Source organism: Dipodomys spectabilis, unplaced genomic scaffold, assembly GCF_019054845.1.
Source record: "Dipodomys spectabilis isolate Male_0828 unplaced genomic scaffold, ASM1905484v1 ptg000019l, whole genome shotgun sequence".
NCBI lineage: Eukaryota > Metazoa > Chordata > Mammalia > Rodentia > Heteromyidae > Dipodomys > Dipodomys spectabilis.
Window position 1 is genome coordinate 25,052,627 of NW_024870696.1, and position 127,214 is coordinate 25,179,840.

Sequence of the window (127,214 nt, forward strand, 5' to 3'; positions counted from 1 at the left end):
TCTGAAAACCTTTCTAGATTCATCAGAATGTTGTTTTCTTCTAATCTATTAATGGAAAATTTTAAGCCTGGAGTAGATGCCAATTATAAACACATTTATGTCACATTTATGTAACTGGGTTATAAAATATACTTTCAAGGGTCTGAAATATATTTGACAGAAGAGTGAGATCAAGAAATGTTTTTCTCTCACTCTCTGGTGTATCCATCAATACAGTGTGTTCCAGTTTCATGCTTCTTGTCACAGATTGCGGAAGCTCCTCCTTCTTGAGGACTGAATAATATCCTGCTCTGTGTGTGTGTGTGTGCGCGCGCTTTACGCATTCATCTGTCCACAAACATAGGTTGCTCCTACATCTTGACTAATGGCGCAATGACTAGGTATTGGCAATATGATACTGAGGTGAGGTTGCTTTTATTTCCTTTGGATATAAATCCAGGAGAGGGATGCTATATTTCCTTTTGTTGGAATCTCTATACTATTTCTCAGGATGGCATTCTTTCTCTCTCTGTCTCTCTCTCCCCCTCCCTCCCTCCCTTCCTTTTACGTTTCTTTCTCTTTCCTTTCTTCCAATCTCTCTGTATGTCTCTGCCTCCCTCCCTTCCTCCCTCCCTTTCCTTCCCTCTCTTCCTCCCTCTTTCCTTTCCTCACTTCCTTCCTTCTTCCCTTCCTTCCTCTGTTTTCCCTTTGGTGATACTATGGTATGATTCGGAGCCTTTCACTTTCTCAGCATGGCTTACTTACATTCTACCACTTGAGCAATGCCAGATTTTTGCTGGTTAATTGGAGATGGAGTCTCCCAGACATTGTTCTAGGCTGGCATCAAATCATAATCTTCCTGTTCTCAGCCTCTTGATTAATTAGGATTATAGGCATGCATTATTGGTGCCTGGTACCTCTGGTACCTAATTGGGGGATATCTTTTCTTTGTACCCTCACCAGTACTTGCTAGCTGAGTTGTTTACAATAGTATCCCAACAGATATGAAGAGTTGTTTCACTGAAGTGTTTGTACTCTGGTAGTGACTTAGGAGAAATAACTGATATTGACCATCTTTTCCTATATTTTTGACCATTCATGTGTCTTGTTTAGGAAAAAACTAAGATCATTTGTCCATTTTAAAACTGGGTTATTTGTGTGTTAGGGTAGGGAGGTCTCTTGATTTTGCTTTTCCAACTATAGTACACTTGCACAGTAACTCCTATCACATATACGGTCTAATTCACAGCTTCAGACCATGGCCAACCACGTCCAATCCAAGAGATATGTATCTACCTGCTTGTTCAGACCAGATATACACTGTGACTTCCATTAATAATAAAGTATCATACTGATTCTTAAAAATGCTACCATCTATTTGAAAAAAATCATCTTGAAAATATGCTGTAGATGTAAGTGAAATTTTTAAGCCTTCCTTCCAAAGCATGAATAAGGACTACATTGGCAAGACCATATTATTTGAAGGATTATGTCTGAAGGGACCTACAATTCAGGGTTCATGATCATGGGAGAAATGTTATCTTTAATGCAAGACACCTGCAATAAATATTAATTCATACTGTTTCTAGAGGTCCAATCATTTTTAAATGGATATTCTCATATGTGACAATTTGTAATAGACCATTATAAATTTAAAAACACACTATCACCAAAAATGTCACTCTCATTGAGTCCCTTTCTGGTTATGATATACCATATTAAAGTCAAAAGGTCACTGGAGTTTTCATATTAATAAAAATTATTCAGTTTTGGCTTATTTTTCTAAGAAGAAGGTCATCATATATAAGGTTATATAAAGACTTTTAAAACAGCATACCTAGCAGGGTGCTGGTCACTCACCTGTAATTGTGATTACTCAGGAGCTGAAATCTGAGGATTTGAGGTTCAAAGCCAGCCCAGGCAGGAAGTCCATGAGACTCTTATCTGCAATAAACTATTCAAAAAAATGCCAGAAGTGGTGTGATAAACTGTATAGAACTCTAGGCATTCAAACACATTGAAACCAAAGGAGGATAGTCTTAGGATAGGAAAACAAAGGTACAATGTCTATGTGCCTCTGGTCAAATAAAGCAGTATTTATAGAGCTGAACTCCAGGGTTTTTGTTTGTTCTGTTTCTGTCTTGTTTATCTGTCTTGGGAGGGTAAGGGGTCACTGAAAGGGAGGGACAAAGGGTGCACAAATGCAGTCTTAGTGCTGAGCAGACACTATGTTGAAAATGAAGTGTGCAACTTGTGGGTGGGGACAGGAGGGAAAACCTGGGAGGTGACATTGTCCAAAAAGAAACGTATTCATAACCTGACTTATGAAACTGTACATCGCTGTACATCGCTTTCATAATAATAATGCAATGTTTTTAAAGCCAGGAGTAGAGCTGTGGCTCAAATGGTAGAGCACTGGACATGAGCAAAGAAGTTCAGGGACATAGCACTTACGCACTGCATTCAAGCCCCAGGACTGGCACACACACAATAAAAGAACCTAACAAAGAGTTGGCCATTTGGGGTAATTGTTACAGGAGTAAGATCATTTCTTGTTGAGCATTGTAACCAGTGCTTTATGACCAATTTAAACTACGCATGCTTGATAATGCCCAGGCACCTGCTTGCATATTTCCACTTCCTTGTGGATTCTGAAAGAGACAGGCTTTGTACAAACCATAGCCGTCTTCTTCATGGTGTTGGCGTTGACTGTACTGAATAAGCTCTCCCCTCCCTCCTAAAGTTGCACCTGTCTCCTCTATACATTTCCCTTTTATTTTCTCGGTAATGTTTCACTTTGCCTGATTCAAGTTTACTAGAACATTGGAATATTCAAGAGAAGATATTTTGAGATTTTTATGTTAGATATTCAATGAAAATAATTTCCTGACAATTAAAATCCAACCAGGAGCTCATTATAGCTGTTATAAAGGAAATAATGGGAGAAAAGCAAGTAATCACCATGCTATTGCAAACCCAAGGAAAGAATGAACAGCCACCTCTAAAGCATTTGACTGAAATTTTCTTAGCTTTTGAAAAAACTCATTGACTACATTTTGTATATAGTAAATGAATAAATAAATACACTGAACAGTGACCATCCCTGTTGCTATATGCAAGAGATTTTGCTGGGTGTCTCACAAACAGTAGAAAATTAGAAATCCTCACTTTATATGCTAAAAGTAGGCATTATTAAAAGTTAAGAATGACAAGGGGTCAGTCACACATCCTGTACTCCTTATTACTCTGGAGGAAAGACCTGGAAAATCTCATTTGGGAGCCAGTTCAGACAGAAAATGCCCTTGACTCCAACTCCCAACTTAGTAGAAAACCAACAAGTAAACAAAGATGGCTGCCGTACTTCCTAATTGTAGCATTTTCCCTACCAGCACCTTGGTACTGAAACCATCCTGCCTCTGTTCCAAGAGGAAAATTCCAGTTTTCTTCCTTATTGAAATAATCCTAAATATATCTTCCTTGCCTATGTCAACTGTCTAGAACAACTTTTTTGATGAGAGTTCTCTTAAAAACTGCTAACTCAAGTGTACATGGGAAATAATAAATACTGCCTAGATGGTATTTTGCTAAATATTATTTTTTTTGCTAATTCCATCTCTTTGAAGCCACAGAAATTATCTCTCATAATTCCAAGCACTCCTATGGATTTAGGTATTATGTTAGGATTCAGCATATTAGAAAATAAGCCTTTATGTTTAGGTTGGCTTTTTTGTGTTTTTTTTTTGTAATTTGCATTTTGTGGGTAAATAGAAGTAAGAACACAACAACATATTTCACCTCTAGCATCTACTGAGCTGGCTTGAGCCTGTGCATATGAATTCCAGTAAGAGTGATTGGGGCTACACAGCTTATCAAGGACAGAGTCTCTTGCCTAAAGCACACAAGCACCAACAGAATCTCAAGCAGAGAATTCAGACCTCGTATCTCCAAAGCCAAATTTCAAATTTCCTTCTTATGAACTGATAAAATCCTGAAGCAAGAATATCTAAAAGTCATCACACCAGGAGACATATTCAGTGAGGATCAAATGAAAAATCTTACAGTCCATTTTTGACTAAATGTTCTCTGAAATTAAACCAACCCTTCTGAGTACCCTCTAGGAACAAAAGAACAAAATATGTCATTGTCATTTCCAGTCTTATGAATATAGAAATTGTCTCTTCCCTTTATATTCTTGACTTGGATCACCTGCAAGACCATTGAAGTCATTTTTATACCCATTTTAATTAACTATATTTCTCCAAGCTCTGTGGCATGATTGTTGAAGAAGAATGATGAGAAGATAAATGTTGAATATTTAAAAAGCTTTATTTTAGGTGAATTTTTCTATCATGCAACAAAAATAAGTGAAATACTCTGATCTCTTGAAATACTTGACATTTTTTCAAGCCAAGATGCATTATAACTTATTTTCTATTCAAATCATCCTATGGCAGGCCCTATTTCAAGTTTTACTAGTTGGTGATACTTTTTTAAAATAATATAAAATAGGCATGTAACTCAGTCGTGGGGTGCTTATCACATGTGAACAAGGTCCTGGGGTTCTAGCCTCAACCTTACAGTAAGAAGTAAGCAAGGATGATAACCACAAGGCCAAAGAGTGCACTGTGCCGTGCTTACAGTGCCATTATGATTATACGGAATTTAAATCCTTTTAATGATCATTGCGCTACTATGTGTACATCCTGAATGTCAAAATAGAACCTTTATTGCCTCTGCCACTGATCATTTATGTAAGTGTGGAGATGATATGCTGGTAAGTTTGAAGCTGATTTTAAGAAACATAGCTAGTAGATAACACTATTTGAAGATTCTCTTTAAATTATGAGTTTCTTGAACACTGAAAAATGATTTTGGTATTTAACAATGAAAATTTAAAAGATGAACACCTACTCAAAGTTTTTCAAAGCAAAGTGGAACAAACCAAGATATCGGTTTAGTATATGTAATTAACATAATTTAAATTAAGTCCAACTTGAGGAAGATCACAAAGACTATACATACCTAACAATATCATAATGTTGTGTTGGATACTTAACTATAGCATCAACAAATCTCTATAAAACCTATTAGTGAATTATTTTCATGTAGTTAAAAAATACTCTATTATCAGTTCACAATCACAGATACCTAAGTTGCCCAGATATCTAAATACTATTCTTATAATCCACACAACTCAACGTTAGCTCTTTATAGCCATTTAATATTAAATTTTATTTTATTAAATTTTACTTCTCTCTCTCTCTGAGCACGAAGTTAGAATATAATGGCCATTATAGCTATCTAATATTTTGTAAGGGAGCCAAAAACACAGATTGGGAGAAAGACAGCCTCTTCAACAAATGGTGCAGGCAGAAAACTGAAGCTAGATCCTTACATATCACCTTGCACCAGAATCAATTCAAAATTGATCAAAGACATCAATGTAAGGCCAGATACCATGAAAATATTACAGGATGATGTAGGTTAAACACTCCTTGGTAAAGGTCAAAACCTCCTAAGTAATAACAGAATAACAACAAATCAAAGAAAGACTGGACAAATGGGACTGCATCAAACCTAAAAGTTTCTGCATGGCAAAAGACAGAGAAAACAAGATAATCAGAAAGTCCACAGAATAGCAGGGATTTTTACCTAGCTATGCAACAGACAAGGGCCTCATATCCAAACTATACTTGGAGTTCAAAAAATTAACACCCCCCCAAAAATACTAATCCCCAAAGAAACAACAGCCCAATTTAATAAATGGGCTAGTGACTTAGAGACTTCTCCAAGAAAGATGAATGGCTAATAGACACAAGCAGAAATGTTGGCCTTGTCTGGTAATAAAGGAAATGTAAGCCCAAGCCACACTGGGGTTCAACTTCACCACCGTTAATTTGTTTGCATGAATGTAAACTTCTTCAACCACTCTGCAAAGCACTATGGAGATTCCTCAAAAAACTAAACATGGGGCTATCACATGACCTAGCAATCCCAGTCCTGGCCATTTATCTAATAGAATACAAACAAGTCCACACTAAAGCTACCAGCACTATCATGTTCACTGAAGCATTATTAACTTTAGCCAAGATATGGAATAAGCTCAGATGCTCCTTGGTGGACAGATAGATCAAGAAAATGTGGCATAGATACACAATGCCATTCTACTAACCCATCACAAAGAATGGTACTGTTAATATTCGGAAGGAAATGGAAAGACGTTATCATAAATGGAAGTTATCATAAATGAAGTTAGCTAGACCCAAAGACACATAGGGTACATAGGTTTTCTCATTCGTCGTAGTTAGAATGTGCCTATAAATCTAAATTATACTGAGATATGATCAATTCAAACACAACAGGATCAAAGGAGAATATTCTTAGGATGGGAACACAAAGGTGCAATACCTATGTGCACATGATCATATACTGAAACAAGGATACAGGATGACCCAATGTAACAGTGAGATGTACAAGAAACTATGTAGAAAACAAACTTCACAGCTTGGGGGCAGGGAGTTGGGGAGGCGGGGAGGGAAGGGATGGTCGGAGAAAAACAAAGGAGGAGGTAACAATGCTTGACAGGAAATGGACTCATGACCTTGCTCGTGTAACTAACCCTTCTGCACAGTATCTTTACAATAAAAACATTTTTTAAGCACTGAAATGAACTCCAGGAAAATGTAAACAAGGTGTTTTTCTTTGATTTTTTTGTTTTCTTTTGTTTAGTCATTTATGTGTCCTTGTGAGGGAAGGGGTACACAGAAGTGGAGGGACACAGGGTGGACACATGCAGCAGTGGTACTCACTGGACACAATGTTGAAAATGAACTGTCAACTTGTGGGTGGGCACAGGAGGGAAAACTAAGATAAAATGAGGGAGGGGAGTGACACTGTCCAAAAACAAATGTCCTCTTTACCTGATTTATGTAAGCGTAACCCCTGTGTATAACTCCTTTATAATAGCAATAGAAATGCAAATGCATAAAAGGGAAAAAACAGAATATGAGCATCATACTCCCCAGATGAAATGAACTGAGTTCAGCTCTACTTTAGTAACTGTGCATAAATAATGCAAGCTTTAGCAACCAGTAATTTAGAAATGTAGATTCTTAAGTCATTCTTGTCTGTTACATAAAACTGACGCAGATTTCCTTACGTACTGATTTCATGCTATTGCAAATCATGTATACTAACATTTTATGTTGTTTGTTTGTTATTTAAAACATAATTGTGTAATATACAGATGTAATCTGTACAGAGAGCTATTTAATGATTCTCAGTTTTGGTGACATACTAGAATCATTTGGGTAATTTTAACTGTATTGACGACTGAACCCAAAAGGCAGTTTCTTATGTGAGAAAACAAAGAAATAAGGCTCATGAGTTCTGAAATATTCCTCAATACACTGGTAATTTGCTGTCTCTAAAACAAGATAGACAGATGAAGGGACAGGGAAATCAAAATTCACAAATATTAAAAGAGCAACACATAGGCATTAGAACCAGGAAAAAAACTAGATAACACAAACACACAAATAAAAGGAAAACAATTGCAATCTCCCATTACCTCATTTTAGAATGATAGAGATCAAATGGTTATCTGCTGCTTTTCAACATCTCAAAGGAGAAAGCATACACAAAGTTTTCATGAGTAAGGAAAGAGACTATTTCTAAAATTTTATTTTGTTTTCCCTGGGTTTTTCTTAGTCTTAGATCAGAGCTCCGTGTTTTATTGCACTTAGATGATTGTGCAATGATTAGCAGTTGCTAGACATGAGTTCATCAACCTCTCTCCTTCCCCTTGGAAGACTGAAAACAGGAGCCAACATTTTGAGTCTTTGTTCCCATTGTCTGTGGGAAGCAGAACATGTTTCTGCTTTTCTTTCCATTTCTCATGACGTTGTTTTACTATACTAACGTAATAATTTCTAGCTGGTGAGACAGCTTCATACTATTTTCATGTGTGAATCTCAGTTACCTGTGATTTTGTAGGGGTGCGAGTAAATGCAGGGAATCTTTCCACACCTCATCCCCTCTGTCACAACATTTCTACTATAAGATGCTAAGAATACTTAGAACATATGTTTTCAGATTTACTTATCTTTTAAAACCTTGCATGCGTGGGGGGGGGGGGGAGTGTGTATGTGCACGCGCGCGAGTATGTGTGTGCCTACCAGTACTGGTGCTTGATCTTGCTCTTGCTTTGCTTTTTTTCTCAGACCCGATGGTCTTACCACTTGAGCCAGATCTCCAGCACAGCATTCTTGCTGGTTGACTGGAAATAAGAGTCTCTCAAATTTTTCTTTCTGGGCTGGATTTGAACTGACTTCCTCAGATCTCAACCATATTGTCTTTTTAACAATCATTCCACACTTGTATAGCAATTCTAAACCAAGACCTAACCACTAGGCCACTAGGATAGTCCTAGCAGAGGATCGCAATAGCTCAAAAGCTATGTACATATGATCATAGAAGATGGTGCTAAGTGAAATGAACTCCAAGATATGGAAACAAGAGGTTTTTCATTATTGTTATTTTTAATGTACTATGTGAAATGCTCTCTTTTCTCTTTGGTTGTTCTGTACTTGATTTTGGTACCTGGGGTATTGTACATATATTTATCTGAATTGGGGAAGGGAAGGGGAACAACAAAATGGTGAGACAAAGGACAAGGGGGAACCACAGTGGTGTGGGAGATCGAGGGAGGAGGAAAAATGGGAGAAAACCAAGGAGGGGGCAATGTTTGACAAGAAATGTACTTGCTACCTTAGGTATGTAACAGTAACCCCTCTGTACATGACCTTGACAATAAAATTAAAAAGGAAATTCTAAAACATAAGGTCTTTTAGATACTGGGGCAGAAAAGAAGACTTGTCAGTTTCCTGTGTTTAGTAGAAATTCTGCACTCTCCATTACTGTCTACTCTTCAGACCCAAGATTGGACAGGAATTCTCCTCAAAGCATGATCTAATTAGAATTTAGAAGCATACTAATTCTTTTCCACTAGCTTCAAGAATTTGTTTCCCACACCCTATTATGAACAAACTTTTTATACAGAGATTAGAAAACTAAGAGCCTCTGTTCTCTTAAAGGCTTTCCTATTACCTTTGATTTTCAATTTTGACAGGAGGAAAAGAAAAACATATACACACATTCAACATATACACACATTCTGTTTACCCAAGCTCACCTACATCACCAAGACTTAATTTATTTTGCAAAAGCTCCTAAAATATCTTGAGGTAGCACTATTATCAGGGGAAGGAAAGAAATGAAGGGAAATAAGAAAAAAACCAAAAATGAACAATAAGCGGAAGAAACATTTCCTGCTTCCTATACGTGAAATGAGAGTGAAAAATCAAAATGGTGGTCTTTGTAATAGGCGTTTACCCTTTCTGAGCTGTAGTATTGGTAGGCACTCTAGCAACCCCTCATCCTTATGAACAACGCTGATAAGGGGTGGGCTGTGGCCCAAAACATTGCCAGGGGGTGCTGTTTCTTATTAAAAACGAAAACAAAAAAAAAAAAAACATGGACATAGGCTTGCCTGAAACACAGAGCCAGTAGGAGAGTTTCAAGACTCTTTGGCCAGACATGCCCTCCAATTGTCTTTCCTACCCATGCTGAGTTCTCAGCTTTTCAGAGAAGAAGGTAGCTGCAGAGAGCTGATTATGTCTCCTTGTTTGTGTAACTTCACATCTAAAAGGAGAAGGTGATGGGAGGAAAGCCTGTTGCTCTGTTCAGTTTTTGCTTCCTGATTTTATTTAAAACATTTAGCCCTTTCAAGGTTTACTGTTTTTAATTTCCCAGTTGCTCTATCCATCTATCCAACCTCAATACTTTCTGACATATCAGGTGTCATCTACCTATTTTTCATAGGATTTGTTCAAATCAAATAATCATCAAATACTTGTGCCTACATGGATGATAAGAAATTTAGAATAAGCTTTCCTCAGTTTGTGGACTGGGAGATTTATGAAGACTAACCTTTGTAACTGAAAATAAATGTTACATTTTTTGAAATGTTAGCAATAAAATTCTTATGCATGGAACCACAAATGTAAAAATTATTCTCTTTCCTGTATTTATCTTCAAAGATTGCAATACATTAAATAAACACAACAGAAAGCACAACATGCCTGTAGTGCTTGGTCCTCACAAAGCTAAAATCTGAGGACGACGTCAGTCTAGGACAGGAAAGGCTGAGAATTATCTTTATCTCCAATTAAATACCAAAGAGCCTGAGGTAGAGTTGTGGCTCAAGTGCCAGCGTGCTAGTCTTGAGTGAAAAAGCCAAGGGACAGCACCAGTTCAAGCCCCAGTACTGACAGGAGAAAAAGAAGAAAGAAAAACAAATGTGAAAATAGAAAACAGTAAAGTGCTTTATGGCTAATTGTTCATCCTATGAATTCAGTCAGCTGAGACAGTGGCTTTATCCTCACTGCAGTGATTTCATTCAACATAACAGAAATAAAACCTGCATTCAGAAAAAACTATCACATGCAAAGCACTGTACAGGAAAGGAAACACGAGGCTTCAAATTTGCAAGTTTAGAAAATCAATTTGATGTAAATGTTGAGTAGAAGCATATGAAAAGGTTTAGAATTTTCATAAATGGAAGAAAGCCGACATAACTGTTTAGGTTTAAAAATACTATTAGTCTAATTCCATCTGCGAAGCATACTTTTATTTTTAACTTGATTCTGACCCTGAGGATACAGATTGGTATCACTACATCCACATTTGCACAGAAACTCTGCTAGAATTTAGGATAAGAAGAGTCTTGAATGTATTTAAGTCAGTGAATAAATATAAACCAAACTAGAAGTTTCAATTTTAAGGGAATATTTATATAGCATAATTGTCCTAGAAATCTCTCTTATCAGCTAAATTCATCCCTGGAAGGAAAAAAATCTACTTTTCACTAAAAGTAGATAAAGTGTTCAAAAATAAGAAAAAGAAAACCAAGTGAAACTCATATTTTAATCCAAATTGGAAACATACAAGTGTAACCAAACTTTTGTATATTAAGTGTATGCCATTTATACTATCATACTGTGTCTAGTTTAAAAATTCAGAAGTAGGGTTTGAATGATCTACCACTTGGTAGAGTGCCTGCTAAGGCACTCCAGCAAGGAACATTTTACTTTTTAATCCAAAATTTTAATTGCTTATTTCTTTACAAACATTTTCATTTAGTTACGTTTGCAAATTAACAAAATTTTGTATTTTTTGGAATATGGAGACATTGTGAAATGGTAAAGTGGAACTAATTCATGTGTTAGCTCATAGGATCACCATACTTTTGTCCCACCAATTTTTGTCTTAATGTTGTGTGTATACGCATGCACATCAGCCTTGGAGCTTGAACTTATGGTCTAAGCACTGTCTCTGAGTTTTTATATGTGGAGCTAGTGCTCTACTGTTTAAACTATAGCTCCTCCTCTGGCTTTTTGGTGGTTAACTGGTGATAAGAGTCTCAAAGACTTTTTTAAAAGGCTATTTAGAAGTTAGGTCAATATATTTTTAATTTTTAAATAAAATATTTATGGTAAAGGTAATGTGTAGAGGGGTTGCGTTACACAAGTACATTTCCTTTATAACAGTGTCACCCCTTCCTTCATTCTTTCCCAGTTTTTCCCCTCCGGCTTCCCTAACCCCTCCCCCTTCCCTGAGTTGTATTTTATTTTATTCTAAGTATAAGAATCAAAAGTGTGCAAGAGCACATGAAAGAATTGTCAGGAGTTGGCTTAATAGGCTGAAGCAATCTCTATAGCAGGTTGGATAGTCTGGGATGATATAAAGTTAGAGTAAGGCAAAGTCCACGGTGATACTCACTAGACGCTATGATGAAAATGAACTGTACAACTAGCGGGGGAGGGGAATCTGGAGGGGAAAACCTGGGAGAAAACGAGGGAAGAGGTGACATTGCTCAAAAAGAAATGCGTACATTACCCGACCTACGTAACTGTAGCCCCTCAGTACATCACCTTTACAATAAAAATAAAACAGTAAAATAAAAGTAGACTAGAAAGGGTTTGTGTTAGAACTTCCAGCCCAGAGGGAAGCATTTTAGTTAAAAGATGATCCTGAACCATCTCAATGTCTGCGTCGTGATTGAATGCTGAAAGGAAAACCTCTCTGTGGCTCCTAGACAAAAGGGCGTGCTCTGTCAAGGAGAGATCAGGTGAGCAGCAGGTGACAGATGCGACTGTCAGCAGGGGCAGGAAGCTGCCTCAGAGGAAGTGCGGGGCCTGACTTTATGAAGGAAGCTCTGCCAAAGTTGAGTTTTATAAACTCAACAAGAAATCCCGCTGAGAAATGAAAACAAGATGATCAGAAAACTTCCTCCCAAGTTGAACCAAGAAACTTTCAAGTGTTCATTCACCATGACTTGTGAAAGACAAAACTCCTGACAGGTGCCAGTGGCTGAAACCTGCTATCCTAGCTACTCAGAGGGCTGAGGATGAAGCTTCAAAGTCAGCCTGGGCAGGAAAGTCCGTGGATCTCTCATCTCCAATTAGCCATGGAAACGTTGGAAATGAAGCTGTGACTCAAGTGGTAAGAAATAAGCCTTGGGTGGAAACCTCAGGGACAGCATCTAGGCCTCATGTTCAAGCCCCAGGATTGGCCCAAACAGAACAGAACAAAACAAAAATAAACGCCAGAGCATCCTGTACTGCATTTTAAATAATAATATAGTCCTTCTGTTACAACTGTGAAGTTTAATTAGGAGGGAGAATACATACAAGCACTCAGATTTCATCTTAAAGAGTGACTCAGATTAGTAAAAATAATGCCCAATGGCATTCTGGTCTGTTATTGGCAGTATTCGTTGCATAAATTCCTGTGATTCTCTGTCTAAAGCCATGTCACTGAGACATATATTCAAATAGGCTATACTATACGCTTTGACTACAGCAAAGTTATAGTTTATGGTTTATCAAGTTTTTGTTTTCATATTATTCTTTTAACTATAAACATGAATATTCTTACTTTTTTGAAAGATCTTGATTTAATCTCTTATTTGAATAGATGTTGAAGTATAACCACCTAGAGGTAGATTTTATTTAGCCAGATAAATTATGATCTAACTGAATTTACTTGGATGCTATTATTACATGTTATCAGAAGCAATTAAAATGAAAACACTCTTGTCTGAAGAGTTTAATAAAGCATGCCTGTTGCAGTTACTCCAATTTCTATCATGCTAATTTTATGATTTGTTAACTCACAGAATGCATTAAGTCAGAAGCGAGATTTATATATGTACTAGAATTCGCAAAGAAATTCATTAACTTCAATTTATTGTTTTAACTACAAAGTCATGTAAATAAAATATCATTAAATATGAATAAAATATCATTAGCGTCAAACTATGCAAACACAAAAGAATCCAGCAGATTAGCAAGGAACAGGAATAATCTGGCCAAAAAAATCACAAATTTACAATGGTTTGTGCTTGTTCATGGTTTATTGTTAGCAATTAACCTGACTTTCAGTGAGTAATTGGGACCTGATTAGCAGTTGTTAGCAGGATAAACTCTTTAGAGAGGCAAAATCTTAGAAACCTGGACGGTAGTAGGATAGATCACGGTAGCAATGATGTAAGATATAAAATGTGTAAAGACATGTAATTTGGGGAACAAGTATATGGCAAAAACCTAGTAAAGACATAGATCAAATGAAGCAGGAAAATGAAAGCACTGTGTTTTCATTGTTACAATCACAACCTAAAACAATAGAGGTGAGGGGAGGGTAAGCAAGAACTCGGTAATATTTGTGATATATGCAGGTATATCAGGTAGAAGACTGGAGATTCTGTTCAGAAACTCTGAAGGCTGCAGACTGCTGAGCCCTGAAGTCACATATCTGTATTACCTCATTCATCCTCCATTCCAGTGTCAATGCCTAGAGGAGAACTGAGACTCCTACTCTTGCTGCCTTCGCAACTGGTTGGGAATTGGTTGTGCAATTGCAGCCACCTGTGGTGGACAGACTCCTTGCCCTTTGATTGATCAGATAGACCTAAACCTAGAGTTCTAGTAGACTGAAGACATTGTACTAATGCCTTCATTTTAAAGCAAGCCACAGACCTGCAAGTAACTTGATCAAGAACAATGAGGCAATGAGGAAACTGGTACAGAGCTAGGTTTTCTAGTTTCAAACTGCTACCTGCTGCATACAAATATTCTGTCTTTCGACAGCAGGGCTACAATATATTTTTTGCAATTTTAGATAGATGAATATGTATAAGAGATTTATGAATTTTTCAATATTTTAAGTTGTTGTACAAGTAGTAGCCATTCAACAAAGCCGTTTATGACAGTGCCTCTTGACCAATGCCACCCTGCCCTCATTTTTCTTACTTTTTATGTTATGTATTGAATTATTTTGCCATTTAACAAAGCTGTTTTGTATATAATATATAATATATATTTATATAACGATCCGTGTCACCCTTCAACATCTTCCCCTCCTTTGATCCACCCCTTCTTTTACTTTTCTCTTTATATAAAGCATTTTTCCTGCATTCTGCTCCCTTCCTATTCATTCCTCTACCCCTCTCCCCTTGTCCCCCACTTTGCAAGTACCCAATTCCTAGCATGTATTTTGTTGAGTTTTGATTTAGTCTTTCCAAAGAATTAAACTATTTGTGTTCTCCAGAGATTCTATTCTACTTCAGTTAATTTCTTTATACCCATTTGCATGTTGCCTATGTGTTTACTTGTAGATTAGAGGCACACTCTGTCTCCTGCAAATGAGGGAAACATGCAACCTGTATTTCTCTCGATTCAGCTTACTTCACATAGTATAATTTTTCCAGGTTTTTTTTTCATTTCCTTATAAATACACAATGGAATTCTACACATCCATCAGAAAGAATGGCATTGCTCCATTTGTTAGGAAATGGAAAGACTTGGAAAAAATTATATTAAGTGAAGCAAGCCAGACCCAAAGAAGCATAGGTCCCATGGTTTCCGTTATTTGAAATAACTAGTATATGTCTGAGACAAGCAGAAAAGGTCAGATAAGTTGATGTTAGGGAAATGAACCCCAAGATAAGGACTCAAATGCTTTTTCTTTCTTGTAATTGTTTCTAACATATTTATAAGATGATTTCTTTGTTGCTTTGTATGTCCCTTCCCCATGGTATAACCCGTTTTCACTATTTGATGTTGTTATAATTTGTGGCGGGGAAGGGAAAAATCAATTGTTTCAATAGGGATACAAGTGGACCCATTGCAACAATGAGATGTGTAAGATATTATGTCGAAGAATGAACTTTACAACTTTGGCTGGGGGGGGGGGGTGGAGGTGTGGAAATGGGATGGAATGGGAAGGGGAAACAAAGGAGGAGGCAACAATGCTTGATAAGAAATGTACTCATTACCTTGCCCATGTAATTGTAACCCCTCTGTGTGGTATTTTCACAATAAAAAAAATTAAAAAAACAAATGGTACTATCATTCTTTCTGATAGATAAGTAGAATTCTATTGTGTGTATACCACTCTTTAAAAAATTGTTATTGTAAAGGTGATGTATAGAGGGCATACAGTTACATAAGTCAGGTATTGAGTACATTTCTTACTGAAAAGTGTCACCTCTTCCCTCGTTTTCTCCCAGTTTTCCTCTGCTGGCACCCTTTCCCCACTCACAGGTTGTATAGTTCATTTTTAACACAGTGTCTAGTGAGTAGCAGAGCTGCAGTTATGCACCCATTGTCCTACAGCTTCACATGAACAGTCCCCAAAACAGATAAACCTATGTACAAGACAAAAGATACAGAAAACAAAAACAGCGACAAAGGAGAAAAAGTAAAAACAAAAGGCAAGATAAGAAAAAAAAACCCTCCTGTTTCCATTTCAATAAGCATCATTTTGTATTATCATATGTCACAGCTACTGAGCCTCCATGATACTAAGAATGCCTTCCACGGTGTGAATGTCTAGAGTCCGATATACCATGTTCTCGTTATCCATTCCTCCCTTGAGGGGCATCTGAGTTGAGTCCATATGTTGGCTATTATAAACAATGCTGCAATGATCATGGTTGTTTGGTGGCTTTAATATACCTTGTTTGTGCTCTGTTGGATAATTGCCCAGGAGTGAGATTGCTGGGTCATAGGGGAGCTCTGTTTAGATTTCGAGGAAGCTCCATACTGCTTTCCCTAGTAGTTGAATAAGTGACAGTCCCACAAACAGTGTAATAGAGTTCCTTTTTTAGCTGCATCCCCATCAGCTACTGTTATTGTTAATATTCTGGGTATTGGCCGTTTTAACCAAGGTGGTGATGTAAACTCTCTATTTTCTTTGGATTTGTATTTCCTTTATGACCAGAGATGTTGAACATTTCTGCATTTGGCCATTTTTACTTCTGACAAACTTCTCTTTAACTCATTAGCCCACTTATTAATTGGGTTGTTTCATGTAAGGATTATTTATTTATATTTTTTCTAGTCCTAGGGCTTCACCTTTGGGCCTGGGTTCTATCCTTGAGCTACTTTTGCTCAAATCTAGTCCTCTACCACTTGAACCACATATGGTGCCACTTCCAGCTTTTTCTGAGTTATTTATTGGAGATAAGGGTTTCATGGACTTCCCTACCCAAGCTGGCTTCAAATTATGATCTTCAGATTTTAGCCTCCTGAGTAGTTAGGGTTACTGTTTTGAGCCACTAGTGCCTGGCTTTGGGATTATTCTTTGAGGGTTTAATTTTTTGAGCTCTAAGTATATCTTGGATATTAACCCCTTGTCCGATCAATAGCTGGTGAAAATCATCTCTCATCCTGTGAGCTTTCTATTTGTCTTCTTGGCTATATCCTTTATTGTATATAAACTTTTAAGTTTGATGTTTATCAATTCTTTTTGTGCTTCTGATTTTTTCTTAGAAAATTCTGAACTAAACCTAGGAACCCTAGTGTTCCTCTTCTTGTAATGTTTCATGGTTTTTGCTCTTACATTGAGGTCTTTGATCCATTTTGAATTGATGCTGGTACGAGGTGTTGTATTAGGATCTAATTTCAGTTTTCTGCACATGAATATCCAGTTTTGCTAGCACCATTTGTTGAAAAGACTGTCTTTCTTCTGGCCTATATTTATGGCTCCCTTATTGAATATTAGATGGCATAGCTCTGTAGGTTTACTTCTGTGTCTTCTTTTCTCTCTAGGTCCTCTGGTCTATTTTTTTTTATGCCAGTACCAAGCTGTTTTCATTGCTATGGCTCTGTTAATACAGTTTGATGGTTAGTATTGTTATTCCTCCAACACTTTTCTGCCTTCTAAGGGTTGCCCTTGTTATTTGCAGTCTTTTTCTATTCCATATGAATTTTTGGATTTTTTTCTCTATCATTAAATAACGTTGTTAGGCTTTCGATGGGTTGTACATTCAATTTGTAAATTGCTTTGGGTAGTATTGCCATTTTTACAATGTTAAGTCTTCCAATCCAGGAGTCTGGAAAGTCTTTCCATTTTCTTAATTCTTCTTCAATTATCTTTTTCAAATATTAAATGTTTCACTATAGAGGTTTGGGGTAGAAAAGTTCATCAGTTTCTTATCACCAATTAATCACCACAAAGCTGGAGGTGGGGCTGTGGCTCAAGTGGTAGAGTGATAGCTTGAGCAACAAATAGTTCAGAGACAGCAGCCAGGCCCTGAATTTAAGTCCAAGGACTGGTACAATCACAGACTACACCAAAGAAATGTGTCTCCTATGGACTAAGCCATCCATAAGGGTTAAATGTCATATGCCTCACCACTATGAGGCCCAACCAATCAATGCGTACCTAGTTTGTCCCAAATCTCCTTTGACACAAGAACTTACAATTACCTCCCCAGACTGAAAATATCGTGTATATTGTCAAAGAACCAAAGAATGGAAATACTTCCATTAGAAAGAATTCTAATTCTTCCTCTCTCCTCCTTTCTAGGTTCCAAGATTAAATCTATTCTATCTGAGCCATTCTAATCAAAGTAAAACACATGGAATTCACCAGTGATGAATGATGGTAGCAGATCCAGGGTCCATGGCATGACGTTGTTCAGAAATAGACCCCAGTATGAAATCAGAGAAAATAAAGACATGAAACATGAAGCTGTTAGCTTAATTCCTGGGTAAAAGAGGTTTTCATTATTCAGCAGCTCATTCATTTAGACAGTAGCTAAATTGCTTAAAATCTTTTTCATATTTTGCAAAGATCAAACACATTATGAATGTCAAAACAACATGAAGTAACCCTTTCCAAGTGTCAAAATAAGTGCTCAGGAAAAAAAATCTGCATACCTCAGTGATATGAAGAACACAACAAAATTATAATGATTGAAAGGTAAAACAATCACAGGGATTCATGTGATCATAAGATGTCAGCCTGGTACTTACGAAGAGAGTATTTTGTCAAAATTGTGAAGTTTTAGGCTTTGCATGTATAAACCATGTTATTTTATATTTTAGTATTAGAGTGACTTTATGTATGTGAAGATCTAGAAAGGTGTTTATACCTTAGACTACCTATTTTTGTTCATTCATGAAGCTGCATCTTCTTCTTTTGTGTGTCAGTACTGGGGCTTGATCTTAGAGCTGAGAAACTATCCCTTACCTATTTCACTCCAGACTGGTACCTTACCACTTGAGATACAATTTCATTTCCAGCTTTTTTGATGGTTAATTGGAGATAAAGAGTCTCACAGACTTCCTTGACCAGGCTGGCTTCAAACTACAATCCTTGGATCTCAGCCTCTGAATAACTAGGATTACAGGTGTGAGCAACTGGCACTTAGCTCTGAAAATACAATTTTGGTAAGAAATATTTCTTCATTACTTTCCTTTGTCATTCACATAATTCCATATCACGTTTGGATTTATCTGCATTTTAATTTTTAATTCAGAAATAAACCATAAGTTGTACATATTAATAGTGCATTATGTATTGGATACAATTATACATTGCGTAATGTTAAAATTGCTTTACACATTTATTTCCTCATTTATCTTTGATTTGCGGCCAAACTTTCAAAAGTGCTTTCCTGTAGCTCTTCAAAATATGTGTACATAATGAGCTATAGTCATTATACCATGCAAATAGTACCAGAGCTAAGTGTAAGGGAGGGTTACTTACAAAACTTCTTTACGTTATACTTTTGCTTCTTCACGAAAGACTAGCATGATAAATTGAAGTGCTTCAAAGGAAATGGCACCAAACCTAATCACTGCTCCCAGGGAGATGTAGATAACTGCTGTTTTATGTTCAAAGCTGCTGTGCACTATCTAATGCCAGTGCCACATCTGTCATATCACACAATTATGCAATATAAATGATTTTAAAACTCTAAAATGTTTACTCTCAAAACTTAATTACAGTGTCACAGCTACTCATTGGCTTGAGAAGTGCCATGTGATTTTGTGATAATGTCTAGTAATTGTCAGCCTTCATGCCCTTTCCCTAATTAGATGATAGCACTTTCAGAGCTGAATTGTTCATAGACCATTTCCTTACTGAGAAATCATCAGTATTTTATCAACATAAATTACACTGCAGTCTTTTGCTACAATTCAGTGTACACCTTATATTTACGTAACTGTTAGACAATGAGAAGAAAGCAAATCTGCATGATAAATAGGAGTAACTGCATCACACTATCACTTATATTCCATGGAAAATTCAGGCAAGAGAGTGATGAATGATTTGTTTACACAATTTCCAGTGCAATTGTATGCATAAATACTCAGATTTTAAATAATGGCATGTCCCCAAAGTGCTACAATTAGAATTTTAGATAAAAGGTATTGTGTAATTCCAGGAACTGCGTAGCCAGCTGACCATGCTACAAGCAAGTACTGATATGTGTAAAGAAAACCATAAAATTCTGTGTCTTATTCTTTGGTTCATTAAATAATAAGCTGTATAGTCCAAATTTAAGAATGTTTTAGGTTAATTAAGTTGCTTCTGCTAACAGATTAGTCTCATAAAAGTATTAAACTTATGAATGAGAGGTATACAAATAATGTCAGATTCAAAGAGTGGGTTAGTCTTTGCTTACATATCTTTGTATTTGTTTTAAGCTATTTTTATACTTAATGAGGACTTAAATTTGTTTTATTTCCTTTCCAACCTTCTTTCTCTCTCTCATCAAAAGAAGTTTAATCTCTTAAGCTAAAAGAAACTTCATTGAAGGGTATTATTCATTGAAGAATACCCTACGTATGTGGCTATGCAGCATTTTTGCACTATGAATAAATGGTATCATCAGTGCTTTGCCTCTTGAACTTTTGTAAGCACACCACCTTCACTCAAGTGTGAGTACCGTTCTGTTGTACACATTACATGTAGACAGAAGTGTAGCAGCTGCTCTCAGATGACTAGGACCATTCTTACCTGAGATCTCTGGGACGGGAAAAGTGTGACCATGCCTTATCATGCTTCTGTGTGTGATGTGCAGAGCATGCACTGCAAATTATTCAAATTCTGAAAGCAATGTTAGCTGATTACAAAACAGCACTGCCATTTATGATATGAGTACATGCTTCCGGAAAATAGGGTGCTCTGCTAATTGCTTTCATGTTTTACAAATTTATGCCAATTCAAATACTAAATTCTACTGAATGCTGTATAATTTTCTGTTGGGCAAAATTTACATTGGCACATATATTCATACATTAATAAAAAAAAAGAAATAACCAGAAGTAAAATAATCTAAGTGAAAGAGCAATCTTGTTGTAATCTAACATTTAATGTTGATTATAAATTGCAATATAATAAAAATTACATTTTTATTGATTTCACTCAATTTTCTAGGAAAATATTATAAATAAGTTAATTTTAAAACAAGTGTAGTTTAGCCATAGATCATCCATCCAACAGTGAAATGGTCTTTCATGGCAAATCTTTGTCTATGCTTTGCAAACGTATCTGGCTAATTCCTTACTCACCCAGCTTTAATAATATAACACAGTCAACTGGTTTTACTACAAGCAAACAATCTGTTATGTGAAAGATTTGTGATTCCATGGAAGTTCTACCTTGAGATCCACCTTAGTTCTCAAACATCAAAAGGTGTAAGTTTCAAACTCTGAGGTAATTATTATGTCACTGGCAGGAAAAGGAAGACAATCTAAAATTTAACAAAACCTTCATGTCCTCCATGACTGTTTACAAACTCAACTGGTGCAGTACTTGGAGGTCATATGAAACACAGTAATTTTTAATCCTGGAAAAATGATAAAAGGAATACACATGGTGAGTGTTTACAGTAAAAAGTGGAGTGTTGTAATCCCCTCACTTGGAAAGCTGAATCGGTAGGATCCCAAGTTCAAGGTCAACCTGGTCTACACAGTATGGAACCTCGCCGCAAAAAAATCCAAAGGACTGAGGTAGCTCAAGGATAACACATTTGCTAGCAGGCACAAGGCTCTTGGCTTTGTTTTCCCATACAAAAATAATTAAGAACACATTAGTTTTGCATTCAACATGTTAATCATTTATTTACCTTTGTCACATCTTCATAAGTTTTAAATACAGTGATACATTTTATAACTTATAGATTATGTCCTCTCTTGGTTATAGATTCTGTGTTTCACAACTTTCTGGAAAGTTGGATAATTCTGGTTTCATTACCTCTATATGCAAAACATAAAGAAAAATTTCCATGTCGAGTCAATGTTTAACATGACATTCTGTTCTTCATTTTCTCATTCCTTGAAAAATAAAGCCCATTTTCTTTTTATATATTCTTTCAAAAATACATTATCATCTTTTCATAGAAAGCTGCTTAAAAACAGTATTTCAAATTACTACAATATGGCCTGAAATTTTTGCAAGACTGAAGACTACCTCAGAAATTAAATAAAAACAACCTAAACATCGTGGCATTCTTCAAGTTACCCAGTGAATGAACTTCCACTTAACACAACTCCCTCTCTTCTGACCACTTAAAGAACCAAAATGTTCTCCACCACTCTTTCTTCTTATGACTCAAAGGAGAAAAAGTAACCTGAAAAAATTTAACTCTAGGGCAAAACATCATTTCTATCCAAATCAGTGCTGTCGGGAACTCAGACTGGCTTATGAGTAGTCAGATTTCTGAAAAGAAGGACTTTTAAATGACAGTAAAAGAAAAAGAAACAAGAAAACAAACAAACAAACAAACCTTCCCTCTTTCTGCCTGGAGTAGCAAAGAACTATGACAGCTTTCAATTCCAAAGAAAAACGTTTAGGGCTGCTGCTGATTACTTCTTATTGCCAGAAACATCGACATTTTCTCCTGTAATTCTCCCATAAATCTGGATGCTTTCAGGAAGGCAGAGAGCTTGCTGATGTAGATGGCAAGAAAATCACAGCTTCAATTGGCTGGTGTATAATGCACATCATTCAGCAAGGAGGCTGGGAAGGAGGGCGGCTGAGCATAATGAGTTCAGCAGATAATTCTAGAAGGATCAGCCTGGAACTGAATTGTTATCCCAGTGTGTAAGATACCCTTACAACATGGATGATGCTATCAGTTTAGAAAGCTCTGATATGCATCCACCGTGAACGTGTCCAAACTCGTCATTGAATATATGGACATGGGATAAAATGAACCACTTCTTTCATTTAATTCTGGGGAAACGTTTGGTTTGGGCATTGGCTACGACCACTTGGTGACACGAGGCTTTTCCCACCGATGAAAATGCAGTATTACCTCTATCTGAATGTGTAATTCGTAACGATATAGTAGAGAAAATAAACTTTTTGGTATTGTCTCAGCATTGAGTAATGTAAAACTAGTGACAAACATCTTCTGGAAAAGCATAATAAAATAGTCCTTCGGTATTAAAAAAATCTCTTATCAAAAAGTATAATTTCAAAGTTAGGGAGCGTGGCGTGTGGAAGTGCATAGCTGGGTGGGGCGGGCGCGGGTCCCAGGTCCATCCTCCACCAACGAGGCCCAACCGAGGCCCAAGCCTGCTCTCACCATAAATAAAAGCATCTGCATCTCCAGGGAAGGTGGGCAGAGGTCAGCCTCCGAACCCGGCCTGCGGGGCCTCCTCGGGCCGCCGGAACCCGGCCAGCGGGGGCTCCCCCGGGTCCGCGGCCTTGCAGGCCGCGCGCGGTGGGCCGCGAGCTCACCAAGCCCTTGCTCGCCCCCGACTAACCCACTGCCGAGCTGGGCTCCGCTCGCCCCGGCTGGTCGGTAACTTGGGGCCTCCCCGTCTGGGATCCGCGGCAGCCCCGGGCGGCGGGTCACACGGTGGTGGTCGTGGACTTTCTCAGGATGGTCTTGTGCGGCGGGGGCGCGGGGGGAGGCAGGGCCGCGGGGCGCGGCGGGGGGAAGCGGCCGCCGTTCTCCAGCGGGAAGGGCGGGGGCTGGGCGGCGGGAGGGCGGGGGAGGCTCGGGCCCGGCGGCGGCGTCCTGCCGGGCGGCGTCGGGGCGCGGGGCGCGCGGGGGGCGCACGGCGGCGGCGTCCTGCCCGGCGCCGGCAGCGGCGTCGGGGCGCACGGCGCGCGGCCCTCCCGCTCCCTCCGCGTCCGCCGCGCGTCGCAGCCCGGGCAGCAGCCGTGGTACTGCACGTCCTCGCTGAACCGCACGCGCTCCCGCGGCGCGGCCTGCGGGCACCGGTCCGCGCCGGGCGCCGGGTCGGCGGCCCCGCCGGGCAGGCCGCACGCGTCTCCGTTCGGGGCGCCGCGGGGGCGGGCCGGGCGGGCGGCGGGGTCGCCCCCTGCGGGCGGCGCGCCCCGCACGGGCGTGAGCCGGGGCGGCGGCGGCGGCGGGTTGGGCTTCCGGAGCACGGTGAGCACCGCGCAGGCCGGGGCCGGGGCCCTGGCGCGCTCCTTGGTCTTCTCCAGGCTGGAGGCCGTGGTGCCGCTCGAGCTGCTGTTGAGCGTGTCGGTCCGGGAGCTGTCCGTCATCTCCTCCTCCAGCTGCAGGTCAGAGGTCAACGTGTCAATCTGGTCCACGACCTAGGGCAGAGAGCAGACAGGGGTGAGGCGGGACCGACGGGGCGGGGCCCTGAGGACGTCCCTCCGCGGGCCCGGGGTGCGATCCGGCGGCTCGGGTGCAACCTCGGTCTCGGCTGCAGACGGGACGCGCAGCCGGGCAGAGGCTGGTGCGAAAGCCGCGCCCAGACGACGCCCTGGCCGGCTCCGGGCAGCGCGGCCGGTGCCGCCAGCCCAGGGCCTGCGTGCGCCCTGCGCTCCCCTGACCGCACACGGCCGGGCCTGACCAGCTGTGCAGCCCACCGGCCTGCCCTCCTGGTTCTTCCCCGCATGGAAAACCAGCCTCCAAAAGCGGGGAAAGACAGGAAGACGAATACTGGTCAGGGTTTCAATCCGCGCGGCGGCCTGTTCTCACCGCCTCTGGGACGATCTCTGCGTGTCGGCCAGGGGTAAGATCCGAATTCCCTGCAGGAGTAGTTTGTTTCCTACTTGGTGTCGGAGACTCATTCATGAGGAATTGCTCGATTATTCTGGAGGAAACATTCCAGAAGCTACCCACACATGACCACAGTGTTCGTACGTTCCCTACGTCTAGTGGGCTGTGTGGCCACTTTAGTGGGAGGCTCGATGACTCAGTGGACGGAAATGGAGCAGTCTGGATCCTGGGAACATGAACGCGGGCCGTGGAGAGGACTGTTCTCGGCGATCGTATTGTGTACTCATCATATCGGAAGCAAATGAAAGAAGACTCAGAGCCCGAGGGTGTAGAGATGGTTTCCAGGTGAGGGGTGTGTAGTTCTCTACAGTGCTGCGTTCTAAGTACGCATCAAATGTCAAGAAGATAAGACACAAAAACTAAACACTGCTGTGACTGAACAGGGAATCTGTTAGACAGCACTGACCGCCACTAGATCATCAGACACGTGATCCAACTGCCAGGTTCTGCGAGAGGAAGCACAGTCACGTGACAGGAAGAGACCAGTACCCAGTGGGAAGGAGGGTAGAGTCCTGAAAGGTTAGCTGAGCCCCTGGTAGAAGAGCCCCTGCTCCAAGCTTCCCCCAGAAAGAACGGGAGTCACCCCAGCTGAGCCACAGCTCCACTTCCAGACCTTTGCTTCAGAAACTTCCACAAAGCCTATTTCTGATTACAGTCAGGTTTTGTTTTCTTCCCATCATCACTATCCTATGACACCATGATTATTAGTTCATTAATGTTTTGTCTCCTTGGTTAGACTATAATCTCCCAGAGCTCAGTGAATCTGTCTTATAGCTGGAATAGGAAAGGCATACTAAATGAATAAATATAAATGACTGAAAGGGAAAGTGTGGGAATAAAGTACCTTTCACATGCATGTGCTACTCACTGATTTCAGTTCTCTGCATTCCTATGAAATTCTGAAATAATGAAATTGCCCTTAAGCCATTTATTACTAATTTCTCTATTTTTCAAACATACAAACACACATCCATTTAAGATGTGTAAAATATTCCCACAGATAGCTTTCTGTGAGGGGAAATACTTAAATGATACCCTTTCATCTACTTGAATTTAAAGAAATATTTAAATTGGCCAATGCCAGGAGCTCATGCCTAAACCAAGGTATTCAGGAGGCAGAGATCTGAAGATTGCAACTTGAAGCTAGCCTGGACAGGAAGTCGGGTAGACTCCAGAAGTGGTGCTGTGGATCAAGACATAGAGCGAAAAAGCTAAGGAACAGAACCCAAGCTCTTTTTCAAAGCTCATGTACTAGTACAAAAACTCAATTTATATTAACTTGACACTTCGGCTTTTTTTTTACATCTTTCTACAACTTAGATATAGAGATAATGTTTGGTATGTAATTTCTGCTAATGATACTTAAATGATACTATTCTGTGCTTGACTTCTTTAGAAACTACTTAAAATATTAAATTATTGGTAAAAAAAAATCACAAACTATCTCCATATTTAAAACGTGTGATTGCACCGTGACAATAATAGCATTTATCAGAATATCAGAGGGTCATCACTAGAAATGTTTCTATCGATGAGAGCACGGGTGGGCTTGAAGGTAGGAGTCTTCAATGTAGTTGTAATTAAGACTCTAATTGTTTGATAGTAAAATTGGATCTTTTTTCCTTAGCACTATTTCCCTACTTAATTTAGAATAGGAAGAGAGAAAGTGTCTTTCATAGCTGAACTTTAAAAGATTTTTTTAAAAAAATAGAAGAGAATTTCATACACAGTAAAATGGAAAGTACAAGAAGGAAAAGAGTGTCAAAAGTAGAGTTCTATCTAATATGGAGGGGGTGTGATGATATGGTTCTCGAAAAGTATGAACACTGGAGACAAAAGGGGAAGCTAGGAGGAGGAGCTGTAAAGACAGAAATACAAAGCAATGCAAGTGAAGAGCTGCAAACATACCAGGGGTTCATCAATATCCACGGGATAAATTTGAACTTATCCCATAGGACACAGGCAGCCGTAAAAGACTTAAGGACAGCCAGTGAAGATGTTCGGATTTTGCAGAGTCACGAAGAAGTAAAAAGACATTGCCATAAAGCAAGTCATTAAAAAACATTATGGAAATTATGGAAAATGATGCTAATGGGAGTCTCTATTACATTATCTTGGCATCTGTAAAAAAATTTGAAAATCTCTAATGCCCATCTTTAGAATATCTTCCTGAACTTGGAACTACTTACTCTCACTCAATTACAAAGGGAGTGTACTTAGCGTTAATGCATCTGCAGACATTATCCTTGGATTCACCCAGGTATGCAAGCATTATGATATTCTTCCTGAACTCATGTTCCAGCATTCATAATGGAGCAAGCGGTATCATATTTTAAAATAGCCTTTCATGTCTAATTTAGGGAACCAGAATAAACAAGATGAAAGGAGAAGAGAGAATTTCAAATTTGGAATTGCTGTAGAATAGGCCTTCCAGGATGCTGTCTTCACTGTCATGGCTTTAGAGACATTTTATAAAGACAAATTATGCATATGTTGAAAATCAAGGAATGTTTTCATCACATTTTGTCTTTTAAATCGGATGAATTTTGAAAAGTAATCTTTCATGCCCCTGACTCTGTTGCTAAGTCCACAAAAGGCTTTGTCATTATTTTTTCTTTGTGAGGACAGAGTGTTTACAACAAAAATCTCCTGTTTTTTAGTTTTACCAAAAGGGCACTCAAAGGGATTGTAAATATTGTTGTATGATACTAGAAGCAGCAAACTGTACAATATTTTCTAACGCTTAAAATGTGAGGGCAATGAACATAGGAAAAAATGTAAAACATTTAATTTATGAAACTACACTACCTCTTTCCCCACATTAAGTTTAACATTTCAATAAAAATATTTCATGTTTCATATAATATAATCCCAGATAAAACGTTGTAATTTTATACTTAAAACTTCATTGGCACATGTCAGACTCATTTATAAAAATTATTGAAGCCCTCTAGTGGCCAATATTGTGTATATTTTTATGCCAATTCTACATGAAATTTACTTTCAGAAATTTTATTAGCATATTGATTATGTGGTTAATTAAAATCAAGCTATATGTTTGTTTTCTCAAAACAGAATCGCTTTCACTCAGTCTAAGTGAAAAGAAAAGGAAAAATTGTGTCATTTAAGATTCTATTAAGAAAGGATTTTTTGTTTGGTTTTTTTTTTTGCCAGTGAGATGGTTTAAACTCAAGGCCTTGGCTCGATCCCTGAGCTTTTTGTGCTCAGGGCTAGAGTTCTACCAGTTTAAGACACCACTCTATGAACAAGAAAGGATTGTTTTTAATTATACAATTTAACACAAAATTGGGAGTCTCAACAAAGTAGGTTGGGATTTTAAAAATTAAAAGCTAGAGATTGCATATGGATTTTAGGAAACATGATTTCTTCATGTGGTAACAAGCATTCAAGTCTGTGACTAACCATTTCCAGCAAATTCTGACATCTGTCCATTCAGACAGCATTTTCTTCAGAAGCCTGATGGTAAGCATTTACACAATAACTGTGCTAGTGTTTGCCATAAAATGAAAAGTCATTTTCAAATGCAGCACCAGGACTCAGCAGCTCGTGACGGGAAGATGCAGGAAGGAACACAGAGAGGGCGGAGCGTGGAGAACACAAGAATGAGTCACTCAGCTGAACTCTCACTGTCCTTTTAGAGAAACACCAAGAAGCTAGAAAGGCAGATTTTGGTAATTTAAACATTTTCAAACAATTGAACATTTGTGGGTGGGGACGGGAGGGAAAAACTGGTAGAGAGTGAAGGAAGGGGTGTTCAAAAGGAAACGTGCTCATTATCTGACTCAGGGACCTATAACCCCTCCGTACATCACCTTTACTGTAAAAAGAAAACATACATACATAAAAAAGCAGTAGATGGGAACAGCCAAACCTGCCTAATTGGTTGCAGGTCACCGTGCTGACCCCTGGCTTTGTGGTCTCAGTCACCACATAAAGTCACCACAGTGGTGTTCTCTCTTGGCAGATCTGAAAAGAACAATGAAGCGCATGTGTCCACCTCTCACGCTTTCCTAAGCAATCAAGTAACGTTGGGTCTGCTGCTTGCCAGGGTGTCGCTTCCTAGTCCTCTGCCCCCTCCAGCTTGGGCAGGTGGGACTGGCGTCTTCTGTCCTCCCGGCTGTCACATGAAGGTATGAGGACAAATGAAGCCTTGCTCAAAAAATATATCACCAAATACAAGTTAAATGAGTTATAAATAGTGCATATAGTTATGAGAATTTTAATGACTCCACTGTCTTACAGTCATCAATTAAGTCTATAAATTCAGTATTTATCATTTGTAAATCAAAGCTGCCTTTTCATTCATCTTAACTTACGTCGTGATGGGTATCAATATATATTACTGAAGGACTTTCTGTTCAAAAGTGCTTTAAACAATGGCTTAGCAAATAACAGCAGCATGCTCTGAGATAACTGAGCAATGTGTCTTTTAATATAGCAATTTAAAATATTGTTGGAGACCATATATTTTCAGAATGTATAGATTTTGACATTGAATATTCATAGACTTTTCATTATAGCTTTTTATATGGATCACAAGATTTTCCACTAAAGTAATGTAACTGATATTTTTTAATCTTTTGAGGGAGAAGAGTAGGAACTATTGTTGAATTACACATAGGTTCTTGGTTATGACTGTAGAGAGCAGAATAAAAATTGCCCATTATTTTTTTTTTGGACTTGAACAAGGGAAAATAATTGAACAATATCTGGATTTTATCTGAAAGATAATTTATTTTTAAATGAGCACTTTACTTTCAATGATTAGAACAAAGAGCATAGATGTGGCATCTTAATGTTGATATTTTATTAATGGGGTTTGTTAAGTATTTGTGTTTTCATCGGTGTTCTGTGTGCACATATATTATTGGAGTATGTTATTTTTATCTGTTAACCAAATTGTCAAGCTTTCACTAGACAATGTGATTAGAAATAGGGGATGAGAAAATGTAGAAATAACCCTCCACAATTTCAGAGTGTGGATTGAATTGCTGTACTATTTGGGCTCTGGGCCGGGGTTTCTCCTGTCTACCCGATTTCCCTGATGCTTCCCTTGCACTTGGACAAGTGTCCTGTGAAGAACTGGATGGCAGAGCATGTCTTTGAAGACCCGTGACACTGTTCCACTGCTGCAGAGATGCCTACGTTCTATGAACGTGAGCGGTCTGGAATTTACACACTGGGAGTTTACACCGTTAGGTGCTTCTCCATACAGCATGAAGAATGCCTTCAACCATGAATTCGTGTATTAGTACAAAAAACCCTGCAAAAACCCTGGATTTGACCTAAAGTGAATGCACATCTTCATCTTTTGTTTTCACCTGTGAGTCCAGTAAGAAGAGCACAGTCACTGACTATGCTACAAAAGATAACCATGAAGCAATGATGGGTTTGGGGGTTGCAGGCTCAAGAGGCTAGGAAGAGACTGTCCTTCTGGGATGTTAAATTCCTGCCTGCGTGATGGAATTGATAGCATCCAGTTCTCGTGAGAACTCAGAAGTTGGACATGGTGGGTGGGGGGAGAAGTTGCTTCCCATCCTAAGGCTTCCTTCCAAGTGGAATTGCCAGTGCACTGTTTGCCAGCTTCACCTCCACTGATCCTAGGGAAGCTGGCAAATAGGAGAGTTTGGAAAGAACCACAAAGAAGGGTCCTCCTTTGTCCCCCTCCCCCGAGGAAGCTGGCTGCAGGGACTGCAGGTGTATGGTGTGCACCTGTCCCCACTCTGGGAGACTAAGTGGCGAACACTTGTATTCAGTATTTGGATGAAGACAAGCTTCCAGACAGAGATATTTGGTTAACTGTTCAACCACCAGCAATCTCCTGGAAAGATGTCGCTAACTGTGATAGTACCCAAGTCCACAGTTCAGTCACACTCACCCAGGCTGGTTCTACGGTGCCAACACAATCACATTAGTGAGCACACAGTTGGGAACATTTGTGAGTGATCAGCCTTCACCAGCCCTGCAAACCTGCTGGAAAACACCATGTATATGAGGTTATTTTTAATTATTACTTTAGCTTACTTTCTTTGTATTTTGTTCTTAGAGACCAGAATCAGGAAGAGAGCTACTAATTACTATTCTCCCTCAAATAACAAAAATATATGTAAACCATTATATTTCTGTGATCAAACTAGTTATTAAATCATCCATCCTGGTCACTTAGCAAATAAAAATAAATTTGATTTTGTGATAGTATAGGGATATTCCATATATATGAAATATGGATACATACAATAAATATAAACAATACAGGTAAGATATGTTACATATCTGTAATAGAGCATGTCCAGTCTCTCTTCCCTGAGTTCTCTTAATTTTTAGCCTCAAATATTTCTTTTTTCTTTTTTTTGGGTCCAGTCATGGGGCCTGAACTCTGGGCCTGGGCGCTGTCCCTCAGCTCTTCAGCTCAAGGCTAGCACTCTACCACTTGAGCCACAGCGCCACTTCCAGCTTTTTTCTTTTTGCTTATGTGGTGCTAAGGAATTGAACCCAGGGCCTCAGGCATGCAAGGCAAGCGCTCTACCACTGAGCCACCTTCCCAGCCCCAGCCTCAAATATTTGCACCAAATGCATTTAGGTATTTTTTTCTGCTTGAAAAGTCTTCATGTATGAAAGGGATAACACTGATCAAATTGATAAAGTCGCATTTTACTCACAAACCAACATGTTTACTTGAAATCTATTTGAGCAACCACTTCAAGATAATTAAAAAATAAATTAGAAAGTGAATTAAATAAATTCCAAATAATTTAATATAGAAAAATCAAACACATTGATCTTTGCCATGCAGAAGCTCTGCAATTTAATGTAGTCCCATTTGTCCAACCTTTCTTTGATTTGCTGTGTTTCTGGGTCTCTTCAGAAAATTTTGGCCTGTGCCAAGGAGACCTAGGGTTTCTCCTATTCCATCCTGTATTGTTTTCAGGGTGTCTGCTTTGACTCGGAAGTCTTTGATCCATTTGGAGTTGATTCTGGTGCAGGGTGATATATAAGGATCTAGCTTTAGTTTTCTACAAGTGATTAACCAATTTTGCCAGCACCATTTACTGAAGAGGCTGTCTTTCTTCCATTCTACTTTTTTAGCTCCCTTATTGAAGATTAGATGGCTATAGGTCTGCAGGTTCATTTCTGGGTTTTCAATTCTATTCCATTGGTCCTGAGGTCTGTTCTTGTGCCAGTACCAAGCTGTTTTGATTACTATGGCTTTGTAGTAGAGTTTGAAATTTGGTATTGATATTTCTCCAGTACTGTTAAGGATCATTTTTGCTATTCCAGGTATTTTGTTGTTCCATATGAATTTTTGGATTGCCTCTTCTATTTCCTTGAAAAATGAGGTTGGACTATAGATAAGTATTGCATTGAATTTGTAGATAGCCTTAGGAAGTATTGCCATTTTCAGGATGTTGATCCTTCCAATCCAGGAGCATGGGAGTTTTACCTCTTTCTAAGTTCTGTTTTGATTTCCTTTTTCAGGTTTTAAAGTTTTCATCATAGAGGTCCTTCACTTCTTTGGTTAAGTTAATTCCTAGGTATTTTATTTTTTGTGGGGCTATTACAAATGGAGTTGCTTTCCAATAGAAAGCCCATGGATTGGGAGAAGATCTTCACTAGCCATATAACAGAAAAGGGTCTCATATCTAAAATATACCTGGAACTCAAAAAATTCCCCAACAACAAATCCTCAAAGAAACAACTGCCCAATAAATAAGTGGGCTAAAGACTTAAAGAGAAACTTCTCGGAAAAGGAAAGAAGGATGGCCAATAAACACATGAAGAAATGCTCAACCTCCCTAGCCTTAATGCAAATCAAAACAACATTGAGATTCCACCTCACCCCAGTTAGAATGGCTATAATCAAGAACTCTAATAACAACAGATGCTGGAGGGAATTTGGACAGAAGGGAACCCTACTGCATTTTTGGTGGGAGTGTAAACTTGTTCAGCCACTTTGGAAAGTAGTATGGAGGTTCCTCAAAAGACTCCACATAGAGCTCTCCTGTGACCCAGCAATCCCACTTTTGGGCATTTACCCAAATGATCACAAACAAGACCATACTAAAGCTACCAGCACGACTATGTTTACTGCAGCATTATTTATCATAGCTAAAATATGGAACCAACCCAGATGCCCCTCAGTAGATGAATGGATCAAGAAAATGTGGTATATATACACAATGGAATTCAATGCCTCCATCAGAAAGAATGACATTGCTCCATTTGTTAGGAAATGGAAAGACGTGGAAAAAATTATATTAAGTGAAGTAAGCCAGGCCCAAAGAAACATAGGTCCTATGGTTTCCCTTATTTACAATAACTAGTATATGTCTGAGACAAGCAGAAATGGTCAGATGAGTTGATGTTAGGTGAAATTTACCCCAAGATAAGGACTCAAATGTTTTTTTTTCTTGTGATTGTTTCTGACATATTTATAAGATGATTTCTTTGTTGCTTTGTATGTCCCTCCCCCATGATATAACGCCTGCTTTTACTGTATTTGATGTTGATATACTTTGTGGAGGGGAAGGAAAAAACAAATTGTTTAAATAGGGATACAGGTGGACCCATTGCAACAATGAGATGTACAAGACGTTATGTTGAAAAGCGAACTTTACAACTTTTGGGGGGAGGGGAAGGCAACAATGCTTGATAAGAAATGTACTCATTACCTTGCCCATGTAATTGTAACCCCTCTGTACAGTATTTTCACAATTATATATATATATATTATATAAATAAAAATAAAAATCACAAACATCTGTTGTGTATATTAACATTGACTATATCAATAATTTATATATATATATATATTTGTACTGAGCAGTAACATTAAGAGTTTGTAAAATAGTAAAATGTTTAGTCAGATATATGTCAACTAAGATGTGTAGTCATATATAGGTATACTGGATTTTATGTGCTAATATTTATACTAAGAATGGTTTTCTCCCTGTTCTGGTATGTCTTGATAAGAATATTAATAAGTACTTTTTTGAAGAGTGAATACTACTATTAGCAAGTTTAGTTGTATAATTTTTTCTAATTTATTTTTATTGGAAAGGTGATACACAGAAGGGTTACATAGATCAGGTAGTGCGTACATTTCTTTTTGAAGTGTCACCTCTTCCTTCGTTTTTTCCCAATTTCCCCCTCTTGAACTCCTGCCCAGCAAGTTGTACAATTCATTTTCAACAGAGTCTCTAGTGAATATCACTGCTGAATTAGTTCACCCTTTGTCCCAATATTTCTTTGGTTTTGCCCCTACCCTCCTCAAAACAGATAAACTTAAATAAAATATAAAAGTATATTGAACCAGGTTGGCAAATCTGGAATGAATCCTATTTGGTTATAGTGTATGATTTTTTTTTTGTGGTTGTTGAATTTTGTTGGCCAGAATTTCATTGAGAAGTTTTGCATCAATGTTTATGGAAGAGATGAGTTTCTGTTTCTCTTTTCTTTGGTCAGTCCCTATCTGGTTTGGGATGAGGGTTTTGCTGGCTTCATAGAATGAGTTTGTGAGTGATCTTCCCCTTTCAATTTTAAGCAAGTTTTGTCTTTTTTAAAATATACTTCACTATGACATGAGGGATTATGGGAAAGCAGTTTTTAACATATCAGTTTTCACTCCTCTTATATCTAGAGAAATCAGTGCTGTAAGAGCCAAGGACATGAAGTACTTTACATTAATCACACAATCAAGCAATGCTCAGTTTACTGTTTTCTCTGTAGGCTAATCACAGAATTTCAATTACAAGAATTTAAAGTACAATAAAACCCTGTTATAATGTGGTAATCAGGGCCCAAGAGATTCATTCATGTAAAAATGCATGGCAGTACTTGGAGAATATTGAAATGAACTACGGAAACCTAAGCATTTAGGGGTTTGGCAAATTATGGGTCTTTTGTTGTGTTCCAAATCTAAGTGCCCAGTGGGATGTCACATTACCTGATTTAAATGCAGAGAGGAAGAAGACTGGATTAGAGATGTGCTGAATAGCAATCAAGATTCAAGGCATCTCCTGACTAGCTGTAACCTGTCCAGGGCCTGGAAAGAATCAAGAACAAGAGGAACTTTTCTCAATCTGACCCTTTAAGAGGGTCTCCAATTCTTCCCACCCTATCTCTCTCACCTGGCCATCTTTATTTGAAAGCATGGGAAGGGATGAGGTTACAAACCAATCCTCAATCTCTCTCATCCAAATCTTCATTATTAGGGCAACTGTATTGCATGTTTTATTCTGCTGTCTCTGGTATTTGGGCATTTTAATGGGCAATGCCATAGAAAACATCCCTGAGATTATAAATTAAAGAAACGTTAAACAAAAATAAAGTACAATTGTGGGTTGTGGTACACTATTGTAGTCCTAGCTATTCAGGAGGCTGAGACAGCAGGGTTTTGAGCTTAAGGTAACACAACCGACCCTGCCTTAAAGAACTCCTTCTTTCCCTAATAAAATACTAACTCAATTCATGAGAACCACTAAATGACTTACACTTCTTGTTCAACTCTACTTGTTTTTCCTTATTATACAAGAATTTCTGTATGTCTGCAATAAGTTGACCCAGCTTTCATATTTTCTTTGGTCATTAATCAGTTAGAATCACTAAAAATATTTTTAAGTCAAATATTGAACTAAAGAAAATCCTTCTAATTGAAAATCCCCATCAGCATTGTAAATACCTGTTTTTACTGTTTGAAGTAAATTTTATGGACTTCATATCAATGAGTCCATTGCAGTCACCAAGGAAAAAGGAGCAATTATCATTAAGTACCACAGAATTAAGTATTCATCATTACAACAGGCTAAACTCAGCACAGACTTCAAGTGAACAAGGTAACAGGAAACTAGGGATTGGAAACATTATCTTGCTTATAATTTCTCTCACCAGTGACTAGTATATATTCTGCCAGGTAGTATGTGATTAATAATTATGAGTGGCATTCATGATAAAATAAGTTAATATATGTATATGTCATTAAATAGACACTAATACCATTAGCTTTGTTTTGAGATAATCATGCATAATGTTACGTATTATATGTGTATGTATTATGTTTCCACTTCTTCTTTCATCCTGATCATCTCTGGTAGTTGGTGGCTGGACAACAGGTTTCCTGTGCTGATCTTACCATTTTAGTACTTTAATATCTTCTTGTTTTTCATTTTCTCTTTTATTTTTACTGCCTGAGCCTTTGTCTTCCTTTGTACTGAACCTTTAAATATAGCCATAAAATGCTTCATGAATGAGAAGCTTTTCTTGTTTATGTTATGTATTTTATTGAATTATATTCTTTGGTGATTCATTCAATATTCTCTCTCTTTCTATGCTCATTCCTAATATTTAAAGAGTGCTTTTCTTTCCATTATGTTTTTCTAAATAGTTTGGCTTTCCCTTCTGAGCAGTGAGAATGATGATGAGAATGAGGATGAGTTTGAAGGATTGTCTTTTGCTTTAGAATATATCTCTAAGACGTTAACACAATTTCACCACCAAAAGAAGCTGAAGTGGAGCTATGGCTTACATGATAGAGCAAGCCGAGAGTGAGAAAGCTAAGGAACAGCACCCAGCCCCTACACGCATGCATGAGTACCAGCACACGGACGTTAAAACAATTGTACTAATATTGATAACTTTACAAAATGAAATATAAATCATTCAAAAATTCCACTGTTGGACTTACGTATTATATTTATGGGTTGATACTATTGTGTCTCTCAATGTATGCTCTCAAAGTCATTTTTCTTAAATTGGATATTTAATTCTCAAATCAAAACTTTTATAAGGTATATAATCCAAATTCTGCTAAAATAAAATCTTTAAAATTTGTAAGTATAGTAGAGAGACAAGTCTAATCTTAAGCATACATAGGTTAATTAGGTTTTCAAGGTTAACACACTCATGTGAGCAACACAGAGACAAACATACGAACATCGAACCCCCCACAAAATCCCAGTGTCCCAGTCAGTCTATCTCCAGATGAAACTCTTTTCCTGAAGGGCATTAATTAATTTTGCCTAACTTCAATCTTTGTACGAAGATGAATATCTCATACCAACTCATGTCTAGCTTCTTTGGCTGAATATTCCATGAATGAGGTTTCTACACTGTTGTGCAGTTTTATATTCAGTACTGTTTTTATGTTAGGACATCTGTAACTTTATAGAATTACTAAGAATAAAATACAGAGAATTACCAGATGTCCCTCATTCAGTTTTCATTATTATCATTTCATATTACTGCAGTACATTTATCACAGTTAACAAATCAATAATGACATTATTTTTTCCTAATTCCCATTCTTTTAAATTTTATTCAAGTACAAAGGCATGTGTGTATACATATATACAATATACTTTGCGATATTCCTTCCTTCTGTTACTTTCTTATCCTCCTCCTAATGTGGCTCAGTGGTAGAGTGCTTGCTTTGCATGCATGAGGCCCTGGGTTCGATTCCTCAGCACCACATAAGCAGTCAAAGCTGGAAGTGGTGCTGGGGCTCAAGTGGTAGAGTGCTAGCCTTGAGCTGAAGAGCTAAGGGACAGCGCCCAGGCCCAGAGTTCAAGCCCCACAACCCACAAAAATTAATAATAATTTTAATGAATTTCATTATGCTGATTTCTTTCATGCATGCAATGTAATTCAGACTCATTCAGCCTCTCACCCCCACCAACATTTTGTTCTCTTTGCTCTCCTGATGGTTCCTGTGCAAATAAAAGTTCTCTTGTTATACATACAGGAATGTATAAAAGTGGGTTTGTGTGTGTGCAGACACATCATAGAACAGTAAGCATGTGAATTTGTCTTTCTGAGTCTGGCTCATTTTGCTCTACACAATGATTTCCCATCAATTTTTCCAGAAACAAAACAATTTTATTCTTCCTTATGACTGTATAATATTCCTCGGTGTAAAAATGTGATATTTTTCTTTATCCATTCATTGATTGATGGAAACCTAGACTAATCCATAGATTGACTATTGCGAATAGTGCTGCTAAGGCTCATTTTTTATTACCATCATTGGAATGCACAGGAAAAGAGCAATTTATAAGTACTAATGGAAATAAAACTGAAAAGTCTTAGTTATGTCTGTAGCTTAAATATGTAAAACATATTAATCTACCAACCCAGAAAATAATATTATACACTTTTCACATGCTGTAGAGAAAATTATATCAATCCACTCTCGTAGGCTTTGTAATCATCAATCCTAGGCTTTGTAATAACCAGTCCTAGGCTTTGTAATAGTCAATCCTAGGCTTTGTAATAGTCAATCCTAGGCTTTGTAATAGTCAATCCTAGGCTTTGTAATAGTCAATCCTAGGCTTTGTAATCGTCAATCCTAGGCTTTGTAATAACCAATCCTAGGCTTTGTAATAACCAATCCTAGGCTTTGTAATAGTCAATCCTAGGCTTTGAAAAGCCCATGTCCATCACATGCTCACATTCAGTGCTCACCCTTCCATCTGAATTGATCTTAACTGGACAGCTCATAAAAGTAACTGTATATATACATATGTATGTATGATCACAATTTTTACAGATTCTGCTAACTTTACTCATACTGAGGCAAATGATCTTTCTACTAGCAATAAGTCATGTTACAAAGAATTTGTAATTTTTCAGGGAAAACTTATGCCTTTGCAGTTGTATCACTTTAAACCCTATGCTAAACTTCAAAAAGAGAAAACTATATTAAAATAGAGCTCAAATCCCAGAGACAGTGTATTTCCTCCATGCTATCATATCCATGATAGCAGTGGATAGAACCACTCATACTAACAGGTAACTGAAATTTGTGAGCTGATTATTAACCAAAGCAAATACTAAAAATTGAGTTAACCAGCTCCTAAGGAGAGACCTTGCTTAACACTTGTGAGATCTCAGATTCACTACCAGCACCTTATAAACAAGAAATTTCATCCAATAGGGATAAGTCCTCTTCTTCTAAATTCTACCTTTGTAGCGCATGCATTTATTTTATTTACCAGCTGGTCCAAATATCAGGGTTTCAATATTTTATATAACATGGCAATTTGTATTTTATATTTTGTATTTTATAACTACTAAACAATAACTTTTATAAAGTAAGAAAATTGTGTTAAAATAAAATTATGATTCTTGGATACTTTTACAAAGGCTGCAACATAATTGAAATTTATTTTAAAAGAATTGCATAGGGTTATAAATTTTTATAAAAAGTACAGGGGTTAGACAAGAAACATTTACATTTTTAAAACTGTAGCTATGAGTAACACTTGAAGACTGGAATCAGTAAAGAAATAAGTGGAAAAATGACACAATAAACTTCATAAAAAAAACTTCGTCCATTTAAATCTATCAAGTCAGAAACCAAGAGCAAATAAGCTCAAACTTATTATAAATAACTAGTCTAAAAGGAAATAATTTCTTGGCAAAGATGTGTTTATCACCAAAATATAAAGCAATTTTTAACAAAACCTTTCTCTCAAATTTCATCAAAATGAAGCAGATTTTATGCATCTGAAATATTTTAATGTCATCTACTTAAAAAATAGAGGAAAGGCTGAACATCTAACAGACCAATTCTGTTCTACAAATAGATGATTATAGCCAAGACTCCTACTAAAGAGTAATAATATAATTACTGGCGGAAGCTTGTCATTGTAGCATGGTATTTCTTACTTTAACCATCTCATTTTGTGCTTTCTATCTTATGCTCATATCTTACTACTTTTCTTAGTAATTAGATCTCTTGTGTCTGCTTGAAGTGATTATTACTTCATTCTAAAAATAGTTTAATCCAACCTTGATTACTGTTAATGTCCAGCCTCTAAAATTTTCACTACTAATCATCACTTATACAGAACAGGAGCTGGAAATAAGTCAGCCAATACCCATTGCTCTTCCTGAACTTAATACACTGACTCTGTGGCTCATAATCTCTGAAAAAAAAGAAAGAAAATTAGATTCTTGCTACTGATATCTGCAGTTCTATTGCTGTGTTCTTGTATTTCATTCCTTCTCTATTTATATTTAAGTCCTCATTTATATCTATGATATTACTAACATGTATTAATTTCAGTTTTCTTCATTTTCTAACCACCAATAACCCCAATAACTTTCCTCACAGTTGATACAGCCTGTTAACAGAACCCATACCCACTCTTCCTTTCTTGTCCACCTGACATTCACAGCTCTGTTTTTCTTACTGAAGCAGTGTACTTACCACATCACTGTCCATCTCTGAGACAGTCAGTTCTTGTTAATGGCTGCTAACATGAACCCATTCATGTCATGCTCGTAGTTTTTCATTCTCCCTTCTACTACACATAAGATTCAAATAGTCTGGTGGGGTTTTTTTTAACTTTTGATCTTGCCTGATGATCCTCCTTTTACCTGTATGTTTACCTCTTTCCTGAAAAGATCCTCAGATCTCAGCATCCTTAGGAGCTAAGATTATAGGCATGAACCACCATGTAAAAGTAAAACTTTTTATACATTTAGCTACCCTCAGAACTATCTTGGCTAAGGTCATGTTTCCCCTGTCTCTACCCTCCATGGAATGTCTATATTTTAATGAAAACTCAATGATATCATCATGGTATTTTTGAAATTTTGATGTATGTGTATGTTTGCAATTTGATAAATGTATATATACATATGAAATTAAATTTATGTTTATTTTTGAGGGACTTGTAACTCCTGAATATCACTCACTCCTCCAATAATTTATGCCTGGAATTCAAATAATAAGTTTATAGCAATGACCTAATCTTCATTATAAAGCAGCTGTCATCATTCCTATTTCTTGGAAGTGGACAGTGGAGATTAGGGGAGTTCAGCAGATTACCTTGGTATTGACCCAGTAGCAATGCAATGAGTGGGTTTAGAACCCAGGTCTCTACAAGCTGTCAATGAACTCTACAGACTTAGCTGAAAGTCCACTGGACTCTATGCTCCTGAAACACCACTTGCTTCAGGATTACTGAGGCCCTGTCTGGAAGACACCATCGCGTGCGTAAGCATAGAAGGATATGAGCCATCTTACACTTTGAAGTCATAGTCTATAACACTCACCAGTTTTATAATATAGATATTTAACAGGAATTTTAATGGTTATAGTAGTAAAAGGACTAAAGGACATTTTGTGGCTCATTTCTAAAGATTGGCGATATTTTAACATTGCCCTCCCCAACAATGGGAAAATCATATTTTTAACCATTTTCCGAATATTACTACATTCAAATTTATACTTCCTTGAATGTTACTTAAATATGATGTAATTATAGGTGGTAATCCCAGCACAATTCATTTAGAGGAAAGAATTTGTGAATGGGCTGGTGAGTAAACATGCTCTTTTCAAATATGGGACATTTCCTACCAATATGCTAGAGAAACAAAAGGGAAATCATGTGTCTGAAACATGGCTGTAGGAGTAGATTTTGTTCTTATTTTCTTTCTCTTTTTTAAAAAGGGAAATGACATCATTCATTCTTATTTTTTAATAAGGAAAAAAGAGTTGGACAAATCTTACCCTGTGAACAAAATGCATCAAAATTCACATCCTGTTTTGACTGGAATGGCTAGGACTCCATTTGTTAGCACACAACGTCAATGAAAATGTGACTGCAATTTCTTATCCATATGTACGTGCTTAGGAGAGACACCAAACTCGCCTATGACTAAAACATTGTGAAAATTGCCAATCATATAAAACGATGTTGCATCTGTGTATGAATTCATGTTGGCATGTGGAATTTCATTAGAAGATGTTGAACAATAGTGAGGTAGAGGGTTGGGGAAAGCAATCAATGGAGGGGTTATTGTGATGAAAACATAATATAAACATGCGTGAAATGAACATGGAAGAAAAGAAATATATGAGCATGCCATCTGACTGATAGTGGATTGCAAATGTTCGTTGAGGCTCTAGGTTGATGACCTTTCCAAAATCTTTGTGGGTGCCTTTCTCATATTTATCTTCCCATTTGGCATTCAGCATATTAAGGCTATCAAGATAAAAGTCCTTGTAGTTTTACTTATATGTCACTGGTCTGAATTCAATGACATTAACTAAAAGTGGCAGTGAGAATATCCTGAGGAAAAGAAGCAACAGGAATGCTATCATTTTGATGCTTTGGGTTTTGAGCAGATAAACATCATTTTTATAGAATTTTTCATTAGCTCAATTTAGTCAACAAGATTACAGAAGATAATAGAGGCAAATATATAAAAAAGTAGTTTAATCATTTATTAAAGCTGATCTTATATTAAAACCTGTTCTAATTTTAAATAAGATTTATTTCCAAACAATTTTAGAATTTAAAAACTTAGGAAAACGAAAGCCAAAACAATGAAACATTAAAAATGTACTAACTAAATACAGTCTTTACTAGATATCTAATGTTGGTTAAGAAGTAACTATTAAGCATAATATGACTAAGCACCAAAAAGATAATTTACTTAAAATGGGAAAAATTATTCATTAGAATGTTATGTGTAGAAAAAATACAGATGCTAAATTAAGTCCTTAGCTATTGATGTTTGAAATGAAATCTGTTGCAATAATTTAGATAATTATATAGTTACAATAATTATAATTGTATAATTATAGCCTGGGCATTAAGTCTATAAAATTCATTCTTCAATTCCTCTAAAATAATATCTTTAATAAGGACTGTAGCATTTGCCACAAATCAAACAATCCATGTTGGCATCACTATTATAAACTGAATCTTGGGAATATTGCTTTTTTCACCCTAGTGAAATAATAGACATATGTCCAGCTGTTTCTAAGGTATAGACTACAAGTCATAGGTATATTTATCATAATGCATGTTGGTGCATGTGTGTTAGTGCTAATAAAGTGTGTTGGTATGTATGTATGATATATGTCGGTCTTTGTGTGTATGTCTGGGTATGTGTATTTCTATATGTGAGAGAGGGAGAGAAAAGAGGAGAGGGGAGGGGATAGAGAGAAGAGACACGGGGAGGGAGGGAGGAAGGGAGAGAAGGAAGGAGAGAGGGAAGGAGGGAAAGAAGGGGGAGAGAGAGAGAGAGAGAGAGAGATTTGCTACATTGTGCAGCCAAACTACAGATGAACCAGTACAAATCCCAGAATGGCTTTGAAGTTCTAAACACCTCAGACAACCTCCTCATAAATAAAATAATAATGGAATTTTGGGAACTTGTTAGAATTCAGTGAAATAGAATCTCAATGCCATTTTGATTTGCATTTCCTTTGTGACTAAGGATATTAACATTTTTTCACACATATATCAATCTTGTATTGCTTTGGTAACTTCAATTCATGTGATCATTTAAAGACTGGATTCTTTGTTCTCATAGTGTATAGTTTTGGATCTCTTGGTATATTGTGGATCTAAATCCTTTATACAATAAATAGCTGGTGAAGACTGTCTTTCCTTTTCTCTGTTGTCTGTTGATTCTAGTAACTGTTTCTTTTGCCATGAAGAAGTACTTAAGTTTGATGCAATAACATTTGTTAATTTTTGTTCCTGTTTTCTGAACAAAAGACATTATCTAAGACATTATCTAAGATTATTCCTCTAGTTGTTCTGGTCTTACAACCATCTCATTCTAGTTCAAGAAAACAAACAAACAAGAACAAATGGTGGTGAAAGTAGAACTCTTATACACAGTTATTGGGTTATTTGCATAGAATAAACCATCACAGAAGTTCTTCAAAATTAAAGACAAAACTATAATGATAGTTACATGGTAGTTATATGATAGCTGTACTACTCCTAGGTATGTGTCTGAGGGAATAGAAGTCAAAATAGAATACAGATGTTTGCCCATTCATGTTCATAGTAACACTTCACAATATCCAAAATATGGAATGAGCCTCGGTGTCCTTCAGTTGATGAATGGATGAAGAAAATGAGGTGCACACCCACAATGGCATATTATTCAGCCATAAAGAAGAATTGAATTATGTTGTTTGCAGAAAAATGATTTGGAAAGGATCATGTTAAATGAAATAAATGAAAAACAATATATATTCCCTCTCCCGTGTGTAATATAGAACAGTAAATAAATTAAAAAATAACTGACACCAATGTAAAATGGGGATGGGGTATTTGGGGGTGGAAATCAGAGAGATCAGAGAGGGTGAGGAGGTGGTGAGCAGGGTCGAAGCACTTCAAATGTGCGCAACTAGGGAAACCTGTTAAATTGCTTTAAAAAGAGGGAGGAGAGTAAGAATGAATAGTAGAGAGAGAAATTTAATCAAAATATATGCATGTACGTAAATATCACAAAGAAATGCCTATACTACTAAAAATTTGTACTAAACAAATACAATCCAATACATGATTAAATGCAGAGCAAGTTCCAACATAGTTTTGGCTTTTATTTGTCACTGTTAAAGAAATTATTTTGGCCTCTAGGTATTACAAATTTTCCTAAAAAAGAATTGGGTCTAGTTTTCTTAAGTTTGATTTTGCAGGCCATTATTTAAACACTTACACTTCTATTTAAAAATACTATACTATCCTATGAATGGCCTTGATGAAATAAGCTGACTGTTTTGGAAAGGATGCTGTGAAAGGTATCAACCTATCAAACCCAGAGCAATGTAAGAATACAGGTGTCTAAAGTTTCCTCTAATGGGGACGTCACAATGTCAACCAAATGTCTCAGTATTTCCTTATCTTTGTGTATTATCTTCCGTAACGTTCAAAGCACACCAACAATTGAATTGCTAAATGAGGATTGTTTTAAGAGATTTTTTTATACATGTAGAAGATAGTGAGTTGAAAAGCTTCAATAAAATAGGAACGAAAGAGAGTGGTCAGAAAGGAAAAAAAATAATAATTCAGGCTCCTAATATATTCCAGAATCATTGGCTTTAAAATATCAACATGTTTTACTGTAGTGATGTAGAAATGAGACCATGTATTTTAAATGCAGTAAATGCCCTCTGAAGTTTAATGGCTTATATCTTATTATCAAGTTATTATGTATTTTTCTTTATAATATTAATTCCAAGTATTAAAACTTTGTTAATTTGTGGTAGGTTGTGAATAGTTAGAGAAAATATATCTAAATCACTAATGGACTGTGAAGACTGTGAGTGTTGTGTGTGTGCGTGTGTGTGCGTGTGTGTGTGTGTGTGTGTGAGAGAGAGAGAGAGAGAGAGAGAGAGAGAGAGAGAGAGAGAGAGAGAAAGAGAGAGAGAGATGGTCCTGGGGCTTGAACTCAGGGCCTGGGGCTTTCCCTGAGCTATTTTGCTCAAGGCTAGTACCACAGCTCCACTTCTGCCTTTTTGCTGGTTAATTGGAGATGAATCTCACGAACTTTTCTGCCCATGCTGGCTTTGAACTGTGATCCTCAGATCTCAAGCTCCTCAGTAGCTAGGTTACTGACTGAGCCACTGGTACCCAACTGATGAAGAATTTTCTTCTCAAAATCTATTAAATACACCAGATAACATGAACACCACTCTCATGTGCTTCTAGATTTGCTGAAATAAGATATAGACTCTCTTAAGTGCCACAGATGGAAATGTAAGCTAATAAACTGGCATTAAACTAAATGTTGGAAAGGAAACCAATGAACTAAATGTTGGAAAGGAAACCAAGGACACCATTAGTTTAAATAATCAGGGACTTGGTGTCTGAGTCTCATAAGCAGCACAGTAACAGAGTAACTGTGGTGGAGATGCCTAGAACCGCTGTCCCACTAGGAGATGGTGGGCAGCAGCAAGGATGCTTCCTGTACTCTGGTTATAACAACAAAATGTTATTTCTCTTCCTCTCTCTCTAGCTGTCTCTGTTTCTCTTTCTCTCTCTTTTTTCTCACACACACATACACAACACTTTCTATAAAATGTATCTTATCTTTCTCAGGATACGACATTATCAAACTTACACATCTTGGCAAACTCAAGCTGGGAGCACTTGGGGAGCAAAGTACTCTGGTCAGCAGAAGACCATCTGGCAGAAAGATTACAAGTTAGAGTTTAAGAGGTTTTAAAGAGTAAGATGTCTTTACATTAAAAATGACAAAATGTACAATGAAAGCTACTATGACCTTGAGATATAATAGCGCAAAAGTTGGCAGCGAAAACTCAAGAACCAAAAAGAAAAACAGAAAAGATAAGCTAAAAAGAAGTGAGAACGGCCAATAAACAAATGAAAAGATGTTCAATATCTCTGGCCAAAAACAGAAATGCAAATCAAAACAACATTGAGATTCCACCTCACTCCAGTTAGAATGGCCATTATCAAGAAAACTAATGGTAACAGATGCTGCCAGGGATGTGGCCAAAAGGGAACACTACTACACTGTGGGTGGGAGTGTAAACTTCTTTAACCATTCTGGAAAGTACTACAGAGGTTCCTCAAAAGACTAAACATACCGCTCCCCTATGACCCAGCAATCCCACTCCTGGGCATTTACCCAAATGACCACAATCAAGACCACACTAAACCTATCAGCCCAACCATGTTCATTGCAGCATTATTTACCATAACTAAGATAGGGAATCAAACCAGATGCCCCTCGGTAGGTCAACAGATAGAGAAAATGTAATACACACACACACACACACACACACACACACACACACACACACACACAATGGAATTCTATGCTTCCATCAGAAAAAATGACATTGCCCCATTCATAAGGAAATGGAAAGACGTATCACCTTATAAAATGATGCTAATCAAAATGACCTCCAGGATAGGGAAATGAGACTTTTTATGGTGGCTGTCTTTTTTTTACACTGTTTGCAGGGTTTGTTTTTATTTTTGTTTTGTCTTTCATTTTTCTCTTCTCTGGTTTATTCCCCATTGTCACCGTTTCTTATTTTGGTGCCTTTGTTCTGTGTATGTTTATCTGATGTGGGGAAGGGAATCACAGAAATGGTGGGACAAGGGGTGAACCAATGCATCAGTGACACTCATGGGACACTCAGTTGGAAATGAACTGTGCAACCTGGGGAGAGGGAAGACGGGAGAAAATGGAGGGGGTAACACTGCTCACAAAGGGATGGACTCATTATTTATGTAACTGCAGCCCCTCTGCACATCACCTTTACCATAAAAAAGAAATAGGTATCAAAAGAAAAACGAAATTAAAATTTCATTTCCAAGAAATGGAAACGAGACTTTTATAGTGTACTCTTTGCAGTTACTTCTTTTTTCTTTCTTATTTTTTCCCTTGATGTATACCCTGTTGTCACTGGTTTTGATTTCTGTACCCTTTGTCTTATCTGATGTGCAGAAGGGAAGGGGAAATACAGAAAGAGGGAACAAAGGGTGAACCAGTGCAACAGTGGCTCTCACTAGACACCAACCTGGAAAAGAACTTTACGGCTTCAGGGAGGGGGGAGAAGGGAGGATGGCAAAGTGGGAGAAAATGAGGAATGAGTAACACTGGTCACAAAGAAGTGTACTCATTACCTTATGAATGTAACTGTAACTCCTCTGGACATCACCTTTACAGTAAAAAAGGGATCTCAAACTGATACCAAGCGGGGTGGGGACAGCTTAAAGTTACTAAAGGAAAAAAATTAAATAAACAAAATAAAGAAGTTAAATCTCAAATTTGTAGAGCTGAATGGGAAAACAGAAGTTGAACACAAAGAAGAAGAAATGAAGTAGGGAAATAAGAGTTACTGAAAATATTAAAACATGGTTAGGAGATTATTTTAATCAGCCTTCTATCACCATAACACATATCTGAGATAATAAGGAAATAATTTTCCTGTGCCTACAGTTTGGGGGTTTCAGTCCTTCGTTAGTTGACCCATTGCTTTTTAGAGTAGAGGAAGCTACTCACTTCATGGTGAACTAAAAGGCCTGAGGAGGCCTTTACCTTTTCAATAATAGACCAAAATATGGCTCAGAGTGTGGTTCAGATGGGTAGAACCTTCTTAGCGGTGTTAGGCTCAAACACCAGTACTGCCATGAGAAGGAAGGGAAGAGAAAGAAGAGGAAAATGTGGAAGAGAAAGAGGAAAGAAGAGGAAGAGGAAAACATAACCTGAGCTTGAAAACTATGTGAAGCAAAGAAATTGGAAAGTATGACACTAACTCTATACTTAATAGTATTGGTAGTGTAAGCAATAACCATCATAATGATTGCTTAAAACAAGAGTGGTCATAAATTTTTGCATAATACAGGTAGGAAAAAATGAAAACATTCTAACATTTATCTATTGGTCAAGAGGCACACAGAAGTATTTAATGTGCCTGTTAAACATCTTGAGTGTTTATTTCAACCCAGGGAATTAAACAAGGAGAAACTATAGGTTTCTGCCTTTAGGAGTCTTAATGTTGGATCGGTAAAGCTGATTTTTATCTTTTGTTTCATTGGGTGAATTATACAAATCCACACAAATCCTGCTTTATTCTAGAGAAATCTGATCCCTCTTGTCTGTATTTTTATGCTTCCCCCTTTAAGGCGTGAGTGAGGAAAAAGGTTCCGACACACTTACTTCCTAGATCTACCACGCACTCTGCCAGACTCTGCCAGAGCTCACAGCACAAACAGAATCTGTTATTCTGCATGAGCTGACTTCCCTAACACACATCTGCAGACTCTCTCCTACATGTGCTTTACATTAAGTGCAGCGACTCAGTCTCACTTCCATCAGAAAAAAACAACTGTCTCAAGACAAAATAATGTAACCAGGACAATGTTTACATAGTCCCAAGGCAGGCTGCCTTGTGAAAAAGATAACCATCTTTGTTTCCTTCTGTCAACATATCGGTTCTGAATACAAAAAATAACATAAAGTAAAAAACAGGCCCACTACAAAAAGAAAAAAAAAGCCAGACTATCCAGACATGGTGTTCCAATGCCCAAGAAACAACTGATGCTCTGTGTGAAGACTTAATTCCCAGAGCACAGCACTTGAAGGAGCATATCAAGGAATGACTGTGGAGAGCCAGGCTACGGTTAGAAGGGAATGATCTCCACAGGAGGGAAAGGACAAAGTGGAAATGCAAGAAAGAACATCCTACTAAGAGCACGCTGACGCGAATTCTGTAAAACAAAACAGACATTCCTCTTATTTCTTTTAAAAATGGAAGAGAAGGAAGGAACTGAATTTTGGAATTCAAGTCAATGGAATTTTTAGCACAGGCCCTTGCGCTTGTTAGGCAAGAACTCTACCACTTGATTTACATAGCCAGTTGGAGTATCTTCTTAATCGATAACACGTGGACTGAGATCTAAGCAATACCATTCAGAACTCTCCTAAGAACCACCTGTGGTCCATCAGAGCCAGACTATGCCTTGTGTAAAAACAACAGAATGCTGTCTTCTTTTGTTCTCTTGAATGGCAATCAAATAAACACTTACTGCCTTTCTAATTCTTTCTCCAATACTTACTGCCAGGGAATGAACAATGATGCATTTGGAAACCTTATCTTGGCTCAGATATGACACGTGGAGATCATTGGACGGAGCATTGACTATACACTTCCAAGTCTGTCAGAAGTCACATTGGAACTCCATATTCTTTACAGTCAAATTATGCTATCCTATGCTAAAAAGACTCCCACATTGATATCAATGTAATTAACTTCGCTATGATATATACCATGGCTCTAAAGGATTAATTAGTATTGCTTAAATGTAAAGCATTGATAGGTAAGCACCAGGACGAGGCATAATTTCTATTGGGCTCAGTTGCATAATCTGAATATGAGGAAAATAAATGAATACCCTGAACACTTACATTGTAGAATTAGGTCAGAACATAGCAAATGTGAGTTATTGACTAGAGAATCATATTTATTACCCACACATGCTATAGGCTTTGTACCCTTCTACACTTTGAAGATCTGTCTTGCATAGGATTCTACCAACATGATACAACTTTTATTTAAACATTTACCCTTGAAGATATTGTCTAAATGAAGTTTATTAAACTATTTTCTAAATTAGATCTCAGATTGTCATGTCCAAGAGAAGTAAAATCTGAATAAATAAAATAAAAATAAAATAAATAAATAAAAATTCCAACGTTGTTGATAATTTTTGTTCTATATTTTTAAAAATCAACTTTAATTCTCAAATTATATAGAGAATTAGTGATTTTGAATGTATAAAGCTTGTGTAAATATTCCAAAATCTGATAAAATGGTAAAGATTGTTTCATATTAAATAATAGATCTTCTGTCAAAACTAATATATACAAAGTATACATTTAAGCTTTGTATGGACTTAATGTATTCTAAAGTTTAAACCAGTAAACTGCAGAGTGATGAAGAACACACTTCTTGCGTTGGGCTCATGGACTTCCTCCTCATGCTGAACCAGGCAAGGTACTAACTTCTAGGTGTCTATCCCTGTGGGTAAGGATGATAACCCTCTTGTCTTGAAGAGCACATGTCATTAGATACTGGAAATACACTGAGCACAGTGTATCCGAACAACTTTGCCCCAGATAACACTATGCCCCAGATAAAAGACTACGTTCAAAAATTTTCTTTCTTCTTTCTTTTTTTCCATCCTTTCTTCCTTCCTCCCTTCCGTCCTTCCTCCTTTTCTTCCATTCTGCCTCTTTCTCTCGTTCTCTTTCTCACTGTTTTTTCTTTCTTTCATTCTTTTTTAAAAAATATTTGTATTGTAAAGATACTGTACAGAGGGGTTAGAGTTACACGAGCAAGGTAATGAGTACATTTCCTATGGAGCATTGTTACCTCCTCCTTTATTTTTCCCCTACTACCCCTCCCCTCTCCACCTGCCCAACTCCTTCCCCTCCCAAGTTGTAAAGTTCATTTTCAATGTAGTGTCTTGTACATCTCATTGTTACAATGGGTCATCCTGTATCCTTATTTCAGCATTTTGTTACTTCCCTTCCCCTTCCCAAATTAGAAAAATATATATATAAGACGCAGGACACTGGAATCAAATACAGTGACAACAGGGGTTATACTTTGGGGGAAGAACATACTCTGGCTTCTCTTCAGACCGTATAAATCTTTCACCTTTTCTTTTTCCTATTTTCTTCCTTTCCTTTTCTTTCTTTCTTCCTTTCTTTGCCAGTACTGAGATTTGAACTCGGGGCCTCACACTTGCTGAGCTCCTGAGCCACTCTTCCAGACACAGTTACGGCTGGTTATTTTAGAGATGAAGACTCGCAGAGCTTTCTGTGGGTGCTGCCTTGGTCCTGTGGTCCTCTCTATCTCAGCCTCCGGAATAGCTAGTGTTAGAGGCCAGAGTCACTGGCACTGAGATGAATGTTTAGAAAAACTCTGACTCTGTTTTCCCCTTCAGTAGCACAAATCTCATTCTTGATTGTTAAAGTGTATTTTCAAGCAACAAGTGTTTCTATGGAGGGCAGTATAATCCTTTTTTCCAGCCTGGCCACATTACAGTAATTAGTACAGAGAAACTTGCTAACAGCCACTTGCTTGACGAGACATTACTGGTCTAGGTAGAAAGCAGCAATCATACGCCTTTAAATATGCACCATTGAACACCCAGGTCTTTCCTGCAATCAACCCTTGTGAATATCACATTATACACACAACCCAAAAAAGAACTTAAAACACAAAAGAGAAACGGCAGTTCGATGGTATTTTATTTAGTAATTTAAAGGGTGCACATTGTGGACCAGGAAGAATGATTAACTTTGTTAAAAACAGTAACTTATTTGATCTTCCTAACACTTCTATGAGACAGTTTATTCTTAATCTTTACTTTCAGATGAGAGAGTTAAGGTTCAGTGATGACGGAAAAATATTGCCAAAGCCACATAGCTACCCAGATCACAACACTATACATCTCCAGATCTGAGTCACAAATGAGGCAGGCCACTTGGCTCTAGAGTTGGGTTCGCAAGGCATGCTGGGCAACTACGGGGAGTTAAAGTCGAAACATCTGGTAGCAGTAAAACATTCTTGAGAAAGACAAGTGGAAGCGGGGTAAGTTCTCTTTATAGACCAATTTCCTTGATTCATTCTGTTTGATTTAGTGTAAGCCACAAGAAAATGTTTCGTTAAAGTGAATTGAAACAGGCAGGCCTAAAGAGTAACTCTGTTTCACCTTAGATCTTCTTATCCATTTTACATAAATCCAATACTGAAAATTAAAGGCTTTCAGGTACATAAATGAGGTATCTTAATTCAATTTTCTAATCATTCTGCCATTGTGTCGATTGAGAAAGTAGCCAGACCCTCCTTGGAACAATATCTCATGTGAAATTATTGTATAATGTACACCCTTCCTGGAAGACCACAGTCCATATCTTCCCACATGTATGTATTAGACATACATTTGTAAAAAACTTGAAACCTACAAGTAGATCCTATTTATCTTCCACATTAATATAATTTTAGGTAGAAATTGATGTTAAATTGTGATATATAATGTGAGATAATCACAGCAATTACCATATTCACCCCTACTAACACATTCATTTTGAAGGGTAGCTGGGTATCAGTGGCTCATGCCTATAATTTTGGCTACTCCTCAGGAGGCTAAGATCTGAGAATTGAGGTTCTAATCCAGCCTGGGTAGGAAAGACTGTGAGACTCTTATCTCCAATTAACTACTAAAAAGGTGGAAGTAGAGATGTGGCAAGCTAGCCTTGAGCAAAACAAGCTCAGGACACCACCCAGGCCCAGAATTCAACCCCTAGAACCATGACAAAACAAAACGAAATGAAAGCTGTGAAGGACAGAAACTTGATCACTCTTATTTAACTCAGCCTTTGTCACTTTTTAGTCAGAGGATCAGCAGCATCCCTTTTGAACTCCTACTTACCTACACTGGAAAACACCATTCTTGAGGTCGAACGAACCCTTGGTCTGATAGTACAACCATCCCTGTCTCCCTCTGAAGTCTCACCCTGACATACTCTTGGGAGTTTATGATATGAGATAATGACAATAATGTATAATAGCCTTAACATGTTTTTCAACTGACAATAAAGGAGCACATTCCTGTAATCCAGTACTGAGGAACTGGAGGCATAAGGATTGTGTATTTAGGGCCAGCTTGGCTAAATGAGAAGAATTCCTCAAGAGAGAGGAGGAGTTGATATGGTGACACAGAAATTTCATCCCAGGCAGCTGAGAGGTGGAGATTGAGAGGATCACAAAATATTTGCAGGGAAAAAGGCTTGCACTTGTACGCATTAGTTGCATGCCCCTTTAATCTTGGCTCTGCAAGAGGCACCATCAGAAGGACCAAAGTCTGAGGCCAGTGCCAGGGTCAAAAACTGAGACCTTATCAGAGAAAAACCAGTCAATAAAGATAAAGCTTAGAGTTCAACCTCCCTCCAGAAAAGAGGTGATAAAGGCCAAAATCCATCACATTTAAAGCTCAGACCAACATGACACATATGTTTACAAAGGTTAAAGGCTTTCAGCTAAGTAAGAAATGACTGGGTTTCTATACCAGAATCCATATTTTCTTAAACACCCTGAACTATGTGCAACTGTGAGCCAGGAAACCAGATCATTTGCATGCATAGAAGCTCTAGTACAGGGGCTGGGAAGGTGGCTCAGTGTTAGAGTGCTTGCCTTACATGCATGAGACCCTGGGTTTGATACCTCAGCACCACATAAGCCAAAAAAGCCAGAAGTGGCACTGTGGCTCAAGTGGTAGAGCACTAATATTGAGCTGAAGAGCTGAGGGACAGCACCCAAGCCCAGATTTCAGGCCCCCACAACCAACAACAACCAAAGTTCCAGTATGAACAATCCAGAATGTACATGACAATTCATAAAAGTACCAATGAAAATCTAAGAATGGCATGTAAGATTTACTTATCACATTTGTTTAAATCAGTTCTGCATACTTTTGCTATTATAAAACATTCCACTTTCCTACATCTCTTACTTTTCACTTGGGAGCCTACAGATGAGAACTTTTTTAACTTTCTGGTTCATTATCCTACAGTACAGTGATAGCACTTTTAAATGACAGTATGTTCTGTGAATAGGTAAAAATAACAAAAGGTATCTTCAAATGTTCATAGTTTTACTTTTCTACAGAAATTTCGTTCATCATTAATCCCTAATTCCCAGAATACAAACTTTATTGTTCCTTCTCTCTACTACATACTATTTCAATTGCTAATATTGTTTCTTCATAATAAATTCTAATTGTCACACAGTCATTGCAAGAGCCAAAAGAAAATCATGCAGAACATACTAGATTGAAAAGATGTGAGAAGAGACATTGCTCAAATGCACAATGCTGATTTTAGCAGTTGTACACTTGTGCCTTGCTCTTAGAAGACAGTATCAGAATGAATTCAATTCTCTTTTCTCTCCTTTGGGAATCACTCCAAAGCAGGTGGTGTCAGAAAAAGATCAATGTGAGCTCCAGAATCCATCCTTCACTCTATATACCCACTTACTATGTCTTTCTTTTACTGCTTATGATCATAAGAGATGCAACATGAGGGGACAGACAAAGATGAAGTGAACAAACATCTGCACAGTGGCAGAGGGTGAGCAGCCGCAGCCTGGGCATAAGGGGTGGAGCTGCATCGGGGCCCAGCGTGGGACAGGAGTGAAAAGCTCAGGAGCCTTTGCCAGCAAAGGTCTCTCCGAGGATGACTTACAAAACGGGGCTAGAAGAAGAGATCCAGCCCTGTGCATGGCCCAAGAATGGGGATGAGTCTGGGAACAGCTTGTGTGGCAAAATGCCCAGCAATGGTATGAGAGACCAATGGGGGATGGGTTCAGGGATCAGCGGAGCTCACCTCATTCATCACAGGGTAAACAGCCAGGGCAGGGAGCACTTTCAGAGCTTGAGAGTGAAGGTCGGGAAGCGTCCAATGGAGCATGGATCCTTCTTTTTCCATTTTTTAAACTTTATTGTAGAGGTGATGAGCAGGGGGGTTGGGTCACAATTACATAGTAAGGTGATGAGTATATTTCTTTTTAAATACTGTTACCCCCTTCCTCATTTTCTCCTGCTTACCACTCCCCACGTCCCTCCCCCCTTCAAGCTGTAAAGTTCATTTCCAACATACTGTCTAATGAATATCATTGTTGCATTAAATCATCCTTTGACCTGATCGGTCTGTGATTCCCTTCCACAGATCAGAGGATCAGATACACTTATATACAAGACAAAGGGTGCAGAAAACTAAAACAGAAAGAAAAAATAGAAATAACTGCATACTGGGCATAATAACAACTTCTTGTTTCCAATTCTTAAAGTTGATTTATCCTATGCACTTAGTGATTGGGCTATTGTGATCCCCTGCTAAGAATATAATAGATAGGGGCTGGGAAGGTGGCTTAGTGGTAGAGCACTTGCCTTGCATGCCTGAGGCCCTGGGTTCGATTCTTCAGCACAACATAAGCAAAAAGAAAAAAAACGGAAGTGGCGCATGTGGCTCAAGTGGTAGAGCACTAGCCTTGAGCTGAAGAGCTGAGGGACAGCACCCAGGCCCAGAGTTCAGGCCCCATGACCGGACCCAAAAAAAAAATAATATAATAGATATATTCTAGTTATTACAAATGAGGGAAACCATGCAACCTATACGTCTTTGGGCCTGGCTTGCTTCACTTAATATAATTTTTCCATTTCCTCATGAATGAGGCAATGTCATTCTTTCTGATAGAAGCATAGACTTCCTGTGTGTGTGTGTGTGTGTGTGTGTGTGTGTGTGTGTGTAGAGACCACATGTTCTTGATCCATTTATCTGCTGAGGGGCATATCTTAGCTATGGTAAATAATGCTGCAATGAACATGGTTGTGCTGGTAGCTTTAGTATGGGCTTGTTTGTGGTCATTTGGGTAAATGCCCAGTATGGGATTGCTGGATCAAAAGACTGAGAAACACAACAAATCAAAGAAGGGTTGATTAAATGGGATTGCATTAAACTGCAGAGCTTCTGCATGACAAAGGACCTAGCTAGCACAATAAACAGAAAGTCCACCTATTGGGCGAAGATCCTTCCTAGCCATACAACAGACAAGAGCTTCATATCTATAACATACTTAGAGCTCAAAATATTAAATCCCCCCCCAAAAAAAGAACACATCCTCAAAGAAACAACCAATGCATTAAATAGTGGGCTAAAGACTTAAAGAGAGACTTTTCTGAAGAGGAAATAAGAATGGCTAATAGACGCATGAAGAAGTGCTCTGGCCATAAAAGAAATGCAAATCAAAGCTACACTGAGATTTCACCTTACCCCAGTTAGAATGGCCATTATCAAGAAAGCTAATAACAGGTGCTGGCAGGGATGTGGCGAAAAGGGAATGCTACTATACTGTTGGTGCGGATGAACCTTGTTCAACCATTCTGGAAAGCAGTATGGAGGCACCTCAAAAGACTAAACATAGAGCTCCCATATGGATCCTTTTATATTTTAAAAATAAGTGTTTTGTTGAAGTGAGGAAAATTAATTCTAGAAAAGCAAGAGAAGAAGCAAAATTTGGCTAGAAAGTCTTGTAAGCAAAAGCCCTTCTAAAGTAGAAAATGAACAGGATTAAAGTGGAGTAGGAAGATGATGGAAAGAAGGACTTGGAGTTTATTTCAAAGTCAGATTTCATAAAATTTCTACCATGTGAGATATAATAGAAGAAGGCACTATTCAGCATTTCGGCCAGCACAATTGTTAGATGAAGTGATTTACTGGTAAAGAAGAAACTCAAGGAGAAAGAGGTTGTGTCTGTAGGGAATGATTCCAGAATTCTGTTTTATCTTGTTCTTTTTAGTGTATGTCTGTGTGTCTGTGTTTTTGGCGACTAGGCGAGGAGGGTACAGGGTCTTGCTATGTTGTTCAGGCGGTCTCAAACTCTTAGACGCAAGTAATTCTCCCGATTCTGCCTCCCCCTACTGGGACCAGTCAGTCTCAAACTAAGCTCGTGGACATGTTTATTTTAACATAACTATTAAACATCAACAGAGACTATGGATTGTTTTAGTAATGAGGTCAAAGCAAAAAATATAAAGTTAAGAGTCATTCACATACAGTTGGTGTTTGAAGCTGGAAACCACACGATACTATTCAGAAGTGGAGTAAGAACCATATACAGGAAGAGAATAAAGAAAGGGTGTATGTAAATGTTGAGGAAAGAAAAAGGATTTGCCAAAAAAGAAAAACAAAGTATTAACGGGGGTTGGCCAGTGAGCTAGAAGGAAAATATAAATTTACCCATTCTCTGCACATGAAGCCCAACAGATAGCACTGGAACAAAAATATCCAGAAGTAGCTTTCTCCAGCCTCTTCTCATACATCACTACGATGGCTGCAGGCTCACTGATCAAATTCCATTGTGTATAGGTACCACACATTTTGGATTCACTCCTTTATTGTGGGGCATGTGGGCTGTTTCTGTATCTTGGCTTTTGTGAATAGTGCAGCAATGAACAAGTATCTTCTCTTCTGTTAGTGTTTAGAGCACTAGCAACACAACTGTGTTTTCTGGTTAAGGGAACTTCAGAAACGGTCTGTAATCAAAGGAAATCAGTGACTAAACAATATAATCTTATTTGATATGAATCCTGAAGATTTCTTAGAAAAAGACAATGACTATCTCAGTTCTTGTATGCACTGTGTTACGACTTGGATCTGAAATAACCCCAAAAGGCTTGTATAATTGAAGGTTTGCTCTCCAGTGAGCTTTGTGAAGTAATAGAATAACAAGGGCTCCGAATTAATCAATGAATTGATGCACTAATGGTTTCATGATTTGATCTTCCAAATTTCTGAAAGCTCTTTCTTATTTTTTTTTTTTTTTACTATTTCACTAAAGCAGCTGCCGTTGTCATGGCTTATCAATTCATTATGCATTTCTTCTTCAGAAATTCAGATAATTATTCAAGAATATTTTAGATTTTTTACTACAATAATTTTAGCTCCTCTCTAGTACCCTCTTACTTATCTCATAAAACGCTGCGTACTAACTTTTGTGCTCTCATTTATTTCCAGATTAGAACAAATGTTTTATGTAATTACTCGCATCTTTTTTGAATTCTTCTGATTTATTTCCAAGTCAGTAAAAATATGTAAGCAATTTGTTACAACTGTTTTACATTTTTTAAAAAAATATTTTCAAGCCTGAGCATATAAAGCACAGATCTGTGTCTTACTAAAAATTCCCTCATTTTGTTTCTATCACAGCACAAAGCGCATGCATAGTAAATGTCGAATGAATGAATGAACATTAGATTGATTCAAATTTTTAGCTTGACAAAATTAAAGAACTGTTTTTATCATATTTAATTTTTTTCTGTGACAGATATTCCCTTCAAATTATTTCCCTTTTCTCTAGGGCACAGTTTTATTAATACTCAGCTACTCGGAGTATTCAGGAAATAGCAACATAATCACAATCAGCAGCTACATTAGAGACAGACCCTTTCTTGCTCAATGCAGAAAAATACTTTATATACTTTATATTTCCTATAGTAATGTTGAGAAGACATTGTGAATTCTTCATGTCTTTTTTACTGATCAAGTTTATAATTGTCAGATGATTTATCTCTTTTTATACCTGAGCTCACTTGAAATGAATATTTAGATAAGAATCTTTTCTATATAAAAGTGGTAATTGAATTTAGAGGCTTCTGCCAGTGATTGATAAATTTAATCTAAAGGGCATGAACTATTTCATTTGATGGGACAATGTCTGTGGACTCAGGTGATATCTACAGAAGGTCACTTCTAAATATATTACCAATTTCTTCCTCAAACAATATATGCACCAATCTAATGCCATCCAGGTAAAGAAAGATTGCTTCTGCTTGTGGACCATGGAGACTTTATTCCAACAGAAAAGGGGTAGTCTAGACAACCTTCTTTTCTTACATTCTTTCCCTTTTCTTTACGTTTTTCCTTTCTTCCTTCCTTTCTTTCTCTCCTTTATATGTTCCTTCCTTCTTTTCTTTCTTCCTCCCTTTCTCCCTCTTTCTTTTCTTTCTCTCTCTTTTACTCTTTCTCTCTTTCTCTTTCTCTCTCTCTCTCTCTCTCCCTTTCTTTCATAAAAGTCACATCAAACAAAATACAGGAAAGTACATCCTGAATTTTCTGGTTCGTTATGTCTACTGAATGTCTTAGGAGCTGTATTTGTTTGAGTAGGTGACTTATCAAACATTAATTGTCAATTTAAATTTTGTGCTAGAATATAAAATTCAGAAATTTTAATTTCTAGTCCTATATTCTCTTTATAACATAATATTGTGCAGGTTTTACGACTTCATAGTGAATTCACATTATTACAAAAAATCAGGAAAATAAACAAGGAATTTCAAATAATCCCCCATGAATTTTGTCAATTAATATTATACATAGATGGATTTTATTTTTTATATTTTAAACTTCATAAAGTTGTACAGTGGATCATAACTTCACATGCTCATAAGGTTGTACAGTGGATCATAACTTCACGTGCTCATAAGGTTGTACAGTGGATCATAACTTCACGTGCTCATAAGGTTGTACAGTGGATCATAACTTCACGTGCTCATAAGGTTGTGCAGTGGATCATAACTTCATAAGGCTGTACAGTGGATTGTAACCACGTGCTCATAAGGTTGTACAGTGGATCGTAACTTCATAAGGCTGTACAGTGGATCATAACTTCATAAGGCTGTACAGTGGATCGTAACTTCATAAGGCTGTACAGTGGATCATAACTTCATAAGGCTGTGCAGTGGATCATAACTTCATAAGGCTGTACAGTGGATAGTAACTTCATAAGGCTGTACAGTGGATAGTAACTTCATAAGGCTGTACAGTGGATCATAACTTCATAAGGCTGTACAGTGGATAGTAACTTCATAAGGCTGTACAGTGGATAGTAACTTCATAAGGCTGTACAGTGGATAGTAACTTCATAAGGCTGTGCAGTGGATTGTAACCTCACGTGCTCATTTCAGTGAGCAGCACTTCTTGATCAGTCATCCTTTCCATCACCCTCCCGTCCTACCCACAGACTCGCTTCCCATTTCTTACTTCTCTAAATCACATATATGTACCTGAATATTCTGACTGCTCATCTACCCTTCTCACTAGACTTCCTATTCAAACTTATTTTACATAATGTTCTATAAATCCTTAACTTACCTCCAAGTTAAGAAGATAAGCATAGCTAAAATGGCATCCCCTTTCATTTTAAAACACTAAATCAAAGATGTGTTTAATAACACAGATCTAACTTTTAAAAAGTATGGGACAGGTACATGGCCAATACCTATAATCCAGCTGCTCATAGGTGGCTTAGTTTGATCATGGTCTGAAGCTGGCCCTGGGAAAAATGTAAAATAACTAGAAATAACTAAATAACTAAATCTGTAAAATAACTAAAACCAAAAGTGCTGAGGGTGTAGTTCAGGTTGTACAGCTCCTATGCCTCACTATGGCTGTGTTTAAATTCCATTACTGCCTACCTAATTAAATTTAGTATAATCACAAAAATGGCAAGTTTGTTAATCACATAATCACATTTACTGTATACCAAGGTAGAGAATTTAATAGGAGCTCAATTTAAAAAGTCAATACTACTCACTTGAATTAATACTGAACGATAATTAGAATTTCCAAGTTCATCATTAAAGGATATAACTGATTAAATAAAAAAAAATAGTGCTTATGCCCGAGGGTGCTAGCTATAACTGAGTTTCTCAGGAAACAGAGACCTGGAGGATCAAGGCATGAAGCCAGCTGGGCAGAAAAGTCTATGAGACTTTGTCTCTATAATAACCAGCAAAAAGCTAGGTTGGAGTTGTGGCTCAAGTAGTAGAGTACCAGCTATAAGCAAGATCATGCAAGGAAACATGACGTTTTGATTAAAAAATAAAACAATAAAAAAGGAAAGCAGGAACAAGTAGTGATTGTAAACTTGCTAATGCATCTATTATAATGACACAATTCAGACTTTTCACAATTCTTGTTCCAGGTTTAATATATTTGCTATGTAAATCCAATCGTTGACTGACTGGCATCTCTATTCAACACAAACAATAACTAGAGCCCTTTAAGCAGGAGAATGATGAAAATAAATTATTCCTAAAGCATCAGAGCTTAGTTAGGAAAATATCCATCCATATTTGTTGTTAGAAAAATACTGAAGCTAAAACAATCCTCATTGGCAGCTTGCTTACAACGGAACAACAGGAAAAGCAATCACAGCCACAGAATGTTGCTGACCTGGACTGAGCATGTCTTCATGTCATTAGGAATTCACAGCTGTTAGAGGTAATGATCCCTGTTACATCACACAGAGTGAATCAAGACGAACCCTGGACTAACAGAGTTCTAAACACCACAAATCAATTTGTAAGCTGGAAAAAGGAGCGCGGAATTAATATTTCCTTACAATAGGATTTTTATTGTACCTTAAAGGCCAAATTAATTTCACAATCAACATACAAAGAAAGTTATCAGAATTTGAACTGGTGTGATTTATAGAAACTGACATTTCCATCGTATTCATTAATTCTGACACTTCAATAGTTAAATCTTATAGTACCTACAAATACATAGTAATGATGTTTGTTTGGTTATTGTAGTTTGTTTCTACATGGAATCTAAACATAAAAATAATCTGAATACACAGGAATTTATGTTAATAACTGGTGTGGTCACGAGTCATGTGATTCTCAGTCATTACTAATGAGCAAAGAGATCGCTTCTAAGCAGATGTTGCTTAGGAAATGATACATACACTTGCATGATCTTAGAGATGCTGATATTGATGTTTGATTTCCTATCTATGTCATGTCAAGTTGGGGTAAACTCAGCCCTTCCTGCGGTCCTGCCGCACTGGCTGCCTGCTGCAACTTCTCCTGTTTGATCTTCTGGAAAGGTGGGAATAGGCGGTAAAGCTTAGGTTAAAGAAACTAGAGAATGTTTCAAAATAGGTCATTTACTTTAAGCTTTCGAAATCACTCTGACTGGAACACAATGATGAAGTATTGAGTGGCAAGATGGTAAAGGCCAGTGGACACTTATATGTATATGAAAAGAGGGTCAACACGTGAAGATATCTGTGAAGAAAGTACTTATGAAGGGCCGTGTACTGTGAGAGCGTGAGCTCCACGACTGCAGATAATCAGGTTTTTAGAATGGAGCACATTTTCTTTGTTTCTGAAAATGGAAGCACTGGAAATCTTCTTCTCTTTATTGAGGTTAAGTGATGACATAAATTTCACAGTTTTGAGGCATAGTGATACTTAAGTCGCAAACACATTTTAACCTTCACAAGGCGAACTGTCATTATCTTGATCTATAAAGCTCATGAATTCTACAAACGTTAACAGTAAAACTATTTCTTCCAAACTGGTTGATATGAACCTTTCTTTCCTTTTGCTTACTGTCAGCGGTTCCCTCTTTCTCTCTCATTCCCTCCCTCCCCTTGTGGCCCTTGAGTTGCTTAGTTCATTTTCATCTATGTCCAGGGCAGCTGATGGCCCCTTCTGCTGTATTTTTCACCTGTTTTCCTCTGATTCTGTGCCCTCCTCCCAGCTTCCCTCAGACGTGCACATATATACAGCATCTATAGGATCAAGAATGTCGCCATCTAGAAACTATATGACAAATTAAGAAGAGGTTTTTGTTTCTTGAATCCTGTTGACTTTGTCATATCTCACTGCATTTTGATTCTAACATCTGCATATCAGGGAGAACATGGGCCATTTGTCTCTCTGATCTTGGCTTATCTTGATCAACATGATTTATTCTAGTCCCATCCATTTCCCTGCAAATGCCATTATTTTCTCCTTTCTAATGGCTGCATAATATTCCATTGTATATAGGTATCACAATTTTTGGATCCATTCATCTGTGGTGGGGCATCTGGGTGGTTTCCATATCTTGGCTATTGTGAACAGGGCTGCAGTAAACATGGAGGTGCATGTGTCCTTGTATCCTGGTTCCTGTTGCTCAGGGTAGAGGCCTAGAAGTGGTATGACTGGGTCATAGGGGAGGTCTATATCTAGCTTTCTGAGGTATCTCCAGACTGTTTTCCAAAGGGTTGTATTAGTATACATTCCCACAAGCAATGCAGTAGGGTTCCTCTTTCTCTGCATCCCCTCCAGCATTTGTCGTTGGCTGACTTTTGGATGTGGGCCATTCTGACTGGGGTATGGTGGTATCTCAGGGTTGTAATTATTTGCATTTCCTTTATAGCCAGGGATAGTGAACATTTCCTCACGTGTTTCTTTGCCATTTTTACCTCTTCTTCTGAGAAGTCTCTCTTTAGTTCCCTTGCCAATTTAGTGATTGGTTTGCTAGATTTGTGAGGGGGTTAGTTTCTTGAGTTCCCCATATATAATGGATATTAGACCCTTGTCTGATATATTGCTGGTAAATATTTGTTCCCAATTAGCTGGTTGTCTTTCTAGCTTGGTTGCGAGAGCTTTAGCTGTGCAGAAACTTTTTATTTAAGGTAGTCCCATTTGTCGAGTCTCTCTCCAATTTGTTGTGACCCTGGGACTCTGTTCAGGAAGCTCCTGCCTGTGCCTATAAGTTCGAGTGTCTCTCCTACTCTGTCTGCAGTAGTTTCAGAGTTTCAGGTTTGATGTTGAGGTCCTTAATCCATTTTGAGTTGATGTTAGTGCATGGTGACAAGCTGGGGTCCACTTTTAGTTTTCTGCATGTGGCTGCCCAGTTTTCCCAGCACCAATAGTTGAAGAGGCTGTGTTTCATCCACTGTATGTCTTTGGCTCCTTTGTCTAATATCAACTGACTGTATGGGTGTGCCTTATTTCTGGATCTTCTATTCTATGCCATTAGTCTTTGGGTCTATTTTTTGGGCTAAGTTGTTTTTGTTAGTATGGCTCTGTAGTAGAGCTTGAAATCTAGTATTATGATACCTCCTTTATTGCTTTTTTGCCTAGAATTGCTTTGGCTATTCTAGGTCTTTGTTGTTCCATATGAATTTGGAAATTTTCTTAATACTAACACTGAGTCCTAAATATTGTTTGAATATCCCTGGACTGGCTCCAGGGATACTAATCAGAGAACAAAAAGGGAAGATGAGGGGATAAACCATGTCATAGAAACAGATACAAATATCTCAGGAGAGTTTGGTGGTTAGAACAGTCTCTGGAAATGAGGGAGCTGTTGCCACGTACTTGAAAGATGTTGGGACACCAACACTAAAAGCCTTGTTTGTCAATGGTCTGCCCAATCAGACAGCATAAAAGAATCAGACTTTGAGGTCACGTGAACCAAAATGTACACCAAATCTGAGTGATAAGTAAAGAATTAAAGAAGAATTGAAGTGATTTCTTGGTTGGTGACCCTCTTGAGATTCTGCATTCAAAGGACATTTAGAAGTCGTGACCTGTGAAATCCCGGCCTTCTGTGAAGGTGCAGTCTCTCATTTCTGCCTTATGGTCTTAGTTACAAACCCTGCAGTTGTAGAAGACTGCTCAAATGAAGTGTGAGTAAAAGGATAAGAGCTCAGATTATTCTGCTTGTCCAACCTGTTCTTTCATAACTACTTACTGAGCTCTATGTCAGGTTCAGCACTACGAAGGCAGAAGTGTGTTAGAAAGTCTCTTTCATGGAGGAATTCAAAAGAATTGTAAGTGGATGGGAATAGGGAAAGCGTACAATTTTCTCCATTTATTATTGCTCCCCATATTGACAGCTTTTACTTAGCAATAATAAACTTGGACAATTGTTAGAGGAAAGAATCTTCTGTGTGCATCATCTCAGTGCATTTAAGATCATCATTCATCCACCCTGCAATACATTCAGCCAAACTCACTGTGCAGTAACTATGTGCTCAGAACTTACAGTAGTTAGGAATATGAGAATAAATAACATGCACATAATCCTCACCACACATTATAGAAACCATTTCTGTTCATTATAAACTAGAACTTAAAATCCTAATTAGAGTACATTTCTCATTACCTTATTATGTAACTGTAATCCCTCTGTACCTCACCTTGACAATAAAATTAAATTTAAATTCCCAATTAGAAATAATAACCCAAGGATAGCATTATTAGAGGCACAATTTAATTATTACTGAGATTAATTTTGTGATTGAATCATTTACAAAACCCAGACAACAGCTAGGAGAGTGATCAGATACGCAGCTCACTGTTCACACTAGCCTACACTGAAGCTCCTAATGGCATGTACAGAAATCAGAGAAGCAATGTTATGCTGGGGCGCAAAAGCAAAGAATAATAAAAATTACAATCTAGTAATACTTATGAAGTAATTAGCATACTTCTTTTCTCTCGTATCTTGTGTGTGTGTGTGTGTGTGTGTGTGTGTGTGTGTGTGTGTGCATGTGTGTGTGACCAAGTTCTCACTTGCCTCTTTCACTCACAGCTGGCACTCTCCCCCTGGTACCACCTCCAGCTTTTTGCTGGCTAATTGGAGGTAAGAGTCTGGAGGATTTTTCTCCCTGGGTAAGTTTTGAACCTCCATTCTCAGTCTTAGCCTCTTGAGTCACTAAGATTATAGGTTTTGTCCACTGGTGCCTGGCTTTGAGCTATAGCTATCTGATCCAAGTTAGGTAGTTATGGATAGAAAAAGGGCAACTAAGACAAAGGTCTGCTTCGCAGGATACATGTGCCCAGCAGGCAGTTCCAAATAAAACCACATGTGTAGGCCAGACTCCAAAGCAGAAAGCAACCCTCCCACTGTTTCCTAGGTAAGAGGGGTCCAACCAGACAGGAGCCTACATCTAATCAGAAAGGTCTTTGGCAGTGAGCATCTACCACTTAAGGAATCAAACCCAAGAGGGAGAGAACTAACGGTCAAATGTCAACAGAGCATCTAATTCTTCCCCGCACCCCTGCCTTTTTTTTTTTCCAGTCGTGGGGCATGAACTCTGGGCCTGAGTGCTGTCCCTCAGCTCTTCAGCTCAAGGCTAGCACTCTACCACTTGAGCCACAGTGCCACTTCTGGCTTTTTTTGCTTATGTGGTGCTGAGGAATTGAACCCAGGGCCTCATGCATGCAAGGCAAGCACTCTACCACTGAGCTACCTTCCCAGCCCCCCCCCCCACCTTTTTTTTAAACCTACTTTTTCTCATGGCTTTTCTTTCACTTTCAAATAAGCACCCTATTTACCTTTAACACTTTCCTCACTTTCTGTTCTTTATTAAATGGCGGACAGAAGGATTTGTGCCACTGGCCCATATTAAAATCTGGAGAGTTTAAGGAAGAGTGGACAGATTTTTCTCTTGCACATTAACATTTCTCTCATTCTTCATCACAAGACAGTGGGCAACAGGGGTGGAAATAAGTTGAGATTACAGAGTGACACTAGTTCCACAACTTCCATGCATTCAGTTCCTGGGTTTTGTCTCTGAAGGAATATAAATCAAGTTGTAGCTTCAGAGGGAAATGAGGTGAGACATGGAAGGAATTAACACCTTCAAAGCACATAATATGTACTTAATACACATTGCTATTGGTTTTTTTTGTTGTTGTTGTTGAAGTTGGAAGTACAGGATCTCTTCAAACTTCAAGTTAGGTGTGATTCTAAAGTTCCTCTTCACAACAAAACCCAAGAGTCAAAATTCTAAGTGAGCTGTCAGAACCTACAGATCGGTAATTACCGCCACATTTTCCATTTTGTTGGTACAGAATGTCTTCTGATAGTTAGCTGGATTGCCTTCTTTTGCACAGCGGAAAAAAATATGACCAAACTATTCCAGCCAAAACTTGTGGTCTCATGCAGTAACAGAACTTTCCTGCCAACCACAAGCTGAACAATTCCTTCCTTCTCCTCATGAATTTCAGACAGTCTCACACAAGGCCAGCCAAACCAAAGTGGAAGTGACTTGGAAATTATCTGGTAAATGTGTAAATGGAATCATTAAGCTGTTTTTCAGTTACCCAGAAGATTCGTGTCCATTCTGAAAGGAGAACGTCTGGCCTTTAACCCAAATATTGACTATTAGGAGACAACAAAAGATAATTGAATTTATCACAGGGGAATTCATCCTGAATTCTTGCACATTTACATCTTTGGCCACTGCAGAATTAATGAACAACCACAATCTGTTTTAATAACTCTACCCTGAGAATTTGCTTATCTTTCCAAAACCAAGATGTAAAAAAAAATCCCACAGCATAAGAACACAGAACACTGAATTGTTTTCTCAGAAATCCTAATAAGACTTACACAGCACTTGCCAAGTTATCTTTTGTCTCCCCTATAAGCAATGATGTATGTGGTAAAAATGTGCCACATACACAGGGTCACAGTCTGGTTATAGAAGAAAAAATATGTTACTATTTAGCCACTAGATTTCTATAAGAATCAAGTCTTCACTGCCCATAACCCACAAACCACTATTATCCATCAATTGAATCCATGTGTGTGAAAATGCTTTACTAGGGAAAGCTCTATTCATATGCTAATCACCACACAACTGGCTAGAGAAAAGAGCTCCTTCAGGAAAAGGTCATCTCTTTTCTTAAAAACTGTAGAGTAGACCAGAGAATCAACGGAGACCTATTTATTAAATTTACTTCATTAAAACTCAGTTAGGCTAAGCAACAGAGGACTATTAGATCTCGGTCCAGATTTCTCAGGTAAGCCATGAGCCTACATCTGAACAATTAAAATGCAGCAAGGCCTCTTTTCAGTGGCTATTCCTAAATGCTGTGCTACAGCCCTAAGGAAATGCATTTATCAAATATTTACATCATTATGCTGCTGGAATTCAATAAAGCAGCCCAGTCAAAACTAAAAAACCCAAAAGGAAATGACATGGAAATTATTTGCATGATGTTTGCTGAAACTAAATTGTAGATCTTAGTTATATGTTTAAAATGATTGAAGAAATATAGCAAAATGAAATATTTAAAGACCACAGAGAAAAAAATGATTAAAAATAAATAAGCTTTCACGTTTATACTAATTTCAACTTAAGTACAACCAAAAGGGCAATGATATATTGCCTTTGCCAATAAAGTCTAAGACTTCTCTTTAACTATTAAGAGTTTTAATTGTACATTCCAAATTTGTTCAGAAAATCAACAATTAAACAGCAACAAAAAAGAATCCTTGGTTTAAAATTCATGCTTATTAGGTTTTCTCCATTTTCCTTGGAATCCAACAAGGTATATTACAGCTGTCTTCATGTGCGAATCCATGGAAGATAACCACTGCCTTCTTAAAACACTATCAATAACATCAATATTGCTACTTTCATAACTACATATAAAGTACTTCAACCATATCACCCTTACACACCTTCTTCGTGGGTCCTTCCCTGATCACCAGTAGCTTCCTTCTCCCCAAAGAGAGCTCTTTTAAATCTCCTGCCATTGATTTTACTCATTTTAGAATATTCCTAGAGAGGGGTTTTACCATGGTGTTAGGCACATGCGATACAGAATTATAATTTAATTTGGCCCCCCCTTTTCCTCAACCCCTACAGCTTAATTTCAGTGAGCTCCATCTGCCAGATGTATATTCAGACGCATGTAACAGACACTTTTCCTCTTTGTCCTTCCTCCCAGCCACTCAAAGAGTCCCAAGGGTTACTTACACACCTGCACACGCGCGTGCGCGCACACACACACACACACACACACACAATCTTTAGGTCTAGATGCTGCAAATGAGCCAAAAGATGCAACATTTTTGTACTTTCGAGACTTTAGTAAAAGCAAATATGTGTTTTTAGGATCCTGTTATTTAAGGATTCCCTTTCAAAGGAATGCATGTGTTAATATATATTAAAACATGAAGGACTGTAGTTGGAGGCTAGTCTGGGAATAAAACACTGAAGAATATCATCTCCGAAATCTACCCAGCACAAGTAGCTTCTGGAGGTAAAGCTCAAGTGGAAGATCACTACCTTAGCCTAATTTCAAATGCTTCTATTACCAACAAAATTGTGAAAGATAACTTTAAGGATTTGCAGAAGTAGTGTAAATTTTTCTAAGCCAGTTAACTCCATTTTGCTTTTAGCACTTATGTTTCGTTTTTTGTTTTGTTTTTTTTGGGGGTCCAATCGTGGGGCCTGAACTCTGGGCCTGGATGCTGTCCTTCAGCTCAAGTCTAGTGCTCTACCACTTGAGCCACAGCGCCACTTCCAGCTTTTTTCTTTTTGCTTACGTGGTGCTGAGGAATCGAACCCAGGGCCTCAGGCATGCAAGGCAAGTGCTCTACCACTGAGCCACCTTCCCAGCCCTCACTTATGTTTTTGTCAGTAATACCAAGAGATAGTTAATACAGTAGGAAATGAAAGTTGTATCAAACTAACAATGATTTGCCTTCACAGAGAAGCACTGGTCTAAGATCACTGGTTGGGGGTTCAGGGAGGAAGAATATAGACAGGAAAGTCGCCAGCCCTTGTGCTGTTCCTCTTCAGAGAGGACAACTAGCCTCTACGTTTGCAAATGTTGTCGGCACACCGCCCTCTAAGAGAGTCAATGAAAGCACGGGATTTGGGAAAGTGTCCTTCTACTTCGTATTGACTTGTCAAACAAAATTATATCCCAAGTTTTTATAAAATGTGTTTCCCAATTTTTTTGTACTTTCCCAAGAATAAAGAAAATCCTAGTATTAGGGATTCATTTTCCAGCTTTGAAAACAGATAACAGTTTGAGCACTTGAGAAGTTGCCAGAGTCCCTTTATTGGGAGAACTGGATTCCAAGGTTCATTCAAAACTTTCCCAAGGGGATTTTCTTTATCTGCATTTTGGGTCACTGCCTCCCATGCGTTCATTCCACCGTAAGAAGAGAGCTGGCTGGCAGTGTGAGTTGACCAACCCAACATCTGCCTCTTCAACTACACACTGGTAGGCAGGGGTGACAGCAAACTATTTAACTCATGTGAACTGATCAAAAACAGCCGGAGTGAAAGCTGTTTCTGTGGTGTCAGTCACAACTTTTACAGTCTTCATGGTGAAGCTTGCAGAGGCTTAAATGGAAATATGAAGAGACAGTAAAACATTCCAAAAAAAACCCATAAAGGAAAATAACTCAAATGAAGTTTGAGAAAGGGTATGCATCCACCCAGCAGTTCTTGTTCTCAGGCATGCTGGTGCTGTGGAGAACAAATGGCAAGTTGGGTATGTTCTCTCAATACAAACCATTATGCATCTTGGTGGCAATGGCTTCTGAACCGAAGGAAACAGGTGACCCCAAGCTATCCTCTTATAAATATGAGCCACTTTCCCCAAGCAAGGATTCCTGTTAAAAGCGGCATCACGTACAGCAATCGTGTTTGCTCTTAGGTGACCAGGTTGAGATCATTTGAGTTAGTAAAAAGTGTGTAATATTGTAATATCCTCTTCTCATTTCATTCCAGCACCTAAAGCTCAATTTCACATTTTTTTAAATGCAGCTAAAAAGGTGACTCAGTAGTGAAACCCAGTAGACACTATGTTGGGAATGAACTAGACAATGTGGGGGTAGTGGAGCGGAGGGGGAAAACTGGGAGAGACTGAGAGAGGAAGTGTACTCACTTCTTCACTCCTGGAACTGTGACCCCTCTGTACATCACCTTCACAATAAACAAAAATGGAAAAAGAAAGGTTAATATTAGAAAAGAAAAAAATCCTCATACAGTTTATTCAATATTTCTGACTTTATAATTGAGTGACTTTAGTCATGTGCTTTTAATAGCTCTATCACCATGGTGATAAGATCTTTTGACAAATTTTCTATTTTAATACACCTAATACAAAGGGGTTAAAAAATATCCTATCATGGAAAACTGGAGATTCATAGTCACCATTAAAGTTTATTTTTGCCACATTTTCCCAGAGGATATTTTAAGAATTTTCTCTGTTTTATTTCCTCAAGTTAATTTGAACAGGAACAGTTTTCAACACTGAGACGATAGTACTTTGTAACGGTTAACAGGAAGTGTTGGCACTTAATTCATACAGATAAGTACCACCAGAGTTTGGTGCGCATTCATGGTTACTTATTGTGCTTTTGGTTTTACAGAGGATAGTTTTGTGTTAGAGACAGATAAACTTTTAAATAAGGCCTTACCATATATATTTCCCCAGTCTCTGGATTTGAATTCAGGGCCTGGCACTTGCTTAGCTTGCTTGCTTGGCTGGACTGTACTACTTGAGCCACCAGTACCATGCCAATTATTGCTGGTTAATTTTGGAGATGGACTGTCTCAGAGACATTTCTTCCTAGCTGTCTTCAAACAGTGATCTAGCTCTTCAGCCTCTTGAGTAGCCAGCATTACAGTAATGAGAAAAGAGTGCCAAGCTCCTACTATATATATTTTCAGTACACATATAATCTAAGACATGGTTCAGGTGGTCAGTAAGCTCTTGTGAAAAACTACCAGAAAGGAATAGTTAGTTATTATCACTTCTGTGTTTATCTTAATAGAGATTGTTACACTGACAGTTGATTCAGGCATTTTCCCCAGAAATCATGTCAAATACATATTTTAATTCTAGCACAAGTGTACCCTCAATATGTGTGGTAAGGAGAAAAATCACAACATTCCTTTGTTCCATATCATCAGCAGCAACTGTTTTACTACACATTCAGAGCTCATTTCTACCCCGTTGCTCCCATTAGAGGGGAGGGGAGGATGGAAGGCTGACGCTGGTGGAGATACAATGAACTCACAAACCCACCGATGAATGGAAGCCAGGAGTACAACTACTTAAGGATAATTTTTTTAAATTAAAAAATGACCTAATGTCTATTGAGGAAAGATTGAATTGCTTTCCAAGGAGCAGGAACAAAAAAAAGCTAAAAATCTTAACATTTGTTTAAAAACATTTCAAAATGGGGCTGGGAAGGTGGCTCAGTGGTAGAGCGCTTGCCTTGCATGCATGAGGCCCTGGGTTCGATTCCTCAGCACCACGTAAGCAGAAGAAGCTGGAAGTGTCGCTGTGGCTCAAGTGGTAGAGCGCTCGCCTTGAGCTGAAGAGCTGAGGGACAGCGCCCAGGCCCAGAGTTCAGCCCCATGACTGACAATAAATAAATAAATAAATAAAATAAAATATTTCAAAATTGTGTGCTTCCACGAAAACTATGCTATCCCCAACCAAAGAACGGATGGCAAGATCAGCTACACAAGGTCTCTTTCCGCAGGCTCCCTCCCGTTGAGCTTCATGAGAAGAACATCAAAACTATTCTACATATGCAAGTAACTCATACTGTTGAGTCGTAGTGATTCCCGAGGTATGCCTGACCTCAGTCAGCAATGTGAGTTCAGTAGTCTCTGATCTATTTCCTTACATCCTCAAACTTCTGAGGGAAGAACTTGTTCCTGCATCAGGCGCATATTAACTGCACAGACGACTTAGAGATGAGGTGCCTCTCACACAGATTCTCTTTGCTCTCAAATACGGCAAGCTCACAACCAGCGGTCATGGCCTTGATTCCTACAAACCGGTGTGTCATTGTTACTCTCCTGGAGGCCACATTAGGACAATAACAACTTTACCACACTCCAACCGCCTAACCAACTACTCCTCTCTGGTAACCTCTCTGTTACGGTAGAATTTTGCACAGCAACAGATCGGATGCACTCTGTGGGTCCTGGGGTCCCAGGAAGCTCCTCATGGCATGAGAACAGGTGTGAAGTTCCCTGTCATTACTGAAGCTTCTCATATACATCCTCTCCTCTGGGTTTTTCATGAACTAATCTTCTCTCGGGAATTTTTACATTTGCAAATGGCCCTGGGAAATATACGTGGATTTCTCTTCCCCTCTCCATATTATTTTTATATAGGCAACATAAAAGGGGGAAGGCTAGTTTCCATTCTAATTATCCATTTCACTTCCAGTATTCTTTGAAAAGAAGAAATTAAATGAGTATCCTTTGGTACTGCCTTTTATATACTGTCTAGCTTCTGATACAAGGGTCACATCCAGGAACATGGGCCCTTGAAGGCATCCGCCAACACTGTGTAGTCTTTTTGCACAGTAGTTATGAACATATAAAAAGAGAATGGACGTTCAAATACAGATTCTTAGAGCTATCTTTCAGAAAGCAGGGACACGATATACCCAAATTTGTTTAAAATTACTTTCTATATCTGAATATGTCAGACACTACTATAACCAAACTTTTACGGTATGATGTAAATTAATCTGAGGACAGTGACTTTTAACTGTCATGTAGCTATTATCATTGATATGCTAATTGGATCAGAACTGCTCGGGGTTCTTTTGATTTTTAAATCCTTTAAGACAAGAATCAGCAAGCTATAGTCATGTGCCAGTCAGGCCTATATATTGCTCTTTATTAGGCTAGATGCTAGGAGTTTTTACAGATGACATCAGCAATCAATTGGATGACAGGGACTACAACTACAGAGAAAATTGCTTTCCCTCCCCAGTCCCCCCAAACAAATTCAGTTAGTCTCATTATTAGAGTGGTCTTAACAAGATCTTGAACTCGATTCTTTTGCATTTCATCAATAAAAATTTGGAAGTCTTTTTCCAATACCTTTCATTATTTTGTTCTGATTCCTCTGCTTCATCATCAACTCCTGCTATCCGGTTTTCTACTTCCTGTATTGTATTGCTTTCCACTGTGCTTTACCACGTGGAGAGGAAGCCTTTCACATCCCAAGTTGTTTGATAATGTCGGTTCTCATGGTGTCTATCACCCTGTTAATTTTACCTTCCACTTCCTTCACAGAGGCTTGTAAAGTTTCCCTCTTCTGGTTGACGTCATCTTGGATCCTTTCCTCCCTGTCTTCTTCTATGTGTTTGTGGCTTTTATTTTATCAGCCACTTCTGTCTTCCTTGCTTTAAGGGTCCTTTTCTTCTCCCTCTCTTCTTTGCTCTGAGTACAGTCCTCTCCCGAGTTGTCAGTTTTTGAGGGCGGCATGTTGTCTTGACTGTGGTGGATTCTGTGACTCACGCATCTGATCCAGGGGTCGTAGAGGGCAGTAAGCCTGGCATCAGGTTGGGTGTGCTTTCTCCTGGGCGCTGCCACTGGTGTCCCGCGGGGCGGCGTGGGCAGGCCCCTGCATCCGGCGGACCCTGTGTCCAGCGGTATCACAGGAGGGGGGATACAGGGGGGGTCTGGGATCCGGTTGGGCATGAACCACGGAGCTGCTGGCTGCGGGGGCATCCCGGGCACAGATGTCCAGGCAGGCTTCTGGGGCCAGCTGGCACTCTCGGCGACAGTGCCCCCTGGAGGAAGCACGCGTGGGCTTTCAGGAGCCCGCCAGGCACAGGCCCCAGGAGCATCACGCACAGCGACGCCCTGGTGGGCTTCGCATCTGTCTGGTACAACCTTCAACCGTGGGTGGGCACTCCCCACACAGGAGTGCGTGGGCTATTTGGGGGTCCAGCTGGGCATAAATCCTCCCTCTCCAGGTGCTGTAGACGGACAACAGTATCCTGTGGACAGTGCAATGCGGGCCTTGGGGCCTGTCTCTGAGCAGACCAGCGTGCTGGGGCTGGCTGATGGCGCCCCGCTTGAACAGGCCAGGCCAGGCTACTTGGGTGCAGCCCCTCCTTGCTGTGGGGTGGTCAGCAGCATCTGAGACGTGTTCAGGAGGTGCCGAGCCCAGAGCTCCTCCTCCCCTCCACCGACAGAGCACCCTCAGAATCCTGGATGGTGATGCGTGGGGGGCCTTAGACACCCCTGCAATTTCCAATCACTGGCATCAGAGACCTGGCCAGCCTGTGTCGGGCACTGCAGCTCCGCTGAGCCACTCCTAGGGTGAGAGGACCAGGCGAGACCATCCCTGGTGGTGGAGGCCCGGCCCCGCCTGCTAGCTGGTGCCACAGGTCCCCTGGGGCAGTTCTGGCATGGGACACCCACGGAGTGCGTCCTGGAGGGAAGAGGCCCCGCTGCCTCTGCTCACAGGCACTAGACTGTTCCAGGGGTCAGAGGCCATGCTACTTCCATTCCTGCGTTAGAAGACCTGTGAATTGATGCCCAGGGCTAGAGCGTGCACCAAACGTTTATCACTGTCTCTGAAATAGTGTATACAGCCCCTGCGGCTACTGTATCCACTGCGGAGGTTCGGCTTCTGCATCACAGGTATGTATTTTGCCTATCTGCTGGTGAGGAGGAGTTACTGGAGGGGAGAAAGGGGAGAAAAGAAGGGAGAAAGGGATAAAAAGAAGAAAACACTGGGATGCCCTCTGGCTGTGGCCTGCGGTTGCAGTGCAGTGTGTCTTTCCTACTTCAATTTCTCTGTGTCTCCTTCCTCTCTTGCAGTCACTTACATTTGAGTCTTCTTGGTTGGTAGCAAACCTGGATTATTTCTCCTTTGTTTGGTATGGTATCTTGAAGTGGAGTCACGTGTTAGAGCCCCCCCCCACCCCCCACCCCGATCCTATGTTTGATCAGAGGAGGCTCAGGTTTTCCCTGATGCTACTCTACCATCTTGATTCTTATTACTGATTCAGTTTCTTTATCAACTTTTTAGAACAATGCTGTCCAGGACTAATGGAGACTAGGGAAGATTCAACAAAGAACAACCGGAAGCATTTGTTCAATAATATATCTCCAGAAAGATGACCTAAAATAACTAGGTACCTGCAATAAGATTTAAAAAGAAAACACTTATAATTGAGAGTTCAAATAAGAACATCAACCCATTTGATTATCTTTCAACTCTAGGAAGCTACTGATATGAGGTTAACTCCAAATCCGAAGAGTCAGAAAAATATCACACGTTTAAAACTGTGTGACATTAAAACACAGAGCTGCTCCTTGTTGCTGCAAGGAATGTTTTCAGTGGGATGCGTACACAAGTTCCTAAGAGACTTCAGTTAACAACCGAAAGAACCATAATTAATTCTTGCTAACATTAGTACCAGTCGAGACTGGCAGGACTTTTCACATGCCACCATGTGCAGTTCCCGTTGGATGAAATACCAGAATTCTCCTCCAAAGGGTTTGTTTGTATTTGCCTTAGGATGCTCGCCACAGAAAGTACTTTCACTTATTATAGAATGGCTCTAAAATCAGTGCTTCTTTTCCTTCCTCAAAGTTTACATAGTAAAGATTGTTAACACAAATTCCAATAAATCCACTTCCTGCTAAGGAAGTAGCATTCTTTTATTATGTAATTATTATTACATAGTCTATCACTTCCTGTTTTCACCATTAGAGCAAGTAAAGCTCTTTTATGGATGGAAAAGAATCATCATGCTCTACCACCACAGAGCCCAATTCATGTTCTGGGTTCCAGATTCTCACTGGGCGCTAAACACTCAGTCATCTGAGTAACCATGCAGAAGACATTCCTTCTGGACAGCTCGGGACAGGAATCTCACTGCATCAATGTAACCAAGGCTTCTTTATTCCCAAACTCTCAGCATTGCATTAAGTGTGGAGACTCAGTGAATAAAACTAATAGATGAATGCAAAGAGGAAGAGTACACATATCTCGAAACAGAACCCGGCAACTTGAAGGGATGCACGGGGCGGGATCAGCTAAGGGAGGGTGATACAAAGGGGCGATGTTGATCAAGATAAATTATACTCATATATTGACATGTCACATTGAAACCCCATTACATAACAGTGAATTGAAAACAATAGTATCTCAAACAAAACAGTAGCTTCTTTCTACTATTGTAAATATAATACTGTAGCTGTATGCTGTCTGTAACTAATAGTTCTGCTCAGGATGAGAGTATCTGACTTGAATCATTTTATGCTACACACAACTAATTAAGCATGAATTGTTTACAATTGCTCGTTTAGTGTGGCTTGCACCTGGCTTGGCTCTTTTGCTCAAGGCTGGTGCTCGACCATTTAAGCAACCCTTCCACGTTCAACATTTTAAAGGTTAATTGGAAATGAGTGTCTCTATTTGTCTGCCCAGAGTGGCTTCAAACCTCAGTCCTCAGATATCAGCCTTCTGAGTAGGGGGGATTATGGGTATGAGCCACTATTGCCTTGCAAGAATACTAAAAAAAAAATAAATAAATAAAAATCTCAGAATCTTTTAGGTATTTATGTCTCACATAGAAACCCACTGCATAGGGGCTGGGAAGGTGGCTCAGTGGTAGAGTGCTTGCTTTGCATGCATGAGGCCCTGGGTTCGATTCCCCAGGACCACATAAGCAAAAAGAAAAAAAAAGCCGGAAGTGGTGCTGTGGCTCAAGTGGTAGAGCACTAGCCTTGAGCTGAAGAGCTGAGGGACAGCGCCCAGGCCCAGAGTTCAGGCCCCACACCCGGACCCCCCCCAAAAAAGAAACCCACTGCATAAAACTATTATTGTAAACTTTGGAGGTTCTGCAAGAAAGTTTTGTCACTGCCCAAAGGTTCGCTCTCTTCCATTTATTATTTATTAACACCAAGAAAATTATATATTTTCTATGAAACTCCACTGACATATGTGAAATATACTTTTTAAAATATCTGAAAAGTATGAAAATACTTTTTAAAATATCCAAAGTGTTAAGAATGTTTGTGGGCTGGGAATGTGGCTTAGTAGTAGAATGCTTGCCTAGCATACATGAAGCCCGAGGTCCGATTCCTCAGGACCACATACACAGAAAAGCCAGAAGTGGCGCTGCGACTCAAGTGGTAGAGCACTAGCTTTGAGCAAAAGAAGCTCAGGGACAGTGTCCAGGCCCTGAGTTCAAGCCCCAGGACTGGCAAAAAAAAAAAAAAAAAAAGAATGGTAATTATGGGTTTGTAGAAATGGGTGGAGAATAACAGGGGTGCAGATAAGAAGCTAAGCAGATTTCTGCTTAAGAGTAACTTAGATTTATTTTCATATGCTATGTATTGAATGTTTGCATTGCCAGCATAATTGGTAAATGAAATGATGTAGTGGAGTTCATATTTTAGGATAATTGTTAGGTAGGCCTTTGAAAAGGACTCTTAAGCAGAGCCGATTGTGTAGGGGTGTTCTCGTCATTCCCTGAGACAGATGAGAGGGCGACCCTGATTAAGAAGTGTGTGTTTGTAAACTGAAGCACTGGCTGGCAACTCCCTTGTACAAATACCTAAAATGGCAAAATATAATTTTTAAAAGGAAAAAAATTAATCATACATGTTTCCAGCACAGCAGTGTTTCTGCTGCCAAGGTTTCCTTCCCACCAGTTTCGACTCTGTCTGGAGGAAATCACAAACCAGCTTTTTCTTTGGGTCTTACTTACCATGTGAGGATTTCTCACAAAAATTCCTAACAATAGTAATTGCTCTTGTTTAAGATCCAGACCCAGAAGGATCTGCAAGATGCCTCAGGCAATGAGGTTGTACTACCTGGCAAAGCAATGCTGGCATGAGCCATTGGAGCCATCTGGAAACGACAAAATCAGGAAATGAAGCAGCAGGCTTTGAAGACACCAGCTTCCCTAGGTATGGTAGAATTAGCATGAGTCTGTGGCACAAAGCATTGCTTGCGATGCTTCAAATGTACAATATCCATAGAATATTAAAAATGCAGTGTGATAGGCAATGTCCTTTATAAAGGAAATAATTTCTGAGAAATGATTATCTGGAGTAATTTCTGAGAAAACTACATTTCAAAAGAGAAAAATGGAAAAGTCGAATCATCCACAAGCCACACTATCCTTGGCAGTATTAGTATTCTCTAGGTGATTTTTTCACAGCACAATGTCAGTATCTTAATAATCACTAATGTTTGTACTTACCTCTTGAGAGATAACATCGAAGCCCTAGTTAAATTTTCCTTTCTAACAGAAAATATTTAATGCCAAGTTGCATCCTGGGTACAATCTAGGGAAGCAACTGTCCTAAAGAAAGAAAACCTCAGGAAAGTGAGAACAGTGTCCACCCAAATTCTCAATGAGGAGAGAAATACAATGTATTTTAAGTTGATAGACATTTTTGTCAGGCCCTCTCCAGCAAGAGATCCTTGAAGAAATAAATGCATAGAAATCCCAATTAAATAAAGTCTATAGAAGTTCCAGAGTTCAATCATCAATCACCTGAGGGAAATGACCCGCAATCCATAGAGACACTGTTGTTCTTTTCCCGTACATGTTGCTTAAAACTGGCAACAAAAAATGGGCTGTATGTATTATTTAAATTATTTTCATCTACCTGTAGAGACTGTGGCAGGTGTCTGCAATACGCAATGAAGCTGTTGTCTCTTTTAAAAATCGGAGTGATTAAATAGTTTAAGAAACAAAGTGACCAGAAGGCAGCAGTCCCCAACCAGGCAAGATCCCACGTGACCCCCGTCCATGTCATCGGCGGTTTATATCAGCACCATTATTTATCCAAGGTAAAATTTCAGCCTATTTATAAGTAAACTATTTTAGCAAAAGACTTTTATTAACAACAGGAGGGGACAGCTAAGCATATTCACCATGCTTCAAAAAGAAGAAAGCAAAAGGAGACAGATGCCAATGGCCCTTCCCTAAATCCTTCACAAGAGGCTAAGGACTGAGTGAGACGTAGAGGTTCATGGTTCAAGAAAAACCTGAGTAGGAAAGCCCACAATCCTCCATTTGCAATCAACCAGAAAAAGCTAGGCAGGAGGCATGGCTCAGGTGGCAAAGCACCCGTAGTAATCAAGATGATGAAACAAAGAATATTATGGTAGGAAGGGTGGGTGAGGAGCAGCATTCCAGCTCAGGATAGAAAAGCAGGTGACAGGAGACAGGAAGAGGAAGCATGCATAGGCACTGAGCCCTGAGCCTCTGAAATATTTGAGAACTGGAATGAGGTGACTGTGTCTAGACAATAACTGAGCAAATGAGGGTGAGCTCTGAAAATGTTGGACATACAATAAGAGACTAAATCCATCCATAAGGAAATGGAAAGACCTGGGGGAAATTAGATTAAGCAAAGAAAGCCAGGCCCGAAGAAATAAAGGTTGCATGGTTTCCCTCATTTGCAATAACTAGAATATGTCTGTGATATTCTTAGCAGGGGATTTCAATAGTCCAATCGCTAAGTGCACAAGACCATACATAATAAAGTGTCTCAAAATGAACTCCAAGAATTGGAAACAAGAGGTTCTTTATATGTCCTGCACATTTTTCTTTCTGTTTTAGCATTCTGTATCCTTGGTCTTGTATCTAAGCTTATCTGATCTGTGGAAAGGAAAGGCAATCACAGATGAACTATTGTGACAATGATACTCACTAGACACTATGTTGGAAATGAACTTTATAACTTGGGGGTGTGGTAAGCAAGAGAAAATGAAGGAGGGGGTAAAAATGTTCATTATCTTACTTTTGTAACTGTAAACCTCCTGTTCAGTACCTTTGCAATCAATAAAAAAAAGAAAAAAAGTCTATATTCATTGGGAAGTCACTGAAAGTATATTTAAAAATGGTTAGTGTTACTTTGGAGCAGCTGCTTGTGGAGAGTTCCTAGAGGGGGAATGCGTAGATATCCCAGAAATGTAGCACAGGTTCTAAGGAGAAGGATCTTTGCTTGTGATCTGTGTTCCATACTCCATCTTTTTATCATATGAATGAAATAATGGGATTGGAATGCCATAATAAACTGAGTCTTTGCTTGCTTGCTTGCTTGCTTGTTTCTTTGGTTGATTGGACTGGCAGAAACCAAGCATTGGAAAGATGCAATTCATACTTCCCTTCCAAATATCTGGGAAGGACTGTCAGAAGAAAGTCTTCCCAGTAAGGTATTTTCATCACTGTCCGCTAGTTTTACTAGAAATTCCTCCCTTGTCCCTGAGAATGCTGAGAATTTTCAGTCAGGAGCAGAGCTACAGTCATGATCTCATATGTATTTGTTCATAACAACTGTCCCAACTTCATGCCTCCATGACTATAGGAAAATGAATAAACGAGGCCTCACAAAGTAATTAGTGGCAGCTGATGCAGAAGACCTGCTACCTATAGGGTACTCACGTTTCCAGAGGAAGATGTGACCAAGGAAAGGGAGTCTACAAACTGTAAGGGATTCTAGGTTCTGATTGTCTGATCTCAAGTCTGGGGAAGGTCTGAAATTCAGAATGAAGGTAGTGTTTGTGAAATGTCATTAACTTCTTTCCAGTTTGGGCTCCTTAAGTACATTAATAAAATATTACTAATTGTTAGGGTGAGTGATGTGACTGAATAATTTAACTGTGAGTTTCAGAGCCTCCAAATGCCTTTCTCTTACACGGAAATGTTGAAAAAGAATAGCTTTTCATTTTTCTGGAAGGTCTCAAGAAAGGGAAAGTTTCCTCCATTTTATAAACGAACCAGCTGAAAGGGAATGATACCTGTGGAGGAGTTACGTTTCAGGCTTTAGTCCATGCATTTGCATCTTCTTTCTTGACTACATCAAAAAGGTCTGGTTCCTTATCTAGTTTTTCCAAGGAAGTTGATTTTGTTCCCAATAGGATGAAAGTGAATTCTAAGTAAACTACTGGACTCTTAAACATTAGAAACTTCCAAAATAGAGAAAGTGACTGGAAGTTTTTCTTAGCTCTGAATTTTTACGGTTTGTTTTATTTTGTTTTGTTTGTGTCAATCCTGAGTCTAGCACTCAGGGCCTCGGTGTTCTCCCTGAGCGTTTTCACAAGGGTAGTGCTATACCACTTGAGCCACAGTTGCACAGTGTGTATGTGGTGGTGCGGTAGTTAATTTTGAATGTGTGTGGCAGTCAATTAGAGATAAGTGTCTCATGGACTTTCTTACTGGAGCCGGCTTCAAACCATAATCCTCAGAGCTTTGATCCTGAATACCTAGAATTACAGGCAAGAGCCTGGACCCTGGCCCGAGTTTTCCAAATATTGCAATTAACTGGCTATTAAATGAGTGAACTCAATATTAATGACTAGCTCAGAAGAGTCAGCAATCAAAGTATAAAAATACATTGGAAATGAACTTAATCAAAGATCCAGTCCTAGTGAGAATATGCTTCAGTCTAACGATCACCTATGTCTCAAAGACAACCAGAACTCTATTTGTATGAGTTAGGATATTGTAGATTTGATGTCATTTAATTTAAACTCATTCCATGTGACCCAGACAAATTTTTAATTACATTTTGTTTCCAAAGTGTTTTGCCTTTAGGGAAAAAAGCAGCTATTTAAAAGATGAAGATCATTATTTCCAGGAACTTATATATGGACTACTTAGAGATAGAACCACATTCAGAATGAAATAAATCAGGTTTCAGAGATGCAAAATTTAAAATCAAGATCATAGTTCACAATACTGCCCTCCACGCTCATCGACGTGTTCCTTGTTTTCTAAAACAATTGGGGGAAAATAACCCACACAATTTACAAATGAGATCACTAAATTCAAATGGCTCAGACATGGTAGTTTGGATCAATAGATAAGCCTCCTCAGTCTTTGCCCACCTTCTCTTCCATTGCAACATTACCCCATCCAAGATGTCTACGACTCATTAGTCCTTGATTCTACCTAACTTTCAAGGTCCAGATATGCAAAAATTCAGCACTCTAATTTGGGGGTCATGCAATGTATCAATGACTCCCCTAAATAAATTACTTTCCAGCTTGTTCCCTTGCTCAATGTATTCTACTTCTTTTGTCTGTGATGCATAAGGCTGTTTCTGAGAGTTTTAAAATTGGTAATATCACCTCATGTCTAAGATCCAATATAGGGATGCAGATGCTTTTCATGAGACATCACTTCTACAATGACAGAAAATGCAAAATAAACTCACAAATAGCAGGCTAGCTATATACAAAGCATGACAGACAGTAATTTTTTTCTTTTAGCAATTTCAACTAAGGAACAATTTCTACTGTCAAGACCTATCAATTGATCATATTTGCATTATGAACTGTATTCTAACATATTAACAAGCTCCTGTGTGACAAACTGAATATTATTTAGTGTTTAACTGGCTTTTTAAGAAAATCAAATATTCATGACTACTGTGCTCATTATATCAATTCCTCAAAGACAGGTGCAAATCATTGACTGAATTTTAAAGTTGAGAAATTAACATTAAGGCAGAGTAGATCAATGACAAAAGTCAAAAGTAGCTGGAATAAAATTTATATTTACCCAACTTTGTCCAGGCTACTGTAGAAGTCTTTTAACATTTGTGGACTGAATCTTTCTGAAGCATCCTTTTGTGCTAATAGAAGCCTTACTGATTCATAAGTCCAAAGGTACACACCTATAGAAAACAGTGTGATAAACAAAGAATTTATTGTCTTGTTCATCAGCACACCCAACTGGAAAAAGATTCCCATAAAACAACATCGAGACCTGAAAGGTCACTATAGATTACATATTATCTGAGCAACTGTATCCACATACCACATTAATATAGAAGGTTATTCTGTTAGTGAAATTTTCAACTGATTACATAAAATAACTGAACTTCATTTATATTCATGTAATATCAACCCACAATGATTTCCTTTGCTGCAACTCGAATATGACAGGATAAAATTCTAATGCATTTACTATTAGACAATGAAAATTCAACAGCCATCAGTAGCTTAAAATGGATGTTTTCTTATAAACCTAAAACCCTCCCACCAGGTATTAGGTAATGCTTAGATGTTGCACTTAACTCTGAAAATAATTGCAACTGCCACTCAATAAACAAATCTTTTGTGAGGGAAACTTTCTCGTCCATTCTTCCTGTGTTCCACCAACCAACCGCCACAGCAGCCCAGCAGGCTTTCCAGACAAAACTGCGCCTAACCAAAAGATTTCAGTGGTTCGCAGTGACTTGGCCTCGGCCTCAGACTATCCTTTCTTTCATAATTCCAAGACATCTGGCTACAAAGAGTCCCAACATATGTATAGAGAAAATTAAAAAACATGCGAGAAATCTGGCCTGCAGATGTTCTATTCCTGTGAGCTCATAAACTGTGTGAGTTTTAGTGTGTAGAGGATAAGTACAAGAAACATAAAGCATGGGCGTGTATAATCCAAAGAGTTAATGGGCTACTGTATTTTGCCAGATAAATAGAAATTCACTATTTTGTTTCACAAGAAACGTACACGCAAAATAGGAATATATACTCTAAATTGGCAGCACTTTTTAGGACAAGCTAATGTTATCAATGTACACTTTTAAATATACTAATTTATTATACTAACCAAATTATCATTGCCACTACTACCCACCCAAACCAAAGTTAGAGGTTATATAAAAAATGCATATGGCAAAAAATACTCCAATTCAGAACATTCCAGTATTTCTCATGGTTTAGCTTATTCCACGGCAGCATTTATATATTTCACATATTGAATTGCTAACAAAACAGGCTGTACTTATATGATACTCTGCTCTTATATGAACACTTTTAAACCTTAAATGATCCCTGTAATTGAGAAAACCACCCAAGCTGCAAAAGTACAATAATTATGGAAAAACACTACCCACATAAAGCTCTATTAAATAACGTCAGGTTTTATGAGTACGTTCTTGATGTGTTGGAGAAGCCTCCCTACCACCATACGGAAGGAAATGTCACAACTCAGAGAGGAGGTGAGACCATTGCTCTGCAGCCTTTTATTTTCTTGATGTAATCTCTGAAATAACTGAGGCCTCCCACATCATTGCTTGTCTGCAGAGGAATCAAATACGGATCCGGCGTATTGCCACACACTGATAAGAACTGTGAGATTATGAGACTCTACACATTTCAACAAGAGTTGAAAAGGGTCTTTCGTTGTGCAGAAAAGAAAACTCAAATAACACTTCCACGAGTACACAGAATTCCATCTAACAGGAAGTCAAGTTTTAACTACCTAGGGATGGTACAAAAACTACAAGAACTCTGTAGTAAACGCCCCACACCACCCATTCCACGACCTATGAGTCTCAGCAGTCATCTCTGTCCCAGCCAGATGCAGAAGAAAGGAAGATAACAGGGAGTGTATGCAAATGCATCTACTCTCTTTCGTACCATTTAAGGAAGCTGTGCTAATGACGTCATTGAGAGCCAACCTGATGGTGCCACACAGTAGAATCTAGCAGGTACACACACGTTTGAAGCCAAAATAGGACCGTGATTCAAAGGGGCAAATGGGTAACTGACCAGTGGGCGACCAGTAGTATCTGGTATTGTAATACATGGTTTTGTGTGGATGTCCAGTGATTCTGTGTCCAAACAGCATCATACTGAGTCTCTAGAGAGTTATCTTTTTTTTACTACTTCTTTCATCATATAGCAATTTTTATCCCAGAGACATTCGAACTCAAACTGCCATTTTTGTCTGCTTTTATTATATAAAAGATAGTACTGGCATATGTGCATTTAACAAAGCGAGAGCTTCATGATAGCATTTTCTCACAGGTATGCAAGGTTCCCTAATTCAAGTCACCTCTCCATGTCTCTCCCTCATTTCCTCTCCCTTCCCTAAAATAAGTTCAGCAATTTCATTGCATATATGTGTGTGCATATACCTATATATACATATATACATATTCCTGTACACATACATATATATTGTATTTGTGATAAAATGCACCCATGTTCACTCTCTAATTTTTACCTCCTGCCTTCTGCTGCCACCACCAATATGACTGGCATTAATTATGATCAACTCGCCTGTCTCTTCCACAGTAATTTCCTACCCCATCCTTAGTAGTTGTAAGAAAATGTTATTCTTTCAAATTAAAAGGTATGAAATAGGGGTTGGAAGAGTGGTTCAATTGGTAGAGTGTCAGCCAATGAGCAAAGGCTTCAAGTACTGAGTTCGAGTTCTGGTCTCAGGCCAAAAAGCAGTATAAAATAAATCAAAATGAAATAATAATAGCCAGACTTTGAATTAGACCCCTCAGCTTCTCTATTTACTGAATCATACTTGAATCCCACTATCGACACCTTTCTGCAGCTATCTTTACCAGTGTGAAAGGACTGGGAATGCTGATCCTGGGAAATTATGCCGGTCTGGATGGGGACCAGCCTCAATTGTAATAGGTATCGCCTGTCCCACATTAGCAGCTCACTTGTCACCTTTGCTAACCTCAGGGTTTATACAATGAGAAAAACTCTCCACGTACTAGGATGAATACCGAAAAGCTTGCTTTACAATTGAGGAAAATATTTTCTGACAATCAAAATCAGAAATGGATTTTAGTACCTATTTTACATTTGAAAGCATAGGTATATATATATATATATATATATATATATATATATATATACATTTTCTGTCTTCAAGAGTGTAAATTCTCAAATTTAACGCTAAATGTATATTACATCTCATACAAGGTACAATTACTAATGCCCATTCATTTCTAGTTTCTTCAGGATTTCTGGATACAGATCTATCCTTTAAACACAAATGATTTATCTTGTTAGGTTTCTTCAGCGTAGTGATGACCACTGACAGAAAGTTAAAACTATCAGAGTGGCATGCCCCCAACTTACTTTCACCCACAATACACCAGACAGGTTCAGGTTCATCTTCTCCTGAGACCAGCTGGCTGAACTCCCCTCCCATCCAGCTCTCCTGTGGAGGAGGGGCCACACACAGGACCTGACTGTGGCCAATGCAAGTTTTTCAAGTGGAAAGACTGGGCGACAAAGCTCCTTAGTTCTGTTTTAGTCTGTTGGCTGTCTCTTTTCTGCTTGGAGGCCCGATGTGGCAGCTGGGGCTACTGCAGCCACAGTCACACCTTAAGAGGAAAAAAAGTACAGTCTGGATAAAGAAATAGAAAGACAGAAAACTGGTGGTACCCAGTGCCTATTGCCTTATCTCTCCAGTACCTTTTGCAGAAACTGTAATCTTAGAAAAACACTTAGCCTAAGTTTAAAACACAGTTGATAATATTTCTACATTTTACGGCTGAACGCAGCCCTCAATGATAGGAGCAAGTTCAGCTTCATCGTATGTATTCCTGAAATATCAGGTCACATTGCTGGTAGAGTATTGTTTTAGTTTTTAAAAGGAATAGTCAATCAAGGCTAGGCACTGGTGGCTGACACCTAGAAATGCTAGCTATTTAGGTGATTGAGATCTAAGGATTGAGACTCAAAGCTAGCCTGGGAAAAACCTCCATTGCACTCTTAGCCAAGCTGGTGTTCTGGGTTCAAGTGCCAGGACTAGGACACAAAAATAAAGAAATAATCAATAAAAACATGTTCTAATATATTCTAAATATTCATGTAATTCTTTCCATTAAAAAATTGACATTTTAGAAGGAGGCTTAATGAATACTTAAATTACTTTCTATAAAACTTTCTGTTTAAAACAAGTATACACACTTGATAAATCAATGATAATTGATAGGAAATACATCTCACCTTCTGTAAAGTATTTTTGATCCATCTGCTGAATTTTAAGTATCATTTGTGAAAATCAATACTTTGAGGTTTTCGAAGGGATGAAAATTATATTCTTTGCCATTGATATGGATGTACACATGAAGAAGTTATACACTTTACACAGAAAGGATGTATATGCTAATACACACATATACCTTAACTTTATGTACACTGGTTTGTTTATATATGAATATACATATTATGAATACACATATGTTCATATATTCATATGTGTATGTAAATACATACTTTCAGGAAAGTAATAGGTAAGTTATTGACAAAATAAATATACCAAAAATGTACGAATTTTATATTTTACTTTATAGTTTTGAGAAATAATTCAAATAGATAAAAAACAAAATGTTTGACCTGCTTAATGCTTCACATTGTAGAAATCTGTTATAAAAGTGAAAAATCCCAGAATACTGATTCCATTAAAGTAGTTTGACACTTATAGATCTGCCAAGTGTCCTCAAGAGACAGGTAAACTAATACTTTTTATGATTAGAAGGAAAATCGAGAAGCAGGTTTGACATCTCAGCTCCGATTGCACTTCTTTCTCATCTGGCAAAGGGGTGCAAAGAAGCCCATTTAGGAAGTTCATTTATTGCTGGTCATGCGCTCGCGCTGGGTGCCGCTCAACAGTCAATGCAGCCAGGCTCTTGACATGGAGGCTCTTAATGTACTGGGCAGGAGCAATTCAATAAGCAAATGGATTAGGAACTGTTTCTTTATTAAGAATACTATCAGCATTTTAAAGACATTAATTTCTCAATTCAAATACTTATGAGACGCCTCATTAAATTTATATTATCCGGAGACTCATTTGCAAAGTGAAACAGGAGAAAAATAAGTCAGAAGAGAAGAAATAAGAGAAAAAGTCTGGTGCTAGTGCTTTATGCCCGTACTCTCAGATCCATTAGGAAGCCAAGACCTGGAGGGTTACAGTTTAGAAGACAGCCTATGGCAGAAAAGTATTGGAGACTTGATTTCCAAAATAATCAGCAAAAACCAGGGCTGTAGGAATGGCTTAGTAGGTAGAGAGCTATATAAGAAAGCAAGCAAGCCAAGGGGTTCAAGGCTCTGTACCACAAAAAAAGAAAAAAGAAAGGAAAAGGAAAAGAGAGAATGAACTGAGGTAGGATTCAGTTTATTTGTATTATCTCTAAAATGATTGGAATATAGCTTGACATTTCAGATTATATTCCAGAGTGTAGGTAAACTATTAGCAAATCATTTTTTTTGCTAGTACTGGGACTTGAACTCGGGGCTTGGGTACTGTCTCTAAGCTTTTTTTGAGACACACTCCACTTCTAAGTGTTGGTTTGTTTTTGGTGGTTAATTGGAGATAAGAGTCTTACCTCTGACTTTCCTATCCAGGTTGGTTTTGTACCTCAATTCTCAGATCTCAGCCTCTTGAGTAGTAAGTATTATAGCTGTGAACCACTGGCACCTCGCTTAGTAAATTCTTAATAGAAAGTGGTGACAGTAAAAGATCATCCCTCTGTTATCAACCCTTCCTCCTAGTTTCTGTTGGTGTGGTCAAAGACACAAGGTATTTCCTTGCCTACAGGCTTATGACTTTAGTCTTCAGGATTTGTTATGACATTGCTCGTGATTTCACAGTGTGTGGCTCTCTGATACCCAATTAATATAACTAAGAAGCAGTATCAAAATGGCACAGTTATCGCGCTTTAAGGAACTTGGCTCTAGAGGTGTCTCCTGTGACTGAGCAGACTTGGGCATCTTAGCAGTCAGGACTGACGGTGCCTTTTTTGAATTCCCACTGAGTTTCTGTGACCACACCAATATTGTATCCCAGAGATTCTGACCTTCTGAGAGCAAATGCTCATTATCTGTGTCAACACTATGAAGAATGATTCACTGTTCTCTTTGTTAACTGGAAATATTTCTTAAATCCTGGAATAAAGCAGTTTCTTTTAAACATGTCATTTTTAAAAATGATACAATAGATTTCTTCAAAGTAGACAGTCCCCAGGTAGATGAATAAGACAAGCATATATACCCACATCTCAGAAATTTATCAACACTATGTTTTTAAAATATCTGATGATGGCTTGGAAGGTGGCTCAGTGGTAAAATATCTGATGAGAATTTAAAGAAACTCTTAGATCCCTTTTAGTTTGTCTTTCTAGAGTTGAAACAAGACTCCGAATGTAGGTCTATGGTTCTATGAGGATTTCTTCATTAAGTTAATTCTATATACCTCCTTAAGTACCTCACAGTCCTTTATTGCTACAGAACATTTTGTATTCATTCAAATTATCAAATTTATGCTTCTTTTATGTGATACTAAATGAATTATTTAGAAAGAAGTATTTGAGCTTCTTCTCTTGTGGGGAGACATACACTTTATTTTTAAGTATTTTTAGGTATTATGTAAGCATAAGATCAGAAACTAAAACATAAATTGGTATTATATGAACTATAAATGTATCCAACATACAATATAAAGAAATGACATAAAGTTTACAGAATTATCCAATTTGAATTTGAAATTTTATGATAATCTTTCCATGGATTTAATTGGCATGCTTAAATGTTACAATCAGCATTTTTTTGGTCCTATGGCATAATTTGATGAGATGTATAAAGAGCCCAAATTACTTAAGAAAAATTCAGTTTCTATACAGTGTTGCTATTGCCTCATGAGAAATATGCATAACATCAGAAATACATGCTTTTCTTTGGAGACTACATATATTTAAGCCACAATTTAAAATGTAATGTATTTGCTAAAATGTTTCATTTCTACATCATGTCTGTGTTACCAAATGCCAAAATATGTATTGTCAAAAGTACCTTCCTGTAAGAAAAGTATTTCTGCTTTCAGAAATTATTATTTCCAAAAGCATAAAAAGTCCCTGGATATTAAAGATAAAACTAACTACATCCTTAATGGGTAAGTAAAGAAAGAAGACAAGTTAGAAAACTCAAGATGCTCCCTCCCCCAGCCTCCACCCCACCCCCACCCCGCAAGAAACTCTGGGTTTTCTTTTAGCCATAGGTAATTCAGACGTAAAGATGAAAAGTTCAGGACCCTGGAAATGGGAAGGATAGTAACAAACAAACAAACAAACACCAGCCAAATCTTTCTATGTCTAGGCAAATCACTAGTAATTGAATAGTCTAACAAAGCAGAAAACTTACTGCGAGTGGTTATTCTACTTCAACTAAACACACTGGAAAAACTCTGCTATCACCCTACCTGTATGAACAAAGGACAAATGAGAAGCCAATGTCTCCTCCCTCAAAGAGCGAAAGGAGGCTCTGCAGCCTTGGTTTGCTGATGCTGGGCGTTGAGGTGAGGCAGTGAATGTCACGTCTAAAGTTTACTCACAAATGGCCCTGTCTCCCGTACCCCACAGTCTGAACAGAAAGAAAGCAAACTGAAAAAATAAAAAAGACACCAAGGAATCTGTGGGAGCGTAAGACCCAGCTGACACTCACCTCCCAACCTCAGGGAGAGGGCAGGACCGAAACCGTGTCACAGAAGTAATGGCCAAAAATGTCCCCCATTTGTGAAAAGATCTAGCTACAGAGTAAGAAACCAGGGTTTCCTGATGAGATGTGTCATACAGATGATGATCCAAAAGGCGAGAGCGGTTATGCTGATGATAGAAACAGGTGACCACAGGCAAAAAGACATGTCATTCAGACAGTGATTTAAACAAAGGCAAGAGCGGCTGTCTTAACAGTTCCCCCTCTTCCAATCATGTCCACAACTCCAGGGACAGCTCAGCAATTTATATCCTTGTGACTAGACCTGATTGGACACAAGAATCTTCAGAGAAATACATATGTACACATGTTTGCCTATAATGTATTTTGCATGTAATATAGAATTCAATCTAATACAATAATATCATATCCTCTCTCATTATATAATAATAAAGGATTACTCCGTCAGGTTCATAGCACTCCTAAGGTGTATGGAACAAAACACGATTAAAGTAGGTGAAACAAAAATGACATAGTTGAAATACAAAGCCACAACTATAATTGGAAACTTCAGCTCTGAGGCCAGAGCGGACAACTGCAACATGAACACTGATATAGGACACAAAATGTACCAATGCTATCCCGAACGGGAGCGAGTATTTATGGAACATTCCGTGCAGCGCCCCATGCACATCCTTTCAAGTGTTCATGAAAGAACAGCCAAGATAGAAAATACCCTGGGCCTTAAAACAAACCTCAACTGGTATAAAAGAAACGGAACTATAGTGCAGTTCATTCTCTTACTTCAAAAGAAGCAAATTAGGAATGAATAACAAAAGAGAAATTTAAAATGACAAATACTTCAAAGCTAAACAGAAGACTTGCAAAGAGGAAGTCTCAAATAAAAGTGCATTGCATTTGTGAAAATTAAAATATAGAACATAAAGACATGTGACACATTGTGATCATTAATACTAGTGTTGAGTTTACTTGCTGTCTAATAGTTATTCTGTTCTTTTCTTTGTGTTAAAGCGATGGTTTCATGCTTGTGCCAATGTATAAATCCTGGAATTGGAGAAGAACACTGGCTACTTATTCTAACTTGGTAGAGACAAAAAATTACAATATGGGGCTGGGAAGTGGCTCAGTGGTAGAGAGCTTTCCTTGCATGCTCAAGGCCCTAGGTTCGATTCCTCAGCACCACATAAGCACAAAGAAAAAAGCCAGAAGTGGCACTGTGGCTCAAGTGGTAGAGTGCTAGCCTTGAGCTGAAGAGCTGAGGGACAGCGCCCAGACCCAGAGTTCAGGCCCCACGACCGGACCCAAAAAATAAAAATTACAATATGTTTCTTTTAAGTTCATTATTCTTGCTTAAGAATCCAGTTTAATTTTAGGTTCAAGCATAATAAAACCCATGAGATGCTTTTTGAAACAAGTACAATAAAAAAGTGATAAATCCATGATTTCCTATAAGCTAAAGATTCTATTCAAAGTCAATTTCCTCACTTTGTGACATTCTGACACTTCTTCAATGCAGATGATCAAGAACAGAATTTTGTAAAATTCCTCTATGGACGGCTAATTCTGATATGCAGTTTTTTGTTGTTTTTTTAATTTTTATTTTATGGTAAAGATGCTGTACAGAGGGGTCACAGTTACATGAGTAAGGCCATGAGTCCATTTCTTGTTACCCCTCCTTTGTACAGAGGGGTCACAGTTACATGAGTAAGGCCGTGAGTCCATTTCTTGTTACCCCTGCTTTGTACAGAGGGGTCACAGTTACATGAGTAAGGCCGTGAGTCCATTTCTTGTTACCCCTCCTTTGTACATACAGAGGGTCACAGTTACATGAGTAAGGCCGTGAGTCCATTTCTTGTTACCCCTGCTTTGTACAGAGGGGTCACAGTTACATGAGTAAGGCCGTGAGTCCATTTCTTGTTACCCCTCCTTTGTACAGAGGGGTCACAGTTACATGAGTAAGGCCGTGAGTCCATTTCTTGTTACCCCTGCTTTGTACATACAGAGGGTCACAGTTACATGAGTAAGGCCGTGAGTCCATTTCTTGTTACCCCTCCTTTGTTGTTCCCCCACTACCCCTTCCCTACCCTACCTCCCTCACTCCACCCTCCCCACCCTCCCATAGCCCGAAGTTGTAAAGTTCATTTCCAAAATAGTGTCTTGTGGGTATCCTTGTTGCAATGGGTCATCCTGGGTCCTTGCTTCGGCATTTTGTTATTCCCCTTCCCCTCCCCTAGTTAGACAAATGTATATACAAGATGCAGGGCACCAAAATCAAAAATAGTGACAACAGGGGGAAGAACATAAAAAGGAAACAAAAAAATCACATAGTACATTAAAAACAACAACAACAAAGAAATACTTCTTGTGTCCAGATGTTGGGGTTCATTTCTTGGAAAAAATCATATTAAGTAAGAAAGACCAAAAGAAATATAGGTCCCATGGCTTCCCTCATTTGTAATAATTAGTATATGACTAGGATAATTTATCAGATGAGCAGAAAAGCCCAAAAGCTATGTTCATATGACTATATAAGATGCTAAGAGAAATGATATGCAATTTTGAAAAAGCAGTAGCTTTATAACTCCCAAACCTGGAAGACAGTGCTAATATAGTAAGTTTAATACTGAATGTGAACCTGCTTGTAGTGAAGGTGTGTGTGTATGTGTGTGTGTGTGAGAGGGGGGGGGGGGGGAGAAAGAGGTTTAAGAGTAACCTACCCAATGGAATTAGTACTCTGTAAATGTTACTCTGAAGAGAAAGAATCTAGAATATAATAAAGTTACGTCCAAGATAGTTAGAGATTCTTCATGTTCAAAAAGGTTTCCTTCAACCTAGGTGCCCCACCACAGATGAATGGATCCAAAAATTGTGGTATCTATACACAATGGAATATTATGCAGCCATTAGAAATGACAAAATAATGGCATTTGCAGGGAAATGGATGGAGCTAGAAGGAATCATGTTGAGCGAGGTAAGCCAAGAACGAAGAGACAAACGGTACATGGTCTCCCTCATAAGTGGATGCTAAATCCAAAAGGTTAGGTGATACGACAAAACTAACAGGACTTAAGAAACAAAGAACTCCCGCTCATCTGGTTGAACCACTACTAAATATCCTCATGCTGCTGATCACAAATATGGTATATAACATGTGAACACTGTTATATATTACAGACTGTGGTAGACAATTTGCTCCAGGGAAGTTAGAATGAACTTGTGACTTTGAAATTATGTAATCATTTAATCACAATCAAAAAAAAAAAAAAAAAAGAACCTCGGGGAAGGGAGGGAGGGAGGGGATGGTAGGGGGAAAACAATGGAGGGGGTAACAATGTTCAAGAGGAAGTGTACTCATAACCTCACTCATGTAACTGTAACCCTCTGTATAGTAGCTTTACAATAAAAAAAAAAAAAAAAAGCAGTAAAAAAAAAAAATAAAAAAAAATAAAAAAAAAATAAAAAAAAAAAAAAGGTTTCCTTTCTATCGTGTGTTTATAAGGCTCCACTTTCCTTGTTTTCTGTTGGGGCTGTAATTTTCACAGTATCAAAAATCAGATTTGTATCAATTATGACTGAAGTGCAGAAGTGTGGTGTGAATTCCTGTACTACTTTTCCGTGTGCATCCTTATGTTGATAACGGTACCAGAAGAGCCTGACCCTTAGCGGACCATTGGGGCAGAGCTCCCAGTGAAATTGCTTTGGAGAACTCACTTTGTTGAGATAAGCACTGAGATTTTAAGGCTAACGTTTTAATATGACAGAACTTACCCTGTCCTAAAAAATTACAACATTTGAACTCTGAAACAATAAAGGCAACATATTTAGAACTGAATGAAGACTATAATTGTAGATTGTATACATTACAAATACCTTACTCACTAGATGCCAACTAAATATATTTTTCAGGAAGTAAACTAAGTTTTCTGTGTATAAACCTTCTTCATTAAATAGACTGTACTAGCCTGCTACGTAGAAAGCAGTGCAGTAAGCTAATAAAGTAAGTTAATATACATAGTTTTCACTCGTGATTGTAAGGAAGAAAATGCCCAGTGAATAATATGTTCTTAAAAAGAGGTAGCAATTTTTCCGTTGTGTTAAATGTTTATGTGATTTCTGTTTCTTTGCTAAACCTATTTTTAAAATGCACTAACATTATAGCAGAATTGGCAACATAAAAAGGAAGCATTAGTCATTATCTGTTAGAATGATAGATTCATTACTAAAACAAATTGAGCAGTTTTGGGTTCTCTTGAGAAATACAGATTTACTTGAATGTAATCATTAAACTATTTCAAAATTAATTCTGAAAGAAAAAATTATTCTAGACCATTGAAATAAATTTCACTTTGTTTTATTAAAACACTACAATTTAGCTATTTTGCTAGTGGCTCGTGACTACAATTGTAGCTTCTCTGGGGAATGAGATCTAGAAGATCATGGCTCAAAGCCAACCTGGGCAGAAGAGTTTCTACACACCATGTCTAAACTAACCAGCAAAAAGTTGGGCTGGAGGCATAGTTCAAGTGGTAGAATGTAAGCTGTAAAAACTTGAGGCCCAGAATCCAGACTTTTTTTTTTTTTGAAGTTCAGTGGGAAAATTCCTTCTCTTAAAGTTTGCTGAGTCTCCCTAAACATGGCCATTAGATATCACCGGACATATTCAAGCTAAAGCTAAAGTGTTTCTTACCACAAATCAAATTTAGTTTTTACAACATGTAAGCAAAACATTACTTTTATTCAGATGTTTTTACACATTTTTTTTGGTCAGTCCTGGGGCTTGAACTCTGAGCTGTCCCTCAGCTCTTCAGCTCAAGGCTAATGCTCTACTTCTTGAGCCACAGAACCATTTCCGGCTTTATCTGCTTATGTGGTGCTGAGGAATCGAACCCAGGGCCTCATGCAGACGAGGCAAGCATTCTACCACTGAGCCACCTTCCCAGACCTCAGATGTTATTTCTAAATTTGTAATAGCATCTTATTTTTAAATTATAATTCTAGCTACATTAATGTATTTCCCTCTGCCTATACTGAAAATAGTTACTTTCTACAGTTTAGGAGAAGCATGTTACTATAATGTACAATAAAATGTATAATTTTACTATTACTACTAATTGCTTGGAGGTCTATCCGCCCCCGCCCCCCCTCTTTGTTGGTACTTGGGATTTAACTAAGGGCAAGTGGTAACTTTCAGATTTTACTATAAAAAGTCTCTTCCAATGTCTTCCAGAAAAGGTTAAGACACATATATATACTAATTTCTTTTCTATACAAGGACAAGCCAAGTATCTTTAATGATACGCCAAAATGTTGATAAAGTAGCTGCATTTTTATCTGAAAATAAACTACAAAAAGAGTATATCAACCAAATTTTTTTGCTTGCTGTGGACTTTATAGCCTTCTAAAGTACTTCAAATGAATGCTAAATCAATGTGGTTTACAAGAGAAGGTATGAAGACATAAAACGACTCAGTTCTTATATATTTACTGTTAGACTAGACTGACACAAAAATATTTTTAAATTACATAGGTCAAAACTTCTGAATAAAAAATTCTTAACTGGTTTATTTTCCTTCACAATGTAAGAAACTCATTATCTTGTATCAGCCTAGTAGTATTAATATTTAGTATTTCAAAATGATATTTAGTGTAGCACTAAATATCACAATTGTCCCCTATCTGTACATAAAGGAGCTTTGCAGTGTAGTCTTTATTCACTGTTAGCCCTGGCTATGAATTTCCCTTAGCTTACATCTCTGCTCAAGTGTCAGAGATTTCTCATTAAATGTCAGAAGCCAGTAAGAACATAAAATAATTGGAATTATTTCATATCAAAGACAGAGCTATGCTGCATGCTACTGGAATTTACACTAAATTGTAGTGTACGCCAGGACTTCCTTATTGCTATAACAATAAAAGAGTATTTTAAATAAAAATTTTCCTGCACAGTTTCTCAATATTATCCCCCCACCAAAATCTTAAATGTGTTATTTCTGAGTTACAGAGCTCAGGTAATCTAAGAGATCATTGTTTCAGAACACATTAGCTCTTCTAAGCATGAGTGGCTCCAGAGAGCAGACGTTAAACTCACAAGCATTTGGGAGAACATCATCTGTGATTAATGAAACAGGCACAAATTCACATGCTGTACCACATTATTCACTATATGAAAAATGAAAGTTTTCCCCAGGGTATTCCATGAAGCCTGCAGTGAATAAGGTTTTAGTACTGGATGTAAATCTCTATGAAAAACATTACCAGGTGAACACTGAATTTTGAGTACTCTTAAAGTGAAATTCATCATTATAACATAACATACTTTTAGGGCATCAATGGAGGTTAGGATTCAATGTCTGAAAATTACAGAACGTAATTTTATTATTTTTAACTTTGATATAATGATGAGCAAGTCAAGTACTAGACATAAAAATGCCTTAGAATTATAAAGCACTAAACAAACATAAATGACAGTCGAATTTTAGTTTAATTTCAGTTTAATTTTTCTGAACTGTCCCTGAATGTTTTTAAATCCAGCAAATAGCAACACTTTAACTTCACAATTTAAAACAATTTTCCTTCTCAGATATACTAGCAAATATCAATATCCTATATTCACTAACAGCCCTATATATGTTTTTTCTTTTGATTTTTTTGGGGGGTCCGGTCGTGGGGCCTGAACTCTGGGCCTGGGCGCTGTCCCTCAGCTCTTCAGCTCAAGGCTAGCTCTCTACCACTTGAGCCACCGCGCCACCCTGGTGCAGGTTGATATATAAGGATCTAGCTTTAGTTTTCTACAAGTAGTTAACCAATTTTGGCAGCACCATTTACTGAAGAGGTTGTCTTTCTTCCATTCTATTTGTTTAGCTCCCTTATTGAAGATTAGATAGCTGTAGGTCTGTAGGTTCATTTCTGGGTTTTCAATTCTATTCCATTGGTCCTGAGGTCTGTTCTTGTGCCAGTACTAAGCTGGTTTGATTACTATCGCTTTGTAGTAGAGTTTGGAATTTGGTATTGATATTCCTCCAGCACTTCCGGCTTTTTTTCTTTTTGCTTATGTGGTGCTGAGGAATCGAACCCAGGGCCTCAGGCATGCAAGGCAAGCGCTCTATCATTGAGCACCTTCCCAGACCCTTTTCTTTTGATTTGTTATTCCTGGAGATAACTTGACTATTTCTCATGGGAATTTGTACCCAATATATTTAAGCAACATTCCAGGATAGTAAAATAAAATTATGTCATTAAATATTTCAATACCGTTGTTGGGAGTTAATCCTTTAATTATGAAAACAGAATGTGAAAATTCCCACATCATATGAACAAGTGGACTAAATGTCCAACTCCACAAAGTCCTAAATACAGAAGTCTAATTTTCTCACCTGTTGAATGAACCCATCTTTATAGGAAAAGGCAGAGAGAATGTGATTTTCATACAACATTCAGAAAGTCCAATAACTTGACAATATGATCTTCTAAATAAAATAATATTAGTTTAACAAAATTCTACTTATTAATAATTACACTTTTATATTAAATATGCTGATTACATAAGTACCTATGCTTTTGAACACTAGAGGGAGTGTATGAAAGAAACAATAAAGGAAGCAAAACATTGATATTACTTAGCTCTTTTGTGCTTTGTACATTAGGTCTTAATAATCTGCTTATTATTTCTTAATAGTAATGCTTAAAATGTATTTTTTATTGTGAAAATATCATACAGAGGGATTACAATCACATGGGCAAGATAATGAGTATATTTCTTATCAAGCATTGTAGCCTCCTTCTTTGTTTCCCCTACCCAACCCTTTCCAGAACCCCCCCTCAACCCCAACCCAATCCTCCCCCCCCATCAAAGTTGTAAAGTTTGTTTTTCGACATAACAACTTGTACATCTAATTATTGCAATGGGTCCACCTGTATCCCCATTTAAACAATTGATTTTTTCCCTTCCCCTCCACAAATTATACCAACATCAAATACAGTGAAAGCAGGGGTTATACCGTGGGGAAGGGACATACAAAGCAACAAAGAAATCATCTTATAATTATACTAGAAACAATTTCATGAAAGAAAAAAAAAACATTTGAACACTTATCTTGGGGTTCATTCCCCTAACATCAACTTACCTGACCTTTTCTGCTTGTCTCCGACATACACTGATTATTGCAAATAAGGGAAACCATGAGACCTATGTTTCTTTGAGCCTGGCTTACTTCACTTAATATAATTTTTTCCAAGTCTTTCTATTTCCTAACAAATGGAGCAATGTCATTCTTTCTGATGGAGGCATAGAATTCCATTGTGTATATATACCACATTTTCTTGATCCATTCATCTACTGAGGGGCATCTGGGTTGGTTCCATATCTTAGCTATGGTAAATAATGCTGCAATAAACATAGTCGTGCTGGTAGCTTTACTATGGTCTTGTTTGTGACCATTTGGGTAAATGCCCAAAAGTGGGATTGCTGGTCATAGGGAAGCTCTATGTGGAGTCTTTTGAGGAATCTCCACACTACTTTCCAAAGTGGTTGAACAAGTTTATACTCTCACCAAAAATGCAGTAGGGTTCCCTTCTGTCCACATCCCCTCCAGCATCTGTTGTTATTAGAATACTTGATTATAGCCATTCTAACTGGGGTGAGGTGGTATCTCAATGTTTTTTGATTTGCATTTCTTTTTTGTGGGGCCTGAACTCTGGGCTTGGGCGCTGTCCGTCAGCTCTTCAGCTCAAGGCTAACACTCTACCACTTGAGCCACAGTACCACTTCTGGCTTTTTTCTTTTTTGCTTATATGGTGCTGAGGAATCGAACCCAGGGCCTCATGCATGCAAGGCAAGTGCTCTACCATTGAGCCACCTTCCCAGCCCCTGATTTGCATTTCTTTTATGGCTAGAGAGGTTAAGCATTTCTTCATGTGTCGGTTGGCCATCCTTCTTTCCTCTTCAGAGAAGTTTCTCTTTAAGTCTGTAGCCTACTTATTTATTGGGCAGTTGTTTCTTCGAAGATTTGTTGTTGGGGGATTTAATTTTTTGAGTTCCAGGTATATTTTAGATATGAGACCCTTGTCCGTTGTATGGCTAGTGAAGATCTTCTCCCAATCCGTGGGCTTTCTATTGATCTTGCTAGCTATGTCCTTTGCCATGCAGAAGCTCTGCAATTTCATGCAATCCTATTTGTCCAACCTTTCTTTGATTTGTTGTGTTTCTGGGTCTCGTCAGAAAATTTTGGCCTGTGCCAAGGAGACCCAGGGTTCTCCTATTCCATCCTGTAATGTTTTCAGGGTGTCTGCTTTGACTCCGAGGTCTTTGGTCCATTTGGAGTTGATTCTGGTGCAGGGTGATATATAAGGATCTAGCTTTAGTTTTCTACAAGTAGGTAACCAATTTTGCCAGCACCATTTACCGAAGAGGTTGTCTTTCTTCCATTCTATTTGTTTAGCTCCCTTATTGAAGATTAGATGGCTGTAGGTCTGTAGGTTCATTTCTGGGTTTTCAATTCTATTCTATTGGTCCTGAGGTCTGTTCTTGTGCCAGTACTAAGCTGTTTTGATTACTATCGCTTTGTAATAGAGTTTGGAATTTGGTATTGATATTCCTCCAGCACTGTTCTTTCTGTTAAGGATTGTTTTTGCTATTCGGGGTCTTTTGTTCTTCCATATGAATTTTTGGATTGCCTCTTCTATTTCCTTGAAGAATGAGGTTGGAATTTTGATGGGTATCCCATTGAATTTGTAGATAGCCTTGGGAAGTATTGCCATTTTCACTATGTTGATCTTTCCAATCCAGGAGCATGGGAGTTTTTGCCACTTTCTGAGTTCTGTTTTGATTTCCTTTATCAGGTTTTTAATGTTTTCATCACTTCTTTGGTTAAGTTAATTCCTAGATATTTTATTTTTTGTGGGGCTATTATGAATGGAGTTGCTTCCTGATTTCAGCCATGCTTTTCTCATTGTTGGCATACAGAAAAGCCATTGATTTTTGAGGGTTAATTTTGTACCCTGCTAATTTGCCAAAGTTTTGAATCAGTTTGAGTAATTTGGGAGTGGAGTCCATGGGATTCTTTAAATACAAGATCATGTCACCTGCAAAGAGGGAGAGTTTTACATCTTCCTTCCCTATTTGGATCCCCTTTATGTTTGTATCTTGTCTTATTGCTGTCGCTAGGCATTCTAATACTAGATTGAAGAGCAGTAGAGAGAGTGGACATCCTTGTCTCATTCCTAAGTTTAGTGGAAATGGCTTTAGTTTTTCACCATTGAATATAATGCTGACTGTAGGTTTGTCATATACAGCCTTTATTGTATTGAGGAATGTTCTCTGGATTCCTAATTTTTCCAGAACCTTCATCATAAAGAGATGTTGGATCATGTCAAATGCTTTTTTTGCATCTATTGCGATAACGATGTGGTTCTTATCCTTGCTCTTGTTGATGTAATGAATCATATTAATTGATTCGCGTATATTAAACCAGCTTTGCATCCCTGAAATGAATCCTGTTTGATCATGGTGTATGATTTTTTTGGATGAATTGTTGAAGTAGACTGGCCAAAATTTTGTTGAGAAGTTTTGTATCAATGCTCATCAAAGAAATGGGTCTACAGTTCTCTTTCTTTGATGAGTCCCTGCCTGGTTTGGGGATGAGGGTTATTATGGCTTCATAGAATGAGTTCAGTAGTGAACTTTCTCTTTCAAGTTCACTGAAGAGTTGAGGGAGTATTGATAAGGCCACCAAAGAGAGTCCTATAACACATGGAGGCTGAACAACACATGGTTGAACCACCAGTGGGTCATGGAAGAGATTAGAAATGAAATTCAAATGTTCATGATATTCAATAAAAATGAGCACACAAATTACCAGGTCCTCTGGGACACAGCAAAGGCAGTACTCAGGGGCAAGTTTATAGCTCTGAGTTCCTACATCAACAAATTGGAGAGATTTGAAACCAACAATTTAATGAGACATCTGAGCCTCCTTCAAAAAGAGCAGCAAGATAAACCCCAATCCAGTAGATGGAAAGAAATAATTAAAATTAAATCAGAATTAAATGAATTAGAATCCAAAAAAAAAAAAAACATAGAAAGAATCAACAAAACGAAGAGTAGGTTCTTCAAAAAAAAAATAACAAAATAGACAGACCCTTAGCAAATCTTATCAGAAAAAGAAGAGAACACACCCAAATAAACTCAGAGATGAGAATGGAAACATCACCACAGAAACAACCAAGATTCAGAACATTATAAGGGAATACTTCTCAAAACTTTATGCTAATAAGTTTGAGAACATGGCAGAAATGGACCTTTTCCTAGCAAATATCGACATGCCAAAACTAAACCAAGATGAGTTAAACCATCTTAACAGGCCCATATCAAGCATTGAAATAGAAACAGCAATAAGAGACCTCCAATCTACAAAAAGCCAAGGACCATATGGTTTTACAACAGAATTCTACAAGGCCTTAAAATGTATTTAAATGCTATTGGCTATCCCTTTTAATATACCATTTTAAGTTATGTCACTTAAGTTGTGTAAGAATAAATGGCAAGGCACATGATACTAAAATAACGAAGTATAAATGCTGTATAAAAGTATCAAGTGGTGCTCAAGAGGTAGAGAGCTCGTCTTGAGCTGAAGAGCGCAGGGACAGTATCCAGGCCCAGAGTTCAAGCCCCACAACTGACAAAAATGAAAGAAAGGAAGAAAGGAAGAAAGGAAGAAAGAAAGAAAGAAAGAAAGAAAGAAAGAAAGAAAGAAAGAAAGAAAGAAAGAAAGAAAGAAAAGAACTCAGGAAAATATAAAAAAGTAAACATCCTCCCTCTTTATTTGACATTACAGATTTTTTTAATTTTAAATTTTATTGTACAGATGTCGTACAGAGGGGTCACAGTTACATGAGTAAGGTGATGAGTACTTTTCTTGTCAAGCTTTGTTACCTCCTCCTTTGTTGTTCTCCCACGATCCCTTTCCTTCCCGACCTCCCTCACTCCCCTACCCCCGCCGAAGTTATAAAATTCATTTCCAACATAGTGTCTTGTGAGTATCATTGTAGAAGAAAAAATCATACCTGACCAGGAAGCTTCACTTCTAAGTACTTCATGTACTTTACAGTATCCTGTTCCAAAGGGAAAAATGAGTATTCTCAAATCAGATCGAGATATTTTTCTGATGGCAAGCCCTTAAATTTGCAGCCCAAAGTTATCATTTATATAGAAAGAATTGTACCAAGTTTTTATATCAGAGGGAGAAATTGGGATTTACTAGATATTACAGGAGAAGTGTGAGAAAGTAATGGGTTATCTTTTTTTAACTCAACACTGATGCAAAGTGAGCAATATAGTTAACAATTTAGCTCAGACTAAAAGATTCACTGACCACGCAAAGCACAAGACCCCAAGGTTTTGTACGTGCCAGGCACTGAGCTAGGTTCCTCAGCCCTGATTTAGTTTAACAGGAAAGCTTTAATATGAGTGATTATGAAAGCAGAAAAGGCAAGAGCTCCCACCAAGTAATAAATCACCATTATGAGAGAATGATAAGAAATCCGCAGAGTACATTTCATACAGATTGTTGTGTGTTAATTCTGTGTAAATACTTGATATTCAGTGAAAAATAAAAGGTGGTAAGTCTCGATCCATTCATAGATACATTTGGAAAGGTAAGTTTCAAGTTGGAAAAGATCTTTATGAGAATCCACTGTCTGTCAGCCACTGCCTGAAAAACTTTGTATACTTACAAGAACAAAAAAAGAAGTCACAAGCTCCAGAAGCTAACAACCCTGAGGTGGAAAATAAACAATAATGAACATGCATGTGCAATAAGCTGCCTGGTGCTTGAACAGCCCAGGAGTACTGTGATGAGTACTACGCAACAAACAAAAGCTAAACCAGAGTACTTTAATTCCACAGAGAGTTGTGGGAGCAGCCCACACTGGGGTGAGAACTGATCCCATCTTGAATAAATCCAGCGAGTTAGCCCAAAGGTGGAGTTGGGTCTGAAACATACATAGCAAGAATCCTGTTGCTGAAGTAAGGCATACTGAAGAAAAGCAATAGGACAGGAGAGCTTCGAGCTAACAAGAGCAAAAAGGAAGGAGCGTAATGACAACAGCACTGAAACATTCAAATGAGGGAGGATATTCACTTGAGCCAGGATTATTAGAGATAAGAACTGGCCAGAGTCTAGAAAGAATTTGAATATAGATCCCCCCAATTTTTCTGATTACTTTGAGATAATTGATAGAAGAAAGAATAATTGATAAAGGTTTCAAGGCCTAGAGACAGCCTCTTCCAAGTGACCTGGGGTTACAGAAGAGAGAATTCAGGGAGCTCTGGTTTAGACATGGTGGCCAGGGGAAGATGTATCTGATATGCCCTAGTAGAGATGTCCTAGTAGATGTCCGCTATGATGAGCTGAATACCCAGTTCAAGATTCATCGACCTACTAGCGGAGGCTCAGAAGAGTATACTATAGCCAAGGCCTATCAAAGAAGTAGGTGAGGAACCTAAAGCAAAATGAGAGAGAGGAGGGAACGAAGAGGAAAAAATGGGGGAAAGAAATAGAGGGGTGAAGGAAGTATGGGGTGAGGAAGAGTTAGAAGAGACTGTGTTGAGGCGTATGGCTCTTGGGAGGGGGTCGCTGGTGGTGACAACGTTTAAAGCAGGACCCACAGGGTTCTGCTCCATCACGCACTTTCAAGATTGATCGCTGGCATCTCTGCTTCCTCGGGGATTAAATAGCTAGAAGACACTCTCAGGCTGGTTGTGAGGATTCAAGGAGCTAACCCAGAACGACCCCTAACATGCTTCAAGCACTTAGCACTTGTCTGCCCTGGGCACCCTTATTATTTCCATCACCAGATTTCTTCTGGAATGTGTGTCATCTAACCTCGGTGTCGCCACAGAGCTAAGAAGTATCAAACCAAGTGAGGCTGCGTTGCGGGGCCTTGTCTGTACTCAGCGTCACCATCCTCCTCCCCCATGGTTCACCGTGGGAAGAACACGCAGCTCCATCCCTACAGCTGCACCACCTGCCCACTTCACTCCCAGTAAGAGGCACCATCCCTAGAAATGCCCCCAGCTCACCACGTCGCCGGCTACACTGTTCCTTGCTTGTGCATCTCTACACGCTGTCCTCTTGCTTTCTGGAGATGCACAGGTCCTCACCCAGGCCTTGGACTGCTGTTCACACCACCTGAGAAAGTGTCACCTTCCATTTCCAGAGCACAAGCTCCCCCCACCTGCAAGCCTGCCCTGGAATGCCTCTACGCCCTTTTCCACTATGTGCTGGAGCAATTCCTCATCCCTGTGTATCCCAGTGTAAGCTTCTCTTATATTTATAGGACTTGTCCCCTTCTCGTACTTGATACTTATTGCATATTTATACATTAGCCATACCCTCCACATGCACTACATACGTTCCATGAATTTTAGTCTGTTTTACTCACCACTACTCTCCTGGAAACCAAAATAGGATCGGGCATAGAAGGGGCCCTAAACAGCTATTTGCTGAATAAATTATTAAAGAAGGCCAAACAAATTTAAATAATAATAAGTACACTTGCAGGGCTTACTTCAGGCATGGAAATGCCTGATGCGCCTTATACACATTCATTTCTTCTCCATACCCAGTGATGGTAACGTCTTGCTATTGCCATTTTAAGGAGAAAATGAAGGCAGTGATTGTTTAAATAACATGCCCAATATTTCATAACAGCATATGAACCATGAAAAGCTATTCAAGCAGCTCAGAGCTGACCTTTTTATTATTCTATCATCTTACTTTAATAGTCATAGTTTATATGATATTGTACCTCAAACTTCTATATAACTTGTCCCTCACTGCTGTTCTACAGCATGTTCTATACTGAGAGCAATGTAGCCCAGTCTCTAACATTCCATATTTAATTCAGATATTTATCAAAAACTTTGAAATATTCAAGGAAGAGATTAGTCAATCTATGCTTTGTTCTATAATTTTAGCATACATAAATATCTCTGATATTTCTAATTTAAAATTAGAAATGGCTCAATAGCTACGTTCATACGACCATATAAAAGGATGCTGATTGAAATGAACTCCAAGAAATGAAAGCAAGAGGATTTTTATTGTACTGTTTGGAATTACTGCTTTTTCCTTTATTTTTTTCCTTTGGTTTATTCCCTGTTGTCACTGTTTTTGATTTCTGCACCCTTTGTCTTATATATAAGTTTATCTGATTGGGAGGAGGAGAAGCACAGAAACAGTGGACCAAAGGGTGAACCAATTCAGCAATGATACTCACTAGACACTGTGTTGGAAGTGAACTCCACAACTGGGGGAAGAAGAGGGGTAAAATGGAAGAATATGAGGGAGGGGGTAACACGAAATGCACTCATCACCTTACTTATGTAACTGTACTTCCTCTGAATATCACCTTTACAATAAAACTTAAACTTAATCAAATAAAACCAAAAACCTACTTAAAAATCTTAGAAAAATAGTTATCCTCAATTATAGTTGAACTACAGAGCTATCATAAATTCTTTATAGTTCTCCAGAATTCTTATTCAAATTAACTGCAAATATAGAAACCATATACACACAAAGATTTAATATGTAAAAAATTAATAGTTTAATAAGTTTTTAGAAAAATCATAATGTAACTAACATTAATGTAATATAACAATAATGTAAAATAAAGAATTATTTTCTAAACCATTCAATGTTTCTGACAACAAAGATTCTCACTGAAAAAAATTTAGATTTATCTGTTACAGAAAGATAAATTCTGGTGGAAATTTTTAAATATATTTAGACATTTTTTCTAGTGTCAAAATAAATAAACAACATGTATTAGTTTTAATGGCTGGTTCTTACATCTCTAAACTATGATGAATTATAGAAGTCAACTGCATATCTTATTAAACAAAATTTTAAACGAAGCACAAAAGATGGTAATGACTAGTTCTACTGGCTATTTCTTTTGCAAATTTGTCTTCTCTCAGGAACAATGCTAAGGTATCATACTTATAGGAAAAAATATTTTAGAAATTGGTTAAAAAAAAAATGTCCCAGTTTGAGAAGGAAAAATATTGTACAAAGGCTCCTGTGGCTCACGTCTATAACCTTACTCAGGGGGCTGATACCTGAGGACTGCAGCTCAAAGCCAGCCTGGACAGTCCCTGGGACTCTTATCTTCAATTAACCACCAAAATTCCAGAAGTGGAGTTGTAGTTCACATGGGAGAACACAAGCTTTGAGCAAAAGAGCTCAGGAACAGTGTTCAGGCCCTGAGTTCAAGCCCTAGGACTGATGCACATGCATGCATAGACACACAGACACACACACACACACATTAAAAACAGTTACTCCTACTCCTATCCAGCTAATTTTCATTCATTCTTCATTCATTTATAACTTTATAGCTTGAAACTAGAAATTATTCTATAATTCACTCTAGTAATGAGTTTTATATGCCTAGACTCATTAACCAAAAACACTATTTGGGCTTTCCCAGAGCAATAATCTACAGAGGTACACTTGCACCTCACTATGGAAGTCACATTTAAATGTAAAATAATTTGCAAATGATTGTTAATTCTATTTACAAAAACCCCAGATCAGACTTTCCTATTGCTCATCAAGTTTCTTAATATTAAACTAAGGTTTAACCTATTTATTTTGCCAACATTACAGAAAAAAATCATGAGTGCTTTCCAGCTAAGTGCCACATCAAGCATCTGCTAATTTTTGGAAGTACCATCACTGAGCAGTAGTCCTTGACCAAAAAAACTCCCATCTTAACTTGCACTCTCTAAGAGTTTGGTCTACGTACAAAGACTTTCCAAAAAGGTTACATATGTAATTACTTTATATATAGTATAATAATTATGTTATAAGAGCTAACTATACTCACCATTCTATAAGAGCTATATATGTACATTAATGATTTTTAAATTCATAATATTTTTACTTAACATAAAAATGCTATATGTTGTTCATGTTTATAAACATTATAAACTGAAAGAAAATTAAGTTGAGGCAATAATGAATTCTGTTTTCAAATAAAGGCTGTTTAGTAGAGATTCAAATCTCTCTCTCTGTCCAACCATTAGTATCTCCAATTTCATAACTAAACATTTCATGCAAAAGAAATCTTCAGCAAAAAGCAAGCAAATTGCTATCAAAGATGTCAGATTATTTGATTATTTTTTAATAATCATAATAAAATATATAACATATGGGCTGGGAAGGTGGCTCAGTGGTAGAGGGCTTGCCTTGCATGTATGAGGCCCTGGGTTTGATTCCTCAGCACCACATAAGCAGAAAAAGCTGGAAGTGGTGCTGTAGCTCGTGGTAGAGTGCTAGCCTTGAGCTGAAGAGCTGAGGGACAGCGCCCAGGCCCAGAGTTCAAGCCCCATGACTGACAAATATACATATATGTATATATATATGTATATAAAACATAATAAAATAGATATAATAAAATACAGATTGTTTTTAAATCAATGAGCCAGGGGCTCATTCCTATAATCCTAGCTACTCGGGAGCTGAGATCTGAGGATCACAGTTCCAAACAATCTCAGGCAGAGAAGTCCATGAGACTGCTATCTCCAATTTACCAGCACAATTCCAGAGGTGTAGCTATGACTGCAATGGCAGAGCGCCAGCCTTGAGGACGAGAGCTCAGAGTAATGCCTGCACCCTGACACGAAACCCCAACCAACAAAAACAAAATAATAATCGTTTTATTTCTAAATTTCTTAGTATAAAAGCATCTCCAATACCTTCTATACCAGTTATGGCATTCAAAACCCTCCAGAATTTCACTAGGATTTATTAACTTCTTCAATGTGAAGTAAAATAAACATGTATTACATCTATTAGTGAATTTACATGTGTTAATATTAAATTTACATCTACTAATACATGTAAAACATGTATTACAGTGTTGTTGTCTATTCACTTACGTCTTCAAATATTGTCTTCAAATGTTACAGAACAATTCAACACCATTCTGTATTGACTGTTTTTACAAACCTTTAGGGAAGTCTTGAGTAGTTACAATGTTTGGATATGTGACCTGTATATGGCATGGGTCCCCTTATGTTAACCATGAAAATATGGAAAAAGTATAAAGCTCATATTTGGCTTTTTTTAAAAAAATTTACCTTTTTTAAACCAGAGGAGTGCTACATCACTAAGCATATGCAAATGATTTTCAGCTAACCCCATATTAAATTGGCCAGTAACAGCAGTAATGCTTTTTAAGTTTAAATGCCTTATTAAAACAGAATAAATGTATCCCCCAAATAAACTTTTGAGTCCAATGACACCATAAATGACATAATAATCTTAGTAGGAGAAGGGAGAATGGACTATAGGAATATATTATATATTTATTTCCCATTATATCATGAAAAGCAAGTACTTTACATATCTGAAAACTCTCTATGTGAAGCTTTACTCAATTATAAGGGGTAGAACACGACTGCCCTTATCTTTTCTGAAAATCATATTTCTCTTCTGCCAGTAGACAATTCAAATATAACTGGCTAAATAATTCTAACTCAATAACTACTAAGGCATTTGTAATTACAACTTTTCTTGCTATGTATAGTGCTGTTTTGTTATTACTATGTTTCTCATTATTATCATGTTTCTAATAGCTACTACAATGTTCATTTCTACCGTCATGTCTGAATTCAGATGAGTAACTATAATTCAAGGGGTTATAAAGAAAAGTGATATTAAATTAACTATTGGATATTAAATAATATCCAATAGTGTTGGTGCAGAAATTTATACAAAGGTAAGGAAAAAAATTAAAAGGTGAACTTTAATAAGATTGAGAAAAATACTATATATTAATGGACATATTAATCCAGTCATAACCATTTATTTTTAATTTCCATTTTAAAATAATAAGAGCTCATTCCTATTTTATATTATGGCTTAATTTACATGAGGTTTAAAAGCAAAGCAACAGCCATCATATAATTATAATTTCTTATTAGAATTACATTACATGTGACATAAGCTGTTAGACTTGAAGTAAAACTAAATGCCATTATAAATGCCACAGTATTAAATGTGACCATTGATAAATCAATTGTACATTTCTAAGTCACTGATTCCTATAATTTGTTACTTCTCACCGCAATAAGCTTTGCAGTGTACCAATTTTCAGTTGTTCTCTTCTTCAGAGACACATGAAAGGCATGTTCAGTCACATAGGAAGCATTATCCAGAAAAGATAAATGCTGGACAGCTGCAAGGTGTCAGAGGTTAAGCATGCCCTGTAAATACACTGTTCTCCAAATAACTCCATTCATAATCTATTAATAGCTAGGGCTTTGGGGTCCAGTCAGAGATTATGCATTTCCAAGTTGAAACCTATGATGGTCAATACGATCCCAATGTGATCGGCAATAACACTGCATCACTTATCTTTGGTACATTTTACTTTCAATGCTGAGATTTTTTTTTTTTTTTTTTACTAGAATAGGCTCTGGTAGTCAATGAAAATTCCAAAACATCAAGTAGAAATTGAGTGTCTAACTTCTCAGGTCTCTTCATATATTTCGTGTGCAGTACTTATGCATTTTTATTCCTTCAGAAATTGCTTATTTTTCTGGATAAAGATGTTGAAATAATGGAAAGTACAGAGAGATCAACAGGCTCCCTTACTTATAGCTTGCAATGAAATAAAGGAAGACACAAGAACAACAGGCCCTAGAGAGAGGTTAGATATTTTCCTGTAGACCTGCCTAGTCTCCAGATGTCCATAGAATAATGGTGCACAGCAAAGCCCTGACTTTGTATCCTCTTTTTCCTATGTGTCACAACTTGCTTGTTATTTTTTCTGTCCAAAGTACTGAAAGGACAGGAAACCTAAGGAAGTAGAGAAGGTAGCTGCAGGATTTTGATTACCCTTTCTCTTAATCTCAGGCTGGAGAAGAAAATAAATGTGCCACCGTACTGATGTAGATAGATACCCCACCTCCCCACCTTAAAAACTTCCACAAGAACCAAACATGATCGAGCCAAAAGAATGGACAGCTTTTAAACCGCCATCAGGCTGTGAAGGAAAACACTGCTTGCCAAACGTGTCACCCAGAAAATAAAGAAACCACATCTTCAGACTTGACTTTCAATTCACAGCCCTTCACCTTTCAACCGAGTATTAAAGAATAACCCTGGAGAAGCCCTAAAATGCAAATCTTATGTCCGCTTCTGTGTCAACCACCACTACTCTCAGGACCTTAGTGGTAATTAGCTCCTGGTTACTGCCACAGACAGAATCAGGAAGGACTGGAACATTCAACCCGATTTTAAACTTGGCGCGCGCGCGCACACACACACACACACACACACACACACACACACACACACACAGTGGAGTTCAGTTTGTAGAGTAAATGACCCAAATTCGGGTTGGGAATTACAGGAGCAAAAACTCCTTGTGATCAATAACCCAAATGGCCAGTAGTCCCATGATCCCAAGGCCCTCGGCCTGGCTTGAAGACCCAGGTTGCGGGTCGGATTTGGATGGGGAGGCCGTCTCTGTTCTCCGCCAAAGCTGGAGAGCACTACCACTGAGCACTACCACCGCCGGGTGCAGCGGCATGACACAACCGGGCTGGAACGGGGCTGGGCTGGGACCGGGCTGGGACCGGGCCGGGCTGGGACAGGGCTGGGTTGGGACTGGGCCGGGCTGGACCCAGCCGCCCACTTCAAGAGGCCCCCAAGGCAGCCTGGCTGACCCGAGCCCCGTCCAGCCCGGCCTGACCCCCGCTCCGGGCAGAGCAGCGGCGGAGCGCTGGGCTCCAGTGCTGAGAACTCCCATCTCTCCATCCACGCGGGAGAGCCATGGGCGACAGCGGACAGCCGGACAGCGGACGGCGGGCATGGGACGGGAGGGGGCCAAGTCCACATTCCCAAGAGCAAGGATGTAAATGACAAGATGGCAGACGCGCACACAGACACGCACGCACACACATGCACACGCACACACGTGCACACGCACACATGCACACGCACCCGTACATACGCACGCGCGCACATACTCACACACGCGCGCGCACACACATGCACACGCACACACGTGCACACGCACACATGCACACGCACCCGTACATACGCACGCGCGCACATACACACACGCGCACACACACGTGCATGCACACGCACACACACGCGCACACGCACGTACACATGCACACACGCGCACAATACGCTCACACACAGGCACATCCGCATACATGCACATGCACACGCCCGCACACCCACATACACTCGCACATGCGCGCACACACATGCACACGCACACACGTGCACGCACACGCACACACGCGCACATGCACGTACACATGCACACAATACGCTCACACAGGCACATCCGCATACATGCACACGTCCACACACCCACATACACACACACGCACACACACGCACACGTACACATGCACGCGCACAATACTCTCGCACACATGCGCGCGCGTGCACACGCACACATGCTCGTACACATGCACACGCACACACCTGTACACATGCACACACGCACACATACCCTCACACACATGCACACACGCACGTACACACGCACACACGCGCACAATACGCTCACACAGGCACATCCGCATACATGCACATGCACACGCCGGCACACCCACACATACACACCCGCACACCCGCACATACACACACCCGCGCGCACACATACACACACATGCACACACCCGCACACACACATATACCCGCACACCCTGCAGCCCTACTCCACAGGCTCAGGAAGCGGCGGGCGGAGGGAAGGGACCGCTGCCTCCCAAGGCCAAGAAGGTGAAGGCGTCGGAGCCGAGCGCAGCCGGTCGAGTGGCGCCCACGGGGAAGCCCGCGCCGCCCGCCCGCGGCCCAGGCCCCTCCTTCCCAGCAGGGATCGGGAAGCAGGGGGCACCGGGGTCTCCCGCCCGGCCCGGAACCCAAAGCCCCTTCCCCTGGGGGACGGGGTGCCCGCAAGGCGCGACTCGCCCGCGGGCTGGGGCGGCGGCGCCGGCTCCGGGGTCCCGCGGCTCTGGGGTCCGCGGGCTGGGGCGGTGCGGGCTCCCGGGTCCGCGGGCTGGGGCGGCGGCGCCGGCTCCGGGGTCCCGCGGCTCTGGGGTCCGCGGGCTGGGGCGGTGCGGGCTCCCGGGTCCGCGGGCTGGGGCGGTGCGGGCTCCCGGGTCCGCGGGCTGGGGCGGTGCGGGCTCCCGGGTCCGCGGGCTGGGGGGGTGCGGGCTGGGGCGGCGCGGCTCCGGGGTCCGCGGGCTGGGGGGGTGCGGGCTCCCGGGTCCGCGGGCTGAGGGGGTGCGGGCTGGGGCGGTGCGGGCTGGGGCGGCGCGGCTCCGGGGTCCGCGGGCTGGGGGGGTGCGGGCTGGGGCGGTGCGGGCTGGGGCGGCGCGGCTCTGGGGTCCGCGGGCTGGGGCGGTGCGGGCTCCCGGGTCCGCGGGCTGGGGCGGTGCGGGCTCCCGGGTCCGCGGGCTGGGGCGGCGCGGCTCCGGGGTCGGCGGGCTGGGGCGGTGCGGGCTGGGGCGGTGCGGGCTGGGGCGGCGCGGCTCCGGGGTCGGCGGGCTGGGGCGGTGCGGGCTGGGGCGGTGCGGGCTGGGGCGGCGCGGCTCCCGGGTCCGCGGGCTGCGGCGGTGCGGGCTGGGGCGGCGCGGCTCCGGGGTCCCGCGGCTCCGGGGTCCGCGGGCTGGGGCGGCGCGGGCTCCGGGGTCCCGCGCACTCTCGGGGACACGCCCCCGGCGAACCCCGGCCCCACCCAGGCGCGGAGGCCCCGCACCCCACTCCGCGACCCGTAGCACTAGTTGATTTCTTCTGGATTAAAACCAGAACCGCAGCGGCCGCCCGCGCGGGGCCGGGGCCGGGCCGCGAGTTTGGAGACCCGGCCGTCCCGAGCGGCGCTGCCCAGACGGCCAGGGGCGCCGGCGCGCGCTGTCTGTCTGTCTGTCTCTCTTATCTCTCGTCTCGATCTCTGTCTGTCTCTCCCTCCCGCTCTCTGTCTCTCTGTCTCTCTGTGTCTCTGTGTGTGTATCTGTCTCTTGTGTCTCTCTCTGTCTCTCTCTCTCTGACTCTCTGTCTCTCTCTCTCTCTGTCTGTCTCTCTCTCTGTCTCTCTCTCTGTCTCTCTGTCTGTCTGTCTCCCGCTCTCCCCGTCCTCACCTCCTTCAGTTCTCTGGCCACGTCCTTCAGGTCGCCCAGGACCAGTTCCAGGTCCTCCACGATGATCCGGATCTGCTCCTTCACCCGGGCTCGGCCGGCGGCGGGCGGCGGGGACGCGGGCGGGGGCCCCCGGGACGGGGCTGACATTCTCGGGCGCAGGCGGGCGCGTCAGGACCGACGGAGCCCGGGCTGCGGCGCGCCCCGGGGTCGGGCGCCCGGGCTCCCCCGCATGCTCGCCGGTGCTCCCGCGGGCAGCGGCGGGGGGCGCCCGGGGCCGGGGCCGGGGCCGGGGCCGGGGCCGGCGGGGCCCGGGCCGGCGGCCGCGCTCTCTCCGGCGGAGGCGCGGCGCGGCGTGGCGCTGGGCGCGGAGCTCCCGCGGCTGCAGCCCGGCCCGCCGCGCGCCTGCGCCTGCGCCTCCGCCGCCGCCGCCGCCGCCGCCGCGCGCGCTCGCCGGGCCGGGCCCGGACCCCCGCCCGGGACCCCCGCCCGAGACCCCCCGACCCCCGCCCGGGATCCCCGCCCGGGACCCCCGCCCGAGACCCCCCGACCCCCGCCCGGGACCCCCGCCCGGGACCCCCCCGACCCCCGTCCGGGACCCCCGCCCGAGACCCCCCGACCCCCGCCCGGGACCCCCCGACCCCCGCCCGGGACCCCCGCCCGGGACCCCCGCCCGAGACCCCCCGACCCCCGCCCGGGACCCCCCGACCCCCGCCCGGGACCCCCCGACCCCCGCCCGGGACCCCCGCCCGGGACCCCCGCCCGAGACCCCCGCCCGAGACCCCCCGACCCCCGCCCGGGACCCCCAACCCCCGCCCGGGACCCCCCGACCCTCGCCCGGGACCCCCGCCCGGGACCCCCCCGACCCCCGCCCGGGACCCCCCGCCCGGGACCCCCCGCCCGAGACCCCCGCCCGGGACCCCCCGACCCCGCCCGGGACCCCCCGACCCCGCCCGGGACCCCCGCCCGGGACCCCCCCCGACTCCCGCCCGGGACCCCCGCCCAGGACCTCCCGACCCCGCCCGGGACCCCACCCGGAACCCCACCCGGTGCCACCCGACCCCCGCCCGGGACCCCACCCGGGACCCCCCCGACCCCGCCCGGGACCCCACCCGGGACCCCACCCGGCGCCCCCCGACCCCCGCCCGGGACCCCACCCGGCGCCCCCCGACCCCGCCCGGGGCCCCCGCCCGAGACCCCCTCCCGGCGCCCCTCCCCGGGACCCCCCGCCCTCCAGGCTGCTGGGAGCCGAGCGGCCGTCCGCCGGCTTGGTCCGTCCGTCCCCGCGCTCAGCCCCGCGCTCAGCCCCGCGCTCAGCCCAGCAGCGCCGCTGGGCGGCCGAACTCGGGGCCCCGTGGGCCCCGCGGCGCCGGCGACACCCGCGGAGGTCGAGCCCCTGCCTCCTGCGTCCCCTGGGCCCCCGACCCCTGACCTTTCACCTGTGCTCCTGAGACCAGCGGACACGGGCTGCGATCCCACAGAGCCCGGGGTCACCAGAGCCCCTCCCGACAGGAGTGGCGCTGCTCGAACTTTCTGCCCATGTTGAGTTACTACTTCCGCTGCCCTCCTAGCCGGGCTGGGGGTGGGGGGGGCCTACCGAATCTTCTAGCACCGTCTAGCAGTGTGTATGTGTGTGATTGTTTCGAGATTTTTAATAGTGCTGGGGATTGAATTCAGGCCCTCGCTCTGGCTCCCGGTTGAAGCTGCCTTAAATCATTTCCTCATAGGCTTCTCTCTCTTATCATCATCATCATCATCATCATCACCATCATCATCACCGTCATCATCATCATCACCATCACCATCATCACCATCATCATCACCATCATCATCATCATCATCATCGTCATCACCATCATCACCATCATCATCATCATCATCATCACCATCATCATCATCATCATCCTCATCACCATCATCATCATCATCACCATCATCATCACCATCATCACCATCATCATCACCATCATCATCACCGCCATCACCATCACCATCATCATCATCATCATCACCATCATCATCGCCATCATCATCATCATCACCATCATCATCATCATCGCCGCAGCAGGAGTTGTGGCGCAGTGCTTGTCACACTGTGGAGACCTCGGGACCCTCCCCAGAGATGGAGGAAACCTTTACACCCTCCTCGCCACACCTACTCACTGCTCGGCTGGGAATCCTGGGTCTTGACGACGGTTCTGGAAGCTGTCTTTGGAATAAGGAAGAAGGAGAATAGAAGAAAAGAGAGAGGTTTGGAAGTGGTGGTAAGAGAAAGCAGCAACAAATGCATTGGAAAGTTCGAAGTCAAATATAATGTCAAGGAAAAGACAGAAGAGCATGCTACGAAGCACCGAAGTGGTCAGACACGTTGTGGTGAGCCAGTGGAGACCAGAAAACATGCTCAGACAGGTGAAGAAGTAGTGTGCTTGTGTTGCCAGTAGGTTTTCTTGAGCTTGCTTTACCTCTTCAGGTTCTTCTTTATTCTCGTTGTTTTGTGCTGGTATTAGGTCTCAAACTCAGGCCTCCAATTCTCACGGAGCTTTCACTTGCAACACCACAGTCCAACATTTTTTTCTGGATAATTTGAGATGGGGTGTCCAGGATTTCTCAGCCTCCTGCAGTTAGCTGGGATTGCAGGTGTGAGCGACCAATGATGCCTGCCTCTCTTCCAGTTCTTTATGAAGCTGTAGGAGGAAAACTAGGTCTTAACATACCCACACTAGAAATTCCGCATAATTTCATATCTTATTATTTCATATCTGCACAAAGGTAAACGGCCAGAAATGGCATCACCTAATGGGAGGAAAAGATGGCTTGTCTACATTTCAATTTTTGACTCTCAACAGAAGAATAAGGAAACTTGGAAAACTCAAAGTAGCTTATAGCAGAATGCTAGACAGGAGAAAAAGTACCAATATTTTCTTCTCCAGTGACAAAAATAATCTCAAAATATAAGAACATGCCTATGCTACTTTCCATCTCCTTCACAAAAGATTAAACAACAACAAAAACCTGTCCCCCTATGACATCACTGCGGCTACTAAATCAAAAGAGAAAGCCAACTAAAAGTGGAAAAGTTCTTTGTGCAAGTTGGCTCAAACCTTTCAACCTAGCTGCTTGGGAGAGAGGAAATCAGAGGATTTGGGGTCAAAGCCAGTCTGGGCATAAACATTTACCACACTCCATGTTAATCAATGGTTGAGTGTGGTTGTGGATGCACTACAGTCACCAGTGACACAGGAAAGCACTAGAAGAACCATAGCCTGTCTAAAGGCCAGGCCTTGGTGGCTCACCCTTGTAATCCTAGCTGCTTAAGCAGCTGAGATCTGAGCATCACAGTTCAAGGCAAGCCCCAACAGTCTGTGAGACACTTAGTTCAGAAAACCAGAGTGGCAGACTGGCTCAAAGTGGTAGTGCACTAGCCTTGAGAAAAAAAGGCTCAGGAATAGCGCCCAGGCCCTGAGTTCAAGCCTCATGACTCACACACGCACACACACACACACACACACACACACACAATTCTAATGAGTCTCTATTTAAATGTATTTATGAATTATAGCTATCTGAAGCGGAGTACAAACCAAAATCATATGGGAAACAGACAAAATCATAGATCTCAAATCACAGATTTCTAAATGAAGAAGAATCTTTAATAAACTAATTGTACATTATTTTTTTCTTTTTTACATCATTATTCATTATACTTCAGGTTTTATAGTAGATTACCTGTGATTTGATGAAGTCACCTACTGATTACAGGTGATCATCTTCAGTTCCATCAGTTATAAGCCCTTATCAGTATTTTCAAGTATGTTTGTGTGTGATGTGTGCAAAATGTATATATGATATGTGTGTATGTCTAACCCCTAAAATCAACTTTCAGGAGGAAATCCTGTAATACTGATTTAGGGATTACTAAATGTGACCTGAATGTTCAAACACAAAGTTTTGCTATCACATTATTTATTTGACCTATTAAACGTTTTGATTACCTTATCAGGAATTTTTGAAGTCATTACGGTGAAGGTGGTGTACCGAGGGGCTACAGTTACAGAAGTCAGGTAATGAGCACCTTTCTATTTGAACCATGTCACCCTTTTCCTCACTCTCTCCCAGTTCTTAGCTCTCTCCTCCCACAAACTTGTATGATTCACTTTCAACATAGTGTCTAATATCACTGCTGCATATGTTCACCCCCCTTTACCCTCCTCCAAACAGATAAACTTACATACAACCCAAAAGGTCCAGGGAACAAAAACAAAAACTATATATATATATATATATATATAAAATCTTATATGAGCATATGCAAATAGCTATTGAGCCTTTGTGTTCCTGTCCTAAGAATACCCACCTTTGTCTCATTGTGTGAATACCTCTGGAGTCCTGTATAATTAATCATATCTAAGTATATTTTTATTCTCTTTTACAATCCAGTGTGTTTTTGTGTAGATTTATAGGCACTTGCTAGTTACAACAAATGAGGAAAAGCATGCAACCTATGTTTCTTTGAGACTTACCAATTTTATTTAATATGATTTTCTCTAAGTCTTTCCAGTTCCTTACAAAATGTGCAATGTCATTCTTTTTGATGGGGGAGTAGAATTCCATTGTGTATATACCACATTTTCTTGAGCTATTTGTCGACTGAGGAGCATCTGAGCTGATTCCATATCTTGACTAAGGGAAATAATGCTCAGTGAACATGGTTGTGTTGGTAGCTTTAGTGTGGACTTGCTTGTGGTTATTTCCATGAATTGCCAGGACTGAAATTATTAGGTTATAAGGAAGCTCTATTTTTAGTTTTCTGAGGAATTTCTACACTGCTTTTCAGAGTGGTTGAACAAGTTTACATTTCCAACAATATGTAATAGCGTTCCCTTTTGTCCACATCCCCACCAGCATTTGTTATTGTTAGTTCTCTTGATAATAGCCTTTCTAACTGGAGGTAAGGTGGAATCTTAATGTTCTTTGGATTTGCATTTCCTTGATCACCAGAGATGTAGAACATTTCTTCATATGTCTATTGGTCATTCTTAGTTCTTCTGAGATGCCTCTCTTTAAATCTTTAGTCCATTTATTAATTGGGTTGTTTTCTTTAAGGATTTGTTTTTGGGGGGTTAATTTTTGGGCTCTAAGGACATTCTAGCTATGAAGCTTGTCTGATGCACAGCTAGTAAAGATCTTCTCCCGTTCTGTGCGCTTTCTATTTATCTTGCCAGCTATGTCCTTTGCCATGCAGAAACTCTTCAGTTTGATGCAATCCCATTCATCCAGTCTTTCTTTGATACATTGTGTTTCTGGATCTGATCTTGGGAAGTTTTGACCCATTCCAAGAAGCCCTAGTGTTTCCTTTATCTCTTCCTGTAATAGTTTCATCCTATCTGGACTTACATTAAGGTTTTTGATCGATTTGGAAATGACTCTAGTGCAGGGTAATATATAAAGACCTAGCTTCAGTTTTTGCATTTGTTTAGCTAATTTTGCCAGCATCATTTTTTTTGTTTTGGGGTTGTTTTTTTTTTTAGCATCATTTGTTAAATAAGCTCTCTTCCAACCTGTGCTTTTGGCTCCCTTATCAAATATTAGGTGGCTATAGTTCTGTGGGTTCATTTCTGGGCCTTCTCTTCTGTTCCATAGGTCCTCAGGCCTGTTCTTGTGGCATTACCAAATTGTTTTTATTCCTATGTCTTTGTAATAGTTTGAAGTTTGGTGTTGATATTCCTCCAGTACTGTTCTTCCTGCTAAGGATTGTTTGTTTTTGGTATTTGGGGTCTTTTATTATTGCATATGAATCTTTGGATTGCTTTGGAGGCTGTTGTTAGAATTTTGACGGATGTTGAATTCAATTTGTAAATTGATTTGGGCAGCACAGCCATTTTCACAATGTTAATCTTTCAATACAGGTGCATGGAAGGTTTTTCCATTTCCTTAAATCTGCTTGAATTTCTTTTTTCAGCTTTGTAAGGTCCTTCACATCTTTGGTTAAGCTAATTCCCATCTATTACTTTTTTTCTTTCAGTTTTTTTTCTTTTTTATATTTTTTTATTGTAAACATAGTACACAGAGGGGTTACAGTCACATGAGTAAGGTAATGAGTACTTTTCCAATTAGGTATTGTTACTCCCTCCTTTGTTTTTCCCCAGCCATCCCTTCCCTCCCCGCCTCCCCAACTCTTCCCTTCCCCACCTCATGAAGTTGTAAAGTTCATTTTTAAGATAGTGTCATGTACATCTCATTATTACAATGGGTCAGCCTGTATCCTTGTTTCAGCCTTTTGTTATTTCCCAGCTATTATTTTTTAAGGCTAATACAGTCTCTTCTCATTGTTGACATACAGAAAAGCAACTGATTTTTTTCTGTTAATTTTATACCCTGCTTCTTTTCCAAAGATTCAGATAAGCTCAAGTAATTTGGGAGGAATCTATAGGGTTCTGTAAATACAGGATCATGTCACCAGCAAAGAGGGATAGTTTCACTTCGTTGGCTATTTAGATCCCCTTCATATTTTTCCCTTGTCTTATTGTCTTGCTAGGAATTCTAGTTGTATACTGAAGAGGAATGGAGAGAGTGGACATCCTTTTCTCATTCCTGATTTTAGAGGAAATTGTTTTCAATTTTCACTATTAAGTAGAATGCTGGCTGTGGGTTTGTCATATACAGCCTTTATTATATTGAGGAATGTTCCATGGATTCCAAGCTTCTCCAGAGCATTTAATATAAGGGGTGGTGGGTCATTTCAAATGCTTTCTTTACATCTATTGACATGATTATGTGGTTCTTGTCTTTGCTTCTATTGACGTGTTGAATTACGTTAATTGACTTGCAGCCTGGGTGCTTGTGGCTCACACCTGTAGTCCTAGCTACTCAGGAGGCTGAGATCTCAGGATCATGGTTCAAAGTCAGCCCAGGCAGGAAAGTCCATGAGACTCTGATCTCCACTAAACCACTCAGAAAACTGGAAGTGGCACTGTGGCTCAGGTGGTAGAATGCTAGCCTTGAGCTAAAGAGCTGAGGGACAGTGCCCAGGCCCAGAGTTCAAGCCCCATGACTGACAAAAAAAATAAGCAACACATTAATTGGCTTGCATATATTGAACCAGCTTTGCTTTGCATCCCTGGATTTAATCTTGGTTGATCACAGTGTATGATATTTTTTGGTAGGTGTTCAATTCCGTTTGCCAGAATTGTAATAAGAAATTTTGCATTGATGTTCATCAAAGAGATGGATCTATAGTTCTCTTTCTTTGATGGGTCCCTATCTGGTTTTGGGATGAGGGTTATACTGACCTCATAGAACAAGTTTAGTACTGATTTCTTGCTTTCAATTTCATTAAAGATTTTGAGGAGTGTTGGTGTGCATTCTCCTTGAAGGCCTTACAGAATTTGGCTATTAATCCATCTGGTCCTGGGCTTTCTGGTTGGGAGGGCTTTTATTGTCATTTCAGTTTCATTACTTGTTATGGGTCTGTTGGTTTGGTTTAAATCTTCTTGGTTTATTTTGGCTATATCAATATTCTCTTGGAATGCTTCCATTTCTTCTATATTCTCCAATTTGGTTGGCATGAAGGTTTGCAAAGTATTCTCTTATAATATTCTAAATCTTGCTTTTTTTCCTGTTATCATGTTCCAATTTTACTCTCTAATTTTATTTATCGGGGTCTATGCTCTTCTTTTTTTCAGATTTACAAAGGGTATGCCAATTTTATTAATTTATTCAAAGAACAAACTCTTTGTTTTGTTGATTCTCTCTATAGTTTTTTAGGCTCTAATTCATTTGTTTCTGATTTAATTTTTATTATTTATTTCCATCTGCTGCTTTGGGGTTTGGCTTGTTCTGTTTTTCAAAGAGCTTGAGGTGCATCATTAAAGTATTGATTTGAGATTTCTCCAATTTGATGAGTTTTATCAATTTTCCTCTGAGTACTGCCTTAGTTGTGTCCCAGAGAGCTGTTATTTCTATGCTCATTTTTATTAAATTCATAAATGTTTGAATTTTCTTTCTAATCTCTTCACTGAATGACCACTGGTCATTCAACAAAATGTTGCTCAATCTCCATGAGTTACTTTTCTGTGATAGTCTTTGGTGTTGTGGTCTGACAGAACATAGAGAATAAATTCAAATTTTTGAATTTTTACATGTTTTCCTGTGATCTAAAATATGATCAATTTTGGAAACGTTCCATGGCCTACTGAGAAGAATGTATATTCTGATACTGCTGCATCAAATATTCAGTAGATGTCTGTTAAGTCTGGTTTTGTCAATGTAATTATTTAGATCTAAGGTATCTTTGCTGGGTTTTTGCCTGGATGATCTATCAAGAGACAACAGTGATGTGTTGAAGTGGCTAACAATCAATGTGTTTGGATTTATGTGTGCTTTTATGTTAAATAGTATTTGTTTGATGAAGTTGGGTGCTCCAACATTTGGTGCATAGATATCTAGAATTGTTATGGTGAATTCCATTTTAATAGCATGTAACATCCTTCTTTGTCACTTCTTACTGTTTAATTTGAAATCTATTTTATTTGCTATTAGTATTGCTGATACTAATTGCACTTTTAGGGGGCCATTTGCTTGATAGATTTTTATTCCAGACTTTCACTTTTGAGAATATGTCTGTTTTTGTCAGCAAGATGTATCTCTTGTAGAGAGAAGATGGATGGGTCTTGCTTTTTCTTTTTTTCTTTTTTTGCTTGTCCTAAAGCTTGAACTCTGGGCTTGAGCGCTATCCCACAGTTTCTTTTTCTCAAGGCTAGTGCTCTGCCACTTGAGCCACAGCACTACTTCAAGCTTTTTCTGAATAGTTTGTCAGAGATAAGAGTCACACAGACTTTCCTGCCTAGACAGGCTTGGAATCGTGACCCTCAGATCGTAGCCTCTTGAGTAGCTAGGATTCCAGGAGCTCTAGCTGCCCTTGCTCTTTGATCCAGCTAGTCAATCCATGACTTTTAATTGGAGAGTTAAGTCCATTAACATTTAGAGTTAGGAATGTTTTTATTTCTCCTATGCTTATAAAGAAGAGCTTTCCCAGGTACAACATTCTTGATTGGTAGTTATTTGCCTGTTGGGTTTGGCATATATCATTCCAGGCTCTCCTTATTTCCATGGTCTCAGCTGAGAATCTGTAGTTTTCCGGACATGTAGTTTTCATAGAGAATAGATGAATTCTCTAATGAGTTTGTCTGAGGTACCTTGAGTCTCCAGATGTACTCTGCACTGCAGAGGTGGAGTTTCTGCAGCTTTCCTCCCAGCCTAGATTGGGCAGCACTGAAGGGGTGGGGGAGGTTCCTTTAGTTCACAGGTGGCTCTCATCTTCAGCCTAGATTCTACAGAGTGCTTGCAGGTGTGGCAGGGCTGAGGCGTAACTGGAAGCTGTAGACATCCCTGATATATATGGGAGTGTGTCTATACCTAGGTTCCCACTCTCAGGGCAGCCTGGAAATACAGTAGGTTTTTAATGACCTGTCTGGGTTGTTGCAGTGAGATTTTAGAGACTTTAGGTTTTGCTATTCCCGGGTGCTGGGCTGGCGGCAGAATCTTAAACCTGCTAACCTTGTTGCATGCTGCTGCAAAGGGCAGGACTGCCCCCTGCTGGTCTTTTGCTCAAAGTCAGAGAGGAGTGGTGAAAGCTATCAGATTCCTTTGCGCTTTTTGAAAACAGTGCCGCTTTTCTGGCAAGTGTTCCTTGGCTAGATTCTCTGAAGGAAAAGATGCCTCCGTGGAGTGGCACTTCCTGGGTGGGGAAGGGGTCCCCCAGCCCAGATGCTGTTCTCCTGGGGAAATGTCCTCACCGTTCCTGGTGAGGATTCAGACTGTCCAGCAGGGAGGTGAATTGTCTCTCTGTCTGGATGTGATCATTTTGGCTGTGTCTTCTTCCTGCTTCTTTTCTATTTGGGCTCTTTAAAGGTATGTGTTCAACTAGCCAGCCAGATCAGTGTATATCTCTATAATTAGAGCTTTCTAGACTCGCCTGGAATACCTAAACCTTGACTTGGTCAGAGAGCTTTTTCTGCTCTCTATTTGTAGTATCTTGAGAAAGTCAAATGGCTTTTTTTTTTTTAATTTAAAAAATAAGTCAAGATTTCTGATACATCAAAAGTGCTTACTTTCATGTTTCAGAAAATTATCAGAATATACAGATTGTGGTAAAATAATGCATTTACTGCCATCTTCTGGAAAATAGTGGTATATGAATGGCTCAATACAGTTCCTTACCAACAAAGCCAGTGAGTGCTGAGTGTGCCCATGCCCTAAGATGGCTTTATAAAAATTGTTGTGATGATTTCGTCCCTGTCCAGTGGTAAAACTATAAAATGTATACTTTGAGTCATTAGTAATCAAGCTGCAACTTGTTGAAATTGCTGTAAAAGAAACTAATTCACAAAGGAGAAGTGGAGTGGGAGATGATATAAGCAGAAAGAAACAGCCCCAAATAATCTTAGAATTTCAGGTTCTAATACTACTTGAACATATTGATATCCTCACCTGTTTTTCCTTTAGCTGAGCAAAAGTTCAGTTTGTTTTCTTTTGTATCTTAAATTCTTAAATTCATGAAGATTGATGGCATCACCTAGAGATTGGTTGACATAGAAAAAAAATGATCAGCCATTGCACATGAAGTGTATATATTAAAGAGGGCATTTGGAATGGAAAGAGGCACCAACTACATACTAAACACCTCCACGAAAAAGCAAACTGGTGTTTAGGAGTTGTGTCTACACCAGATGTCAGTAGTTCATGCCTGTATGTTGGTCACTAAGGAGGGGATCTGAGATCTGAGGATTGCAGTTCAAATCCAGCCTGGGAAGAAAAGTTTGACTCATCTCCAATTATCAACCAGAAGTAGAGCTGTAGCTCAAGTGCTAGAGCTACAGCTCTGAGAAGAAAAAGCCGAGGGACAGAGCCCAGACTCTGAGTTCAAGCCCTAGCACTGGCACACAAAAATGGAAAACACTTTGAGTCTATGTTATATGCAAGTATGTCAATCACCTTCTTCTCCATAGCCTAAAAGCCAGGTAACTTGGCAAATTCTCCTATAGCATTATTCAGTAACATGACCATTGGGTTCAATTTACTCCTAACTCTGGATTTACATGGATTTATTATTTGCTGCACTAGACCAACAACTAAAATGGATAAATCTAGTAAAAAAAAATACACATTTTTATTCATATGAAAACCCATGTATCTTTAAACTTTTAAAAATCAGATAATATGTATTTTAATAAATTTATTGACTATACATAAAATTAATTTTAGCACATCGACTTGGCCTTATATACCTTAAAATTTGTAAAAATTGTAACAATGTTAGCAAAATAAAATAGGGAGCCTAAATAATTTTTTATTGAAATTATTTTGCTATCACATAATGTGTACTACATCACAGGTGGAGGGTAAGAGGTTAGATCAATAAAACTCTATCTGTGAGTTGCCAGAGTGGATTTAAATGAACAAAACCAAACACACCGTCCACTATTGTCTGAAGACATTTACGCACAAAGCTTTCACCTGTACACTGTTCATGTATTCTTTTGCCTCCTGCATTGAAGATAGGTTTTTGAAAATGAGTCTAAGGAAGAATAATTTTGAGCGTATTACCTGCAGGAAGGCCTTATTTTAAAAACATGAGCCATTCCAGTGAGTTGCGCCTTCTCTAAACATTTACTTCTGAGTTTTGTGACTGCATTGTGAGCCTATTTTTTTCTTCAGTAAAATCTGCTTTCTCGTTACAGGAGTTGGAGAATTTCTTTACTGCTACTCTCTTGATTTTTGCTTTGCTGTAAGTTGGTAGGTGGACATGTGGAGCCTTGTAAGTCCTCTTTTCAGTGCATTAACAGTACTAAGAAGCTGCCACCAAACCCCAAATCTACTGCATAACTTTAAAATGCCAGGAAATGTAGGCCTTGTCCAGCACTCAGCTGCGTTTTGGATTTTACTTCCTCCTGTGCCTCGCTCTCCGAGCTGCCCACATGCTGTCTGCTTGCCCTGCCCAGAGCCTTGGCAGGAGACCTAGCTCCTCACCGCTTTGCAGCCACTCTATAAACAACTCAGAGTGGTGCGTATATGGAAGACCTCACTTTTGTCTTTAAGGCCAATTATATTATGGGTTGTTTACGTTTTCTAATTCAATGCGAGGTCTCGCCATTTCCTTCAGAGAAGCCATACTTGCCATGCGTTCCAACTTCATACCTCTAAGTTCATTTTTCTGCTAGTCCTGAGGCTTGAATTCAGGGCCTGGGTTGCATTAGCTCTGACCTTCTTTTGTTCAAGGATGGTCCTCTACCATTTGAGCCACAGCTTCACTTCTGGCCTTTTTGGTAGTTTATTGGAGACGAGCATCTCACAGACCTTCCTGCCCAAGTGGGTTTCATACCACAGTCATCAGAGTAGTCCGAAATACAGGCACAGGCCACAAGATCCCAGAAGACTCAGTATTCTTACATGTCTCAGGGTGAAGAAAAGGAACCCAAGAAAAGGGGTTGTTATCTATCATGTATCTACAACTACAAGAATTGTTGTCTTTTCTTCATTATCCTCATAATGAAGACATTTTACTTGATCATGTCTAGGAAATTTTCTATCTATAATGTCCCAGATTTTCAAATATTTGTTAAATAACCTTATTAAAAATGCACCAGTAGATTATGTGAATCATATAAGCTCAAAACATTCATATTTTACATTATTTTTTTTTCAGAAGAGTCTGGACCAGGTGTATTTTTGCTTCTTTTCCTAGCTATCTCATCTTAAAGACACAAAAATCTAATTCAACAGTTGGCACACATCTTTCTTACCCTTATATCCCTTTATTGTAGAAACAGGTCAAGGAAATATAGATCTCATGGTTTCCCTCATTTGTAATAACTAGAATATGTCTATGTTATTCTTAGCAAAGGATCACAATAGCCAAATCGCTAAGTGCATAGAACCATATATAATGAAGCATATCAAAATGAATTCTAAGTACTGGAAATAGGAAGTTCTTATTATGTCCTGTATGCCATTATTTCTATAGTTTTCTGTACCCTTTGTCTTGTATATAAGCTCACCTGATCCGTGGAAAGGAAAGGGATCACAGAAACAGCAGTGATTGATATTCACTAGACACTATGTTGGAAATGAACTTTATGTCTTGCGGGGAGGTGAGTGGTAGGAAGGAGAAAATGAGGGCGAAAGTAACAGTGTTCAAAAAGAAATGTGCTCATCACCTTACTTATGTAACTTATAACCCCAGCCTGCTCATCACCATTACAATAAATGTGGGAAAAAAGTAAAAACAAGAAACAGCAGAGTATATCCATTATTACCCCCCACATTTCATAATTGACTATTTTTTTTATTTCCCATGTAGTTATTTAATGATGAAAATAAATGAACCAAAGGTCTGGAATGTTTACCCTGATGATTAAAGGCTATTACTTGAATCATAAAAATAATGTCAGAAAAATACAGATTTTATGATTGTACAATTTATATTCCAATAGCTGTAAATGTTTTCCACATTTGTAAAAGCAAATGCTTTCCTATGTTGTACTTTGTGTTTCTAGCTGACTATACACACTGGAAATTATTCCTCTCATATTTCTCATTGTCTCTGAGTATGAGCCATGTTACTCATTATGGAAGGCACATTTTCCTATTTACTATGGGAATAACATCTTTGGAGCAAACATAGATTTGATTCCTGCATAACACAGTCATTTTAAAAGAGACATATTTTGATTGATGTTCTTTTGATATAATAGTTCCAGGAAAACATAGCCATTGAATTTGCCTTCACTGAATTATTGTTGTACACCATTATTCAGAGAATGGCTCATGTACTAATTAGTCTGCATCTATGTTAGATATTTGTTTATGACTCCACAAATTCTTATCCTGTCTCCCTCCTACTCAATCAGCCAACTCTCTTACCAACTGGTTTCTAGGCAAATTTACCCAGGATGGAACCCGGGAGGTGGGAATAAGTAGAGAAATCAAAGTATTTCTTCTTGTGTTAGGGGCTAGGGAGGAGTTAGGTACCGTGAGACTATCTGTGGCTGTGATTGTATTTTCTCAATTACTTACAACAGACCTTACCCTAGTTGCTGAATGCTGCTGGATGAGGCTCTAGCTCCCTCTGAGCAGCCGAAATTCCACATCAGTA

General features: G+C 39.4%; 1 protein-coding gene across 1 annotated transcript; it reads right to left on the bottom strand.

Moving 5' to 3' along the window:
- Positions 1–23,199: 23,199 nt before the first annotated feature.
- Prr16 (proline rich 16) lies at positions 23,200–113,212 on the bottom strand. Its single transcript, XM_042674680.1, has 2 exons — positions 113,066–113,212; positions 23,200–23,916 (listed from the first exon to the last, which is right to left on the bottom strand). Exons 1-2 carry the CDS (start codon positions 113,210–113,212, stop codon positions 23,200–23,202), a joined length of 864 nt encoding a protein of 287 aa, XP_042530614.1.
- Between the last annotated feature and the right edge of the window lie 14,002 nt (positions 113,213–127,214).

What these genes read in the sequence shown, in the direction of transcription:
- Prr16 (XM_042674680.1), bottom strand. Translation starts at nt 113,212, where the DNA reads ATGTCAGCCCCGTCCCGGGGGCCCCCGCCCGCGTCCCCGCCGCCCGCC. An exon ending in TGGCCAGAGAACTGAAGGAG is followed by an intron (nt 23,917 to 113,065) that starts GTGAGGACGGGG and finishes TCTCTGCCCTAG; the next exon opens with GTCGTGGACCAGATTGACAC.